General features: G+C 34.9%; 11 protein-coding genes and 1 long non-coding RNA gene across 17 annotated transcripts; 5 read left to right on the top strand and 7 right to left on the bottom strand.

The window, feature by feature from the left end:
* The first annotated feature begins 3,605 nt into the window (after positions 1-3,605).
* LOC140860539 (probable inactive purple acid phosphatase 27) lies at positions 3,606-10,292 on the top strand. Its single transcript, XM_073263543.1, has 13 exons — positions 3,606-3,694; positions 3,823-4,033; positions 4,797-4,888; positions 5,016-5,085; positions 5,297-5,419; positions 5,669-5,761; positions 5,989-6,118; positions 6,676-6,757; positions 6,868-7,000; positions 7,647-7,852; positions 7,937-8,062; positions 9,142-9,451; positions 9,723-10,292. Exons 2-13 carry the CDS (start codon positions 3,836-3,838, stop codon positions 10,026-10,028), a joined length of 1,869 nt encoding a protein of 622 aa, XP_073119644.1. The 5' UTR covers positions 3,606-3,694; positions 3,823-3,835; the 3' UTR covers positions 10,029-10,292.
* A 19,231-nt stretch (positions 10,293-29,523) lies between these two features.
* On the top strand, positions 29,524-33,877 carry LOC140864762 (uncharacterized). The gene is made up of 3 exons (XR_012144342.1): positions 29,524-29,859; positions 29,956-30,122; positions 33,429-33,877. It is a non-coding gene; the product is annotated as an uncharacterized lncRNA (long non-coding RNA).
* A 989-nt stretch (positions 33,878-34,866) lies between these two features.
* Positions 34,867-40,066, bottom strand: LOC140864761 (uncharacterized). Its single transcript, XM_073269107.1, has 7 exons — positions 39,669-40,066; positions 39,178-39,364; positions 38,834-39,084; positions 37,612-37,726; positions 36,298-36,390; positions 35,847-35,990; positions 34,867-35,574 (listed from the first exon to the last, which is right to left on the bottom strand). Exons 1-7 carry the CDS (start codon positions 40,004-40,006, stop codon positions 35,458-35,460), a joined length of 1,245 nt encoding a protein of 414 aa, XP_073125208.1. The 5' UTR covers positions 40,007-40,066; the 3' UTR covers positions 34,867-35,457.
* Positions 40,067-42,792: 2,726 nt separating this feature from the next.
* Positions 42,793-48,997, top strand: LOC140867035 (65-kDa microtubule-associated protein 5). 2 transcript variants are annotated; one of them, XM_073272105.1, is made up of 11 exons: positions 42,793-43,033; positions 43,890-44,036; positions 44,321-44,572; positions 44,661-44,876; positions 45,082-45,237; positions 45,345-45,504; positions 45,946-46,097; positions 47,257-47,344; positions 48,187-48,260; positions 48,345-48,419; positions 48,563-48,997. In XM_073272105.1, the coding sequence occupies exons 1-11, from the start codon at positions 42,944-42,946 to the stop codon at positions 48,812-48,814; spliced, it is 1,662 nt and encodes a 553-aa protein (XP_073128206.1). In that variant the 5' UTR covers positions 42,793-42,943; the 3' UTR covers positions 48,815-48,997. The 2 variants fall into 2 exon arrangements, with proteins under 2 accessions (XP_073128206.1, XP_073128205.1); XM_073272104.1 differs by having other exon boundaries at positions 43,833-44,036.
* Positions 48,998-53,595: 4,598 nt separating this feature from the next.
* On the top strand, positions 53,596-55,755 carry LOC140867060 (uncharacterized). The gene is given in 2 exon segments (XM_073272132.1): positions 53,596-55,139; positions 55,142-55,755. Coding segments are annotated over 2 exon segments (1,704 nt in total). The 5' UTR covers positions 53,596-53,761; the 3' UTR covers positions 55,468-55,755.
* A 1,734-nt stretch (positions 55,756-57,489) lies between these two features.
* LOC140865940 (uncharacterized) lies at positions 57,490-61,752 on the bottom strand. Its single transcript, XM_073270782.1, has 7 exons — positions 61,148-61,752; positions 60,545-60,736; positions 60,355-60,453; positions 59,534-59,665; positions 59,175-59,312; positions 58,400-58,618; positions 57,490-58,096 (listed from the first exon to the last, which is right to left on the bottom strand). The coding sequence occupies exons 1-7, from the start codon at positions 61,571-61,573 to the stop codon at positions 57,764-57,766; spliced, it is 1,539 nt and encodes a 512-aa protein (XP_073126883.1). The 5' UTR covers positions 61,574-61,752; the 3' UTR covers positions 57,490-57,763.
* A 1,084-nt stretch (positions 61,753-62,836) lies between these two features.
* On the bottom strand, positions 62,837-69,510 carry LOC140864859 (vacuolar protein sorting-associated protein 36). Of its 2 annotated transcripts, XM_073269251.1 has the most exons (10): positions 68,811-69,510; positions 67,648-67,851; positions 66,025-66,118; positions 65,823-65,880; positions 65,625-65,694; positions 64,718-64,853; positions 64,564-64,648; positions 63,394-63,444; positions 63,294-63,314; positions 62,837-63,223 (listed from the first exon to the last, which is right to left on the bottom strand). In XM_073269251.1, the coding sequence occupies exons 1-9, from the start codon at positions 69,426-69,428 to the stop codon at positions 63,305-63,307; spliced, it is 1,326 nt and encodes a 441-aa protein (XP_073125352.1). In that variant the 5' UTR covers positions 69,429-69,510; the 3' UTR covers positions 62,837-63,223; positions 63,294-63,304. The 2 variants fall into 2 exon arrangements, with proteins under 2 accessions (XP_073125352.1, XP_073125351.1); XM_073269250.1 differs by having other exon boundaries at positions 62,837-63,314.
* A 1,346-nt stretch (positions 69,511-70,856) lies between these two features.
* Positions 70,857-73,503, bottom strand: LOC140866467 (uncharacterized). The gene is made up of 7 exons (XM_073271457.1): positions 73,160-73,503; positions 72,977-73,056; positions 72,328-72,388; positions 71,693-71,750; positions 71,540-71,597; positions 71,299-71,371; positions 70,857-71,117 (listed from the first exon to the last, which is right to left on the bottom strand). Exons 1-7 carry the CDS (start codon positions 73,472-73,474, stop codon positions 71,025-71,027), a joined length of 738 nt encoding a protein of 245 aa, XP_073127558.1. The 5' UTR covers positions 73,475-73,503; the 3' UTR covers positions 70,857-71,024.
* Positions 73,504-83,111: 9,608 nt separating this feature from the next.
* LOC140860531 (secreted RxLR effector protein 161-like) lies at positions 83,112-83,642 on the bottom strand. Its single transcript, XM_073263537.1, has 2 exons — positions 83,483-83,642; positions 83,112-83,299 (listed from the first exon to the last, which is right to left on the bottom strand). The coding sequence occupies exons 1-2, from the start codon at positions 83,640-83,642 to the stop codon at positions 83,112-83,114; spliced, it is 348 nt and encodes a 115-aa protein (XP_073119638.1).
* Positions 83,643-93,067: 9,425 nt separating this feature from the next.
* LOC140864364 (DExH-box ATP-dependent RNA helicase DExH3) lies at positions 93,068-126,764 on the bottom strand. 4 transcript variants are annotated; one of them, XM_073268505.1, is made up of 19 exons: positions 126,418-126,764; positions 125,770-125,924; positions 125,604-125,691; positions 124,609-124,845; positions 116,516-116,611; positions 114,099-114,287; positions 113,805-113,964; positions 113,545-113,675; positions 113,023-113,193; positions 111,229-111,501; positions 110,683-110,877; positions 108,671-108,874; positions 101,860-101,929; positions 101,605-101,753; positions 99,863-100,171; positions 99,714-99,773; positions 98,290-98,442; positions 98,094-98,204; positions 93,068-93,958 (listed from the first exon to the last, which is right to left on the bottom strand). In XM_073268505.1, the coding sequence occupies exons 1-19, from the start codon at positions 126,694-126,696 to the stop codon at positions 93,488-93,490; spliced, it is 3,501 nt and encodes a 1,166-aa protein (XP_073124606.1). In that variant the 5' UTR covers positions 126,697-126,764; the 3' UTR covers positions 93,068-93,487. The 4 variants fall into 4 exon arrangements, 2 of the variants coding, with proteins under 2 accessions (XP_073124606.1, XP_073124607.1); XM_073268506.1 differs by having other exon boundaries at positions 113,624-113,652; XR_012144216.1 differs by having other exon boundaries at positions 93,824-93,958; positions 98,295-98,442.
* LOC140867369 (uncharacterized) lies at positions 102,855-104,308 on the top strand. The gene is made up of 2 exons (XM_073272443.1): positions 102,855-103,917; positions 104,244-104,308. The coding sequence occupies exons 1-2, from the start codon at positions 102,855-102,857 to the stop codon at positions 104,267-104,269; spliced, it is 1,089 nt and encodes a 362-aa protein (XP_073128544.1). The 3' UTR covers positions 104,270-104,308.
* An 818-nt stretch (positions 126,765-127,582) lies between the features above and the next one.
* Positions 127,583-129,876, bottom strand: LOC140867797 (uncharacterized protein At2g34160-like). The gene is made up of 5 exons (XM_073272854.1): positions 129,737-129,876; positions 129,209-129,257; positions 128,700-128,762; positions 128,491-128,555; positions 127,583-127,855 (listed from the first exon to the last, which is right to left on the bottom strand). The coding sequence occupies exons 1-5, from the start codon at positions 129,857-129,859 to the stop codon at positions 127,745-127,747; spliced, it is 411 nt and encodes a 136-aa protein (XP_073128955.1). The 5' UTR covers positions 129,860-129,876; the 3' UTR covers positions 127,583-127,744.
* Positions 129,877-144,179: the final 14,303 nt, after the last annotated feature.

Below are 144,179 nucleotides of genomic sequence, written 5' to 3'. Positions count from 1 at the left end.
GAGGATTTTAAGAGGATTACTTGGCATATTTGGTGACCTATCGAGGGTTTGCAGAGGATAAGGTGATGATTAGGAGATTTTTGGAGCGCACAGAAGCCAGAGAACTTGGTACGAAGACGGAAGACGGAGAAACTTATTCTAACTTTGTTCATGCTACTCTTTCATTCTAGATTTTTTTTTTGATGAATTGTTGGAAGAACATGCTTAGTTTTACTTTTAAATTCATCATGAATTAATCTTTTAATGATCTAGAGGGTAGACGGATCTTGACTTGAACCTATGATTTTGACGTTTTGATTTATATATTTGAATTTTTCGCATAGTTTATGTGTGTTTTTTTGTTCTTAATATTTTTAATTTATTGGTTATAGATTGAATGATTTATTGTTTAGAATTAATCACTTGGGAGAGAGAATTTTTGAATACTGCATAAGAAAATACATTGTTGGTGTTTATATTGTTCGGAAGTTATATAACTCCATTAAAGCTATTATAAAAATTATTGTGTTGTTTACCAGATTTAATATTCAAACTTTGATAGGAATATTGAGTTTAATATTAGATATAGACTTTTATTATCACTTGGGAAATATAGTAGAAAATAATTAGATTCTTGGTTAATAAACTAGAAGATTTTATTATTAAGAAATCGATAAAAATGAATCATGGTGGATAGTCAAGTGAAGTTGAACCTTTATAATTTATTTCTCATTGATTTTTCATCTTGCAAACTTATCGTTGATTAAATTTATTTGCTGAAATTTTTAGTTAATTGAATCTCAACCATCATCTTAGCTCTAAATATGATTGAGATTTTATTAGTTACATTTAATATAATATTATTTTATTCATTCTCTGTGGGATCGACTTGGTCGTATTTCATATATTAAAACTTGACACTATATGCTTACGAGCAAAATCACGCAACAAAAGAATGTCGCATAAATGTTAAGCAGTACTGAAGTCGTGGACCTGAAATCCAACTTCTAGTTTCGTAATTAACTCCTCGCCAATTAATTATACAAATTTATTGTGCTTGATTGGATATTATAAATTATAATATTATATATATATGATAACTTTTCAACTGTCCAACAATGTTTTTTTCATTTCGTCCGCGACCACTGGGTTTTAGTGGTGAGGTATCTATACTAACTAATTTATTCCATCAATATAACATCAACATTAAATTACATATACACCATATATATATATACAACTTGAGGTACATATATAAACATGTCAATTGATGTAACACCAACATCAAATTTCATCTACACTAAATAATAATAACTAGTATAATCGTACACATGCGTTGCGTGTTATAAAATCATATAATATATTTAATATTATATGTTATATATACATATTATATTTAAATTTATTTTTTTCTCATTTATGATATAATATAAAAATAAATTTTAAATTTATTTATCAATTTATCTTATTTATAATGTTTATGTTTAGTTGAAAAAAATATGAAAATTTGAAATATCGAAATTTGAAAAAAAAACAAAAAAAAAATAAAATTGTAATATTTTTATCACGCAATTTCGAAAAATGAAAAGATAGTGTCTGAGGGGGAGATTCTTTATATATAGGAGAGATAATAATAATAATAATAATAATATTAATATTAATATTTAATATTATTATTATAATATAGTTGATCAGCGCATCATACTAACAAACTTGATAAGTCAATGTGACACCGATATTTGTTTACAATTTTATACTTACATGATATTGTTATGTAACTTTAATATTGTGGGTTTATTAGTAATTTTTCGCATCAATCTCCAATTTTTCTCTATTTTATCTCAAAATTCAATTGATCTTAGCAAAATCGAATCTAATATAAAATTATCTATCCTAATAAAATACATATATATTTTACACAAAAAATGATCAAACAAAAAAATATTTAATTTACATGCACGTATCGCGTGCATCGAAATACTAGTACATATAAAACTTGAGATACCCACACTAACGAAATTGGTCCGTCAATATGAAACCAACGTCAAATTATATATCTTTCATATCAAAATTATTTACGTATTTTTTATTATTAAAGGGTAAATAGTCGTTATATTTTAAAATTATAAAAAACAATTATCAACTTCTTTTCATCTCGATATATCTTATTTTTAATTTTTATCAATATCTTATTTACGTGGTTTTCTTTCATTATGTTTTTTAAGGATTTTTATTATTATTATATTAAATCTACATATATGTGTCTCAATCCCTCGTTTTCTTTATTCAATATTCAATTTGGTTTGCTTATTTTTAGTACTTATCTACGATAAAAACGTGTTCGAACACTTTTTGAAATTTTATTCTTGTTCTTAAAAAACATTTTAAAAGTCAATAGGTATTCAATCTAGACTTTTACAAACTCTACGAAAATCCAGAGGTATCCAAAATAAACTTTCGTGGAGTTTTTAAAAGTCATGTGGTATTCAACATTAACTTTTAAAAACTTCATAAAATTCTAGTGGTATTCAAATTTTCAATAGATTTTTAATGACTCCATGAAAGTCATTAAAGTACAAACATAAAAACATAATGTATCATGCTAAAATGTCAAGATTTCTCTTTGATTCATCCTCAAGATTTGAATTGACTTCTAATTATTCATTTTTTTTTATCTCTTCTCTTCCAAATAATATCTCTACATATTTCTATACTTTCTATTTCAAATCACTTTTCTATAAACACATTTTCTCTTCAAAATTTTTTAGTTTTTAGCCGATTTTAAAAATATTTCAAAATTTTTTATTAATTAATTTTTATAATTTGAAATTCAAAAATTTTTAAAAAAGGCCAAAAATTTCAATTTTTTGAATTTTTCCGGTTGGAATTTTGGAATTAATTTTTTAATTTTAATACATAAATTATACAACTAATTTTAATATTAATGACATTAAAAGATACTACAAAAAATTAATAAATATATTATGATAGGTAAATATTTTATTTTCGCCATCATATTATAATTTTAAAACTTTTGTATTTGTTTGTAGATATTTGATTATCAATATTTTCAACGCTGTTTAAGTTATAAAATCTATTAAACTTATGTCTGTGAAAGTCTGCCAAAAACTCTGCAAAAATCCATAGAATTTTGTTTACAATTCTATGACATTCTATAAAAGTCAATAAAAATCTGTCTAACTCCACAAAAGTCTGTCATTTTAAGAAGTCACTGAAAGTCATTAAAAGTCTGAATTGAATACACCTCTGTTGTGATAATCTATACCATATATAAAACTCGAGGCACTTATATTAACCGAATTGATCCGTTCATATGAAAACAAAATCAAATTACCCCTCTAACTTTAAAAGGTAATAATTATTTATTTATATAAATAAAGGACACACATGTCTATATCAAAATTTCTCTCTCTTCTATGATAGAATCCATTATCTTTTCAATTTAAAATTTAAAAAAATGGATTATCACCATCTTTTTAATTGATATGTTTTTTTTTATTTTTAAATTTGCTTAATTTTTTATTTACATATATTTTTTTATTATATATTGCACATGCTATGCACGTGCAGTGATAGCTGGTATAGCATAAAATGTGACGGCAACCGTAACATGTTATTTTCCCCACTCGAAGACTGAAGTGGAATATATGGAGAATATCTACTGAAATGCCGGCAGTTTCAACCACGATATCAGGTAATCTTTTGACTTTCCCAACTAACAAAATCTTGAAATGATCGAATCGTTCCAAGGGAATCCTACTCGCCGAATCTTCTTTATCTTTTCTTTTCATTCTTAGTTGGGTTTCCTCTCATTCGTTGCAGAGCCACGAGAAGAATGAAGAAGACCCACGTTTCGTTGACTGTGGCGGCGCTTATTTTGGCCGTGCTGGTGAGGCTGAATGAAGCTACTGTTGTTGCTTATTCTCGGACTGATAATGAGCAGCCTTTGTCAAAGATTGCGATTCATAAAGCCACTCTGGCTCTCAGTGATTCAGCATCTGTTCAAGCAGAGCCTTACGTTCTTGGACTCGGGGTAGGCAAGAAACATGGTGTTCGTCGTGTGATTCTTTTCGTGTGATTGTTTTCTCCTATTTGATCAGCTTTTTTATGGCTTAAAGTTGTTAATTACATGATCTGGATGGATTTTCTTGACCCTTTTAGGAGGTTGATTTCAACCTAGCATATGTTAATATCCAACGATAAATTTAATGTTAATTACGCTGTAAAAATACGAACAGTCAGATGAATGATTTGAGAATTACCCATATGCTAGTATCTCATCTACCCTTTTAGTATTGGAAGTGGTAAAGTGCATTTGACCAAGCAATCGTTTAAAAGAGCTATTAAAAAAGGGGGAAAAAAGTCAGCTACAAAACCTTTAAATATGCTGCTAAATGTTTCATGTTTTTTTTACTTCTTCTACCCTCAGATGATGACTTGAACGTGCCTATTCTTTTAATATTCAGGATCGCTGCTTTGTTAATCCGTAATCGGCATTAGTGATGAGAAGGTAGCTGACAATACAAATAGAGCTTCTTTAGTGTAGTTTGTGAGAAAAGAAACCTTCTTTTGTTTGAGTTTTATTGTGGGTGGTTAAAAATGACGAGGGAAAGCAAAAACAAAATGCCTGTACACAGAAGACATGGTTTTTTATGAACATATTTAATATTATAGAATGTTTTATGCTTCATATGACTGGGGCTTTATGCGGTTATCGAATATTACGGAGGTCAAAAAGTATTTGGCTGAGTGTTAAAAATATAATGATTGCTATGATTCTGATGTGTTGATTGCAGGGTCAGGATACTGAATGGGTTGTGGTGGATTTTGAAAATGAAGAGCCATCCAATGATGATTGGATTGGTGTTTTTTCTCCTGCAAAATTCAAGTAATGTGTGCACTTTTGAAGTTTTTCAAGCATCCCATCAAAATTTTCTGCTTATTTATTTTTTATGCAGATGTTTGTTTTTAGATCTTTTCTTGCTTCACTGATAAGTTGAATGTTGGGTAATCAGTGGATCGAACTGTTACATAGAAAATGACCTGAAGGAACAAGTCCCATACATTTGTACTGCCCCGATAAAGGTGTGTAAATATACGAGTCATTTTAGTCGGAACTCGAAAATATGAGTAACTATACAAGTGGTGGAGCCACAAATGTCGCGTAGGGGGGTTGAAACTAAACACTAAAAAATTGAAAAGTTTTGGATTACCCCCTGCGGCCACTCCTCCCTCCACCACTGCTTTATGATCATATTCATACTGATGCATTATGGGATGATTGTTAATATTGCAGTACCAATTCGCAAACTTCTCCAATTCTGACTATGTGAAGACTGGGAAGTCTTCATTGAAGTTCCAGTTAATCAATCAGCGAGCAGACTTCTCCTTTGCGTTGTTTGGAGGCGGATTATCAAATGTATCTTATGTTACTCTTTGAATGTTGAATCATTTGTTTGTACTTAAATTTAAGGTGTATCTAGCTGATATGTCTCGGCACTTCTAATATGTTTATCATTTATAGTTCTGTGATTAGAGATGCAATACTGAATATTCAATTGCCAAGTTGAAGCAATTCTCGAAATGTATATATATATATATTTATGTCTGTTTTCTAGCCCATCTCCTATAGCTGTCTCATATGCAAAATCTTTACAACCTGTTGCAGCCAAAACTGGTGGCAGTATCAAAGTCCATATCTTTCGTGAATCCAAAAGCACCACTTTATCCTCGACTTGCTCAAGGAAAGTCTTGGAACGAGGTAGGTCTTCTGTAATTAAGGTTTCTATACATTCTTTCAAGAATTCGTGTAGCTAGGTTGCCTCCTTGTTGAGACAAGTCTTTTAAAAATAGAAAGCTAAAAATTTTCCATAATTTCTTTGTTTACTTGCTCTGCTAGTTGTAGTATCATAACTACAGGAAACTTTCGTGCTCTTCATCTCCATTTTGTGATGAAATCAAATGTCAGTTTTGAGTTGTACTCTGCAGATGACGGTGACATGGACTAGCGGGTACAATATAGATGAAGCCACGCCTTTTGTGCAGTGGGTTGGCAAGGGGCACAAAAATAAGCGGTCACCTGCCGGGACTTTGACCTTTGATAGAAGCAGCATGTGTGGTATGATATACTCATGCAATGAGTTGCATTGATAACTATCCACTACCTTCTTAATTTATCCAATTAATCTATGACTCTATTGGTCAAAATTGCTTCAAAATTCCTAGCATTTTGCTCGGCATATCTTCATGTGGTTCCAATTCATGTGTTTTTTTTATTAATTTCAAATCGTGTACTGGAAATATCTTTCTCGTGGTTTCAAAATCAATATTCAATTGACATTATTTCTATTCAGTGTTAATTTTTTTTTAATTTCAGGCATGCCCTCCATCATATCGTATTCTGAACTATCTTGGGAGTCCACTCATGCATCAGTGACATCAATATAGGAATACAATTTAGGAGTGTATCCATTTTTCAGGCAGTGATATTGGTTTCCGACTTCCAACTCATGTAGACGTCCAAAAGTAGAAGAAATCTTGTTATTTTGATACTGTCCTTCATATAAATATTAAGATCTACGCGTTATAACTATACAGTATAGTGTGACACATATAATGCAAATAAATTGCACATGAATGATGATAACCGACAAGAATTTTTATAATTGCTTACAGGCTCACCTGCGCGAACGGTTGGTTGGCGTGATCCTGGTTTTATACATACTAGTTTTCTAAAAGATTTATGGCCAAATTCTGTGTAAGTTTCCAAAAGGTTACGTTTTAGTAGAATTAAATCCACCCACCCCTCCCTGAATTGTTGCAAACAAACAAATACACTATTTTGTAACTGTGCTGAATGTTCTGCAGATACATGTATAAGATGGGCCACCTCTTATCCAATGATTCTTATATTTGGAGCAAGACATATTCATTTAGGTCTTCACCATATCCAGGGCAAGACTCTTTGCAACGGGTCATAATATTTGGTGACATGGGAAAGGTATGCGGTTGGTGTTTGAAATTAACGTGCATTGTTTTCACTATGATCGATGTAAGTAAATTCAAGAAGAGAAAACATAACCCAGTCCTTCCACAGGTATGGAATTTTAGGAACGCTAATCACTAGATTTTTTCCATCACTTGTGTACCCAATATGGTTTGAATCCATGGTTCCTTGTGGAAAGCAAAGAACTAGCTGGTTATCAACATAAACTGAATTAATTAATGAAAGCTTTATTTAGATTAGACAGGTGGAGTTTAGCTCTGATTAGACATATTCTTTGTAGCTTGATCCATCATTAGCACCATGACACAAACGCTTTCCTTCATTGCTAAAATCAACTACATGCACAACAAATAGTTCACTATTTCATCAAAGGGCGCATCACATGTACGTGTGGTGTAGTGAAGTAATAGTGAAACACGGGAGTTACTTAACTCATTTGAAGAGGGAGGAGTCCATCAATGGCAATCAGCCCTCTTTTCTATTACATTATTCTATGTAAATTCATATTTTTCTGTAGTATATGTAACATAAATATGATACTTAGCCATCCGTAAATTCTTAAAAAATCTTTTTATTATTAATTTCATCCCCACCCCAACCCTATAGCTATTTTTTGCCTGAATCAATGCATTACTTTCAGGCTGAGCGAGATGGTTCAAATGAATATAGCAATTATCAGCCTGGCGCTTTGAATACAACAGACCAGCTCATTAAAGATCTCAGCAACTTTGACATAGTTTTCCATATTGGAGATCTCGCATATGCGAATGGCTATATTTCACAATGGGACCAGTTCACAGCACAGGTGGAACCTATAGCATCAACTGTGCCATATATGATTGCAAGGTTTTGCTCATTTGATCAGTCATAACAAAAATTGGGTCCTGCTTTTTGTTTTTTAAATAAAATTTGATTTATTTTTTTTTACAGCGGAAATCACGAGCGTGATTGGCCTGGAACAGGGTCATTTTATGACACCAAGGATTCTGGAGGAGAATGTGGGGTTTTGGCTGAGACGATGTTCTATGTTCCTGCAGAGAATAGAGCCAAATTTTGGTGAGTTAGATTCTTTCATAATTTTGCCTGGTTTAACGTCTAGTTTGTTGGCCTGAATAATGACTACTCATTTGATAGAAACTCATTTTCCTAATACAAGTTCCAATGCAGACAGTTTAAACATGATACATAATTACTTGGCAATCATAAAAATTCTTGACAGAAAGATGGACACCAACAAATAGAGTGCATGGATTAAAGACACGAGGATTTAAAATATTTCAGATATCACAGAGAATTTGATTTATGCTTTGTTTTGGTTTCTGAAGGATATTTCTATTGTATATCTTGTATTGTGTAAAAATATGTTAATATTCAAAATATATATATATATATATATATATATATGTTAAGACAAGGTATGTCATATTATGTGCTTAGGTTTTTGCAGATTTGTGGGGTATGCTAAAATTTTAAAACAGAATGCATTATATCAGAACATAAGCATAATGGTAAAGTATTTCACCCCTTCTGAATAATTTTATCAATTTTCAACTCATGGAAATCAAACATGGACCTTTCCTATGATATTGTAAGGTTGATCACTTTCTTTTTTTTTTTTTTTTTTTTTTTGTGACGTGGGAACCCGCAGCCGCTACCTTTCGGTGCGCTCTGGGTAAACCCCCGGACTAATGCAATAGCCTGCAAACTACAGGTTGATCACTTTCTGCATCAGCTGATGGCGGTATTAATGCGTCTTAAATCTTTCAAACCATACAGTACCCTAAACACCATAATTTTGATTGCTCTTTAACAGAAACTATAATTGGTCCTCGACGCCGGTGATATATAAAAAGTTACATTACAAGTATCGATTAATTAGTAGATATGAAAATGTGTTGCAAGTATATTTTAGAAAAGATGATTAAAATTGGGATGAATCGATAATTTGTTTCGTGGCATGTCTTATAAGTAACAAGCTTATTGAAGATAAAACTTTGAGTTCGCGGTATTTTATGAAAAGTTGAAATTCACAAAGTGTCTAGAACCTTCCTTTTAGCAAGATAAGTCTATCCATTTGCAACTTTTTCAGAGTCAAATCTAATGTCACAATTTTATACACTCGTTCATATTATCAGGTACTCGACAGATTATGGTATGTTTCACTTCTGCATAGCAGATAGTGAACACGATTGGAGAGAAGGATCCGAGCAGTACAAGTTCATCGAGCATTGCCTTGCATCAGTAGATCGAAGAAAGCAACCTTGGTTAATATTTTCTGCTCATCGAGTTCTTGGTTATTCTTCAGACAAGTATTATGGCTTAGAAGGTTCGTTTGAAGAACCTATGGGAAGGGAAAGCCTGCAGAAGATATGGCAGAAATACAAGGTGGACATTGCATTTTATGGCCATGTCCACAATTACGAGAGGACTTGCCCGATATATCAGGTAAAATTTTGTTAATATCTGCATGATAATGGTTCTCATAGTATCTTATAACTAATTTATGCAAGTATCATTGCAATATGGGTATATTCATCTAGCATTATAACGAATTACCCGTTGTGGTGTTTGAACTTTGAATTCTTATCTATACACTTTATATGCCAATTAGCTCCATTTACTTAAACACTGATCTAATGGTACTACTCCCTAAAGTGCCTGTATAGCAGTATGTATTAACATGTATATACACTTCAACTTTTCTTTCTTGATGCAGAACCGATGTGTGAACCCCGAAAAGTCTAACTATTCAGGCGTAGTGAATGGTACGATACATGTCGTGGTGGGTGGTGGAGGATCCCATTTATCAGAATTCAGTCCAGTTAACACAAGTTGGAGTCTTTACAAGGATTATGACTGGGGATTCGTCAAGTTGACTGCATTTAACCATTCGTCCCTTCTTTTCGAGTACAAGAAGAGTAGCGACGGAAAGGTTTACGATTCTTTCACCATCTCTAGAGACTACAGAGATGTTTTAGCATGTGTTCATGATGGCTGTGCATCAACAACGTTGGCAAGTTGAATTAATAGGTACATATAACGGGAGGAAATAAAAAGGGGTAATTTTCTGGGATTCAGCTTCTCTATATATGTTTTGGTGGGAAAATATCGGAAATCATATTTTTGGGAAGTATGATGTTTGTAGATGTCAAAATTGTAAGTATCTGATAACGATGTTTTGCGATAACATCAAATGATTTTTTAAATTATAAAACATTGGATGGAAGTATAGAAAGTAAAATATCTTGAGATGCAAGCCTGACAAAGAAGGGTTTAGGACAATCTCTTTTTACTTCACAGCATAATGAAAGTATGTCTCTTGTGTTGTGAGATTATCTGGAACAATGAGACTGATTGTTTCGATTTATATATAATATAAAAAATAAATTTTTATCATAAAAAATAAATTTTTTATGAGCTGAATCGGATATCAACTTTTCAGAAAGATTCAAATGCCTAGTGCATTTATTTCTTTAGATTAGAAAATGATGCTGGATTGTATGTCTTCATTGGGACTACTCTCACTTTGCCTTCAACTGTGATTTATTTTGGATGAAATCCTCTGCTACACTTGGTGCTACAAATCGTGCTACACTTTGCTAAAAAAAACTCGTTTGCACAAATTATTAAAAATTAAATTCATTAAACAACATGGATGAACAAAATATAATTAATCATTGACAAAATTTTTGATTCACCTATTTTTTCAATTAAAAAAAATCATCAATACATTATTTTACTCATTTATCGTGCTTGGGACACAATTTATTGTCCATTTTAATTGAAAAAATAGGTGAATCAAAAATTTTATCAATGATTAATTATATTTTGTTCATCCATGTTTTTTAGTGAATTTAATTTTTAATAATTTGTGCAAACGGGTTTTTTTAGCAAAGTGTAGCACGGTTTATAGCATCAAGTGTAGTAGAGGATTTCGTCCCGATTTATTGACACTGGAGCCATCAAATTATCCGATCACCTTCAACTTTCGCGCATAAAATGATGCAATTATTAAAGATACTAAAAATTAAGGGGTCGAAGGGTGTAATTTATGGGAAAATGTAGTACACAATTTAGAGCAACCACATCAGGTTCCCTAAAATACAATTTTATCTAAAATTTTAGATTTTACATGAACAAACTTTATGCTTGAGCTACCCTACCCACTCCCTAAATATACATTTTGTGAACATGCATCTTCAAATTTAGGAAATGAAATTCAATCCCTAAATAATAAAATATTATTTCTCTCTCTTCTCTCTTACCTTCTTTTTTGATCTAAAAAAAAAAATATTCTCAACTCTAGTTTCTTTTTCCCTCTCAATTTTTTCAATTCAAAATTTTTTAAAAATATTTTGACATCTACCTATTTTCCGATCTCAAAAAAAAAAAAAAAATCTCAACTCTAGTTTCTTTTTCCCTCTCAATTTTTTCAATTCAAAATTTTTTGAAAATATTTTTACATCTTGATCAAAAAATACATGTTACAACTCATTATAGCATGTGTTTTTCGTTCATGAAGCCTTTTAAATATATTTTTTTGAAAAATATATAGACCTCTTTGTTGTAAAACTTGAATCTATATCACACAAGAGATTAACTCTCTTTTTTCGGAACCAAGAACCTCAATAAATTTATATTACCAACAGTATAACTTCCAAGAACAATCAATACTAAAGCCCAGAAATCTAATATCAAGATGAACATAAATCAAAGAATCAACACCAAACAATTACGTGGTTCGGTCAATGACCTACATCCACGGACGAACACCCAAACAAGTTTTATTGATCTTCAATCACAGCATTCACCGATTACAAAAGAGTTTCCCAGACACCGAAAGAATCATATACACATGAGTTCTAAACTACTCATCTATCTATTCTCTCTTCTCTTCTTGATCTGATTTTCACCTCTGATGTAGTCTCTTGTAGAGCTATGGATCACTTTTTATCCCAAGGAAGATCTTGCATTGTGTTGTCAAATTACCCAGCTTCTGCATATTTATTAGATTTCTCCCACCGACTCAATAATTCCAACTTCTTCAACTAACTCACCGTTAGAGCTAAGATTGGGCTTTCTTGACTTGGGCCCTGAACAAGTGTGAGTGGCCAGTCCAAACTTTTCTTGGTCCAACAAGAAACTTGAGAGATAGGTTGATCCAATAAGACAATTTGAAGATACACATATTTACAATCTCCACCTTGACTTCAACTTGACTGGGTGCTCGTCAACTCCCAGCTCTTCCTACTTTCCTTCACAGACACCTATCAAGCCAAGACATTTCTTGAACTTGTTCAGTGGCAATGACTTGGTTAAAGCATCTGCTGGATTATCTTCAGTAGCTATCTTTTTCAAAACCACTTCACCTTGAGCTGTGACATCCCTTACAAAATGAAGCTTTACATCAATATGCTTAGATCGATCATGGAACACTTGGTGTTTTGCTAAGTATATTGCGCTTTGATTGTCACAAAATACCTCTATCTGCCCTTGATCAATCCCAAGTTCTGTGACTAAACCTTTCAACCAAATGGCTTCCTTGATTGCTTCTGTAACAGCAATGAATTCAGCTTCAGTAGTGGAGAGAGCAACTACTGATTGAAGTGAAGACTTCCATGTGACTGCTGTTCCATAGACCGTGAATACAAAACCTGTCAAAGATTTCCGTGTATCCAAGTTACCAGCGAAGTCCGAATCCACATATCCTTTTATAGGACTTGATGTATCCTCTTGACCATTAAAGATTAATCCCAAATCTATAGATCCGCTTAGGTATCTCAAAGTCCATTTCAGAGCATTCCAGTGGTCTTTTCCTGGATTTGACATAAACCTGGAAATCACACTTATTGCATATGCAAGATCTGGTCTACTGCATATCATAGCATACATGATGCTACCCACGCCACTAGCATAGGGAATGATCTCCATATCTTTCTTATCTTCTTCAGTTTTAGGTGACTGCTCCGAAGATAACTTGACATGTTGTGCAAATGGAGTGTTAACTGCCTTAGATTCATTCATGTTAAATCTTAGCAGCACCTTCTTCATATAAGCAGCTTGAGTCAAGATAAGTCTCCTGGATTCTCTTTCCCTTCTGATATCCATTCCTAGGATCCTCTTAGCTTGACCTAAGTCCTTCATTTCAAATTCTGAGCTCAATTTATCCTTCAAGTTTTGAATTTGTAATTTGTCCTTGCTTGCTATGAGAATATCATCCACGTATAGCAGCAACAAGATTTTCATTTGAGTTCCTTCCTTCATGATATATACACAGCTATCATAATTACTTCTTGTGAAATTTACTTTTGTCATAAACTCATCAAATCTTTTATTCCACTGTCTAGGACTTTGTTTTAGACCATAAAGAGACCTTTTCAGTAAGCACACTTTGTTTTCATCTCCTGCCTTTATATATCCCTCCGGCTGATCCATATATATCATTTCTTCTAACTCACCATGCAAAAATGCTGTTTTGACATCAAGTTGTTCTAATTCCCAGTCCAATTGTGTGATCAAGGCTAGCACCATTCTAATAGAACAGTGTTTCACCACTGGGGAATAGATGTCATTGAAGTCAATCCCTTCGATTTGTGCATACCCTTTAGCAACTAGTCTTGCCTTGTATTTTATTCTGTTATCTGCTGGCATAACATCTTTTAACTTGAAAATCCACTTGCACCCTAAGATCCTTTGTTTATCAGGCTTAGTGACAAGTTCCCATGTCTTATTCTTTTGAAGAGAATTGATCTCCTCATCCATCGTAGTACACCAATTTCCTTTTGCCTTTCCAGACATTGCTTCTTTATAGTTAGATGGCTCAGTCTGCTCCACCTGTTCTGCCATAATAAGGGCATACCATGTCAGGTCTGCAAAACCAAGTCTTTGTGGAGGTCTAATCTCTCTTCTCTATCTGTCTCTTGCCAATTCATATGTGCTTAAATCTCTTTCACTTGGTAAGTCTTCTGTTTGCTTTTCTGAGTCAAAACAATCACTGTTTCCTCCTTCCAGGAGCTCCACCTCAGTTTGTGTTTTATTTTGGAAATCTTCCTTTTTAACACATGGTTCCCCCTTTATTGAGTACCCCATTTTGGACTCATCAAAAGTGATGTCTCTTGTAGTGAAACATCTTACACCAGTTGGCTCCATATTCCATACTTTGTACCCTTTAACTCCATCAGGGTATCCTATGAATACACATCTCAAGGCCCTTGGTTCCAGCTTATCTTGTTTGACATGTGCATAAGCTAAACATCCAAAGACTTTGAGTTTTGAATAATCTGCAGGAGTATTACTCCATAATTCCATAGGAGTTTTAAAACCTTTTGCACTGGAGGGGCTTCGATTTATTAGGTAGCAGGCAGTAGATAGTGCCTCCCCCCAAAATGACTTGGGCAGACCAGCATACAATAACATACACCTCACTTTTTCTAGCAGTGTACGGTTCATTCTCTCAGCCAATCCATTTTGTTGTGGAGTCCTTGGATTTGTCCTGTGTCTTGTTATGCCTCTGGATTTACAGTACTGTAAAAATTCCTCAGAACAGTACTCTAGCCCATTATCAGTCCTTAGATTCTTAACTTTCATGTCTATCTTGTTTTCTGTAAGATGTACCCAATCCTTGAACCTACTCAAAGCTTCATCCTTAGTCTTCAGTACATATACCCAAAGTCTTCTTGTGTAATCATCAATGATAGACATAAAATATCTTCCTCCTCCATTTGTTTCAGTCCTTGAAGGGCCCCAAAGATCTGAATGTATGTATTGTAGGGGCTTTGTGGTTGTGTGCATAGCTTGTTCGAACTTTGCTCTCTTTGCTTTACCTAATACACAATGTTCACAGAGATCTAGTTTAGAGATCTTATCTCCACACAGTAGATTTTGTTTTGATAACTCATGCAAACCACCTTCACTCAAGTGTCCAAGTCTCAGATGCCACAACCTTGTGTTGTCCTTTCTCTCTTGAGCCACTGCAGCACCTCCTATTACAGTGCTGCCAAGAAGTACATATAAAGTATTCTTCCTTACTCCTTTCATCACTACAAGAGATCCTTTCAACACTTTCAGTGTCCCTTTTTCAGATTTGAAAGTATAACCTGATGAATCCAAAGTTCCAAGGGATATTAGATTCCTTTTTAACTCTGGCACAAATCTGACTTCTTGAAGGATTTTCTCAGTACCATCATGCATCCTAAGCCTTATTCTTCCAATTCCCTTGATGCTGCATGCTTTATTGTTACCTAGTAACACCACCCCTTCCTCAGATTCTGTAATACTCTCAAACCATGACTTGTTTGGGCACATGTGGAATGAACATCCTGAGTCTAATATCCATTCATTATTAGGATCTTTTCCAGTTATGTTAAGAGCTTCTGCTGAGTGATATCCATCCGATACCACTGCTGCTTCCCCTTCATCTTTGAACTTCAGTTTTCTATCAGGGCAGTCTCTTTTGAAATGCCCCTCCTTGTGACAATGGAAACACTTATACCTTGTCTGACTCTTTGATCTAGATCTGAAATTGTTTGTTCTCTTTATCCTTCTTTCTGATCTTCCTCGAACTGCAAGGCTTTCTCCCTTAGGTTTAGAAACTCCTTTTAGCTTTTTCTGTAATTCCTTTGATTGTATTGCTGCTTGAACTTCTTCAAGAGTTATTTACTGTTCCCTGCCATATAACAACGCATCTTTGAAGTGCTCATATGATTTGGGAAGAGCATTTAATAATATCAGGGCTATATCCTCGTCTTCAAGTTTTACTTCGATGTTTTCCAGATCATCAAGAATCTTAATGAATTCATCTATTTGATCATCTAGTTCTTTTTCTTGAAGTATCTTGAAAGAATATAGCCTCTGCTTCATGTAAAGGCGATTTTCCAGGGACTTTGTCATATACAGGCTTTCGAGTTTGGACCAAACAGCTGCAGGTGTTGTTTCCTTGGCCACTTCTCGAAGTGGTTTATCCCCAAGACACAACACTATCGCGCTGTGAGCTTTATCCCTCATGATTTCCCTTTCCTTTTCTTTACCATCCCCAGAAATCTCCTCCTTAACACTCAATGCTTCCAGTAACCCTTGTTGAATCAATATAGCACGCATCTTTATTCTCCACAGGGAGAAATCATTTTTTCCGTTGAATTTTTCTATATCATACTTCATGGATCCCATTGATTCCGTAGCTCGATTCCCACGGACGGCGCCACTTGTTGTAAAACTTGAATCTATATCACACAAGAGATTAACTCTCTTTTTTCGGAACCAAGAACCTCAATGAATTTATATTACCAACAGTATAACTTCCAAGAACAATCAATACTAAAGCCCAGAAATCTAATATCAAGAGGAACATAAATCAAAGAATCAACACCAAACAATTACGTGGTTCGGTCAATGACCTACATCCACGGACGAACACCCAAACAAGTTTTATTGATCTTCAATCACAGCATTCACCGATTACAAAAGAGTTTCCCAGACACTGAAAGAATCATATACACATGAGTTCTAAACTACTCATCTATCTATTCTCTCTTCTCTTCTTGATCTGATTTTCACCTCTGATGTAGTCTCTTGTAGAGCTGTCGATCACTTTTTATCCCAAGGAAGATCTTGCATTGTGTTGTCAAATTACCCAGCTTCTGCATATTTATTAGATTTCTCCCACCGACTCAATAATTCCAACTTCTTCAACTAACTCACCGTTAGAGCTAAGATTGGGCTTTCTTGACTTGGGCCCTGAACAAGTGTGAGTGGCCAGTCCAAACTTTTCTTGGTCCAACAAGAAACTTGAGAGATAAGTTGATCCAATAAGACAATTTGAAGACACACATATTTACACTCTTGATTGAAAAACACATGTTACAATCCATTTGTATATATCATGTGTTTTTCGTTCACAAGGCTTCTTCAATTTTTTTTAAAAAAAATATTTAAACCTCTTGAGTTGGAATAGTTGTGCAAAACTATTATAAAGATAATAATAAAAAATATAGAGGAGAGAGAAAAAAAATAATTTAAAAATAAAAATATGTTAAATTATAGGGCTCTATTCAGCTTTCGCTGCGCACTCCGATACTAATCGACACCTACAAAGCAAGGACGAAAATTTAGTGTTGATCTGGTTGTTCGAATCCGGATCTAGTTAGTAAGTTGTAAATTTCGAGGACGAAATTCCATTTAAGGGGGAAAAGAATTGTAGCACCTAAAATCCAATCTACTAAATCGCATGCATTAAATTAAATAAATATTATGATTATTATTTTTAAGTTTAATCGATTTAAATTTTTTATTTGAATTATTTGTTAATAAAATATTAAATATTTATTCAAATGATTTTTATTGTACAAACAATTTAATTAATGCTTTTAATTGTTTAAGTTTAATTGTCAAAATTATTTTTATTGTGCTACTTAAATCTTAAATATTTTAAAAGTTTATGTCTGCTTATTTAAATGATTTTAATTGTTTAGTTTATTCATTTAAAATATTTTAAGTGTCCCGCTTATCTTAAAATTATTTAAGTTTATTGGTTAGTTATTTAAAAGATTTTAACTGACTAGCTTATTTATTTAAATATTTTTGATTGTCCAACTTATTTATTTTAAATAACTTAAGTTTAGCGGTTAGTTATTTTAAATTATTTTAAATGTCTAGGTTATTTATTTAAATGTTTTTAACTGTCCAAGTCGTTTTAAAGGTTTTTACTCTGCTTGTGTATTTATTGTGTATTTATTTAAATGACTTTTAAACAATCATTTAGTTTATTTAAATTATTTTAATCGCTCTGTTTATTATTTAAATATTTTATTTATCACTTTGACATCAAAATATTTAAAGTATTGATTTTAATTTCTAAGTTAGTGTTTAAATTCCTTCAAATGTTTATTTGGTTAATTATTAAGTTAATTACTCTTGAGATTCTTGAATTTAGTGACTTCCGGCTTCGACACACGGTGATGGTGGATTTGGCGGAAAAACCCTTTTACACATGCATTAGGCACACTCATATCCACCCTTTTACACATGCATTAGGATCGATTTAGGCCATGAATATTCTGAGTCTCAATCAAGTTTTCGAAAAGTTACATTTAAATGCAAGTTTTCAACTTAATTCAATCCACAACACATTCTAACAATAAACAAATGCACAAATTCGAAATCAACAACCTAACCTACTGATTTTCCAGCAAAAATCGACCCACACACATGTTATGATGCAACAATTCGAATTTAATGAAGATAGGAACAAGAAACATAATATTTCATGCTTGGTGTTTCAAAAGGAGAGCAAATCTTGCTTAACTTGCAACTCAATAAGCAATAAAGGGGACGACTAAAGGCTGAAGTTCTCGACCAGCAGCTGGAACAACCTCCTAGGGTGAGCCTCGGGGAAACACGACGGCGGCTGGAGGCGGCCGGCGAAGTGAAGGGGAGTAGGATAGGAGGCGGCTGATGGTGAGATTTTGGGAGGACAGTGATGGGGGTGGCTAAGGTGAAAGTGTTAGGGTTATTTTTGTATTGTATTCAATTCAGAGTTTTAATGACTTTCAGTGACTTTTTAAAATGATAGACTTTTGTGGAGTTGATAGATTTTTATTGACTTTTATACAATCTCATGGATTTACAAACAGATTTTCGTGGATTCTTTGTAGACTTTTGCAGGACTTTTATAGAGATTTATAAAATTTTTCATACAATTACATGAATTTGCATCTTTAATATATCTTATTATTTTTATTTTTTTCTTTGAAATGATAATTATTTGACATAAATAATAAATTTATTTGAAATATTTTTTTAATTTATTGATGAAATGGATTTCATTATTTTAAATGTATATATATATATATATTAATGTAACAAAATTATAAACTAAAAACTTTGCGATTGTGTAAAGTTATTCTTTTAAAAAAATGAGAGAAAGTAAAATAGATAGGAGTAAGGAGTGAGAGAAAGTGAGATAGATAGGAGTGAGAGGTGAGGAGTGAGGAGTGATGAGTGATGAGTGATGAATGAGGAAATGTGAGAAAATTATGGAAATTATAAGTTTAGAAATTCATCCAAATATTTGGGTTAGACCAAAGACTTTTTTTTACAAAATATAGTTGTACCTTAAGCATTAATGTTTTTAAGTCCATGATTTTCATGGAGTTATTAAAAGTTCATTGACATTTTGAATAACACTAGACTTTTGTAGAGTTTTTAAAAGTCAAGGTTGAATACCACTTGACTTTTAAAACTCTAAAAAAGTCTATTTTGAATATCACTAGATTTTTATAGAGTGTATAAAAATCATGATTGAATACCACCATATTTCTAAAATCCATAAAAGTCATTAATTTTCCAGATTGAATAAACCCCCCCCCCCCTAAGTGTAGTGTATTGGTGTGTGTATGTATATGTAGGTGGTGTAAGTGTATGGTGAGTGTATAAATGCTACTACACTTATAAAAGTGTTACTTTCACTATTACAACTTTAGGCTTATAATTTTGCACTTATTTTAAATTCATAAGTTTAAAATTCCTAATTTAAAAATTAAGAATAGAAGTTCACTAGTCCGGGTCCAAAAATGCTAATTTTAAGAAATATCAAAAATTATGTGCATGAATGCACCTACGCGATTTTTGTCACTTGATAATTTTAAAATAAAATTTTCCTTTTTATTTTTTAAATTCTCATAAATTTTATGTCTCAAAAATTAGAATTTGGGGTTTTTTCACCAACTCCTATAAATTTTAAATCCAAACATAAAATTTAAGGTTTTACCGCCAAGTCCACCATCACCGTGTGCCGGAGCCGAAAGTCACTGAACTCAAGAATATCAATACTACTTAACTTAATGATTAAACAAATAGACATCTGAAGAAATTTAAACACTGAATTAAAAATTAAAAATCAATACTTTAAATATTTTGATGTCACAATGATAAATAAAATATTTAAAATAGTTAACAGAGCGATTAAATTTATTTATATAAACTAAATGATTGTTTAAAAGTCATTTAAATAAATAAACAAATGGAATAAAAATATTTAAAACGACTTGGACAGTTAAAAATATTTAAATAAATAAGTTAGATATTAAAATGATTTAAAATATCTAACCGCTAAACTTAAGTTATTTAAAATAAATATGTTGGAAAATAAAAAAATATTTAAATAAATAATCTAAACAGTTTAAATCATTTAAATGACCATCCAATAAACTTAAGTCATTTTAAATAAATAAGCAGGACAGTTAGGATCATTTAAATGAATAAACTAAATAATTAGAATTATTTAATTAAGCAAGCTTAAACCTTTAAAATATTTAAAACAATTAAGTTGCACAATAACATCATTTAAATAAATAAATTAATTAAATGGTTAAAGCATTAATTAAATAGTTGGTACAATAAAATCATTTGAATAAATAATTAATATTTTATTAACAATTGATTCAGATAAAGGATTTTAAATCGATTAAACACAAAAATAATAATCATAATATTTATTTAATTTAATTCTTGCGATTTAGTAGATTGGATTTTAGTGCTGACCTAATTATTTGTATCTAGACCTAGTTAGTAAGTTTTAAATTTTGAGGACGAAATTCCATTTAAGGGGGAAGGAATTGTAGCGTATTGTGTATTGAAAAGTAGATATCCAAATTTAATAAAATAACTCTTTTACCCTGAATTTTAGATTTTGGATAAGGAATCTGATGCGGTTGCTCTAAGGATTTTAGGTAGGTATTGGTAATAATTTGACAAAACAGTATTAACCCGTTTAGATGGTGATGAAGAAAAATACTTTCTATTTTTATTTATTTAGGCATAGGTTGGTAACTGGTATGTCTCGTAAGTCTTAGATATAGGGACGAAACTAGGAATTTACTTCAAGGGGGACTGATTAATTTTTGAAGGTATCATAAGAGAAGATGATTCATGAATATTTAAGGCTCCGTTTGGTATCGTTATTAATAATCTATGTATAAAAGTATCATGTCTAATCACACGTTCTTCTCATCATATTATTTATCCATCTATTAATTATAATTTTACATAAATCAAATCATTAATTATTTATCTTACATCAATCAAATCATTGAATTGAAATTACTATATTATCCTTATAAATAATATTATATATATTTTTTTATTATTAAAAAGATAATATGGTAATTTACCATTTTTATATAAAATTTAATCAATCAAATCAAATAAACTATAATATATATCAATCAAATCAAATCAAATATCCACTATCCTTTCTTATTTATTTTTTATTACATTACATTACTTATCTATATATTATTTATCCAATCATCCGTACCAAACTAAGCATAGTGAATAATTAGCTGCACTAGTTTGACCATCATATAATTTATTATAAAAATGATAAATAATTAATTTTGATTTTGTATCTTAGAAATATGTTCACTTGGTACTATAATCAAACTTAAATTTCCTTAATATTTTTTTTTTAATATTCCTTAATAAAATTAAATAAACATAAATAATAAAGATGATATTAATTATTAAAATCACATAAAAAAATAATGACCAACTTAATTGATAGAGAAACTGGGTCTCATATGTCAATTCTAAAAAAGATGTGGAAATTTAATAGTTTAGTAGTTAATTACGGTGCAAATAATCAATAAAAAATGGCAAAAATTACCAAACCATAGGAACAATAAAAAAAAAGATATTATGATAATGATAATATAAGGGGTAATTATTTTAAAATCCCTAAACCTAAACATAAATTTCTCCTAACTCCCTACATTTAAATTTTTTAGTTTGCACTCCCTAGTGGTCCCCAATTTTGATTAAACAAGTATTCAACTAATCTTTTGTACTTTGGCGTTGTTTTACCTATCGAACCAGTTCATGTCGTGAAGAACTATTGGTTGCGCAAGGTTTCCAGCCTATATACTTTAGATTAGGGTCCAACATGCTTCCGTAAAGTAAATCAAATTTAAATACCTCTTTGACCATAATGTCGTCGGGTCATACCTGCCGAGTTTTACGAAGTGCTCCTTACACTCCAACCACGCAGTCGCAACAGATGGTTTCTGCACAAGCTCCTTCAACGACACCCAGCACAGCCTTAATTCGTTTTCTACCTTAAGGCGTATGGTATATAAATTTAATTATAAAATATGAACATGAAAGAACAAGAGACTTTAGAAAAATTATTTAGACATAATATTATTACATAAATCAACTCCTTTGAAGAAGAGAAGACAACTTGTTTAGCTACTCATAGTAGCCTCGTTCTTGAAATACATAAACGAAAACTTATTACAATAGAAAGAGAAATATTACAACAATTTTATTCGTAAGAAAACTGAAGGGAATGATCGATGTCTTCAGCTTCCTCAAATGCCTGTATTTATAGCTGTAGTTCCACTCGTTTCACCGAGAAACTTCAGGAAATCTTACAGCTATCTTGTATTTCTTTATGCCATTATTGATGGCATCTTTTACTAGTGGAGAAGGCAGCTGTCTTGAATTTTTTATGCCATTATTGATGGCATCTTTTACTAGTGGAGGAATCACATGCCTGCCACTTTCTTTTGGCTTTATTCTCCTCACATGTCTGCTTTATTGTTGTCGGGGCATCTTTTGCTTTTGAAGTAGACCCCTGTGAAAACACATCTTTGGTGTTGTCTCGGAAAAATCCTTTCGATCCATTCGGGGTCTAAAGGTTTTTCCAAATTCTGGCTCCTTCTGATTTGGGCATTCTGGGCAGATATTCTCTGACCATCGTCCAATATGAGCCATGTTACAAAATTTTCGGCGAGTTTTGTTTACTCCCCGGCAGCTTGTTGTTCCACAAAAGATTTCTCTTCTTTTCGAAGAGTTCTTCCACAAATGCTGTAGTTTTTCCTGTCATTGTGTTTAACAGGAACGATCCGTTCACAGGATTCTGATAAAATTTGAATGGAAACTTGACTTTGTCCATCTCAGTAAGACAGACCCAAATACCCCATGCCCTTCTGGTTGAGATCTCATTTTCCCCGAAAGTGGACACCAAGGGTATTTCTTCAGTTTTAGGATCCTTGATAAATTTATGACTGTTTATATCAGGTCTCCTCAGCTTGATAAAATGAAAGGGTTCGTGTGATCCTTTCACTGTTGGTTCTGGAGCTGCACTGAAAAAATATAACTCAAGCACATCTCCTCTAGACAAATGATCATTATTTGCCCATGTTTCTTGGACTGCTTCCTGAATCCATTTTGGTAACTGTGATATCTTCAGAAAGCTTGGTGACGTTGTATAAACTGAGGCCAAAGCCCCAAATTCATACCAGAGTTTTACATCTTTAGGATTGACATTGTTTTTTAGCCAAACCCTTGGATATATTTCTGCAACATCAACCCTGCAAGTGTTCGGGTTGATTTCATTCCTTGTATTCAATTTCTCCCACTTCTGTTGATAAACCTGGAATAGAGAAATAATAGATGGATTAGTATCAATCTTAGATTTGCCCTTGTCAGTGTTGGGCCTAAGATTGATCTCTTCCTCTTTTACCCCAGAGGCGGAGGGTTGACTTGATGAGTTATCCTCATCAATTGTTGCTTCATCCAGATCATCAAAGGCTGATGATAGATTAGCTCTTGTTTCTTGAGTTTTAGATTCCTCAACATCTTGTTTCACAACCGGTGGTTGTATTTCTTATTCTTGTAAAACCAATGGTTTTAGTATATCTTATTTATGAGAAACTAATGGTTTCTCTATAGCCTTCACAATTGGCCCTTGAATAGCAGCCCATAGTTGTGTTTGAGCTTGCATACATCCTGTAATTCGATTAGATACTTTGATCCGATCAGCTTGTTGTAACCTGCCGGCTATTTCAGCATTAATGGCTAACTGGTTAAACTTGTTTTGAAGTCCAAAACATCAAGGTTTAACATAACCCCGTAAGGATGTATTGGATCTAAAACAGTTTTTCCGTAAGGAGTTTGATGGAGTGAGATTTTACTCCTTCTTGATCTGGTTCCTGCTGGATGTGAATTTTCTCCAACCTGAAACTCACTATGTGGTTCTTCTGTTTTAACCGCATATCTTGGGGGATTCCCTATGGGTTGTTCACCCTCAGGGGAGTTCATTTTTAGATCTACTACTTTGAGATTCGCAAAAGAATCCGCGAGATCTTGTAGATCCTCGAGATTTAATCTCTCTAAAGTAGTCATCAGATAGTGTTTTTCTCTGATACTGCTTTTATAAAATTAATCATCCTTTCATCATCAATTAAAGGTTTTTGAACCATTTTGGTTTTACCTTTCTGATGTAACAACGGTTCGGTACCAAACGAGAGTGGTAACCTTCCTCCTGTATTTTCTTTTCTAGAACCTGAAGTTTGTTCTAGATTTGTGATTTTAGTTTGAAGATCCTTTAGGGTTACAAGAATTTCTTCTTGTTTCTTAAGGATTCCTTCAATCTGCCGAGGTATTTCATACAGCTGATTGCTGTAATATTGTACCGTCTTTTGAATTTCTCTAAGATCTCTGGAGAGTTTAGAAGAATCTGGGGTAATTTCTAAAAATTGAGAGTTAGAAATCATCTTTTTGTCGTAAGTAATCTATTGTGAACAGATTAACTTGTTTATAGGATTTCATATAAATAAAATCCTCTTGAGTCAAACCTTCGTTTGAAGTCATCTTTTGTAAAAAATCTTCTCCTCAACAAAGAAAAGTATGAGTTAACGAATAATATTAAGTCTGAATATTTAACCTAAAGCTCTGATACCATTTTTTGCACATAATTCTTTGTTCCAAAATAAACATTAAAACATGAGATATAAGCACAAAGATCTTTAGATATAAGTATAAAACCTTCAGATCTAAGCACAAAACAACCCATATTGAGTACAAGAATTAAATATTAAAATAATCAAGTTTGTGGTCCTTAGGGAGTGCAAAGAAAGAATCTTTAAGGGAGGGAGTTGGGAGAAAGAAAGGTTTGAGTTTGGGGATTTATTCATAATTGACTCATAATTAAACTTGATATTCTCGAGTCAGAAAACAATATTTTCATAAATTAATCTCATCAATAATAACATCTAAATTAATATAACTGCAAGCTATCATTTTCAAAAAAGACAATTATTATACATGAAATCCGAGATAATAGTCAATTTATAATATATTTAATAAAAATTGCTCAAATAGGACAATTGAAAAAAAAAACACCAAACCATAAAAAATGTGGCACATCAAATATCAATGTTTTAACTATTAAATCAAATAAATAATCGATAATGTACTAGCCAAATGCCACCTACCGTGAGGATTTTTTTTAATCCTCCCTTGTTGAGTTGTGTTGAAAAGAGTTGCTTAAAATAAACTTGAAATTGATTGTACACTAAATAAACAAAATTTGATATTGGGTTGGACTTAAAAATAAACGAGAGAATAACTAAAAATTTTACATAGTAATATATCAACCCTATAAGGGGAGGAGTTAGACTAGTCTAAAACTCAGTCCAGCCCCTCTCTTGGGTCTGCCACTGCTTAGATGCAAGAAAAGATTCCCCAACAGTCTCCTAAGAGAAAGTGACACCTTAAACTGCAACAGAAATGTCACGCCCCGAGACCGAGACGTGCCACCGGCGTTGTTTCAAATTCACAAAAATTATAAAACAACCAGCCTCGTAGTACAGTATAAACCAAACCAGTCTATTATCATAAATAAAATCCAAAATATTGTCTTTACAACTCGATAAATCCAAAAATAGCAAAACAAATGCGAAAGCGTCTAAGAACTTAATAACAAAATATTAATGCAAAAATCCCAATAATAAAAATAACAAAATTTAGTCTTAATATTTCTCTATCACCATCCCCAAAACATATCTTGTTCACAATCTTCTAAATCATCAACTTCATCATCTGGAAGGGAAAAATTAAGGGGTGAGTGTTTTGGGAAACACTCAGCAAGTGGGGGCCGATCGATCATATCAAATATATACATATATATATTTATTTCAAAAACTCATAGCATATTCAAAACGTAAACATTTCATATCATGTCTTAACATAGCATAGCATGAACATCATCATAACATAATTGACATGATATAACATAACATAACTTTGGCCAGACACTGAAATTCCTCTCATTATTCGTGGCTAACTGATCAGTCCCCTATATGTAATCCCTCTAAGGGGTGAGGTCATTTGTCGGTTATTCTTACCCACCGCATCAGGGCCATAACATAACATGGTTCGGAAATTTTCTTTCCACTCATAATTTGAGTCATAACAGTGTCAAAACATACTCTTAACAAATCTTATCATGAATAAGAATTACATAGAAAAACTCCAAAAATTATCATGAACGATCGAATTTTAAATCATACATAATATTTTAAAACAAAGCCCACTTACCGAAATTATTTGTGCAAACGAAACTTAGTAACTCGAGGAGCAAAGATTGATCTAAAATTTCCCGAAAGAAATTTTCGAAAATCAATCTACTGATTATTCGAAAATTAGGCAGCCTTCTTGGATGGTTTTCCTTAAGCTTTATCCTCCCTTAAATCTTTTCCTAACCTTCGAATTCAAGAAAAACAATATGGCAAACTAATAAACATATTGGTCAACCACACTTCTCGTGAATGAATAGAGGAAGTGGACAAAAGAAAATGATTTTGAGCATATCTCTAGCCTTAATCCAAAAGTTTTGGCAGATTAGTGGAAAATAATTAATATTAATCTTTCCAATTCCCCAAGCCACCTCCTCGGAAACTTGAATTGAAAATGAATTGCTTCTGATGCTTCGAAACTTGATAGGTGAGGGAATATATTTAAGTGATCGAAAACCAGCAAAAATTCGTAATGAATCGGTGACTGAATGGGCGATTTCTTGCTCTTAAATAGGAGCTAAAAAATCAGCTTTGATCTCACGCATAATGGAAGGAAATTTGCAGCTTATACTCCTTGATTTGTTTGCCAAAAAAAAAACTGATATGGTGCTATGGTTTCGGTCAATATCTCGCACTCCGAAAAGGAAGGATTTTGGCTTCCATGTAGAGAGTTTATTCCTTATTGAATATACTTGGGGCCAAAGTATGGGTTTTACATCCCTCCCTCCTTATGAAAAGTTTCGTCCTCGAAACTTGGGTTAACTTGCTCTTAGGGGTCGCTACTCAAAATAGTTCAGTCACTTTCTCATGTATAAGCCCTAACTTCTTAGCGAACCTCTTAGATATAAACAAAGGTGCGGCACTACAATCAAACAGAACGTATGCAGACTTATTGATTAGAAGGGTACCTGCCACAACTTCATTTGCATCATCTGCTTCTTCTTGTGTGATGGCATACACACGAGCATTGGGCTTAGCTTCTTTCGGTGGATTTTGAGTGGTGCCAGGAATTGACCCCGTCCTTGGCTTCACGGGTTCAGGACAATTAGACATCCGATGTCCTAACTTGCCACAGTTGAAACAAGCGCCAGTTTTCCGAAGACATTCCCCTTCGTGTCGGAGGTTGCAGATATGACATAGCTTAATCGGTGGGAGATTGGGAGCAGAATAAGTTTCCTTGAAAAAGTCACCAGACTGGTTCGGACGCTTGGCAATCTGCTCGTTCGAAGAATATTGGCCCGTCAGAGGTCATTTGTTGTGGAAGTCATTCTCACGACGCTTGATATCCGATTCAGCTCGGATGGCCGCTCCCATCAAATCTGCAAAGTTGGCAGGCAGATAAACTGCTAATGCCGACTGGATTCGGCTGCTCAACCGCTTCTTGAACCGGTGCAACTTCAGCTCATCATCTCCCATAATAGTTGGAGCGTAAGACCCGAGCTTTGAACTTGGAGGTGTACTCCACCACTATCATATCTGAAGATTGCATGAGATTTTCGAAGTCGCTCAGCTTCTGCATTCGAACCTCTGCTGGGAAGTACTGCTTCAAAAATGCAGTACTGAACTGTTTCCATGTGACTGGTCCCGCGACTAGCATAGCAGGTGAAACTGCTTCCCACCATTTCCTTGATTTGTCCTTCAGAAAAGGAATTGTCACCTATACTTTAAGTGCTTCAGGGACTTCAAGAAAATGCAGTTGGTCCTCCATCTTCTTCATCCAATTTCGTCCCACCTCTGGGTCAGCATCTCCCTTAAACATTTCAGTTCGGTTCTTACGGAGCGATTCATAATGGAATTTGACTCCATTCTGAGCAAGTGGAGGAGGTGGCGGATTGCCATTGCCGTTGCCATTTGTATTTCCCATCCCTTGGAGGGTCGTCGCCACTATTGCTGCGATAGCCGCAAGGTCTTCTCTACTAAGACTGGTTCCTGGAGGTGGATTCGCATTATCCCCACGATTGTTGTTGCGTGTTCTTGGGGATTCTCCGGCCATTTCCTACAGTAAAGGAGTTCTAAGAGTTTGTCGAAACACGATACTTAAAGAAGAAAGGAAATAGCGGAATAAAGGAATCAATAAATACTCCAAAGGAATAAAAGTTATTTTATTGATTCCCAAAATATCATGAAGGTGAACAAAACAAGCTAAGTCTCAAAATTACCAAGATATCAAAACCATGCTGAATAAAAATCAAAACAATGCTGAATAAAAGAACTAATCTAGGTAGTAGTTCTAGTGCGAGGGATAGTCATCTTCCAAAAATGAAGAAGAATGAATTAAGATCAAAATTTAAACTGATGAACAATTTATCATAGGTTACTCATGCAGTATTGATATCAAGCGAAATTTTCGGGCAAATTTTTCAAAAATGGAAATTTTTGAAATTATCCTAGGATTGAAACTACTGATCAAAAGAAATATGAAACAATCGACGGAATCAAATTTCGAGTTCTCCACGAAAAGTTATAGGCAAAACAAACATTTCCAAAAATAGCAAAAACGTGAATTCGAGGGTTCAAACGACCGAAATAGGTCTAAAAGCGTCACCGATCATACAAAGTATATGTTTGACTCAGAGGATCGTTTCGGGTCAGGATACGTCAGGCTTGGGTCGAAATTTGACAACGTCAAATTTTTCGGTACGGAATCCCATTCGGATTTATGAAACTGGCGGCTCTGATACCACTTTAATATCACGCCCCGAGACCGAGACGTGCCACCGGCGTTGTTTCAAATTCACAAAAATTATAAAACAACCAGCCTCGTAGTACAGTATAAACCAAACCAGTCTATTATCATAAATAAAATCCAAAACATTGTCTTTACAACTCGATAAATCCAAAAATAGCAAAACAAATGCGGAAGCGTCTAAGAACTTAATAACAAAATATTAATGCAAAAATTTCAATAATAAAAATAACGAAATTTAGTCTTAATATTCCTCTATCACCATCCCCAAAACATATCTTTTTCACAATCTTCTAAATCATCAACTTCATCATCTGGAAGGGGAAAAGTAAATGGTGAGTGTTTTGGAAAACACTCAGAAAGTGGGGGCCGATCGATCATATCAAATATATACATAATATAACTCCCAAGAATGGAAGGCAAATATTTTCTTCTAATTAGTGCACGGTGTTGGCTGAAAACTTGGACCCGAATCCTTTTATTGGCAGCATCTAAATCAAGATATATGGGAGCAGATTTTCTTTCCTCAAAACTCAAGATCGAAGGCTGATATTTTTTCCCATTTTAAAAGCAAGAAATCGCCCCATTCAGTCACCAAATTTTTCTAAATCCTACTGAGTTTCGATCCATTAAAAATCCTTCCCCTCACCCCCTTCAAATTTTCGAACCGAGCTGCTGGTGTTTCCGAACCATAGCCGCTCAAAACTCGAACTCCATATCTGCTGAATTTCGAACAAAGCTGTTGGAATCTCATGGTGTTCTAGGCTTTACTTTGTTGAAGATTTGGTATTCGGTTGAGCCTTTTAGAGCCAGTAAGTGTTGCCTATTTTTTTTTCTTGCCTAATTTTCGAAAAGCTAGTTGATAATCTAGTCTCACCATTCTCCTATTTTTCCCATGATTTCGAAAGCTCTGAAAAGATTTTGAGAAGGAAAGCACGTGAGAGGAGTCATCCAAGGAGGCTGCTTAATTGCTAGAAGTCTACCCCACTTTGTTTTCCTTATTTTCGAGTACACCTACTACAAATTGGGTCAGTGTGTTTAGTCCACTTGCAACCCATAATTCTGAGAATTGAAGGTAGGTTCACTTACTTTTCCTTGGTTAATAATTGAGGCTAACAACTAGACTTTTAATATGCCAATTTTTACAACATTCTCGAAGGTTGTGGCTTAGGAAATTGTAAAAAAAAAGTGTTCGGTCAAAGCTTTGCGTAATTGTAGTATTTGATCTAGCAAATAATTTTGGTAAGTGGGCTTATGTTTTAAAATTATTATGTATGATTTAAAAATTCGATCGCTCATGCTAATCGTTGGAATTTTGTTATTTAATATTGTTCATGATGATGTTTTGCTGAAAATATGTTTTGACGTTGTTATGAATCGAATTAGGAGTGGAAAGGGAATTTCCGAACCATGTTATGTTATGGCCCTGATACGGTGGGTATAATAACCGTTCTATGACCTCACCCCTTAGAGGGATTACATATAGGGGACTGATCAGTTAGCCACGAATAATGAGAGGAATTTCAGTGTCTGGCCAAAGTTATGTTATGTCATGTCAATTATGTTATGATGATGTTCATTCTATGCTATGTTAAGACATGATATGAAATGTTTACGCTTTGAATTATGCTATGAGTTTTTGAAATAAATATATATATGTATATATTTGATATGATCGATCGGCCCCCACTTGCTGAGTGTTTCCCAAAACACTCATCCCTTACTTTTCCCTCCCAGATGATGATGTAGAAGTTCGTGAACAAGATATGTTTTGGGGATGGTGATAGATGATCAATAAGACTAAATTTTGTTATTTTTATTATTGGGATTTTCACATTAATATTTTGTTATTAAGTTTTTAGACGCTTCCGCATTGGTTTTGTTATTGTTGGATTTATCGAGTTGTAAAGACAATGTTTTGAAATTTATTTATGATAATAGACTGGTTTGGTTTATACTGTACTACGAAGCTGGTTATTTTATAATTTGTGTGAATTTGAAACAACGCCGGTGGCACGTCTCGGTCTCGGGGCGTGACATTTAAGTACTATCAGAGCCGACCTCTCTTAGTACGGTATGGTTCGGGGACGAACCAAGCGGAAGCTGGTAGGCATGTGACGCCCGGGGCTGAGGAGGCGGGGAGTGATCGCCGGTGCCAAGAGGTTGCACGGACAATGAGCGGCTCCTGAAAGGCTTCTAGGCGAAGGGAGACATGAATGAACCGATTCTGCCAGAATGAGAGGGATTCTGAGACTGTGTAGGTATGAGACTGCATAGTTGAGGAGAGCTTAAAAGATTTCATATGTGCTACTCATATCAAGAAGGTGCATTTTTTTTTGGAAGTTCATCACATAAGAACTCCAAAGTTAAGCGTGCTTGACTTGGGGAAATTATAGGATGGGTGACCCCCTGGGAAGTTTCTCAAGGTGCGTGTGAGTGAGGACAAAAGCACGCTGAAAAGACCCGTCTTAATACAGTGGGTCGTTACTAACGGGATCGGTTCATTCATGTCTCCCTTCGTCTAGAAGCCTACCAGGAGCCGCTCATTGTCCGTGCAACCTCTTGGCACCAGCGATCACTCCCTGCCTCTTCAGCTCCGGGCGTCACATGCCCACTAGCTTCCGCTTGGTTCGTCCCCGAACCATACCGTACTAAGAGAGGTCGGCTCTGATACCATTTTAATGTCACGCCCCGAGACCGAGACGTGCTACCGGCGTTGTTTCAAATTCACAAAAATTATAAAACAACCAGCCTCGTTGTACAGTATAAACCAAACCAGTTTATTATCATAAATAAAATCCAAAATATTGTCTTTACAACTCGATAAATCCAAAAATAGCAAAACAAATGCGGAAGCGTCTAAGAACTTAATAACAAAATATTAATGCAAAAATTCCAATAATAAAAATAACGAAATTTAGTCTTAATATTCCTCTATCACCATCCCCAAAACATATCTTGTTCACAATCTTCTAAATCATCAACTTCATCATCTGGAAGGGGAAAAGTAAGGGGTGAATGTTTTGGAAAACACTCAACAAGTGGGGGCCGATCGATCATATCAAATATATACATATATATATTTATTTCAAAAACTCATAGCATATTCAAAACGTAAACATTTCATATCATGTCTTAACATAGCATAGCATGAACATCATCATAAAATAATTGACATGACATAACATAACATAACTTTGGCCAGACACTGAAATTCCTCTCATTAATTCCTCTCATTATTCGTGGCTAACTGATCAGTCCCCTATGTGTAATCCCTCTAAGGGGTGAGGTCATTTGTCGGTTATTCTTACCCACCGCATCAGAGCCATAACATAACATGGTTCGGAAATTTCCTTTTCACTCATAATTTGAGTCATAACAGTGCCAAAACATACTCTTAACAAATTTTATCATGAATAAGAATTACATAGAAAAACTCCAAATATTATCATGAACGATCGAATTTTAAATCATACATAATATTTTAAAACAAAACCCAGTTACCGAAATTATTTGTGCAAACGAAACTTAGTAACTCGAGGAGCAAAGATTGATCTAAAATTTCCCGAAAGAAATTTTCGAAAATCAATCTACTGATTATTCGAAAATTAGGCAGCCTTCTTGGATGGTTTTCCTTAAGCTTTAGCCTCCCTTAAATCTTTTCCTAACCTTCGAATTCAAGAAAAATAATATGGCAAACTAATAAACATATTGGTCAACCACACTTCTCGTGAATGAATAGAGGAAGTGGACAAAAGAAAATGATTTTGAGCATATCTCTAACCTTAATCCAAAAGTTTTGGCAGATTAGTGGAACATAATGAATATTAATCTTTCCAATTCCCCAAGCCACCTCCTCGGAAACTTGAATTGAAAATGAATTGCTTCTGATGCTTCGAAACTTGATAGGTGAGGGAATATATTTAAGTGATCGAAAACCAGCAAAAATTTGTAATGAATCGGTGACTGAATGGGCGATTTAGAGCTAAAAATCAGTTTTGATCTCACGCATAATGGAATGAAATTTGCAGCTTATACTCCTTGATTTATTTGCCAAAAAAAACTGATATGGTGCTATGGTTTCGGTCAATATCTCGCACTCCGAAAAGAAAGGATTTTGGCTTCCATGTAGAGAGTTTATTCCTTATTGAATATACTTGGGGCCAAAGTCTCGGGTTTTACAAGAAACCTTTATAGGCTTTATCCATTTGCATTGCATTTTACACTAGATTTATAATTTTTGAATACAATAAGGCTACGTTTGGTATGTGTGATGAGATTATTAATGTAAAGATAAATTGTAGGATAAGTATATTTTTTAATATAATTATGAAATATATTTTAAAAATAATAATTTGTTTGTTTGGTTTTTTGTGTGTAGGATCAAAAGTTGGACTACACTACTTTTACAAAAATTACCCCTAACTACTGTACATATGGAGGTGAACAGGTGTATTGTTTACGAGGGGGCAAAAGGGTGAGATATTTTATTAAGGTAAAGGGCAAAAATGTCCGAAACAGTACTAATCCCAAACACTGTTTTGCAATACCTTGGTCCACCAATGGATTCTAATAAATCATTTTGTCCTTGACACAGTGAAATAGCACCGGGCCCTCAGATATCTCCACTAACACAAAAAACGAGACAAACGTATTATTATAATCTAAATCTAACGTAATCCTAGCTACTAAACGTAGCCTAAGTATGACTCGCTTGATAAGAGCTTGATTGGGCTCTTATCTTTTGTTTAGTCCATGGGCTCAATATTAATACCTGAAAAGTAGGTTGAAGACTTTTCATCCTCCCTTTGTGATGACAATTCACATCATCAACAGTGACATTGATTATCACCAGATTTTACCATATTATCTTAGTTTAATATATGAAATATAGAACCTTTCACCATTTAGATCCGATTCATTCTAGAAAACACGCGTGTTGAGCTTCATCTCTAGAAAATGTAGAGAACGAGATCTGTTCGCATAAGGTAAAAATCATCAATAGAGATGATAACTACTAATTGTAGAAGCGAAGAAAACCTAACATTTCAAGCTCTTGGATGGTGGTGTGAGGTGAGCGTGAATGGTGAAATGTTGCTTATGCTTATGTGGATATGGATGGAAAGAAAGAAAAGAGTTGAAAGAAAAAATAAGTTACGTTAAAATAAATTAAAAATTATAGTATATCTCCATGTACAGGGGTAATTTTGGCAAATGAAGTAAAATTTACATTATTAATCATTCACAATCAAATTGAGTTAAACATCATACCATATATAACTCATACTCCAAAGATAATATATCCCTCTTTCATGTCGTCTCACGTATCAAACGGTACGAAGATTTTTCAATATAATCGACGAATTTTCTAATATATTTTTTAAAAAGAAGTATATGATAATATTATATACAAGCGAAGTGAAGAATAGGACACCTCCTGCTACACACTAGAAGTAGAGAGTAGTCATATGATACCGTTTGAAATTAATGATAAGATAAATTAACAAAAATAGCAAAAAGATGATTTAAGAAAATCTCCAAAATAAAAGAGGAAGAGAAATAATAATCCATCGTCCCACTTATTTAGGCTAGATTTCATTTTTCATATGTCTCAATCATATAGTCTATTTTTCATATTTAACATTATTTTTTTTACTCATACCAATTTTTCACTATTAAATTAATATCATTAATTATTTGTCAATTATTTTATTCTGTTAAAATCTTCATTAAATAAAGACAAGTTGAAATTTGTTCCACAAAATTTACGTTTCCATACATTTTCTTAATCTATATGCAAACACACACAAACCTTGAGATAGAGAGAGTAATGCATGTTTTCATTTTAAAAATTATCAGATTATAATGTCACATCTACATTACATGTCACAAATACCATTGACATATCAGCATTGGTGAGGATTTAGGGTTGAGTAAATGCTACCCGCAGGGCACTGCCCTGCGGGTGACGTGGTAGCGCATGATTGGTTAAAATCAATGGGCCCCATGTGAAACCCATTAATTTTGATCAATCATGGAGTTACACATCATCCGCAGGATAGTGCCCTGCGGGCGGCATGTACTAAACCAAGATTTAGTTTAATGGTGGTGCCTCCTGCAATCAACAACCAGGGGTAATTCGATACTGCAGTGGGGGTAGTTGTGTGGCCATCATGTGGCCACACATGCATTTCATGTGGGGCCCACATGAAATTGGCCAATCAATGGCCTTGATCCTGCAGATGGGGTATTACCCCATCTGTAGGATCGAATTACCCAACAACCAGTATTATATAAATAATTATTTCTGATATTTAATGTGCGCGAAATTACGACCCAAACACTGGATGGCCAAAAATAAATAATCAATCCAATCTTGATCCATAGCTTCAAACATGGCTTATATATCTTTAGCCAAACATGTCCGCGTCGGTAGTTTTGTTTTCCTCTTCATTCGACAAACTGACTGATGCAAGAAGGTGCTCGATTTTGAGAGGACTGTGTCGAACTGTGTGTTGGAACATGACCTAAAAGAACAAAAGCAAAGTTTATGATAGTTTGTGAGATTCGATACTAATTCAAATACCACACAAAGCAAATGTAAAATCGAATAAGATCGAGGTAAATTCAATCTTGAATAGAGACCTTCGTAAACAGTGTTTATCATTGTGCTACAAGTATTTGTTTTCATCAGGAAAAAGTTGTGCTTAAAAACTATGTTACATGATTAATGAACAACTGGTTGGATGAATGAGTAAGGATTAGTACAAGTTAAAGCAGATTAATTCTACCTACTTACCTTGGAGTAACTATCAGCAAAAGCACGTGCTCGATTGGGTTTCCCTAGGTATTGCAAATCTGCTCTCTCTAGCTTTCCATCCATGAAACATAATCCTCCTTCACTGATGGCAAAACGTAGGAGATTGCCAGCCTTTAGTCCTGTCTGAAAGTCATATGTTAGTACAAAAACAAATTTACTATTGTTTTCATCAATTTTATATTTGTGTTCATGTTGTGTGCTATAGAAGATGCGCAGGCATCACTCATGGTATTCATTTCCTTAAATCCCTTGAATGATAAGGGCCATAAGGTGATTCAAGTATGTATATAGTTACATAAGTAGTAGCTTCGATAGGCAATTACTGAAATCAGGTAAATATAGTGTCATGGCTTCTCATTTTAAACGATGAAAAAGCAATCTTACAATTATGTCCATTAATAAGCATTTTTTAGCACTAAAATTATAAAACCTTTTGTATGAAGTCCTCGTTCAAGCATCCAAACATAACAGGAGGTTCGTCAGATGTAGACAGCCTCCCATCAGCAAGTAGCTCCAATACAACCTGATTATTTAACCAAAAAGAATGATCAAGCTCACAACAATACTCAGGTTTATTCCAAAACAATGTCACCAGTATCTTGTCATCATGTACCTCCAACACTGCTCAACTAAAGTGAAAGATCAAGTCAAAACAAATAAATTGAGCATCGCATGAAAGTATAAAACTAACGCCAAATGAGTTTAACAAAGGAGCAACCATGTAAAATGGCTGCTTCTTGTAATAAGTTTGCCAAGTATCACCATAAATAAATTTTTCTTGACCGGACACCCATTTCAGATTGATGACAAACTATTTGAACTCTTCCAACTATTATAATATTGGCTTAGTAAAACAGAATTTTAAAGTGTTAATCGCGAAATTGCTCATTTGAAGGTTCCAATGAAAATTCTGTTTCACCCTTCCTACAGGAGTTTTCCACAAGGCACCTCGCCATGTCTCCAACAAAAACACCAACCAGCATCACCTTGAGGCATGCTATGCTCACCCAGCCTCAGGGATACTGTTAGGTACTTTAGAATAATGGGCTGGATAAGTAAAGTTGAGTTATCATCATGGGCCTTGCTAAATTGGGCTATCCACTTGTCAAGAGACTTCTAGAACCGATAGCTTGGAGAAGAGGAAAGGGGTTAGAATGCGAGAATATAAAGTAGGCAAGATAGAAGGAAATGGGGGTCATTCACGTTTATTGTATTTTGTTCTTACTAGCTTGTGCTAGGGTTCTTACTAGCTTATGCTAGGGGCAAGGAGATTGAATTCATTCTTCTTGTAAAAGGATTTGATCCTTGGCTGGGGAAGTTCTCATATTATAATTCATATTTCTTATTAGTAAATCTGTTTTCCTCAGTTATTACTTGCAATTGAGTGTGTTAGGAGATTTAGATCCTAACAGACACCAGTGCATTGCAATGCTTTTTGAAATCCTCGTTCAAATTTAAATTTCATAACTCTTTGGATTTTGCACTGAATAGCCCCAGAAAGATTCCTCAAAATACATTAAGATGCTAGCCCCTTTCAGCAATCTATGTTAATTGTCATATATCACCATCAGAGACTATAAGTATACAGTTTATCAGTATTACAGAAAGTTCCACAAAAAAATGGCCAAAAATCAGGCTAAATTAGAATAATGATCAACCAATTCCCATAATGTTAAGCAAGTCCTAGAATACAGGTGATTTGTTGCAGTGCAAACAAAGTGATTAGACATAAACATATGCATACCAGCTGCTGATCAGGAACTTGTCCTTTACCATCTGTATCACAAACATACTGACTACAATTATCATCCTTCCAGACCAGGACCAATGGTGTATTTCCCGATTGATAATGTGCAAGCCTGGGAGAGAATCAGAGCGAAAAAATGAAAGGTGCATCACATGCAACTAAATGAGCTTTATAGAAGTGTGATACTGTAAATCTTAATGCAAGTTGCTAGAATTTGAGGAATGCAGAAGTCAACAGACATGTTTAATTCAATGATGGAGAAAGGCCAAGCACAACCACAGGAAAATATGTGTTATAAATCATTTAGTCTACTTACATGGATTCAGTGAGTTGCAATCTGTTTGCTCAACAAAAAGGTTTGAATTTAGTCGCCGGTCAAAGAGATACTGAAATAGATTCATATTTCACAGATTCAGGGGTCTATCATAAAGTGAGACTACTTCAGTTATGTGAACCAAAAGTTTTTAACCATTTATATGTATTATTTGAACATTCGATGCTTACACATGACCAATGCAACAAAGGTCTGATTATGGTTTCAAGTTTAACCTTCATATCATCTCAGACTCTCAGTATTGTCTTACATACACTGGAAGCATGGACAAAAGATAAAAAGTTGGTCTGCTAGCAACATCATAGAAACACTGATAGTTACTTGTTTTTAAGTGATAAAGAGTTTTACCAGCCACAATTCAATAAGGAAGTTCTTGAAATTTAAGAATCACATATGAAAGAAAATCAGGTAATATGTAAATCCCTGTGCTGCCACAGCTTCAAAAGTTAGGGAAGTATGTGATGGGATATGTATTTATGTGATAATGCATGATCTGAAAAACCTAAATATTCCAGTAACTCTACCAACACAAATCTTGTAGAATAATTTTCTACCAGTCACATGTAACGATGCACCTAAAGGGCTTTCCCATTGAGAAAATAGGCACTTCATTTCCTGCATAAACTTTAATTTGAGTTATTTCTTCATTATCTCCCCATTCTTAAGCAAAGATAAAGTTTTTCAACCCTGGGACAGCAGATATACTCAGATGTTTGATTGCAAGGAATTCACAGTCATAATTTTTGTGGGAAAACAAAATATTTCCTTTGGCATTGATGATTGATAGATGAAACACGTAAATTTTGAACATTTACAGCTACTATCATATTTGAAGTACATGCTCATAAGCTCATTGAAATCAGATAATTTTCAAGGGAAACTCACTTATTGTAGAACAAAAGTCCATCCTTCACAAACGGCATTGATCCAGCATAAGCTGCTTTAAGACCGTCCTCGTCACAATTGAAAACGGGAACCGTGCTGAATCTATATTTATGGTATGTGGATGGACCATTGCAAGCTTCTGTCTCCACAAGCTTACTATTTAACCAGAAAAATCTGAACTCAGCAGTGCACTCATACATTGACATTCCACCCCAACACACCAGGTCAATTACATAATATGTTTGATCAGGCTGTAAATCATAACACAAAATGCAAAAAAAACATAGTTATTTCAGATTTTCAAGCACCAGTACCTCAAAGAAACTGTCAAAGTCATTCATTACCTCGTGAAATATACAATCAAGAATACAATAAGAAGGGCCAGAGCGGGAACTGTTGCTGCTCCGTGAACCATTGGGCAGAGCAGAAGGAAACCGGTGCAACATAGTTCCATTACGCAATCTGCTAACCGTTGTTCCATTTGATGACACCACGAAGCAACGTTTTCCAGACGGCCTCGCAGACACATACCTATACAAAGAGCAAGACCCGGCTGCATTGAGGTATAAGAAAATTTAAATTCGAGACACTAATTAGACCCGCACAAAATTGAAGAAAGGATCTCACAAGCTTTCCTTTTTCCTTTTTGATCGGTAAGTGTCTCACAAGTTTTAACCAATCAAAATCAACATCTTTGAGCCAACTTTAACATTCAAAAGCACGAATAACTAGACCATGGGATGGTGGGTCCAATTTTTAACAACTAAAGCATTCAAAAACTAGGTTTTGTCGTACGTTTTGCACAAGAAAAAAAGATGCAGGGAAAAAGAAGTACCAGTCGGTGTTTAATCGATGAGGAACGTCGATCATCCACTCAGGAAGCATGAGCTGCTTAGCAAACCATCTTCGGGCTTCGGGCCCTCTAAGCTTGGCGGCCTGTCGAACATCGTTTATCACTTCACGAGCTTCTCCGCCCTCGGGTTCTATTTCGGGCTCTATTTCGAATTCGGCGGCATCACTTTGAAGTGAGAGGACAGTATCGGCTAAACAACGGGCCTGTTGCTGGGCGTCGCGGCGGTTTTGAGATTGCCGTTGCAAGGACAACTCACGCCGCCGTTGTTGGTCGGAGATCGGCGGCCGTTTGAATGGTCGGCGGAGATCGTGTGGAGCCATCTATTTACTTGGCACAAGATCGTCCTTGTGAAATTATTATTATTATAAATAAAATTCGCCAATGGAGAGCTAAAAATTATTATTACTGGGGATCGAGTAAGTTACACACGGGCGCGAATTAGGAAGATAAAATAAATAAATAAATAAATAAATATATTGAGCAAAAAAAGGTTGATAAGTGTTGTGTTTTTAAAAAACATTGTAAACCATGATCGGTTGTAGTTTGATTGGTTTCACATATCCATCAATTGACAGAGATTTGAGTTCGAGTTCTCCATCTTCTTTTTAAAACAAAAAAAAATTAAAAATTAAAAATTTATAAAAAAATTTTATAACACCCCATTGAAAATTGTTTTAAAATTTTACGATAGGCATATATTATATCCCTCCAGTTTTTTTTTTCTTGAGGAGGAAAATATTAAATCTCAAATTAAATGCAAGAGTCATTTGACACAATATCAATAAACCAAAAGGTATAACTATTTCCTATCCACTTCACATTTGATAAAAAGAAGATAGTACAATCTAGCCATTTGGTGCACAACTCTATTTGAAAACACTAATTAGAACTAAGAGTTTTTTCAAGAATATTCTCCAAACATTTAGTTTTACGAAAACAACATTATTTATATAAAATTTTAATATAGTGCTAAATTATATTAGCATACACATTTATTTGTATTATAAAAACTAATAATAAATTTAGTCTTTCAAGTAGTCATGTTTTTTCGTTTCTTTTCTTGTAATTCAAGTGTACATTTGTAGCTATCTGGGCTGTAGAGCGGGTACATATATATTTTTGAAAATTTTTATATGTTAATTTTAGCTCAATTTATTAACAGTTTGGAAGTTTAATTTTAAAAATAACAAGATCTCAGCTTAATCCCAAAACATAGTAGATTTTTAAAAAAATAGATATTTGGTTAAAAAAAATAATAATTACATTTTTTCGATTCACAATTGAGATTTGTAATTGTGTATGATGGGGGAAGAAGGTGTGTAGAGATATGTGTAAAGGAAGAAGAAATGTGTGCAAGAGAATGTTTCTTTTCATCAATAGACGTGGAGTTCTAGTTTATTTAAAATTAATATCAAATGTAATTTTTTTTTAAGGAATATCAAATGTTTTTATTTTTAACAACGTGGACCTCTGATTTTAATATTTTAGGATGAGATATGCTAGAGTTTAATGTATGTTAAGTTTTTTGGAAAACATTATATGTATTATTTTTTAATGATTCATATACGTTATATTTTACTATTAATATTCTCTATATATATATTTTTTCAAAGTTCTGCTAATCTTTTTTTTATTTTAAAAATTCGAACCGCGACCGTCAAATTAAATGAAATTAGAATTGAGTCGATGGTTTCCGCGACCGTTATAGCGAACCATGAGTTTGGTGCCCTAAATTTAAAAATAAAAATAGCCCAACTCGACCCATAAAAATAGAACACTTAAAAGAGGAGCAATCATCTAAAATCTGAAGAAAAAGACGAATGATACCAATGTTTTCATAATCAGACCGGTGATTGAATCGGTTTATCTTAAAAAAAAAGTTCAACCGATCGACCATTTTAACTAGATGGTCGAACTGAAAAACCGTTTATATAATATAATATAAATAAATAATACTTTTGAATTAAAAAACCCAAAAGATGTATATAAATAAACAAAAATATATATATATTTACCATGACTTGAAAACAAAATAAATATATTCAAAATATCAATTCTAGTTATACATTTTTAAAATAATAAACCAATTAATTTTTAAAAAAGCTAGTATTATTAAAACAATAATTTCAATAAAGTACAAATTCCAAATAATCATTCATATATATAACAAAATATTAAATTTAAAGTTTTTTAAAAAAAGAACAGTAATATACGGAAAAAAAATAAAAAAAATTCGGAAAATCGGTTCAAACAATTGAATCGATTTTATGGTTTTTGACCGGTTCGATCGGTTTTCGATCGGTTTTGGTCGATTTAACTGTTAAAACAGTTTTTTTGGGTGTTCCGGACTCGACCTGTTACCGGTTCTCTGTCGAACCGGTCGGTCCGATCTGATTTCGAAAACATGGAGTGATACATCAATCAAATAGAACATAAACATTATTGAAATTTAGACATATAGAAATAAAAACTGTAGCTCAGCTGCTTAGGTAGAACTAAAATTCATGCACGAACGTCGCACACGCATCGCGTGTGCCTCGGTTGCTAGTATTTTATTAAAGTTGAAGGGTTGATACTTGGTATGCCTGCCTAACTCCTCTTTATTTTGCTCTTTAGTATATATTTAATTACCAAAATATCATTTTAATTTATTCATTGATAACTATTTATTTACGAAAATGTAATTTTCACTATATATTTTTTTTTCTTTTATGGATGTTTATTATTTACAAATATGCCAATTTTTTTATTCATTATTATTTTTATTTTCAGTTAAAAAAAATGGACAGTAGAAAACAAACAATGTATACATGTGAAAACTAGTTAAAATCTTATTTTAGTTATGTCATCTTTTTTTTTTGTTGAGTTTTTATTCATATTTCATCGTATAATCAATTTTCGATACTACATTATATATTTATCAATTATACGTCAGTATTTTTCGATTTCGATATAGTAAAATAAGATGAATGAAACCAACAAAATACAAGTTACAAAATTAAAACGGCAACTTTGACCCACGAGAGACAAAATCATCATCAAAAAAATAAAATAAATATGCTTTTTTTCCCGCCAAAAACAATCGGTTCATTCGTTAGAACAGTGCTCTTCCTCCTCCTGCTACCTCCCTCTTCTCTCTCTCTCCTCTTAAAAATGGAATCTTTAATATTCATTCAATAATTGCGTTAAGATCCCCCAATTGCCTCTCGCAGAATCCCACTGATTTTTTTTTTCTAGGTTTCGCCTCCGTCGCAACCATGTCAGTTCGTAGCATCGGCGATTCTTCGCCGCTGTCTCTCTCGAAATCCGCCACCACCACCTGTTCTTCTCTCCTCCGCGAACTCCAGGTGATTTACGGTTTCATTTTCTTGGTCATTTTACTAAAATAGCAGACGTTCAGTTTCTTTTGTTTTTTTAAAAATTTATTTGTTCCGGGCTGCGTAATGTGGAATAATTGTGTTCGCCGCCCGTTGTTTTGATGCATTACTGAACAAGTGATAGTTTTTAGCGATGTCTACGTTCGATGGAAAATCCTTTCATTTTTCCTTTTAATGCTGTGTTAGGACCTGAATTTTGGCGATGATAAGGAAATGGGAAATGAAAGGTATTTGACAACTGGATCTCAATGACATACCCAATATCAAAAAACATGTAGCAATCTTAAATACGTGGCGCATGTAAATGAGTATCACTACGGATTTACTAGAATAGATGTGTAAGCCAGTAAAAATCTCTGGTTATTTTATATTTGCATGACCATTTCTCTAGTGTTTTCCATCAAAACCTCTCAAAGGAGAAAGATTTGTTTTTGCATTTCACTTCAAAATCCAAGTTCCAAATAAAATGGAGCAAAAGTGGTGAGATGTACAGGAAAGCACCATTCTGATATTGATTCAATTTTAGCTTTTCATAAACCTGATTGCAAGCTGTCAATATACTGATCTAGCTATGAGAAGGTGCTGATCACAATTCACAACATGCAGACATCGACACTCGTGTCAGTTGTTCCTCTCTCCTGGCTTACTGAGCATAGAAAACATTAAATGTTTCAATATAATCTGAATGGAATTTGATATATATTTGCAGTTTCATTCTTTGGAACTTTTGAATACTTGTTGTTAAACGTGCCTTCGTTTGGTGAAATAGGAGATATGGAATGAAATTGGAGAGTGTGACACTGACAGAGATAAGATGCTTCTACAGTTGGAGCAGGAATGTCTTGATATATATCGCAGGAAGGTGGAAAGAAGCAGGAATTACAAGGCCGATTTACTGCAGTCTTTAGCTGCGTCTGAGGCTGAAATTGCTGGACTTGCTTCTGCTCTTGGGGAGCAGATTTCCTATCCAAGGGTCTGATCACTGTCATTGTTTTGATTTCCTTTAATTGAATTTCATAGTAATTGTTGTGCATCTATTTCCATTCCAAAAAAGTCATGTCCTTTTTAATCTACACTGGTTTCTGAAATGACTCGTTCTATCGTTTCATTCATTTTTATTGAATCCATAGTCTAGTTTTTTTTATATTGAGTTGATCCATCATGTTTTCTCTACTCTCTAGAAGTCAAACTTTTAGTTATTTTCCGAGATAAATGAATATTTCACTGATTTTAAATTGTCTCTTCATAATTTGTCAGTTTGATAAAATGGAGAACCTCAAGCAACAAATATCTGTTATAAGCCCCACATTGGATTTTTGGAGGCTAAAGAAACAAGAGAGGATTAAGGAGATTGCCGAAGCCGAATTCCAGATAGCTCGGATCAGTGCTGAAATATCTGGTGATGATCAGATCATTGATCGCGAGGGAATTCGAGTGGATGAACTAGACCTGACAATCAACAAGTTGCGAGGGCTAGAGTCTCACCTTCAGGAGCTTCAGTGTGAAAGGGTTTGGGTTTAAGTTTATTTTTCCCTTGTAGTTTTGAAATTGAAAATTGTTTGATAATATTCTAACTGCACCGTGTTTATCGTTGCAGAATCTGCGTTATCAGAAGGTTAATAGTCATATCAGTGCAATTCACGACCTCTCAGTTGTCATGTCTCTAGATTTTAAGAAGATAATGGCTGATATTCACCCAAGTTTTATCGATACGGCAATTGGACAATCAAAGAGCATAAGCAATGAAACACTAGCCAGATTAACTAATGAGCTAAATTTACTGAAGAAAGAGAAACAACAGCGGTTATTAAAGGTAACCCTTAATAACTTCTTGTTCTCTTTTCTTCATGTCGGAGACCTAAATATGTTGTGATGTTTCCGAATTTCCTCTTTTTACCATATCCTTGGGTTGATCTGATTTTAGAATGTAAGTACTCATGTCAAATTAGAATGGAACCATTTGGATTGTAATCAATGAGTTGTTCCTATTAATCTTCTAACGGTTTGTTTGCCTGCAGTTACAGAAGCTTGGAAGAACTCTTTTTGAGCTCTGGAACCTCATGGATACACCTGTAGAGGAGCAACAAAAGTTTAAACACGTCACTTACTTAACTGCATCAGACATCGAGGAAGTTTTTAGCCAAGGATGTCTATCTTTTGACGTCATTGAGCAGGTCGTTTATGTTTTAGCACACTTTTCCGCATGAATTCTCATTTGAAGATGATTCATTAAAAACTAACCATCTTGTTAATACTTACTGAGTTTTTATCCTGCTGATAGACCGAAGTTGAAGTTGAGCGATTGAATGATTTGAAAGCCAGTAAGATGAGGGAGCTTATATTCAAAAGACAATCTGAACTCGAAGAAATCTACGACGTGATTCATATGGATGTTGATAGTGAAAAAGCTCGGCAAATTCTCATCACTCTGTTGGAATCTGGTCCTACTCAATTATCTTTTGTGATCGTCAATTTGTTTTTGCTTCATAGCTTTGTAACCTTGAAAGCCACAAAATTTCTGACTCTTATTTACTATTTAGTATTATTCACTTCACGTTCCTAAAAAAATTCAAAGTTCATTGACTCTCTGTTCTTTCTTTTTTTTTTTTGTATGCAAAAACTTTTATGAGCTATTCCTGTTACCTCATAATGCCTTTTATTATGCCCCATGTACTCAGTCTGGTTTAGTAATTGATAAGGCTGCTAGGTTTGACGAAGATTTCCTTCGGTTCACATCTATATATTTCTTCTTCATTGTTGTTTTTAATCAAGAGGAAGAAAGAACTATACGTCAGCTCTACTCAGACGCCTCCCTGCATGAGTACTTTTCTTTGATCACCTTTGTTTTAAAATATTATTACTAATTGGATTTTTAACTGCAGGTAACATTGATCTTGCTGATCTTTTGTCAAGCATGGATGATCAGATTGCAAAAGCCAAGGAACAGGCTCGAAGCAGAAAGGATATTTTAGATAAAGTGGAGAAATGGAAACATGCAGCGGACGAGGAAAGTTGGCTTGACGAGTATGAGAGGGTAATGTTTATTATGTTTTACTTTACTAAGACCTGGACTTTAATACTGCTGGGTTTAGAGAGCATCTGTTCAAATCTATAACCTCAAGAGGAACTGAGGAAGTTGTAAATTGCTCTTTTTTTCTAGTTTTAAATTTAATTGTTTTCCACTATGATGGGTGCATACACTACTGTCATATCTATTGTTAAAATAATGGAAAGCTCATAGATTAGTTTGAAAGTTGTCCTTGTTATCTCGTCTCATTGGTTGATTAATGATTGGTAAGTTAACCACCTTCAATCTTGATAAGTTAGTTACCTTCTACTCACGTTATGAATGCCATCCAATGTCTTTTCTTTGTTTTGTGGCTGTCACTTCTTTCAACTTACCAACTCTTGTCATTAATTTTATGCCTATGTATTTTATCAGAGTTTATCCAAATCAAAATCAAGGTTCTTATATGATAAAAGTATGTTTTTCAAAGTAAAGAAAATTATTGTCTAATTATAATTATTTTCATGTATACCATGCCACCTTGTGATCTGTTATTGAAAATGAAAAATGATAATTTTTTTATCACACGTTTACAGTAAAGAAATTTATGTCTATTATGGCTCCAAATAAATTGGCAATCGATTGTTAGGAAGTAGGAACACATATTGTGCCCTATGGCGGGGACTATCAAACATGGACTATAGTGGCTTACAGTAGTTGTTTCCACAACTACTGTACTACTGTAGGCAATTAGACGAACTTGACTTTATATGGCCGTGATGTTGATTAATTTGTTCTTGTGTCACCTTGTTCTGATTCATGCGATTCTAGAGGTAGTATGAGTGGTTGGTCAGATCCTATTGCATCATTGTATTATGTTCAAGGAGGCAAAATCACTCTGCAGTCCTCTTTTAGCACACTTTGATCTATATATTTTTGCTATTCTCGAATTTCCATCTCTTTTCCTTTTATATTTTACAATAATCTAAAGAGTAATCTTCTAGACTAATAAAATGTGTGCCATGCAGTGGGAATTTGAACACTGATGATACCTCCTCCCCCTACACCCCCTTTTTATTAATTCCTTGCACTCACTACTTTATGCCGGCAAAACTCTCCTATTTGAGTATCTCTGCATGAATTATTTGAGTTGCTGAGTTTCATGAAAATTGACCTCTCTTTTTAGGATGAAAATCGTTATAGTGCTGGAAGAGGAGTTCACAAAAATTTGAAACGTGCTGAGAAAGCTAGAATTTTAGTAAGCAAGATCCCATGTGAGTTCTTGATACTGAGGTATCTGTTTCGCTTTGTTTCTCTTATAACAATTGAGTAGCACCCTCAGAAATTGATGAATGTGTTTTGGATTTTAGGGTTGAGCATATTAATAGATTAAATATGCTGCTAATAACCAATGATTCCAAGTCCTATATCCAACATCCATGAAATCTCTCTTCCCACAAAATCCCGAAAGGGCTTATTCACTGAATGGGCAGAGCACACATGAAGGGTGTGCCGTTGACACTGACTAAAATAGATACATAGGCACGGAACATATATTTAACATAGTCCTCATTTAATTTTGATTAAAATCCAAGTCACTACGCCAAAAACTGTGACAGGTGATTGTTCGACCACACTCATTGATTCCAACTAAATAACAAAGTATGATATTCTTCACCAGTGAAGCACTCAACACACTTTAATATTAATTGAAATACATTCTAACCCCTTCTCAAGACATAGTAATGAGGTATCATGGCTGTTGGGTGTGTAATTTAATGTATTTCTGACAGCTAAGTAAATTGATGGTTGCTTCATATTATGATAACTCGTTTAAGGCATGCTCTTGGCGTCATCTTTCAATTTAATTTTTTTAGGAGATCTTTCAATTTAATTTTACTCGGGGTTGTATCAAACTAAGCAGGTTCAGGTTTCTAACTGTTTTATTAACTTCTGAGACAGGTTTCTAACTGTTTTATTAACTTCTGAGATTGATCTCACATGTAGGAAATACATGCAGGGACAGAGGCTAGATTCTATTGTTTTAGTTTATCGTCTATTTAAAATTAAATGACGTGGATTTAAATTGAAAGTGATGTGTGAAACTCTACTGCAGCTCTTGTTGAGAATCTAACTGCTAAAGTAAGAGCTTGGGAGCTAGAGAAGGGAATGCCGTTCATCTACAACAAGGTAAGCGGCTTGGCGTGTTTCATGTTTTATCATTCTCAATGTATGTTGGAATCTTTGATTTCTAGTTCTACTTTTGAGTTCCAGGCTCCTCTTTTACGGACACTGGAGGAATTCACTATTTTCCGGCAAGAAAAAGAAGAGGAGAAACGCAGATCTCGAGTATGTCATTGTGTCTTACTACAGAGGAAAAAAAAATCAATGTTAGAGATACTGGCACATAAACATTAAATTCCTTTATCTAAAGAAAAGTTTCGATTGCCACTGTCGATCTCCATTAGTTTGATGAATTATGAATATTATAGGAACAAAGGAAGTTACAAGAACAGTTAGCTACAGAACAAGAAGCACTGTTTGGTTCAAAATCAGCTGTCAAGAAACCTTTGGCTCAAAGCACATACAGCAACACAATGGTGGCAACACCAAATGGTCGTCGTCTGAGGACTACCGCTAATCTTGGAATCTCAGGAGGCAAAGACAGAAGAGATAGTGGCAAGACCGGTAGTGTAATTCCCATAAACTACGTCGCTCTTCCAAAGGATGATAGGTGTAGTTAAATCTAGTGGTTTTATCCTTCACACTTAGCTTGTCTATATTTACTTGATTCTGCTCTTTTCAAAGAGTTGGTTCGTGTTTGATTGATAGACTACTCTTAACACTAATCGATTTTCTTGGATATTATGATCAGCCAAGCTGTGGTGTATCGAAAATTTCTCAACTTTGATGCTACATGCACACGATCAAAGTTCACTGAAAGCAATTACATGTTAGAAATTTAGTTTGAAATTAATTTTGCAAGTACGTTCCAACATGTTATGATGCAAGAAACTCATTAATACTCGATTATCTTTTCATATATATTTTTTTAACTCTACTAGCGGACTGCAGGTTTTGTAGGTTACACTTGCACATGTCAGAATTTAGAAAATTTGATGAATGTTGAACTAAAATTATGATTATATCTTAAATTAATTCACAACAAACCAAAATTATTAGGTAGATTGGTCATTTTATATGATTTTATTTTTTTTTGTTATTAGATGTTTTCTTATTTATCAAAATGACATTCATTTTATGACCTTTAGTGTCTTTTTATTTACAAAAATGTCGTATATGTTGCGTTTTAATGACTATTTATTTATGAAAACATTATATTTTTTGTATTTTTTTAATTTTCTTTTTTTTTTTAAAAAAAGACTGTACAAGCATGCAATGCATGCGCGGGGTGCTAATATGAAATGATTTGAGATGGTGGAATTTCAAATTATTTGAATGGATGTAAACAGTTGATAAGGATTTCAAATTCACTTCATATCGGTGGACAATTTTAATAATAATTACGATGGATTTCAAATATATAAATTGAATGTCATTTGAAAACATCTTCTAATTCATTTTTGTCATTTTCAATTTTTTGACCAGTTATCCTCTTTAACCGACAACCCATGGTAGGTTGGCCCGTTCGTCTAGCTGATGACGGGCCGAGGCGAGACAGATCAGTCCAATTTAATAGGTCTAATCATTAATGATTTAATAAAATTGTTTATTATCTATAACGTATCATTATTTTAATTTTTTTTTGAAAATATAAGTGATATTTTTCGTCAAGGTGTAATCTTTCGTACTTCTTTTTTTAAAAAGAAGAGAGACAAACAATTATAGCTTATTAAACACAACTTATAAGCTTTAGGAGCTTATATGTATGGTTCAAAAGTCCACTAGCTTAATCATAATAAATTAATTAAATTATATTATTTAATGCATGTTAGTTAAGAAAATTCAATTGTTATGTTAAATTACGTTATTTATTTAATGCCTAAAATTTTATGTGATGTAATGTTATTTTAAAGTTTTAATTGTAACTAATGAGCCGATTTTGGATTCCATTAGTCATATTATAAGCGTTTAAAATTCTTTTCTCCTCTCATTTGGAACGCTTACTCTCTCTCTCTCTCCCAAAAATCTTCCTCGCACGTTCAAACGCAAGGCTAGGGTTCTTCGATTCTCGAGGTCAGATCGCTCTGCAGTCCAGGTTAAATCCAAGCAACCGATTCAGACAAGTTTTTAAATGTTTTGAAACTCATTCAAGGATATACGTATTTTGAATATAAACCCTATGTGAAAATTTATGATGATTGATGCATGATTATGAATAAATTTTCAAGTATGGTGTATAATCGTGAAGCGTGATGCGTTCCTGATGACTATGTTTAAAGTTTATTGAGATTCAAAGGATTTAGATATTTGAAAAATCAGAATTTTAGTGTGTGTTGATTACGTAGAGTTGTGATTCAAGTTATTTGATGTTGGTCGTTTTTGGGCAAACCCTTTTCGAATTTTGAAGGTTTTACATGTCCAAGATTATTATTTTTCAGTTGTTCAACGTTTTTGGGTGTATTGGAGTCGAAAAGGATCGAAAAAGACCAAAAGAAAACGATTTGATCACCTGCGCGCCGCTGCCTGAACCTTCAGAGAGCGGGGTCGGGCACTCGAGCGCACGGGGATGCGCTAGGGCGCGCCCCAGCGCTGTCCAAGATTTTTGAGTCATGTCATTTTGATTTCTAAATGCATATTTATGGTCTTTTAAGTTATTTTATGTACTTTTAAGAGTTCTTATGCAAAAAGTTTCATGTTTTGAATGTTCGAGACAGACAGAACGATTTGCGTGGATCGATTATGCTATGAATTGCATGTTTATGTTATTTTTCCCCATGAAAGCTATTTTACCATGAAATGTTTTGAAGTACGTTATGCATGAATGAGTTCTTGCATCAGTTTTAGTTGCAGGATGTTTATTAGGGGTGTTCATATTTCGGATAAAACCGAAAATCCAAACCGAAAAAATCAAAGATCGAACCGAACCGAAAATCATATTTTGTAATTCGGATATGATTAAAACCGAAGTTTATTTGGTTTGGTTTTGGATTATATATGTCAAAATCGAATCGACCGAAAAAACCAAAATTGAATTAAATTAATAATTTTATTTATATTTTTTATTTATATTATATATGTTATGAGATCATATTTAGTGAATGAATAATCATTTTGAATAATTTTTAGTTTATTGTTGTTTATTTAATTCATTGTTGTTGTTTATGTAATTTTTAGTTGATTGTTGTTTATGTAAGTCATTTAAACTTTATTTTTAAAATTTTTACTAAAAAATCATGTCAAAAAAACATATTATATTTTACAATATATTTGTATTATTAATTTTAATAATTGTATCAAAATCAGAATAACAGTATCAATTTTTTTTTAAAATATTATAAAACTGTGGTTGGATATATGTCCTTGTATTGTTTGTTAATTTTTATTTATTCATTATATGACTATAACTTTAATTTGTGTGTTGGGGTATTTAAATTATATGTTGGATGAAATTTATGTTTCTTTTATTGTGTTATATATTATTAATGATAAAACCGACCAAACCGAACCGTATAAACCGATCCATTATAGTACAAAACCGAATCGAACCGAACCGAAGTAAAACGGTTTGACTTTGGATTATATTTTTAATAAACCGAAAACCAAAAAACCGAACCGAAATTAGACAAATTAAAACCGAACCGACTGATGAACACCCCTAATATTTATCACGAAGTTTAAGAGCACGAAATGATGAAGTTATGAAACGTATGAGAAGTACGATGATATGAAGGATGCACAAAAATACTTTGATGTTGTATGTGAATTTTTGGTGGCAAAACGAGACAGATAATGCAGGGTTTTGGATTTTCAGGTTGAGCTTCGGAAGTGCCTTCCCAAAAATTATGTGCTCAAGAATGCAGGGTTTTGGATTTTCGGGTTGAGCTCTGGAAGTGCCTTCTCAAAATACGTGCTCAATGCAGGGTTTTGGATTTTCGGGTTGAGCTTCGAAAGTGTCTTCCCAAAATATGTGCTCAAACGACGGTTGCCACAAATGCATGTATTTCATCACGTAAGATGTCAAGTTTTCACTAAATGTTCATGTTATGTCATAAATTTAAATCTCAAGATTTTTATGAAAAGTTTTATATGCAGTTTTTTGCTGAGTCTTTAGATCACTATACTTGAATGGTGCAGGTAATGACGATGCTTTGGATGATTTTATTGATGAGTATGCAAACGGGCATGAAGTCGGGTCGATGGGCGATGCATGAGTGCGATATTTATTGAAAAAAATATTAGAATGTTGGAGAAACAATATTTTGTTTTGTTTTGATGAGATGAGATGAAAACAAGTTTCATTATTTTCTTTTGATGGTCACGTTTGGCAAAAACTTGAAGATTTTCTATTACAGTATTTATGACGCATTTTTCAATACTTTTAAGAAAGAAGAATTTTTAGTTTTCGCAAAGATTTTATGTATGAATGTTTGAGTAACGTTCCGATAGAGTTTGGGACGCTTATAAGTCGTTTTAGGAACTTATAAGCTGTCAAATTTAAAAATAAGTTGTTATAGTGTTTGGATAAACTTATTTTAAACAACTCAAAAATGTTGATGTGTTTGATATTATGAGATCTTTTTATTATAAAAATTATCAAAAAAGTTTTAATATTACAAAAATAATGTAAATAGTAATATATATACAAAAATAGTTTTAAATTTATTATAAATTTTAAACATATATTAAAAAAATAAAAATATTTTTAATTTTAATTTAGAAAAAAATTGATAAATCATGTAAAAAAATGAGCAATGAACATTGTGAAAATTTAATAAAATATATTAAGATAATATAGAGAAGTAAAATATCAAAATAATATATTTTCTAAAAAAGTAGGGTGATTCTAATTTTTTTAAAACTGCTTATAAGATGTCAAAAAATATCTTATTTTGACAGCTTAAAAATTGTTTGAAAAAAATAAACAAACGAATTTAAAGAGCTTATAAAATTTGAAATAAAGTTGTTTTAAAGAGCTTATAAGCTCTGACAAACATTAATTTGTAAATAATTGCAAAAATATTATATAAAAGTTTAAAGATCTGAAAAAAAGGGTAAGAAATAAATAAGAATAAAAGTTAGTGGAGTTAGTATTTTTGGTAATTATTTCATTAGTTTATAATGATTTATTTTGCATATCGTAATAATGACAATATAATTTAGTGCATTTAGTAATCGATTTATTTTGCATATCATAATAATGACAATATATTTAGTGCATTTTGTAATTTATTTTTTTTTACCACATCATTAGTATCATGAAAACTTTTTTGTAGAACACATAATAATAATAATAATAATAATAATAATAATAATAACACAAAATCTCCTGTTCAACTATTTTATGATATTCATCTCCTAATTAAATGATGCATAAAAATAATATTAATTTGAATATAAAAAATATATATATATTTTATTATATAACTACAAGAGGACTCTCCGCAAGAGACCTACACTAGAAATAATAACTTTCTAACTTTGAAAGCTTCCCTCTCACGTTTCAAATTTTCCCAAATTATCATATCACGCTTTGAAGAATTTTGATCTCGAATCCAAACTTCCCAACAATGGCTTCTGAGATAGAGCGGATTAGCGGCCACCGAAGAAGTGTTTCGAATTCCGATCAGAAGAAGCGTGTGAGTAGTGCGCGGCGGAGGGATCGGCGGCATAGAGGCGGAGACGACGATCACGAGAGGAAGAGGTCAAGTGATCTCGATATGGAGAGCAGCGGAGGGGTTTATATACCGCCATTCAAATTGGCCAGAATGACCAAGGATATCCAAGATAAACGCAGCGTTGAATATCAGAGAATGACGTGGGATGCGTTGAGGAAGAGTATCAACGGATTGGTTAATAAAGTGAACGCCACTCATCTGAAGAACATCATTCCCGAGTTGTTTGCGGAGAATCTGATCAGAGGGAGGGGTTTATTTTGTCGATCGTGTATGAAATCTCAGATGGCTTGTCCAGATTTCACGGATGTGTTTGCAGGAATGGTTGCTCTGGTTAACTCCAAGTTCCCTCAAGTTGGTGATCTTTTGTCGAGGAGGGTTATTCTGCAGTTCCAGAGGGCTGCGAAACGCAACGATAAGCCCCAACTTCTTGCCACACTCAAGTTTATTGCGCATCTGGTGAACCAGCAAGTCGTTCATGAGCTTATTGCGCTTGAGCTGATGACATTGCTGTTAGAAAAGCCTACCGATGATAGCGTCGAAGTGGCAGTCGTTTTTGTTACGGAGTGCGGTGCGACCCTGCAGGACGTTACTCCTCGAGGTTTGAGTGGCATATCTGAGCGATTACGTGGTATTGTTCACGAAGGAGAGATTGATAAGAGGGTCCAGTTTATTATTGAAGGTCTCTTTGCATTGCGGAAGGCCAGGTTTCAGGGATACCCGGCCATTCGACCCGAACTGGATTTAGTTGAGCATGAAGATCAACTGACACACAAGATCTCCTTACAGGATGAAATTGATCCCCAGATTGCCTTAGATATCTTCAAGCCGGATCCCCAGTTCTCAGAGAATGAGAAACGATACGACGAATTAAAGAAGCAATTACTTGGCGAAGAATCTGAGGATCATGATGCAGCAGAGTCAGATGATGATGAGGAATTGGAGAAGCAGATGAAAATAAATGATGAGACGGAGACAGAGATGGTCAAGCTTCGAAGGACTTACTACTTGAAGATTATGTCCAGTCTCGATTTCGAAGAAGCTGGACACAAGCTACTCAAAATCAAATTAGAGCCTGGGCAAGAGATGGAGCTGTGCGAGATGCTGTTGGAGTGTTGCTGCCAGGAAAGAACATACATGCGCTATCATGGACTTCTTGGGCAGCGGCTTTGTATGATGAACAAGGTTCATCAACGGAACTTTGAAAAGTGTTTTGTTAAGCAGTATTCCATGATTCATCGATTGGAGACCAATAAACTGCGGAATGTGGCCAAGCTCATTTACTAGGCACAGATGCGCTCCCTTGGCATGTTCTGTCCTACATCCGGTTGACTGAAGAGGACACATCTTCTTCTTCGCGTATTTTCGTCAAAATTCTCTTCCAAGAATTATCCGAGCACCTTGGCATCCGCGGGCTTAATGAACGTCTCAACGAGCCCACGATGCAGGAGTCTTTTGAATCTATCTTCCCGAGAGATGCTCCAAAAAACACTAGATTCGCCATTAACTTTTTCACTTGCATCGGCCTTGGCGGAGTCACAGAGAACTTGAGAGAGTATCTCAAGAACACATCATGCAACACCAAAAAGCAACAGAGATAGAATCGAGTTAGAGTCGACGGAGAAGGAAGAAACATGGTTATCTTGAAACGTCATAATATTTGTTATTATTTCATTAGTTATCATGATGAGAGTTTTTTTTTTTTTTTTGGTAGAAGAAGATTGTTTTACATTCATTTCATATTATTAATATAGTGGATTAACTGACATTTGCTTTAAAATACTAGTAGTATGCAGTGATTATATATAATTTATTTAAAATTTGTGTATCATATTAGTTATAAAATATTTATATTTTTACAACTTCAAATCCACTTCCTTAACATTGTATGAAACGTTAATAGTGTGAAATCATTAAATTATTTAAAATCAAAACCAAATCTCATCTTTAAACCATTAATATTTTATAAAAAATGACAAACATAATGTATATGAAATAGAAAAAGCTTAATTTTTTTTTTTCCAAAAAACTAATAGAAAACTTTGTTTAGTAGTTTTCTATGGAATATGCTGAAAACCATGTAATGAACTTGCATCACTATGTTTGCAGCCATGCAAAGGCAATCATGCTTTTTATCTCATATCATCAATATCTATATTTCCCTAATCTTGCCAAGCTCTTTGGAATTATATAAATATGCATATTCTACGTTCTCTAATACCATAGAAAATGCTATCATGCACATACCAATTGTTATTATCTTTGTACTAGTATTCGTAAAATTCTTTTTTTTAAGGAAGTGGTTTGCCCTTTTTTCACATTATTAGTTAATACTTACTATATAGAGTCACTAACTTCCGCTATAACTCTTTTAATGAACACTGAACACATATGATGAATTAAAGGTAATAGTGAACCACTGAGGCTATTTACAAAGCCAAAGAAACCTGAAGTATCGAGGAAAGCTTGAAAATTACAATATCTGACACTTCGGTCCCTGAAAATATAAGAAACCTACAAGGAAAATAAAAAAAACAAGAACCAAAACAGTTAGTCCATAAACAGAAGACAATCGAATATTAGAGCACTAATATGGAAGACTCGAACAACATGCATGTCATGTGACGCGGCAAAACCTAGAGTGTATGCAGCATATATATTGCTTCTGTCTCATGTCAAGAATTTGTTAATGTTTGGTAGCATGCATTGGGAACCATCCAAAGAGCCGATGCTGCAATTCCTGCAAAGAAGTTCACTTCTTCCATCCACTATCGTCCGTAACTCTTTGATAGCAAAAAGCTTTCACTAAAATATAAAATATGAATTCCCCTAATAACCTAGGGAATAAATCCATTCAAGACACATTAATGATTATTGTATGTTTTAATTTTCCGACCACATTCAATTACAAGTACTCAATTGATATAACTTATTGTTCAATTTATGTATAATTAATTGTTTTTTTCTATGCCTAATTACACTAAACTATGCTTACAAAATTGCACAAAAAATCTACTAAAAATATATAAATGGAAAATTAAAATGATAAAATATTTGTGCAAATCATTAAATTATTATTTATTATTATTATCAAATCAAAAAAATTAAATATAATAATATTTGTGCAAGCAATAGGTCAATCGATCAACTTATTGCAATTAAGTTCTAATCATAAATGTACTTATATATAGTTATGTTTATATTTATATAAACAAAAATATATATTTACTTTTATGCCCTAGATAAAATTTGAATATTTACTTTTATATCCCTAAATATATTAATGTAATCTTACATAAAATGTGGAATAAAATGATCAACTTGTCAATTTACAATTGTAAATTTTATTTTTTTTTGTTCACACTTTTAGATAAGTAATAATAGATAGATAGGTAATAGATATATATCGTTTAACTATAACAAAAATATAATATTCATAACGAAAATTTAGTTTGATATAATTTTGAAGGTTTTTAGTGCAAAATAATGGAGTGATATATAACTGCATCTTTTGTTCGAAGTGAGTCTAACAAGGTATATTCTATGATCCACGGGTAAATGAATTAATGGTGTTACTGTTACATCAGGTGTATCACATAATCCCGTATCTAAAAAAGCAACAGTTTAGTTTCATTGTTATTCCTTGGAATCTCAGCTTTGATTTAACAATCAATACAAACAGGAGTTTTTTTAACTGATCATATGGTTCGAGTACAACAGAAAAACACACAGACCGTGTGATTTTCCTCTCAAACTTGCATATCATTTGGCTGTTTACATGCACAAATGTCAATATAGACCATCTTTACCAACAGGGACAAATCGACCTCGTTTCTTGGTGTGTGCCTCTTTCCTTACTACAGACATAAGAATAATAAGTCTTTTCCATAACGTTACCTAAGAAAAAGGCAGAAATGAGATGGCACAAGCTTCACATAAAAGTAAGCTCCCGGACTTGATTTGGTTGAGGTACACCACCTTGTCGATAAACACGTTATCAACGCGGTTGCGCATAATATATTCGTCAGCATCATAACATGCTCTTGTACTTGCCAAGTCAATTACATTCTCAGCTCCCTTCTCAAAATGCTTGATGTAACTCCTAATGCTTTCATTTTCGGACTGTTTATTCGCGAAGGAGAACTGGTATGACTGAGTGCTAACTTCTGGTTCAGAACTACATTTATCCATTGCTTTCCCAGAATCCTCGCTGTCATGACGAAGCAGCACCTGGTAGTAAAAAATATTTGTGATTGACAGAATAATTGAGAACTCCACAAATTTAATTTGTTGTATATATATGTGTGACACACAATAATCAACCAAATCTAGATCAAGTATAGAGAAAGGCTTTATGCTCCCTTGTATCTGCCTTGCATACAGATGAAATGAAATAAACAAATACATAAAGGACATCTGGGAACCAGAATTACTTTCCAGATGTCCTTGCTCTCCATTGTTAAAACAACATGAATTACTGAATCGCCAAACAAGTTTAGGGAATAAGTTACGCCACTCAGCAAATAAAATAACCTGTTTCTGGTGAAGGTCACTGCACTGATCATTACATAATATCGTGCAAGGACTTCCTTTTAATGGAGATGAAGAATTTACAGCAACTGAAGAATAAGGTTGGTCTTCTGCTGCTGAAAAGTCAGAACTATCAAAAGTTGATAAAGACACACATTCATCAAAATATGCCATAGCTTCTTCACTGAGACGGTTCGACACCCATTTCCTTTCATTGCTCGTCTGAAATCAATTAAAGTCGTGTCAGTTTCATTTAGAAAATACATGTGTAAAAGGAAACAAGTTGTCCATATTTGATCAGGAACTGAAAATTTGCTAGCTATAAAAGGTTTTTCATTTTTCTATTATCATAGATGCAAAATTAACAGTTATCACTTCCCAAACACAAAGATAATAGAGGTAGAATCAGGACCCTAGGTTCATGGGACGCTGTCATGACTCATGACGTGCAAAGGTGTTACCTCAAAATTCAAAATTCAAAAAACACAACCATAGAACGATACTTCAAAAGTTACAAAGCTCTCCAAATACAAGTTTCATGTTCTGAAAGGACTGCAAAATTATCTCATGGTCTGAAGTGTAAAAATAGTTTCTGAAGATAAGTGATTAAAATTTAACCATACCATTCATCGAACTCTCTTTCTTTCGCTATACAGATGGGGCTTTACACAGTTTCTTTTACACAAAAAACGCTTTTTCTATACATATCGTAGTTAATATGAAATAAGCGCAAGTTTGTTGCAAAATACATATCGTAGTCAAGAGTATTATTGATTACCCTTCTTCCTCGACGAGACTTCTGAACACCAGATGTCTTCGGATCTGGAATCATCTCCTTGAGAATTCTGTCGAGCTCCTTCCCACGATGCTCTTCGATAGCAAGATCTGTTCGAAGTTTTCTCGCCCTTTCTTCAGACTGCAAAAATATAGTCTAATCGATAATGTCACGTTTAAATGGAGAAATATTTCCAAAAACATTGAAGAGGAAAGAGACTCAGAGTTTGAGAGGCACGTTCTGCGAGGAGCAAGAAACTAACAAATTATCATCACCCAAAACATCTAGAAACTTAAGTCATGCGTCATTTCTGAAGTCATAGCCATATAGTTCTATAAAGCTTGAAGGTGGAAAAACTTCACCTCTTGCAGTTTTATGGAATATTGCCTTCTAATGTCAGATGTTAATCCAACAGCCCTCGGATTTACCAAGTCTGGAGTCATATCAGGAACTTGTGCAGATGTAACAATGTTCGTATTCTCTCTTCGAAAAGCCTGAATAATAGCCAAGAAAAGGAATCAAGAATGTGTCTTTCAGAAATATGAAACACAAATAGTATGTGCAGATGCAAGTGAAGAGAAGTAACAGATCTTCATATAATTTTGAGGGCAAATACCTATGTAGCCCCTTCAATCTGTGCAGAGCGGACTTGGGACTCAAAGTATGGAGGTTACGTGATCAAACAAGACATATTTTATTTTATATTATATCAATGTTTAATCATCAACGTGCTCGGGGAAATGTGGTGGCTCCCGTAGAAATATCCATAGTCGTGTGGAGCGTCAAATATACAGTCAAACCTGTTTAAACGGCATTTCTTCATTTTTTATAGATAACTTTTCCTTGAATTATGATTATGTTTTGTTCATTCAAGTGAATGCAAAAAGATTTATGTAGGCAAGAAGAGTCACTATAGGAACTCAACATTGGGCACCCGTGGAACAAGTAGAGACTTTATTTTAACTCGTAAAACCATGAAATTTTGCACGCTATAAGTTGTTTTTGATGTCTCCTGCATACTTAATGGTAGTATCATATCATATCATATACACCAAAAGAAGATATATATCACCACCTCGATGTTTCCCCACTGACAGTAATATGAGGGAACAATCATGGTCATAACTGAGGTGGACAAAGTTACTGAAGCAAATCTAGTAATTCAACACTCCATCAAACTTACATTAAAATCATCACATATAGCTTTAATAGTTTTCTCCTCAGCTTCCGATAAGGAACCTGTTGAAAGGCCATCCTCCAAAAGTGATATTTTCATACTAAACTGGGAGAACACATACGTTGGTAAATCATATTAAGTATTTTTGTGAAATAATGAGTGATTGGCTTAATAAAATAGCACAAGTCGTACTCACAGCAGAGTCATCTTCAGAACACCAGATTTCTCGATTCTGGGTTGCTGTTATTCCTGAATTTTTCACACTGCCCCTAGTATCGACTCTATTCCTTGCTGAATTGATTCTATTAGTGCCGTCACCGATCTGTTCTTTTTTATTTCCGCTTCGAGCATTTGTAGATGTTGCGGTATCATCCACCTCATTGTCAATCTGCCATCAGGCAAAATTCACAATAAAAAAAACTGCGTTGGGGAAGCACTCATTTCAGAGTAATTATGTTCCAAGGACAAAAACAGGCTCATTAACTAACTTATCCAGACATCTATATCCAATCTCTCATGCCCGCAAAACAGAACTGGACACACTACTAATTTTCCAGTGAACCCACTTTCATTAAACATTTGAAGGTTGCTTAAATTGTGACCAACCGATCGAACAATCATCAAGAAAAAATCTTGCCATACTTGTCATTGATAACTAGTAAACCTAACAATCAAGAATCGATCCTAAAATCAAACAAGAACTCTCACCAGTATCTCTACAGCCTACAATATCATCCACATTCACTGAGCTAACAATTAAATAGTAATCATCGAACAAAAACCCTTATAAAAATATAACCTCGTAAACTCCTTTATCATGTGCCCTGGACACGGACCTCCCCCGCACCCTGGACAAACTCCGGCCAATCCCATTTCGAACACTGTCATTCCTCGTAACGGAACGCCCCCTTACTTCACTAGCAGAACTGCCACTACCCCTTTCTTTAAAATGATTCGAAGAATAAGAAGACGGTTTAATTTCACCATTTTTCAAGCTGACTTCTTCTTTCTTTTCCGGAGGTGAAGAAGACGAGGTCCAGAAAAGAGGGTTGTCTCTCCGAACCGAAAATTCGGAGGAAATCGAGTTAGAGTCCTCAAATGGGAGGTGGGTTTTTCGAGAAACGGCATTAACGCTGTGGGATCGGCGCAACGAAGGCGGCTGCTTTGCGGCTTTGGGTTCTGGTGCAACTCTTCTGGAGGTGGACTTGAAGGCGGCGGTTGCCATTGAATGGGATCACAAGAGGAAACGAATGAATCCAAGAACAAGCATGTATCGTGGATTTCGTTGCTGAATTCTGTCGTCACTCAAGTCTTCCTTCGATTTTTCCGACGGGTGTGCGCCAAATTTAACATTCTTTATTTGTTTGAATGTCTTTTGGGTTCTCTTTCTATGGGGGAAGTTAGCAAATCATTTTTACGAAGTTAATTGTCCCTTCAAAGCTTAACCTGTTTTGTATTAATTGCTTACGTGAAAAGAGCATTGAATTTGCCGAAAAAAAAAGAGCACTGAAGGTCAATAAATCAAAGGCGTTGATTCTTCGTCACAATTATATAATCTTTACTTTTTTATATAAATTAAAAAAAATTGTTGAAAAAACAAATTTTGTACAAACTTCCTATTTTATTCTTATTTAATGTATTCAAAAAATAATTACACAATTTTCAAGTTATAGTTAATAGGGGTATATTAAGTAAATGAGTGTAAAAAAATTGTTAAATATGATATATGTCTATATATTTGGGACAAAAAAAACATTGCCTATATAATTAGGATGGAGAGAATATATAAATTTTCTTTCAAGTCAAATTCGAATCCAAATTATTTTGTTCGATAGTTCATGAACTGCCAACGAGTTTTTTTTAATATTTTATCGGTATAAAAACACAACTAGATATTAAAACAAATGCATTTAGCTCGCAAATATGTTCAAATATTTCCAGCCAAATTCGAGTCAAGTATTAAGATTTTCGAATTTTGAATCGAACTCGAATTTAAATATACCTAATTCGAGTCTTACAATTTTATTCATTTTCGACTCCATTCGTTTACCTGACAAGAAGACGAAGAGATCTCTAGAATTTTTTTTTGCACAAGTATTTTTTTTTAAATAAATAAATAAATTTTAGAATTAAATAGAAAGCATGATAAATGTAAACATTCCTATAACTATCATATGCATTGTAAGAACTAAAAACTACAGGAATTACTGAGCCGATAGCTGAATGATGGTTCATATATCGTAAAATTTATAATATTTTTTTAATAGAAAAATCAATAAATTGTATATTTTAAATTTAAACATAAAAACTCACATGAAACGATTTCGCTTCTCAATTTTGACAAGTTCGAAGATAGACCTGTTTTAAGTCTTACCTACTCAAATTGAAATTGAAACCAAAGGGCGCCCACATGCATTCCTTTTTCCCATTTTACAGTCATGCTTGAAGAATGGAGATATACAACATATGCTTATCTAAATACGAGCAATTAAAGATTAATTATAACGAATAGAACAAACTTCATCAACAAAAGAATGCAGCATAACAATCACGAGTAGAGAGGGAGTTCCAAAATTCCCTTGTTATTCAACAATGTCGAAGTGTAATGTACTCATGGCAGACCAGCAAAACTAAGATATTCCAATGATTTCAATTTTTTTCCCATATAATCTAAATGAGGCAGAGGAGGCAAGTCACACAAACACCACACATGACCTTCTAAGCTGTCACGAACACTGCTCCTGGCACCCGACCGGTACTTCCATCACGAACAACCAGCCCCACTTGGAAGCTAAAAAATGCAACTCTCATCACAGGTCCGGTCCAGGTGTCCTCTGCTATGAAGCTCATTTCTCAAGAGAATAAATAACCAAACCTCCATAAATTCCATATCCGATCATCACGGTCTGGAGTCTGCCTCCCTTTGACAAGGTAAACTACCTTACCTGCAATGAAGTTATGAGACACTGCATTGAGAGAAATCACAGTGAGTGTTCAGACAATAATTTATGGTTTACAAAAGTTGGTATGTAGACAACATCTCACCTGGAAGAGACAGCAATAATCCAGCTGCTGTACCTACTGTGATCTTTCACTCTGCATTGGTGAATTCGGATCATAAGTTTACAGGGTTGAAAAGTGGAGTGAAGCACGTACAGCAGGAAAACACAAGGAAAAGTGACCATGGAATGAATACGACGTAGCCAAGTTGGCTGTAAAATTGCCGCTAATATGTAAGACAGATCCAAGTTATATTATATATATATATATATAGAGTTTCTTTCAAGTGCCCACCTACCATGCCCACCACCATGCCCACCAATGATGTGGCACTATTCTATTGGACCTACAATTTATCACATCTTTATCACATCCAATAGAATAGTGCCACATCATTGGTGGGCATGGTGGTGGGTATGGTAGGTGGGCACTTGAAAGAAACTCATATATATATATATATATATATATATATATATATATATATTGTGTGTGTGTGTGTGTTCCAATGACAAGTATATAAATCAGTTTTAATAAGCAAAATCTGAAAACTACTAGTACTTGAATATAAAATGAAAACTAGGCAATCTGTGGAACTAAGCTGCATTTGATGATCTTAGAGGAATATGAAACTTCATTATATCTTCCCCGACGCTTTTCATGCTTGATTATTCTATACATGCAAGCAGCTTCCTTTCGGGTTGAACTGTTTTCTTCTTTCTTTCTAAGACTTGAGCAATAGGTTCTCCTAGGTTGTTTCACCGACATTCTTCAAACAGAAGAGGTGACTTGGCTAGTTTTATTTCTTACATAAAAAGTTATTCTCTTTTTGTGGATTTATAGGATATCAGGCAAATTCTTGTCAATTTCATCACATGACTTGTTAAACTCAAAACAATTGGTTCTTCAAAAAAAAAAACAAAAAACAAAACAATTGGTGCTAATTGCCACCACCAATTTTCTGTGATAGTGATGTCCCACTTTGTTTAATTTATACTTCATATTGCGAAGAGCAAAGTTGTGTCCTATTACATCTCGGTAATATATTAAAAGTATAGCACAGAAGAATGGTAAATACCTAAAGGAAGAAGCAAAAAAAAATCCATGTCATTCAATCACAAACACGCACATGTACCAAGGGAGAGAAGAAAACTATCAACCTGAATATAACATGTAGTATAGCAGGAAAGCATAGTCAACAGCATATTTTCAACTCACAGGTATATATTTTGTGGATGAAGTTCGTGAAAAATATTGACGTAAAAGCGAAACCCATCAGGACTGACATCTCTGCTCAACAATCCTGCAAGAGAAACCAATCATCAAATCATAAACATCACTTTAGCTTGTCAATACAACAGAAACTACATGCCTTTTCCTTCAGCAGCAAGGAGATACTCTTTAGCCATAGCTGGAGCAACACCCAAAGTCCTTGCAGCATCACTGGCACTGATCCCAGCTAGCATGGCCTCTGGCTTCATTATCAAAGAACTGACTCGAGCATATACCTTAAAGAGAGAATGATTCAGATGACAATAACTCGATAGTAGTATACATCAACATTTTACCAGTGTGTGTCAGAAACAATATATATACAATTTAAAATAAGCAGACTATACCACTCCCGCTGAGTACATATCACTACCTTTACTTCATTTGTTGGTTACCACCAATTTATCAATCAGAAATGTCCCCTTCCCTAAATTTTGGTTTTCATCATATTTTTATCAAAAAACTGGTTTGGTCACCAAAAGATATTATTGAAGATTACAGAAAAAATAAGAATTTAATTTTTTATAATCAAGTGTTTAGATGCCTCTCTTACAGTAAATTATGTGTTGGCATTACTAGGTAGTAGTCAACCTAAACCCATGAAGAAAAATGTGCTATTCAAGAGGGCACCGAATTAAACCTTTTACTTTACCTCCTCAAACCAAATAGGAGCAGCAATAGTAAACGTCTCAGTCATTTAATTGCACTCCGGGGAGAGGGAGCCATAATTTTAAGGAGCACAAATCCAATTTGAAGCACACAGCACTGGAGATAGAAGATATAACAGTACGGGAAAAAAACAGCTTGCAGATAATTAAAATCTTTTCAAAGGTTCTGAATGTAAAACTGATACAAAGCATGTCTAAGTTCGCTATATAATCTTCGCTTTCTGTCTCTGAGATACTGGAATAAGTATGTTGGAGCATAATGCATCCACAAATGATCACAAGGAGAAGACTCCAAAAATAATAGCATTATAAAAGCATGTGATATCTAAAAGGAATCACCTCATCATCACTGTGGGATTTACTCTGGATCACCATGACACCACTATCAAATTTCCGAAGCATAACCGAACTGATGGAATTAAAAAAAAAAATTATAATTATGAGTTAATGAAGAATAAAACATGTACTAAAAATCTCAATTTTCTCTACAACTATCAGAGAAGCAGCAGAATAAGATGGACACAAAATCGTACGTACACATCAAACTTTTCCCAGAGAGAACATGCTTGTAGCAAATCATCAGGTGAGATCAATTCTGAGAAAGAATGTAACATCATTATATAATAATTCTATACACATGCACAACGAGCAGTATTCGGATATGCCAAACTCAAACAAAAACGATGAAATTAGTCGACGAAAAAGAAACAAAAGAAAAAAGATGAATTCAAAAGCAAACCTGTCCCACGGGCTCGATTGAAGAGGCAATATATATCAATAAGATTAATCATTCCTCCAGCTCTTTCTAGAGGTTTCTTGACAAAATCTGCGAGCTAAAAACCAAGATATTTTTAAACACCAGTGGCCAAATCAAGGTAAAACTAAAAGCTCCAAAAGTTGCATAATATAATAAATGTCATGAACAGTAATAGTACATCTAGTTCAATAGGAAGTTCAGATGAAGATGTTCAAGAAGTTTTAAATAAATGGAAACTATCTTTAGCAGCCAAATTCTGGAATCCTGACTTTTCTAATTTGAAGCCTGGGTGTTCGCTTTAGACGAATTCTGGATATATGTCCTTTCATTTGTGTCTATTATTGGGTATCTGCCTCCGTCTAGCAGTATGATCAGCATAAGAAACTGAAGTTCTGTTTGTTGCCGAACCTTGTATCATTGAAGCACTATTCTCATCTTCACATGTTCATCGACGCTATCATCACTCATAAGAACATTCAAATAGTGGTCGAGAATCACAAGGACATTTCCATTTCTCCAGTAAATAATCTACAATCCATTAAAACAACCAAACCTCACACGGGCACACACATGAAAAGACTGGAGACACGGTGTCCCTCAAAATTTCAAATCTATATCATTGATATCATTTAGTATCCCATCTGAGTGATCTAATATATCTGCTATGTTGCTGTAGTGTAACCCCACAAAAATATAACCACTCTATGGAAGTTACCCGTGTATAAAATATCGGGATTCACACCAGAATCCCTGAAGCTTTGACTAATTTAGTGGAAAACAACAGTTTCCCATTCACAAGAAACAGGTTTACATTCCTTCATAAAGGGGATATGTTTCTATAATAACATTTCTCCAATAAAACACTTGTAGTGTGATTACTTCAAAAAACTGCAAGAATTTTAAAATAACATGAGAAGTGATGAAACCTCTTCAACAAATATTTAGAGCAAACACACGTAGTTTACAAGATATTAGATGAATCAATAAGAATGGCATGTTCAGGCTTAAAGTTACAGGTATATCACCCATCCAAAAGTGAGCAACATTCATCAGATAGTTTAAAAGTTACTCGTTAGATAGCTAATACATTTAATGATAATGACATTCAACAAAGGCGGCTTTAAATCGGGTGGCATTTTTCAAAAAATTGACAAGGGTGGTCATGAGACTTGAACTAATTACCCATCCTTGGTTTGGTATTGATAAATGACCACATCATCCAAAACCTCAAGTAGTTTGAGAAATGAAACATATTTATATATCTTAAAATGAGCAATATATTGTTAAATCTACTTTAGTAAGAGATCAACATAAACTTTAGTAAGTAAAAAAAAAAAAAGTAAGGCAACAACAATATCCACACTTTTAATGGCCATTAATTGGGTCGGAGGCCTTTTTCTAAAAAGTGGTCATGGAAAAAAAAGGGAGGTAAAGAAAAAAAATAAGAGTACCACAATTTAATTGTTGACCAAATCATTTATGTATAGCTAAATTTAACGAGTGACACACAAATTTTACTACTTCAAATGGTAGATCAGATTTCCAAGATGAAAAGCTTTCCCAACCATGTTGGACAAACTAGCACATGAAACAAATAAAACATACCTGTCGAGATAGTTGTTGATGATATAAAGCACCAGCAGACTCTTTTGTAACTGGAGATACAATACCAATACTCAACAGCCAATCTTGCATCTCTTCCTTACTACCCATCTCATCGTCACCTGCCCCACCAGTTTGATTATTTGAGCCTGATAGAAGCTTTGACCTCATTTTCTCAGCAAGCAGCACCATCTCCTTTGCCTTACTCTATTTTTCATTTTTTCCCACAATCAGAGAAGCATAAAAATAAGTAAAAGGACAGTTAAACTCAGTGATGAACTAAATCGTTATTTAGTTCTGTTAGTGGTACTAAAGTTACAGATACCAACTTCACAGCTGGATAGTATTTTCCGGATTCTTCAATAGTATGTTTAGAGAATTTAATGACAGAAATCCTACAATTTTTTAAACAAGTGTGCTTGACTATCCTCCAAATTCTGTGTTAAACACGGTTCGAAATAAGAATGGTCACAAACTTTCGGTGGCATACTCATCCTCCGCAATAAAATACATTTACTGTCACAGTAAGGCAAGGACTGCTAAATGTTTCGATTTTCATGCAGCTTGGTCTGATTCTTAAATGTTATATTCATCCCTTAAAAATGCAATAATTCCAGAGCCACACTCATACATGGTATATTAATTCATGAATGTGCCTACTTTTGATCAAATTGTTGACACGTTTACACAGTCTAAATACCGATTTCATCATTTAAAGCCCACTTCTAGATTCGAAATATGCACCGATCTCACATTAGCGAAGTACATTTGGCTACTGTACCAGAAGGAATACATAGTAAAATACTAAAATTTGCATAAATGTACAACTATCCTATAAAACTTGACTTTTCCTCCATCCCACGGGTTAATGTAAATCTTCATGATTATTACCGCGTACTAAACCAATCAACTTGACAGCAGCAGATGCATATGGGATCCACTTTGTTAACCATTCATCAAGTTGTGACAGTTATGATCCCACCTCGTGCAATAAAACTAATAAAAGTACGGAATCAATTCGATAAACCAATGCCAAATTTGACATATGTGCAATTCATATTCTTTCGAAATGAATACCAAAGTTAAGGTAGACATACTAGCCAAATTTCACTGTTATATGAGAAATATTTTCAACAAATCAATCTATATTCAATACACTTACAGACCATCAGAGCGTTTAAATCCTGAAAAGCATCCTGCAAGCTCTTGTCAGTACTCTCCCACATCTCCTGCTCTTTCCTCAATATCCCAGCCACGCCCACCACCGGCATCCTAACCGCCAACGAACTCTCCCCCGAGCTCTCGCCCAAATTCGAACCCGAGGCAGACCCACCAGCTTCCCAGGCCCTTCCTCTCCAGGCATCCCAAAACTTTCCCAGAAATGAATCGGGGTCTGTTTTCCCTCTCAATACCAACGTAATCGCAACATGTTGGGGACCATTTTGGGTGATTTTACCATCCGGCGTAGCCCCTACCTGGAATCGGATTCTGGGACTGTGGAACATGGACTTCAGAGACTTCTTGGAGGAGAAAATCTGTTGGATTGCAGAGAGAGGGACGTAATGAGAGCTAGAGTTTGCTGCTGCGGTGGTTGTTTCTTGGGGGAGAAAGAGGAGGCGGTGTGTGGTGAGGATGAGGAGGCCGGATTTGAGGTGGGGGAAGGAGGTCAGGTCTTCGGAGAGAAGGTCAACGGCGGAGAGAAGCGAGCACTCTACCTCTCCGGGGTCCAGAACCGGCCGCCCGTTCGCCGTCAGCTTCGCCGCCGGGAGAAAGTTCCCGGCCATTACTGTTGACGATTCCAAAGGAAACTTCGAACAATGATCGTCTATGCCTTTTCCTCGTAATTTTTGCGAATATTGGTGTAAAAAATTAATTAAATGTACCAAGGAATTTATGTTTTTCAATGTACCGAGTAAATTATCCAAACACAATTATTAAATTATAGTGACCCAAATAATGCACGTATTTTATAAAAACAAAAATAAATAATAAATAATTTATTTTTAACGAAAAATATTAATTTTTGAAATTAAAATAATAAGAGAGAAAAATATAAAGAAAAATGATATTTATGCATTATATATTGTAATAAATAATATTTTAAAGTTTATTTTCTTGCATCATTTGGATTATATATAAATAATAAATTCAATTGTTTCTCTGTTTATTTTGAGTTATTTGAGTTCTAATATAGTGACTATAAATAATATAAAAATTGGGTAAAATTCATTTTGATATATAAATTAGTGATAAATTGGTAAATTGATAAATGAACGATTGTAAATGACTTTATTCAAAAAAAAAAAATTATAAATGATTTAATTAGTACATCATCAAATTAAAAAATCGAATTTACTACGGTTAACTTACTTTTTTTTAAGTCCAACTACCATTACTAATAAAATCAATTAAGTACACAATTTTATTTTGAAATTTATTTTTTGAATAATTTTAAAAATAGTGTATTTATTTAAAAATATATTATGAAAATACGATGAAATAAATATATGTTAACGGAGGTTGGTGATATTGTTTTTAATATTAAAACAAACATAATCACTATTTTAGTTTTTCAAATATAGTATAGGTCTATTAGAAATTCGAAAAAAATACTCTTTTATATGATTTATTTATCGAGTGTAATTTTATTAATAATATCAATTTTGTTTAGAAAAAAATAATATTTAATATAGATAGGAAAAAAAATATAAGGTTATTATATATTCATTGATATTTTGAAAATTCATTATATTTTAGTAAATGATTTATTGATGATTAAAATATAAATATATTTTGAAAAAGTTAGTAATATACTTATTTATTGTAATTATTAAATAGATATACATTTATCGACACACTTTTAATCAAAAATAAAATAACTTAGAAAAATAAAATGCGTATTGAATTGAGTTAAAAATAATTAGACCTAAAACCAATTTTATTAAAGGATAAAATTGACTTTTTAGTTTGATCATGTTTCAATTACATTCTTAACAATAATTCATATATTAATTTGTTACTTTATCAATAGTTCGACTTTTTAAAATTATGAATTAGTACGTTGTCATTTATTATTCCTATTCACTTTGTCTCTCAAAATTTTGAAGTTGGGAAAAAGCGTATCTATTATAAAATCCAGTTTGTGATACATAATTCACAATGTATCTATCATAAATTCCGGTTTTTGTTTTTCTTTAATTATCGATGAATGATTAATGTAAAAATAATACAACTGGTGGTTTACATTTAAGAGCAAACCAATCTAAAAAATCTAAATTCAACACAACATACATACAGATACTATCAAAATCACTCAATATTTTCTTAGAAAAAAAAAACGCATGGATTCTAAAATCCGTCATTGAAAATTTCATGCCGACTCACAAAAGTGTTAGTGAAACTGCAGCAGAGCGAAGCTTGATACCGTCATCATCCCATCTGCTTTGAGGCGCAGTTGCTCCGGCAACAATCGCCTAAAATGGTGCACGAAAAAGAGAGTGACATGACAAACTTATATTTACAAACCAGTGTTTGAAACAGGGACATACGAGAATTTTCTTGTAATAAATTTGACTGTCAAACACGAGTTCTTGGTTATTTTCCTACTTCAAGGAAGAAGGTTGAACTATGGTAAGGATAAAAAAATAGGCTAACCTTTCCACTATTAACAGCAGCTACCAGCGCAACATGCTGCTCGTCTTTACCAAACTCGTAGAAATAATAGTTCCTGAAGTATTAAGGAAAATTAAAACAGCACTTCCAAGGCCTCGATTGTATATTCTATACCAACACATTACAAAATATCCTCAAATTTTAACATACCCCTTTTTCTTCAAAACATGGATAGGTTCACTATTCAATGTTAACGAATGATAAAATTAGGCAAAAATGCTACCTATAACCTTCGTCTTCTTTAATTTTGATGGTACGGGCGGAGTACAAAGTGGATCCACCTGTAAACCAAGACGTGAATAAGCAAATAAATGTTCAGTGCCACCACAAGTCAAACGATAAAACGTGAACCACTAAGTTACACCAAAATATATACCTGGAACAAATATTTTGGCTGCCTCCTTCAGTGAACCTAAGTCAGTAACGTCTTTGGCCTGTCTAAATTTAAATAATAAGCTTATGATAAGATGGTGAAACACTGGCTGAAGCATCCCCAAAGTTTAAACATTGCAACATGAAGATGTGTATATTTATATATATATATATATACATTTTCTAATTTTAAAGTTCAATAAGAGAGATTGAGTGCTGATGAAACCCATCAGTAAAATTCCAAGTACTCGATTGAATTATGCAGAAACCGGCCTAGACGTGAGAAGGGTCTTTAAAAGAGGATATCAGTAAGTGTTCTATAAAGATTTTCCTCCGCCTACTCTCCTGAGGCTGAAAGGCATGTAGCCAAATAGAACGGATTGACTTTTTAACCTCAGTTTTAAAGATTTTCCTCAGCCTTTCCTCCTAATGGGCACGTATCATAAAGTTAAAAGACAAATTTTGACCTCGATTGGTTTTTCTAGACAGCCACAACTAAAACTCAGTTTTTAATAGGCATTATTCTTTAAAAATAAAGTGGAATGACCAACCACAACATTGTGTAGACCAACAGATAAAAGCTAACTTTTGTATCTTACAATTCTCAGAGGTAAGACAGAACAATTTGCAATTACAAACCTCTAAGAAGGTGATCTTCAGTTGATTAGATGGGCGGACAATAACACTGAGAACTTCGGATCTGTATCACATTCCAACCGTATAAGGATGCATCTTTGCATGAAAATGAAAAACGACAGAGTATAAATTCCAACACTGAATCCAAATGAAGGCTCAGTTACTAACATAGAAACCTGTTTACATGACGGACAAACAATAAAATCAGTCTTTTAGCACTGTTTGAAATCACTAAGATGCTTCTTAGCTTCTAACTACAACAGAAGTCGATTTCTACGGCACAACAAGACCAGCAAGTAGATATAATACAGTTCTTGCAAGACTAGTAAACTGATGCACCCAACTGCAATGAAATTAAAATTTAAAGCACAACTAGAAGTCTAGAACGACATTGCATCATATCTTAACATGAAATTTTCATTTCCCCTTGGGACATAAAATTTTCCACAGCTCCTCTACAATTATATGCTAGAAGTTCAGTAAAATCTCATCTCAAATCATCAAAGCTAACCCATAAATCCATAATGTCATTAGAAGTGGGGCACTAAGGTATTATTTGGGATTGCTTTTAAAAAAGCCGTGAAGAAAAAACTCAATAGCTTCCTAAAAGCAATCATTAACACTTCTCAGTATAGCAATTAGTGCATTTTACCCATCAGCAGATACAAAACGTGCAGCAAATGTCTTTGGCTTCGCTTTGTCACCATAAAGTGATAATCCAGCATTGTAATCCTAAAAAAGGTTGAGAGGACAATTTAGCCAAAAAGGAACATAATCTCTGACCATTCGCCTCCTAACCAAAAGGGACAAGGAAAAACAAAGAAAAATACAATACCTCAGGCTCCATGACGTCCTCAAACGCAGGCGGGACACGAATGGAAAATCCATCGCCATAGAACTGGAACCAAGACTTGGTGCTAGAAATCCCAGAAAGAAAAGATTTTGATGGCGGCGTTTCAGCAGAGGAAGCAGAAGATGTCATCAAAAGGGAAGATACAGAAGAAGCCAATGTGAAAAGCCTTCTGGAAACAAGATTCACGCCATTCGTGGGTTCCAAGAAAAAGGGTAACGTGGAGTTCATCTCAGATTTTGGCACCATTGGTGGGCTGCCGTAAAGGCACATTGGGATTCTGGAAATGGCCATGGCCATGGCCACGAGGGAATCAAAGAAAGTGGATAGGATGGATTCATTGCTGCTAATTAGTTCCTTTTGGTACACTTTTTTAACACCTATTATATCTATTTTATTATTGTTATTTTTTTCCTAACTTTCTTACAAATATTAAGATAATGTTTGTGAGAGCTTCTAAGAATCAATTTTTAGCTTTTTCTTCACAAAAGTTTGAAATTTTGTGAAATTTTATGAAAAAAAAGTTGAGAATTGCTTCTTAGAAGCTCTCCCAAACACTACCTAAATGGTACTGCGATTTTTTTTTATTTTAAAAAAAAAATTAATTTCAAAATTACTTTGGCATGGGGGAGTTTTGCAGTTTTACTTCAAACCTGTGTCCGTAACAGCGGATCCGACAAAATACACTGCAGAGTCCGCTGCAGATATGCATTGTCAGCCGGTCTCACGCATGTTCAGAAAACTTTTCGTGACCTGTTTTTTGACCGAAAATGCTTTAAATTCGAAGATTTTCAAACTTGAAGTGGATGTCTATTTTACAAGAGAAGTGTATCACGATATCAAAAGAGGAGAAATTAAGTTAAAAAAGTTGTTGAAAAAGAAAATATGTTATGATTTTTTTATTATTATGTTTTTTTACTTAGTGGTATTCACTTTACTACGTGATTTTATATTACTAATTTTTCTCTTAATTTACTACATTCACTAATTTTTTTTCATGATGACTACAAATCGAAGGTTAGAAGATCTCAGTGTACTATATTTAGAAACGACACATATTTCATCAACAGTTTTTTCAAAAATTATTGATGATAATATTCGAGCTAAACAATCAAACAATATTATTTGGACGTTATATATTGAGAATCGTTTACATACCTGTGTCATAACGTATTTAAATCATATTGGATTTTATGGAGTTTTACAATGTGGCCCGATTTCGAGTTTATTATAATCATTTGATTACTGCTCTTGTTGAACGATGACGAAGTGAAACATACACGTTCTATTTTAGATGTGGTGAAGCAACCATCAAATTACATGACGCTTTAATTATTTGGGGTATATCTATTGATGGAAAGCGTGTAATTGGGAAACAGATGGTTCACACAACGTCGAAGAATGGCAACATACATGTCTCAATTTGTGGGGATTTACGTCATTAACATCGTATTTCAAAGGTGATCACTTATCGATGAACACTTTATATGAACATTGCATGTATGCACTTATTGAAAAAAATAGTTCAGGCATAGATACCGTAAAATATAGTCGTTGTGTAGTAATGATAATTATTCGAGGAATAATGCTTTCAGATTATCAAGGATGATCGGCTAGAATTATGTTTTTTCAACTAATCTGAAATATTGATCGAGTCAAATCTTGTAGCTAGGAGAGTGCGGTTTTAGCGTTCCTATATATATATCGTGAGTTATGTTGTCTTATGCAATGCAACACGTGTAGGAAAATCTATAATAACTAGGCATCTATATATCCTTCATGTATAATATATTATGATTATCTAAGATCATGTTTACTTTTTTTAAAATTTATTTATTATTAATGATAGATATGGGCATGGATCGGGATTATCCGATTAAATGTGTTAACTCTCATCGAAATTGTATATCTCTTATCGTACCTCAAAATTCAGTCGGAGAAATCATTCCATTTGCTCCTTATGGTGCACGATAATATTTAAAAATTATTGTCATAATAGAAACTATAACTAAAATTTCTCGGATATTTAATCATATTTTACATTGTAGGAGGAAAATTGTTTTTAGTTAAAATCATTCACTAACATATGATGTTAGAATTATAAGATAATATTTTGATCGTATGAATAATAATGAGGTGTACTACTAGATTCTTTAAACCCTGCAACAATTAAATTCATTTTAATTTTTTTTACTAACATTGACTTTTTTATGTTTTGCATTTTAACTAAATAGTTTACAACAAAACCTCTTCAAATGTAAGAACAATCATTGATTCATACGATAATAATATCTGCGATGTGTTTGCCCTCTTATTTGCTTTGAAATTTTGGAGATGCATCGTCCCAATCAGGTGCTGAGGTAATTCAAAATGCGGAAATCTATTTCAGGGCCTGCACTTGACAACGATGACCTTCAAAATATCACTAGAATAGGTCATCGCAACACATATTGGAAGGAATATCATAAAATTTATATTAACTTTTGGGATTGGAAGTTGAGGTATGTTGTCCAAGGTGAATGACATGACAGATCTAGGCAGACTGATGATGATTATTTTCAATGGTATGAGCGCATTATTTCGCCTACAGTGAATGGAGTTGGTTTCCGACCATATCCATACAATTTATTTGCTGCTGGACAAAATAATCTTTCACAAAATTTCAGTAAGCCTTCTCCTCATTCGCATCAGTCATCATTGGGGTCTGTTCCTAGGTCATTTGGTTGGTATGACAATGCAAGGCCATCTGGTGGGTTTGAAAATGCAGGGCCATCTGGTAGGTTATACAATGCAGGGTCATATGATGGATTTGAAAATACAGGGTCATCTGGTGGGTTATACAATACAGGGCCATCTAGTGGATTTGAAAATACAAAGTCATCTAGTCCATATGTTGAAGAGGGTTATTAGACTCCATTTGGGAAAATATCCAAATTTTTACAAATCTTCTTAATGCTAACTGTCACCAACCTAGTCTTCATAATATGCTTCCCGAGAGGAATGTGGTTTCATATGTTATTTTAATTGGTTATTCAGATGAGCAAAACAAAAGCAATGAAGAAAATAATGATATCTCTATAAGACGAATGAATAATCCTAAAGGTTTTGTATTGCGAGAGGTATGCAAAAACGTTGACCACCCCGTTGTGGAACCGTAGCCATTTGGATAATTGTAATTGTAATGAACAATCATGATATATATTATTGTCACGTACTTTGATTAAAATATTTAATTGTTTAATGTTTATTTTATAATAATATTTCGAATATAGTAACTTTAAAACTAAATTTAATAATTGAGAAATTTGAGATAGTCCAAATTGCTTAACTATTTAATATTTATCAAATATAAGTACAATATTTTGGTTTTTTTAATAATTTTAAAAATAGTTTTAATAGTGGATTTTTGAAAAATTACTGCACACAAAATTCTTCAATTTTTTATTTTTATTTTTTAAAAAACATTTATTTGTTTAAATATGTAGTTTAATTAGTTTTCATAAAAATGAAAGAATTTTTGTTTATGTGTCTGTCTACTTAATTTTATTTCTTTTTAATTTTTGAAAAAAATATTTATTTGTTATTTGTGTTGGGTTCGAAAATGCAAGAAATCTTGATTTTGATGATAACAAAATTTGTTATTGTGTTTCTAATCTATTTACTAAGTGTGCAACTGATAGATAACAAATTGGAAGTGTTAAGTTGTTGGAATACAATCTTAGTTCAACTTAATTTCTGGCACACTGTTTTTTTCAAACATATCTCATATCTCGATGATCCAAATGACTAGCCACCAAAACCGTCGCATAGCCAAAGAAAAATTCTACAAGTCGTATCTCATGTCAGGTGGACCAATTCGGATGATATCTAGGCCAAACCATCATGTCAAGATAGAGTTGGATGATGTATAACAACAAATGGATTGGCAGACCAGCTCTGGTTTAATGGTCATATCTCTCAGCTCTATTATCTAAATGGTATGATTCAGTATGATTTGAAAAGATAAGAAGATGATCTACAAATCATCTTCACTAGTAAAAGTCTAAATCAGAGCCTAAGTGGCTGATATATTGAGTGTAATTTTCTGGTTCTGCACAGGTTGATGACAAAACTCAAGTCTATACACAGTCTGATAGTTTGAGAATATCTCTCTCATATGAAATCCAAATGACGTGCTTCTTGATGAGTTGGAAAGCTAAGACAAAGAGCTACAATTATTTCATGTTCATTTTGCTCAAAAATCAACGCATCAAGATCTATAAGCACTCGACCGCTCAATATTTCCTTGATTGCTAAAAAGTCTCCTCGATTGCTTTGAGCAACTCTGGTATTTCAAGCATATATCTCTCATGTGAAATCCAAATTGAGTTCTTCTTGATGTGTTGGAAAGAAAAGACTAAGAGCTACAATTTTTATATTATTGTGCCCCGATATCAATGCATCAAGATCTATAAGCCCTCGACTTGTCAATATTTCCTCGACCTTTGAGGTCCTCAACAAGTGAAAAGTCTCCTTGACTGTCATTGATCAGCTCTAGTATTTCGAGCATAAATTTCTCAAATGAACTCCAAATTGAGTGATTCTTGATGCGTTGAAAAGCCAAGACAAATGCTACAACTTTCACGTTTACCACTTTACCCAGAAATCAATACAACAAGAATTATAAGCACCTGAATAGACAACATTCACTCACCCATTTTAGCTCTACTCAACTGATCACCTAGCTTGTCACATGTTCTCACTCGACCATTCACCAAGCTTGTCACCTGCTCTCGCCAGTCGACTGCTCCATATCCAGATCTAATCAACCGGTCAAATCTACTGTCCAGAAGCACAAATATGACCGTTTGTGTTGTCAGAAGCAGTACAAAACCCTTTCCAACAGTCATATTCTTGTATCTAACGTCTATATCATTCTTGGGAGCTATAAATACAAGATCTGGAGGTTAAGAAAAAAATAGAGTGGATGACGAAAAGATTATTTAGCTAAGTTAGAGCTTTTCCACATGAAGAGGACGTCAAAACAGATCCATTCAGCTAGTTGAGAGCTTGCCCTTGGTGTGAAAAACAAAACAGATTTTTTGAGTTTTACATTCAAGTTCTTCACACCCAAATCACTCACACACATTTGTTAGATGAATTGAGTGAATTTTTTTGCACAAAGATGTTAAAGATTGTGTAAACTTTGTATCTTCAGTGTTATGTCATTGGAGAGATATTGGGAATCTAGGAGTTTCAACTTTGGCGATGATATAAGTCCTAAGGTTGGAGTTGGTGTATTACAAGACGTTGTAATAGCCAAATTCTTATAGTGTATCCTTCCAAGTGGAAGAAGGAGCGACGTATGAGCGGTTGAGTCTCCGAACATTCATAAACAAATTCATGTTACATGTTGTTGTTGTTTTTGGATGGTTTGTTGAAGCATTTTATGTGTTCTTTAAAATACCAAAATGTTGTATACAAAATGTTTGATAAAATGCTTCAATTAAAATGTTTTTACTATCTCAACTTGCAATCTTTTCAAACGATTTCTTAAACTTTTAATCAGTTTTTAGAGGAATTATTTTCAATTGTTTTTCGCTTGGTTTTATAGACAAACTCGATATAATTTCTCGATACCCGGTTTATTTTCGAACATTTCAAGAATGAGCAATATTGTGGCTCAAAATATTTTTTAAAGTGTGTATTCACCCCCTCTACACACACACACACACACACACACAAGATCCCCAAAAATTTGCAGAAAAAAATAGAAGAATGTGCACCTGAATATCAAAACACTACTAACATTGTTGATGATGCAATTAGCCATGTATTTGGCAAGGAAAAAATAGGTAGAGTCGTTATGATGAGTTTTGGAGTTACACCATCAAAAATTGGAGCTCTTGTGCAACAAAATGGAACTATCAAACAACTTCAAAGTATAATGAGCAACCTTCAACACAAATTTCAATAAATGAGGTCCATGTTTTTTCAAAATGACTAGCAACAAAATGAGCAAGAACATGTTAGTAATTATTAATTAAACGTCATGAGCAAGAACAAATTCTACTTGAATTTCTTAGAATCAAGGACAACTTGTTTGATTTATCCAAGGTTTTGCTAAATATTGTTTGGACGTAATAACAATAAAGGCAATTGATGTCATTATATTTTATAAGTCTTGGCACTTTCGGAGTGACGTCTATTCTCTCGTTTTCTGTGATCTAAGAAATGATATAATTTGAAATGAATTGTAAGATTATGTTATTGTATGCTTTGGTCTTGTTGTTGAAAATTTGTTGCTGAAAATTTGTTATGTATCTATAATTTTAAATGGAGCATCTGGTTATTGTATACCCAATATCCACATCATGCATTTTTGGTTATTGATATGTTTAATTAACGTTACTGATGTGATTACGTTTTTTTGGATTCAAATTTTGTCATTTTGTGGGTTTGTTTTTTCTTTAGTAATTATGTTGATGTTTTTTTTCTTTATCTCAATTTGAAGGTAGTGAGTGTTGGTGGTAGCGGTATTGAGAATGATATTGGTAGCAAAAACGATATCAACCGTTTCAAAAAAATTTATAATGTTGATAATGTGAACCAACTTAAAACTGCAGTTCAAGTAACCATCTGAAAATTTTGTGTTATTTAAACCACAAAATTTCAACAAAAATAGACATGGTAGAATGAATATATTTGTATTGTGAAATGCAGTCAAATTTTAAAAATGTCAGTCGTAGAGATATCCCTGAAAATACTAAATGTAAATTTGCTTCATTTATGTGTTGATGATGTTGTTGCAGAAGGTCGAATTGCATCCACATATCCAAATGTGAAAGTGCAGCATGTTCCTCTTGGTAAATCTTGTTAAAAAGTCCGGGTTGATAGAGTTCTTGTGGTGCAGGTAGACCTAAATTCGACCGAATTCTGAAATGAATTTTCTCGATGATGCGGTAAGAAACACAACAACATGATTTTCTAAATTTAGATTTGCGTGAGTGATACAAATCATACTAATCCTAATTCACATACCTTTTGTAGTGAATTTTTTTTATGTTATTGATTTTTTTCTCTTAGTTGATAAATAATAATTTATATTAATTAATTATTTTTATGTTATTTTATTATTTTGCTTAAGTGTGGAAATAATGATTGGATGTGGTGTGATAATTTGTTTGAGATTTTATTTCATTCGTTAAATTTGGGTTTATAATATTATATATTATAGCATTAATAGAACAATTAACACGCCATTGCTAATCTTAAGGGCAGCATGCAATGCATGTCGTAATAACCCTAATACAACACCTCATCAACAAACATGTGGTGCATAACGTTGTTAAATTTTTAACTACAGCATGCACTGCATGCTGCGGATAGCGTCTAAATTTCTACAACACGCGATGCACGCTGTTGAAAACTTACACTACAGCTTGTATGACACGCTGCAGATAGTGTTTAACTTTCAACATCACACGGTACACATCGTTATTAATTTTAACTACAACGTGCATGACACGCTGCAGATAGTGTATCACTTTCAACGGCAGGCGGTGCATGCCGTTATTAATTTTAGCGACAGCGCGCACCACACGCCGCAGATAGTGTCTAACTTTCAACAACACGCGGTGTACGCCGTTATTATTTTTAACGACACCGCACACTGCATGCCGCAGATAGTGCCCAACTTAATAACTTTCAACCGCATGCGACACACGCTTTTATTAATTTTAATCGCATTGTGCACTTCACGCTGTGGATAGTGCCTCACTTTTAATATCACACGATGCACGTTGTTATTAATTTTAATGACAACACGCACTTCACATTGCGGATAATGCCTCATTTTCAACGACTTACAATTTTACAGCGAACACAGTCCGTTGCGGATAACATTCCGTGGCGCACATTACACGCCGCGAAAGGTCATATATCTTGTATTGGTGGAGTTTTGAAAAAGTACTGCACATAAAATTCTTGAATTTTTTTAATATTTTTTTTTAAAAAGGCATTTATTTATTTTAAAATGTAGTTTTAATTTTTAAAAAAAATGAAAAAATATTTCGTTATCCACTTAATTTTTAATTTTATTTTTACTAGTAGTATGGAATATAATTATTAGTATTCTTAGTAATTTGATCAATAATAGATATTAATTTTTTTAATAAAAAAATAGACATATACATCAGCACACTTTTCTTTATATTTTCAAGATTTTTGTTCAAAAATTGAAGAATTGACTTCAACTTCATGCCAATATGATTACTCTATGAATGTATATTATATTGAAAACTTGATAGTAATTCCAATTAATTAAGTTTACTAATAGTAAACTTAATTGAATCAATTATCAATATTTTATGCATAATTTGAACCAACTCGAATAAAGTAATAGATCGCAATACTCGTATCAGTCTATATATGAGATATTATATTTGATTGATCCATTCTCGACAATAACATGACCATCAAAATATAAAAGTACGCCAACGATATCCATTCCGAATAAAAAAAATTCAAAAAGGAAATTTTAACAAAAAAATTTCAACCGGAGAAGAAGTGTAAGAAAGATAGAAAGAAAAGTTAGATTTAAGAATTGCGATGAAAAAATGTTATGTAATCACATAATTTTATAGACTTGAAAATTTACTTTCATATATTTAATGCATGAATCATACATAATTAAAAGCGGGAATCACGCTGCTGGAGATGAATGATCAATGAGCCGTACTGAGAAAACCAGAGTTATCGATCATTTCAGTCCAAAGTGATCTATGACTTCAGTCTATAGTGATTGGTCACATCAAAAGGAGCACTGCCTATGTGGCACAGTCTGCTTTCAATAGAAGCGGACGCTGGAAAAATTACAAATTCCAGTGTCCGCTTCAATTTTCAGGGTTTATTTCTGCTGACAACGTTTTGTCGTACTCCTTCAAATGTTACCAATTGAGGTAATTTTGAAATTAATTTTTTTTAAAAAATAAAAATAAAAACCCATTGTACTTCACAACAACTATATCTTTTTTGAAGATCACTCAAACTCATTAGAACCAATACAAAAACAATCACACACAATGCACCATTGCAAGAACAAGTGAGAATGACAAACACACAACAATTGAACCAATAACAGCAAAACAACACAAGGGATTACTTGGTTCAAATTAAACCAATCCTACATCCAAGGTTCTGGGATTCTTCCCATATGAATTCACTAATAATCAACCTTGATTATGTTAAATAAAATCCTCAAGACAAGTTAACCACAAGCTATAACAGATACTATAGCTAATACAAATCCAAGAACCAGTATACAAGAGATCTTCGAAGTTCCAGCTCCTTTTGATGCCCTTCGATCTCGAATCTTCAATCCAGAAGATTTCCCCTTGTGAGTTCTTTGAGAATATCGTCGAGTCAGAGAAGAGAAGAGAAGAAAATAATGAAGCCCTTAGTTCTTTTATTGGAATCACCCTTCATTTTTGGATCGAGATCAGACCCCTTTAAAAGTGATTTCAGCTAACTAATGGCCATAACTAATAGATGCTTTAATCCTAGCCATTAGATCAAGTCCTTAATCCAAGAGCTGATCTGAACCATTGATAGCAACTAATGTCAAGTCAACATAAGTCTTCATAAATCTCCACCTTTGACTGATTTTGGTTGTTATACTATGAATACAATGAGATCCCATGAAACAGCTGAGTTGAGATTACTCCACCAGCTTGATCATGCTCAATGCTTGATTGAGTTTGCTCATGGGTATCACCTTTGTCAACATATCCGCTGGATTGATCATTGTATCTATTTTCTGGATATTAACCAAGCCTCTTGATATGATGTCTCTCACAAAATGCAATCTAACATCTATATGTTTTGTCCTCTCGTGAAAAATAGAATTCTTGAACAAGTGTATTGCACTTTGTGAATCACAAAATATAGTGACTGCCTTCTAATCTAAACCCATTTCAGTAACAAAACCAGCAACCCAAAGACCTTCTTTCACTGCTTCAGTTAGGATAATGTATTCAGCTTCAGTTGTGTATAAGGCAACAACATTTTGTAAGTTTGATTTCCAACTTACCACATTGCCCCCAACTGTGAATACATATCCAGATATTGACCTTCTCTTGTCAAGATCTGCGGCATAATCAGAGTCGCAATAACCAATGATATCACATTTATTTGAAGTGGACTTTGAGTATTTTAGCTTCAGCTTGGTGGTTCCTTTTAAGTACCTCAACAACCATCGAACATCCTACCATATCTCTCTGTTTGGTTTACTCATGAATCGACTTACCAAGCCTAATGCGTATGTTATACCAGGTCTTGTTGAAACCATCATATACATGATACTCCCTACTGCATTAGAATAAGGTATGTTTTCCATATGAACTTCCTCAAGTTCCTCTTGGTATTCCTTTACTGCCATCAACTTGAAATGTGCACCAATGGGAGTACTAACAGCTTCTGACTCTGCCATCTTGAAGAGATTTAGGACCTTGTTTATGTACCTTTCTTGTGACAAGAACAAGGTTCTCTGGTCTCTATTCCTCCTAATTTATACTCCCAAGATTTTTTTTGCTGCACCAAGATCTTTCATTTCAAATTCAGTATTGAGTTGAAGCTTTAACTTCTGTATTTCCTTTGGATATTTGCAAGCTATGAGCATATCATCAACATAAATCAGTAAGTAGATATTTAAGACTGATTTTGAAGTCTTCTGAAGTATACACATCTGTCAAACTTTGATCTCACATATCCTTTGTAGTGACCTGCACCGTGATCACCTACTAATCAGAACTTAAGCATGCAATTAATTAATAAAATAATCTTAATCAAAGAAACTGCGGAATTTAAGTAAGTCAAATACCAGGTAAGCAAAACCTAGTGGTCAACCCCGCTATCCAGCATTGGTCACCACCTAACCTCCCTGTCTCCGGGAGAACTACCTGCATCTGCCCCATGGAATAGGGCATCCAGCCAACAGAAAATAATCGGAAGTGAGCCTAACATGCTCAGTACGAGAGTATGAGTATACGGTGTTATGTGTGCATGTATGCAAGTGAACTGGGTACCAAGACTCTCAGGTCAAGAAACAAGCTCATAGACCGGGCCCAGTGTATATAGCACGCTGCGCCGTCGCATCAAAAGGTGGCTCATATACCCAGTGGATAATGGTGACCTGATACTAGTACATGTGTCCAACCATAAAGGTGACCTGACACAAGACTTACGTATCCAACCATCCACAAACTCGTAGGGTGAGCGCCCTACTACAGGATACCTCTAAGGTAAAAGCTCAATATGCTCATGTATGCAACATACAGTCATGACATGCTGTATATAAAGGCATATAAAACATGCAATCACATAATCCATGCAAACACATAATACATGCATACTCAATCTGGATATCTCGAATAATACTTCCGTACCTTACTAAGGCAGATCCTAGAAGCTCCCCCTCTAGGTCCAAGCCTACCATGCATCACTACAGCATAAATAACTATGCATTACCTAGCATGCCAAATATCACCTACTAGGCTCTAAAAGCCTTAATTAAACTATAGCCTACTCCCTATTTACTATAGGGAACCAAAGCCATACCTTCGTCCATCGTCAGCCCGCTGATGTCGCATGCCCCAGAGCCTGGGCATAGCCTAGCTACGACTCCTAGACGCCTCGCCAGAGCTCCGCCGCTTGGCTGCTACTGCGGACACTGTCCGCTATAAAATAAACTATTTCCTACTCCAACTCTTAAAGAAAGAGTCCCGAAGCCCTTAAATAGAGCAATTATCGGGAGAGGAGAGGGAAAATTGCACTTAAAAATGAGGGATTCGGACCCCTATTTATAGGCCACGATCGGAAGCTCCGATCTCCTGCATCTGGCCACGTGTTTAAATCTTCTTGACACCTGTTTCTGGTTGAGATCGAAAGCTCCGATCTGCCCGGTAGCTCCGAACTGTTTCTCATGCTTCCGAACTGGGTTTGGTCCTCCGGGACCCCCGGGACCTACCCCACCATTTTCGGACGTTCCAGATTTTATTTTCCACTTATTTTAACCAAATAAGGACTCCTTAAACATGTTTTGACACTTTTAAAATTATATGTCATTTTCTAACATGTTTAAAATCACTTAATCTTGTAAAATGGAACCGGGATACTACATCCTTGCTATAACATGAAGTCATCAAACCGTTTATACCACTGCCTAGGTGACTGCTTAAGGCCATAGAGTGATTTTTCAGCATGCACACTTTTCCAGATTGGTGTCCAACATCAAAACCTTTAGGTTGGGTCATCAGAATTTTTTCTTCAAGATTTCCATGTAGAAATGTCGTTTCTACATCTAGCTGCCCAAGCTACAAGTCTTGCATTGCAGTGATTGCAAGTAAAATTCGGATAGAAGTGTGCTTCACTACAGGAGAGAATACTTCATGGTAATCAATCTTTTCCACCTGTGAGAACCTCTTTGCAACTAATCTGGCCTTGAACCTTGGCCCTTCAACTCCTGAAACTCCTGGATTCTTTTTAAATATCCATTTACAGCCTATCACTTTTTTATCCTTTGGTTTATCAATTAATTTCCATGTGTTATTCTAGATCAAAGATCGGAATTCATCTTGCATGACCCTTAGCCATTGAGCACTGTCCTTGGTCTTCATTTTTTCTTCATAGGTCGTTGGTTCTTCCAAATCCACCAATTCAGCTACATTGAGTGCAAAGGCTGTGAATTCAGATGATGCAAATCTTGATGGAAATTTGATTTCCCTTCTGACCCTGTCTCTTGCAAGAATATAATCATTCAAAAGCTGGTCCTGTCTAAGGTCATCTTTTTGCTCATCTCTGTTAGCATTTAATGTATCAGTAGGTTGATGTGATATCTGATTCTCAGCATGGCTAATATCATAGAAATCTTCAGGTAAATTGTGATCAGCTCCACCTTCATTCTCACCAGAGGTACTGTCTTGCGTTTGGAACTGATCTTCAACCTGAGAATTCTGCTCAGCTTGTTTGGAGCTGGCTAACTTTGGAGCATGCTTGTTAGCTTTATAAAATTCAGATTCATTGAAGATTACATCTCTAATGATAATGCATTTAAGATCATGTAAAAGCCAGACCCAATAACTTTTTACACCAGTAGGGTAACCTAAGAAAATGCCCTTCTTTGCTCTAGGACTTAGCTTACGTTGGTTTGTGTGAATGTACACAACAGAGCCAAAGGTTCTTAAATGTTTGTAATTTGGTTTTAAGTTAGACCATTTAAATTTTGGAACTATAAACTTAATAGCAGAGGATGGTGATAGATTAATTAGGTAACAGGCAGTAGAAGCTGCCTCTGCCCAGAACTTAGGTTGCAATCCACTCTCAGTCAAAGTTCTAAAAAACGCGAAACGCTTCGAAACATGAAGGTCAAGTTTCAAGTTTAAACGAGATTACTACGAGTTTAAACGCAAAAAAACGTTTTTAACTTTTATTAAAATTTTAATTATATTAATTCAAATAGTATATAAAATTATAAAATTACCATAAATTTAATATTAAATGAATAAATTTCAAGTTCTTAAAAACATAAAAGTATTAAAATTATATTAATTAATAGTTTCCTACATATATAAAAAATAATATAAAAAAAATAAGCTCATTATCAATTAATAATATGTTCTAAAAAGCCCGAAGTGCATCGAAGCGTGAAATTAAGCAAACGTATGTGGTATTAATACGAGCTTAAACATAAAATTTTAAATATCTAACACAAATTAATGGAGTAAATAATGCCTAAATATAATAAATTTAACTAGAATACATTGATTTTTTGCCAAAGTCTAATTCAATTTATTATATCATTCATTTTATATCAATTATCATTAAATATAAACTCAATTTAACTAGACTGCTTTAAAATATTAGTATTAATATTCTTCAATATGTACTGCATATACTCATCATTGGTGCACTTAACTATCCAAGATTGTACAATTTTTACATTGCTAGCATTACTTACTAATAAAATTGATAATTCATGTTCTTTCTTCGTGTTATTAATCATTTTTTGTATTTTAAAAAATTGCACTTAAGCGTATTTAATGACACTTAATATGATCAACATGTGTGTGATCGTTTTTAGCCAAAACGAGGTTTTTTTTACCGTTTTTAGCTGAAACGAGGCATTTTGGAGAAGTTTCAAACTTAAACGAGGTTTAATCAAGTTTTTTAGAACACTGCTCTCAATAAGCTTGCATCTCACTTTATTCATGATAGTTCAATTCATTCGTTCTGCAACTCCATTTTGTTGTGGTGTATAAGTTCAAGTCCTATGTCTAGCAATACCATTCTTAGCACAATATTAATCAAACTCATGGTTGCAAAATTCCATTCCATTATCTATCCTCAAAGTTTTGATTTTATTTCCGAATTCTACAAACTTACTAAAATTTTGGTCCTTAGTTTTCAGAAAATATATCCAAACCTTTCTAGAATAGTCATCAATCAAGAAAATGAAATCTTGGCATTTAGAGAATGATAGAGGTACCCTGGATGAGCCCCAAAGGTCTGCATGTATATAATCCAGAGGGGATTTCGTATTGTGAGTAGCTGTGCTAAATCTCAGCCTATGAGTTTTGTCAAGAACACAGTTCTCATAGAATTACAGATTGGTGATCTGCTTGTGATCCAGAAGACCTTGTTTACAGATCTCTTGAATTCCATTTAGGCTCATATGACAGAGTCTCTGATGCCATAGCAGTGTATCATTATTATCAGATGTAGTCACATTGGTTTCAAATAACAAAGTTGTTCCTTGGAGAACATACAACCCCTGTCTTAGAATGGCCTTCACCATAACCAGAGAGCCCTTTACCACTTTGAGAGTACCGCTTTGAGCTTTATAGCTTAGCCCTTTTTGGTCTAAGTTATCTAAAGAGATCAAGTTTCTCTTCAAGTCAGGAATATATCTCACATCAGTTAGGATTTTGATATAGCCATCCCACATTCTCAGCTTTATTGATCCAATCCCATGGATTTTGCATGATTGATTGTTCCCAAGCAGCACATAACCAGTGTCTACTTCTTGAAAATCAGTGAACTAATCTTTTCTACGAGATATATGATAAGAGCACCTTGAGTCTAGAATCCATTCCTCCTTGGGATCATCAGTGGAGATGGTTAGGACCTCAGCCTCTTCATATCCTTCGAGCACATTTGCTGCATCAGGAACAAGATTAGCTTCTTCTCCTTGATTCATCTTTCTTAAAAGGAAAAATCTTCTGATATGACCTTCATTTTTGCAAGACCAACATGTTCTCTTTGGTCTTGACTTAGATCTTGACCTGCATCTCTATCTACTAGTCGATCCCTTTCTTTCAAGAGACCTTCCTCTTACATTTAAACCTTCTCCAGAAGGCTTTTGAAATTTTCCATTTGCCTTCAAATCCAACTCCTTGGAATATGCAGCTCTTGTCACTTATTCAAGGGTAAGAGTTTCCCTACCATACTTCAAAGTATCCCTTAATTGATCATAGGCCTTTGGCAAGGAGTTCAATAAGAAGATTGATTGATCTTCTTCATCAATCTTCACATCCATGTTTTCAAGGTCTAACAGCAAGTTAGTGAACTCATCAATATTCTCATCAATTGACTTGTTTTCATCCATCTTGAAGCTATAAAACTTTTGTTTCAGATATATCCTATTAGGCAAAGCTTTTGTCATGTACAATTTTTCCAGCTTAATCCACATATCAGCGGCAGTCTTCTCCTTTACAACCTTTATGAGAATTTGATCACTTAAGCTAAGAACAATCGTGTTTCTTGCCTTCTTTAATATATCAGGTTTGTTTTCTGTGGTACTTGAGATTTTAGATTCAACTTGCAAAGTCTCATCAAGTCTTAGATTGCCTAGATGAGCTACCATGCATCTTTTCTCTCAAAAGATTAAAATCATTCTTCCCATCAAATTTCTCCACCTCAAATCTTGACGTGGACATTTCTAAAGAATGCCCCTGTCCAGTAGACATCCTTATCAAGAGATCCTCAAGAAAATAGGGGAAGAAAATTTACTAGCGTATGAGAAGAAACAAAACTGCAACATCGAACCCCTCCTTTTGCCCAATATCAGAGTCTTGGGCTCTGATACCACTTGTTGAAGATCACTTGAACACCACTATAACCAATTAAAAAACAAGCACACACAATGGACTATTGCAGGAACAAGTGAGAATGACAAACACACAAAAATCGAACCAATAACAGCAAAACAACACAAAGGATTACTTGGTTCGGATTAAACCAATCTTACATCCAAGGTTCTGAGATTCTTCCCATATGAATTCACTAATAATCAACACCGATTATGTTCAATACAATCCTCAAGACTATTTAACCACAAGCTATAACATATACTATGGATAATACAAATCCAAGAACCAGTATACAATGAATCTTTGAAGTTCCAGCTCCTTTTGATGCCCTTTGATTTCAAATCTTCAATCCAGAAGATTGCCCCTTGTGAGTTCTTTGAGAATATCGTCGAGTCACAGAAGAGAAGAGAATAATGAAGTCCTTAGTTCTTTTAGCTGAAATCATTTTTGGATCGAGATCAGACCCCTTTAAGAGTGATTTCAGCTAACTAACGGACATAACTAACAGATGCTTTAATCCTAGCCATTAGATCAATTCCTTGATCTAAGAGTTGATCTGAACCGTTGATAGCAACTAATACTAAGTCAACATAAGTCTTCACAATTTTTATTTACATTTTTTATATTTTAGATTATTATATATCATCCTTATTCTTATCTTAATTAAAATATGAAAAAAATCATTAATTTTAAAAAAAATCATATTTAGATTATAAGCAATCTACATATGCCAATGGACGATGGTAATTCACTACAAGAAAACATTAATTCAACAACACTAAAAAGACAACGGTTTTAATTAAAACCGTTGTATTTCAGCGTTTTTTACTAAAAGACCGTTGTCTTTGTGGGATAAAATACAACGGTTTTTGTTTATCGGGTTTTTTTAAGTTACAACAACGGTTTTTATCAACCGTTGTCTTTGTGCGTTTTTTTTGGTCAAAAAACAAACCGTTGTCTTTGACATTTTTTTTAAAAAAATTAATATATTAATTTATTTTTCTTTTTAAGTGTATGCATATAAAAATATACACCCACACCATCTTTCCATTTTACTTTTCTTCAAGTCTGGATCGCGATCCTTCTTCTTCTCTCAACCCTAGATGCCCTCTTGCCGTCGATTATACGCTCTTTTTACCTGAATCCAAAAAAACAGTTTAGGGTATTTTTCCCAACAACATTATCTTCATTTTGATCCAAAGATCGAATGATTTGAGCCCCTCTCCGTGCGAACGAAGCGTTATCGCGATTAAAATAATGAAGTGCATTTCTCTTGGCTCGATAAATTGAAGCTCCGATAAAAAAATTTGAAATCTAGGGATTTGATTCCAGATTTCATCGCGATTATCATAATGAGTCGGATTTTAGGAATATCAGGCTTGAAAAGCCTCGAACAGTTCAAGTATCAGCCAGGTTCTAAGTCTGGAGCTGCGAAAGCCAAGACACTTCGGATCTCCTTCGACTCGGTTTCCTCTGGAAGCTTCTCGAATCTGAAGAGTAGTGCAGGTTGTACATTTTTTAGTTATGTTTTGCTAAAGCACTTGTGCGTTTCTGATTAGTCACTTTGATTTTTCTTGTGTAGAACAATTGGTCAAAGAACAAGCTTCTGCGAAAAATGACCTCGAACTTGTAGTAAGAAACTAAATATAACTCTCACATTCTTTACGCATACTTTTCTACATGTTCTAAAGTTTTTGATGGGCAGAAGAACATATATATATGTCAGCTGTGCATATGCTCATTGTAGTTTGCTTGTTAATTTCGTCCTCAAGATTGTATAGTGCTATCGAAAGGTGTTGGGTGGGATGTTGCTGCCATAGGAAATGGTTGGTGTACGTTGAGATGATGGAGTTTTGATTATGTTACAAGTTTGTTTATCTATGCTTGAAATTTGAGAGATTACTATGTTTATAATATTTTAATTTGTAAATGATTGTGAAGAAAATGTTGCATCATTATTGGCACTTTTGTTTTGTGTTGGTTTCTTTGTGGATTAAGTTTGAAATTCTTGATTGATGCAACCATAAATAGCAACAATTTCGCGAATGGGTGAAAAAGAAAATATCTTTTAACCATTTGACTCATATTTCATCTCATCTTTTCACCAATTATTTTAATTTTAAAAATTGATCATTTTTATTGTATTGTTTAAAAATATTTAATTATCTAATTTTTTTATAGACCAAACGCTTCGTGGGTGCCATGAGACACTGATATTTAAGAATAGTACACAAATATTTGAAGACAAAAATTCCAATGAAACAGTCTCAAAAGTCATTTTTTTTGAGACGGATCACTTATATGATTTATCCATTAAAAATATTACATTTTATGTTAAAATATTAAATTATTATTATAAATATGGGTAGGATTGACTCGTCTCACGAATAAAATCATAATGAGCCGCAATGATCACAGTTGCACGTGATTCATTCTGCGATAATGTTGTTGATTAGATTCAAAATCAAAACCAAATAGACTTGGATTAATATAAATATAATATTTGAACGCCTTAGAGCAACTATTTTCGTGTGCAACGTGACAAAAAATTTATGATCGGTTTTTTATCTCTGTGAAACCGTCTCATACGTGAGACGGGTCAATCCTACCCATATTTACAATAATAAGTAATACTTTTGACATAAAATGTAGTACTTTTTAATAGGTGACCCAAATAGGAGACCCGTCTCACATAATTAACTCATGAGACCGTCTCATGGGAGTGTTTGTCATAATCTTAATACTTCTTTCATTCTTTTCTTATTTTTTCTTGAAACCTATTTTATCTCAAAACTTATACCTTTTTTTTTTGTTCTCTTATAGGTTTTATTAAAAATATTTCTTTTTTCAAATAATTAAATTATGTGAGCACGTGAAAACCATGTGAGATATATTAAATAAAATAACAAAAAATTAAATATATCATTGGATCAAATTCAACCAGACTTGATTCAAAATTATCACAGATCTGTTTGCAAGTAATTCAACCCGATTCAACATTGATATCGGATTCATCTCAATCAGCAATCGTTTACCGAATTAAATCACATCAGTTGCAGATTCATCTGGTCCAATAAACATCTTAGCTAAGGTATGTTGGTTTGGATACTTACACATTAGAAAGTTAAATTTGTGTGTTAGTTTTAGTCTTTTTATTTATCATAGCATCGAAATTAGTGTTATGACATATGATAGAAGTTTTTAATGATAAATAATAATTCTACAACACTAATAATACGTTGATCTATAACTAGTTTGTTTTTTTTAATTGAATTTAAAATTTGAAATAAGGTTAAAAACGAACATTGATAATAGTTATAGGACCATTTTTTTAAAAAAAAATATGTAACTAGAAAACATAATAAAATTGATGACATGCAACTGACCCAAGTAGTTACAGGATTATTCTATGCTACACTTGGAGTACTTCCCAATGATGTGGTCAAATATCAACCATTGGATCATCAAGACATATGTCAATTTCCATAAAAATATATGGATCCCACGTGATCTAATGGTATTAAAATAGGAAAAAAAACATTCCCGGTGTAGCATAGACTAACCCGTAGTTACAAGATCAATATTTTATGCTCATTAGATGAATAACTAACATCGACAATTACACACACAAGGAGGTTCCATTTTCACACAATTCTGACACCAAAAAGCATTTCTCAGAGCATGGTTTTCGAATCATAGGCTCCTCTAATTCTCTTGATTTTGGTCATCAACAGAAAATTAGCAACCCAATACCGTATCCAAATTCCACCATTAATTTTCTTTGTTGTACTTTAAATATGAAAGAGTATCCGTACATACATTATCCTTACATGTTGAATGTGTTGCTAAAAATACTAATCCTTATTTCCCTGCAAGAATTACATGCATTTCCCATAAATTATTGAATCATTCATACAAAATGTTGATATATAAATATTGAACGTGTATACATGCAATGCGATGATTAAGAATTCTATATCTATATGTGTACTACCATCTAAGAGAGCAGATAAATTTCCATTCTTCTGACTACAACTTTGGCCTGTGTCTATTACCGTCGTTGCCTCCACCCCACCATCTAAGAATAATGAACAATTAGCATGCAGGTTTCATGTCAATCATCAAAAATCTGATATACACCTTGTGTTGCAGCCATCTTTGCAAGAGCATCCAACTATTGGAGCCCACTTCAACCTGATTGCCCCCGTTTTGACCTCCTTCGTTTACCAAGAAGTTTCAGCATGCTGTCAGTAACATCAGGCAGAGATTTATTATCTTCATCATGGTTATCCTCGGACGTTTGGGTTAACCAAGCCAACGCTTCTATAGCAGCATCTTTCTCAGACAAGACTTTATTTCTCTTCGGTTTTCCCACAAACTGCATGCCCTTGAACTCTACTAATGCCCGAAATTCATTTGTCTTAAGATGTTTTGTTTTATATTTTGGAGGTGAGTGACCAGCTCTCATTAACAGAGTTTGAAGTAAGCTCTTGGGATTTGTTCCATCTTTTGTAAATCTTTCGTGACTAGACTCTCGAGGCTTCTTACTTTCACGACCGAAAACAAATCTTCCTTCACATTGATCACCTGAAACCAGCTCCTGAATAGCAAGCATTAGGTACTTTCCTTCTTTATTGATGTCCAAGCGGGGATCTTGAAGCTGCATTTTTACAGATGTATTGAGCAAGAATAAAATCCATCATTCCACTATAGCATTTTTTTAATTAGGATAGGATTGTAAACGCATAATCAATTACCAGCTAAAGTAAAATAAAGCCAGAGGAGTTCATAAAACTAACGAAACATTAGGTGTACTCGAAGCTTGTCTTATAAGGATCAAAGACATCCATGCATACAGAAGTACCATTCAAAGTTTTACCTTCCTGGTTTACTGGTAATAAGCATGCATGTATAGCATCCAAATACCATCTCTCTCTTCAGTACCCTGTAACTTTGGACTTCGAAGTGTTGTAGTATACGACACCTCTCAGTCGGCAGTGCATCAATGCAAGGGTTTCCAATAAGTTGGTTAGCATTTATTCCCCAAAACACTCTCCTCCAAACTAGAGGAAAACAAATGGCTAAAACAATCATTAAAACTTTGAACTTCCAGGTAACGTACATTCAAGTACCAAAGAACAGCTCACCCTAGTCGTGAATCAAGATGGAGAGATTGTACACGAGGCACAGTGATCTCAAGAAATCGAAAAAGAGTGCACTAGCATACACTTATTTCAGTAGTATCTAGTAACTTCAATCTGCCAAATCAAGTATAACTTCTGAAATCACTCTTCTCTAAGGCTCAAATAAAAATAGGTGGCCAATAAAGTGTTAGGTACCTTTCTAATAAACCAAATGGGGCCTCAATTTAGCTAACAAATGTCAAGTAGCAACAAGTTAGTACTAAAGTGTAAAAGAATCCACACAATTCATTGCAATAAACTCTTCACCTATCTGGCATGGACCTTCAATCAAGATAAGAGCAGCCGTTATTTGGGTGCAAAAGTCAACAGCAATTATTCTGTCTTTCACACCCTTAAAAATCTAAATAGCATATTACCGTCATATCCAACTTTCTTTCGGACATTTACTTTCATCATTGTATATTGGATATCACTAAATTGGTCCTCAGGTACAAGGCACCCAAACTTTGCCATATGTTAACATCTTTGACAGCTCAACGTTCCTATTTTACCTTTCTAAACCCTTCACCACCTGTAATTTATACAACCTAATAAACATGTTAGCGTAGATTAGGATCAATTCTGGTATAAATATTTGTTCTAATTTTATTAATAGGGTAGTCAAATATTTTAAGTTTGGTAGGAGAATATTAGTAATTTCTAATCCATAGGGATTCTCTATTCATTGTTGTGTATATATATAGGTAGGCAATACTTCGAATGAATATACAAGAAATATGTTTTCCTATTTCTACATGAAGGAATTAAGAATGCAGTGTGATATTCCAATAAAGCTTTATCGTGATAACCAATCAACCATCAGCATTGCTCACAACCCAGTTCATGATCGAACAAAGCATATTGAAGTTGATCGACACTTCATAAAAGACAAGTTGGATGCAAAGATTATCAGTATTGAATATGTGCCTACTAATCATCAACTGGCCGATTTCCTTACAAAAGGAATGTCGGAAGAAACACATGAATTTCTTGTTGACGACCTTGGTTTAATCAACATCTTTAGTCAAGTTTGAGAGAGTGAAGATTAGGATGAATTCTTGTAAATAAATATTTATTCTAATTTTATTTAATAGAGTGGTCAAATCTTTTAAGTTTGGTAGGAGAATATGAGTAATTTCTGATTCATAGGAATTCTCTATTTATTGTTGTGTATATATACAGGTGTACAATACTTCACATGGATATACAAGAAATATATTTTCCCGATTTGTACAGTCAAACATCTGGGAAGTGAATTCTAACCAAATTTAAAATTTACCACGTAAAATTATAATCAACATTGAAACCATTCTGTTTGACCAATTCGTCAACTTGTCTCACTCTTGTGCTTTCTAGAGACAGGCACACAAAAGTGAATTCTAACCAAATTTAAAATTGACCTCGTAAAATTATAATCAACATTGAAACCATTCCGTTTGACCAATTCGTCAACTTGTCTCACTCTTGTGCTTTCTAGAGACAGGTCTCTCACCAGCAAATATATTGCTTCGTCCTGGAATTTTACGGTTGTTTGTACTTAATTCACCGTAGTTCAGTACATCTCAAAAAGTCGGTACAAAAGAGAATAATAGAAGTACAGAGTTATCAGCCTATCTGAATTGTATTGATGATACTGTAAAAAATCACGTAAACGAGTAAGATCAGATTTTCAGATTATCAAATATTTTGAAATGTTGGTCAAAAGTAACAAATGACATGAAAAAATTATTGATTAACATGTAAATACTGATGTTCCGGGACATTTTGTGCTCTACAAAATGCATCAACATTGAAAGTAAAAGAAACCTATTCTCTCAGACTCAAAATTGTAAAAAGTTATGCATTTGCAATCTGTCAAGTCTCACAACAAAAATCCTAAATTTTCCGAATTTGAAGTCAATTATCATTGGTATTGTTGAACTGACACCTGAACAATCCACTCCAATGATAAACAAAATTTTCGGACCTACAATTAAGTAGAGCCGCAAAGGGGTTACGATGCTAAATTAACATCCATTTGTTGGCTGATGCTTCTCCAGTACATTCATTGTTTTCTTTTGTGCTATTGCCATTATACAACTCCCCCAATTGGGCATTATATATTTAAACCCCCACCAAAAAAAAAAAAAGATTTTTAGTTTTTTGACAAAAATGCATTCAACACCAACAAAACTGTCCAGAATATTAAAATCTATCCGATTCTTTCTCAGCAGATTCTACGACTCCAGTTGAGTCTTGGTTCAAATGTGGACCAAACCTTCCGAGGCATCAGACACGACATGCCTCTTGTCAACAACAATAAGAAACATTGAAATATCTATACTTCTAGTAGTATGATCAAGTGCAAAAACAGCTATTTGCTCAAAATGAAGATGTTGAATACCAAATAACATTAATTTTCCATATTAGATCAGATATGATGCTTGGTCATTAAAACTTTTTCCTTCATAAACACAACGCCGTGTAAAATAAATTTTACCTTCATCTCAACAATCAGAAACAATGTTCTAAAAAGCGCGGCAGGGGCGCAGTCACCCACGGCCTAACGACTAGGCCATTTTTATTTTTAGCCTAAACATCTAATTCTTATTGTTCATTTTAATTTCTCCAATAATTCCTCTTTATCGAATTCAAACTCAAAATCCACGGCATATTTCTCCTCTTCATCCGATATAAATTGTTGGGCAAATATACCAAATAATCTTTGCAGATAGACAGATTTTGAGCCGCCCGGGCGACCGATTAATGTAACAACGGACAAGGGACATTGTAATGACCCAAATCCTAATTTGAATAAAGTACTAATTAAGACATAATTGAGGAGTTGTTAATTAAGCAAATTGAGTGACAGTATACCAGCCAGTTTGGATTCACCGAAGGTCCATTCAGACCTTCCGAACTGTTTGGATTCACCGAACTAAGATCGGACCATCCGATCACCATATCCAAATAAAACTCATCAGAGCTTGACAAGTGGCTAAGCGATCAGACCATCTGAACGCAATTCAGATCTTCTGACCTCTCTTATCCAGAGTAATCCACCAGAAGAGTGAGATTTTGACACGTGACGGATAAGATCAAGTTCGGATCTTCAGAACTCTCCTGAGTCCCCACCATTTGTAACGTCGCACCGTTTTCTCTATGATTCTTTCTCTCGAGTTCTAGCCATATATTAGAGGTTTTTAGCCAGTTCTAGGGCATTTTAGTGTTGGGAAGCTTCTGGAGTTAGTGGCGACTCGAGAAATGTTGAGATTATTGTTTCCGTTGTTTAATTGTTGATATTAAGTTGAATTATGCATGCTCATTAGTCTGCTTAGTAGTTGCTTGGGTGAGGGTGCTACAAACATTGCTTTTCTAAAAATCCGAGGGTGCCTTTTAGAACATTGATCAGAAACTAACTTCTTCATAACGCTTTGAAGGGACGATAATGGAACATAGAGTGCAGCCAGATATTGTCACTAAATTGGCATAACCAAAAGTTTTGATGATAATTGTTCACATTGGAAACAAGGAGTTCACAAAACATGCTATAACTTTAGAACAAAGATTATCTACCAGAAAAGAATATAACCACAAAATAAAGCCAACACCCAAAAAAATTTCCAAATTTACCTTCTTTTGCAAAAGTTTTTCTAGCTCCTCTTTTAGCTTGACATAACAATCTGACAAACTTGGATCCATAAAGAAGTCAATATATCCACCCAACATTTTTAAATTGCCTACCTGAGACACCAAAATTCGATATTAAAACGAAAGCACAATTTAAATGATAGGTTCCACAAAAGGATTTGAAGACACAAAACCCTACCATACCACCACAGTCCATGCCACCGCCAAAAAGGATCAAAATGGAATCAGATACTCCCGTCGAATCACGTATGAATACTGTATTGACTTTCACCTTCTCACCAAAAACCAACCATGGGTATGGGATTGTTTGATAACGAGCGTTTACAGAATTCTAGACCAAATGAAAATTATGGAAAAACGTTAGCTAACGATAGCGAAATAAATAAATAATTCCCATTCATTACAGTCCATGAAATCAAACCAGTAGATGAAAAAAATGGGGTCCGTTATCTTGAATATGAATAAGAAAATTAAAGTAATCAAACATTAGCGAACTCACAATTCTGGAATGACTAAAAAAAAAGTTAGCCACAAAGAAATTATCTGCTTTGCAAGGAGATCCAAGAAATGTTACAAATATGCTTTAAAAAAAATTTAAAAGTTAATATGTGCATGCACCTGATATGACTCTAACCCTGGGTTCCATGACTCAAGAAACATATATCCACCTTGCGGTGTTAATAGGATAAGGTGAGGAGGGCATGGGGGATATATAATAGCCAAACCAACCTTTTATAGATAAGTTCAATGATTTTCTTATTTCTTAATACTTAAGATGGCAACATTTTTTAAATAGACGAGACAATTCACTCATGTTATCATTTTTACTTTTAGCCAATGTTCAGAACAGTTTGGTATGTTTCCTCAAGAAAAAAAAAAAGAAAGAAAAGAAAGAAAAGAAAAGAAAGTTTGGTTTGTAAGTGTTCCTCTCTATACACAAGTCAACACTAATATTTTTAGCCTTGTTTTACAGCATATAAAAAGAATAAGTAAAAATCAAAATAAAAAATTAATTAAATCTCAATAGTTGTAAATTAATTGGTATATTAAATCAACAAGAATGTAAAACATTTTTATCAAATTTTAACTTGATTTAGAAACTTCAATACACTTAAACAAGTATTTGAAAATATTTTGATTCAACACAAGAAATATTATAGCTCTAGATGAAAATACATTCTAAAAAATATTTGTTGTTTGAAAAAATAGTTTAATATATTTAAATTAAATTGTTATTCATGCTACATTGATTTTTCTTAAATAAAACTAAACACAAGTATCTTTGTTGCAAAAAAAAAAGATTAATTTTCAATCGAGTTTTTTGGAATATGTTTCTGTTCTCAGGAAATGTTTGCCATTCCCCAAAATGAAAACAAATAATATTTTGGGTCCTTTTCAAATTTCCTGACATTTACAGTAGCAATTCTATTTTCCATAACCAAAATCAAACATAAATTTTATTCCTAATTCCCCCAATATAAAACAAAACAAAACAAAACAAATAAATTTTATGTTAGGATTTACTTATCGTTCGTAGCAACCACATGTATGAAATTTGTATTCCTCAAATAAATAATAGATAACCCAAGTGTTGGGACATACCGCATAGAGAAAAACCTGGCCATCATCCATTGTCTTGAAAGACATTGATGTTTCCCTGTGCTGCACATAAAGAAGAAATAATGGATCCACTAGACTATATTTAGTAGCTTAACTTCAATAGAATTATAGAAGCAATGTATTATACCCACCACAACAGAAGCAATTCCAGGAAATAGACCAGAGCATATTACAGCACGAACCAAAGACTGGTTGTGACTTAATCTGTTATTAATCGATCCATCTGCGTCAAGCAACTGAGCGTCTTTCAAAATGTAGGTGAACTGCTTACGAAGAGAATGGATCGCTTGAAGAGTCTGGACAGAAAGGAAGTTTCTCCAACAATATTCATATGCAGAACCTTCTCTTTCTGCATCCTTCCATCCTTCATAGGCACGAACAAGAGCCATATGATCACTGTAGTCCTTAGCAGAGAATCTAGACTTGGCAGATCCTGCTAACTTTTTTTTTTTTTTATAAGGCCCAATTATACAAAATAGAGCAAGATCATATAAGTAAAACAGTCTTAAGCATGACAATAAATCCAATAACAGACACTTATTCAGATTGTGACATGTTCAAAATTCAGGAATATTTTGAGAGGGATCCGGAAAAGAAAAGCATCCAAATTGACTACTTGGATGTCCAGGTTCATGGATAGGGTATATGTTGAAATGCATTTTTTATGCATGAATATTTATCAGAAATGATATGGAAACAATCTCCTTGATGAGACAACCAAGGTGTAGGCAAGTCAAAACCAAAATATAGGACCACCGTGTGACACGTAAAACAACACCAAAGTACTTTTCTTATGGTTTTTCATACAATATTATCTTCTAAGGCACTTGGCCCAACGTCGAGTATGCAACAAACAGTCGTTTTACTCCGCACAAATCCACAAAACTAGTGAATTCACAAGATGTAGGAAAAATGGATGTCAGACAAACACAAGAATCATCTGAAGTTCACTCGCTACCTTAAAGCTGAATAACAACGAACTAAAGAAATCAGAACCGCCTCCATGTGATAGCAACTCCTCTTGTCAGGGATATCATATTTGAACAATATTTTATGCATATGCTTGTTGTTATGCAGCCTCAGAAATGCGAAGGCTTGCTGGTGATTACTGTATCAGCACCCAGATGAAACATCTAGGTTTAAATAACGAGGATGTGGAAGTAATATTAAGAAGCCAAAGTGGAAAAAATTTGAAAGCAGTAACCTGAAGCAGCAAATTACACTTCAGGTTTTACAACTTTCATTATTATTCAAGAAAAAACACGTTCAAAATGGTCCTTGGATAGGAGTGAAATTCATAAGCAGATATTAAACACATGCAATCTATTGTCATCAATGAGATAGTAACTAGCTAGAAACACGGTAAAAGAAATACGATTCAAGATAAACATCATTTTGAATGTAGCAATTTGCGAGAAAAAAGAAAGAAAAAACTTAAATTCAGTTTTTATAATTCAATTATTATCAGGAACTCTAGATGACTTCTAAACGTATTAGTATGTACATGAACCAAGAAAACTAGATGAGCTTTTTCAAACAGTGTTGGCATGTCATACTCAATGCTACAACAAAAATACCAAGTGATTTTAGCAGGTTACATATTGGCCAACTGATATCGTGAAAAACCAGCATGGCAATTGTTGGTGAATCATGTACTTAAGATGCAACGAGAGAAATGACTCAAAATGACCTATGCTTACAGTAATGAGATGTGCAGAAAGCACATGACAATCACCAAGTTCGTATCTTGTACACTATCACAGAAACAATCAACTCTTTTATGTCATGGACTTTGGATAAAAAACAAAGATTCATATTACATGACCTCCCATAGAAAGCAAATAAAACACCTTGACATGTGCTGCTAACTTACATCCTTTTTATCTTGAGGCAGAAGAAAAGGATCCCTGACACTGAGACCGGCCACAATCGTTAATACAGGGTCAAAGCAACTAAATATAGAACCCATAACTAGCATTTTCCCAAGTTTAGGATCCACTGGTAGCACCGACAAAAACTTTCCTGATCAAACCATGAAATGAGTGAAAAAACAGAAAATGAACAGATAACGTCAAGAGAACTAATGAAACAAAGAATATTTGAGTGTTGCACATGTGAATGTACATACCAAGATGTGTAAGATTCTCAGTTTCATCCAAAGCACCAATCATCTTCAAAAATTCAACGGCATTTCTCACCTGAAAAAAAATCAACAGGCAAAAAATCAACAAAAACACACGGTGCCATGAGGATGAAGGAAGCAGGTCAAAGTAACCCATATTCTGAGAATCCAACTAAAATATAATATCAAACTGAAACTGCCACAAGCACCAAACTAATAGAGATACTAAAAGGTAAGACATGGTATAAAAATGAACAGGAGTAGTTTTGGGGTGGGGTGAGAGCTGCAAAGCAGAGTCAAGCTAGAGAGGGGGGGAGCACCAGAGAATGTTTATCCAGGAATAGTTTGAAAAACAATTGATTTCAATGCTATTTGTTCAACCATATGATTTGGTGAGCTGTTGTAATATTGTTATGAAACTCAGATCAGGTAAATTTCTACGATCAATTGAAATGTCATGTACCACAAATATGAAAAAAAATTATTTCCTCACATGTCATAAAGAAAGTGTGGACAAAAGGAAACAAAATATCTTATTTGTACAGAAATATTAGTTAATATTTTATTCTTTTTTGTAGAGTATAATTAAGGATAGATAATATTCTGTCACATTAAATTAGGGCTGGTAGTTGTGTATATAATGATGATCTTTGTAACATCTTTGATATGAGAAAAATATTATTCATACCACTGTTAAAATGTTCTCTTATTTCCTGTGCATATATTCCTTGTATTTGGTCTGCTCACATGGTATCAGAGCCGTAAGGCTTTGATAACGCAAGTGGGAACCTTGTGAAAGGAGTACTAACATCTGGGTTGATAAACCCTCACTCTCCACATCATTCAAATCGTGATTCCGTTGAAATTCAAACAGAAATTCATCTCCTGCAAAGCAGCAACTCTGCCTGGGCCATAAAACCAACGCTGGTGCATCTCGTGTGAAGAGGCGACGAGTTTGGGGAACAAATCCGACACCTTGCAGATCCTGAACAAGTGCGATTATGTCTGGGTCAAAAGAAGAGAGTTCGGAAATCCCCAGTGTTGTTGTGGGCCTGAAATCCCAAGATTTGTACCCTAATGGACTTGATCACTCATCAGTCCATTTTACCATTCATAAATTGAATGGTAAAAATTTTCTGGAATGGGCCCAGTCCATTAAATTGGTGATTGACGGCAAGGGACGGCTGGGATACTTGACAGGAGAAACAAAGGAACCTGAGAAGAACGATACCAAGTGGAATTCTTGGAAATCTGAGAATTCTATGGTAATTGCATGGCTTGTAAACTCCATGGAACCTTCAATTGGGAAAACCTACCTGTTTCTTCCAACTGCTAGGGACGTCTGGGATGCTGTGAGGGAAACATACTCTGATTTGGAGAATTCTTCACAGATTTTTGAACTGAAAACCAGGTTGTGGAATTCCAAGCAAGGGGAAAGGAACGTGATTGATTATTACAATGAAATGCGAGCATTATGGCAAGAATTAGACTTGTGTTATGAAGAATCTTGGGAATGCAAGAATGATAGTATAAAGTACCAAAAACGCATGGAAAATGATCGAGTATATGTGTTTCTTGCTGGACTTAATCGAGAGCTTGATGATGTTCGTGGCAGAATTCTCGGGAAGAAACCCCTGCCATCTCTAAGCGAAGTTTTTGCAGAAGTAAGAAGAGAAGAGGGAAGACGCCGGGTAATGTTAAGTGTCAAACCTGTGCCTGCTATTGAAGTGTCTGCCCTTGTGTCCAAAAACACCAGTAACCAGCAACCTCGACAATGGCTGAGAGGGGATCGAATCAAGTGTGAACACTGTCATAAGCCATACCACACACAGGAGACATGTTGGGAATTGCATGGCAAACCACCAAACTGGAAGCCAAAATTCTCAAAGCAAAAGGGCCGAGAATTCAGAGCCAATCAAACTGAAGCTGGAGAAGAAACAGGGGCAGCCTCTGGAACACCTTCTTTTAGTAAGGAACAATTAGACCAATTGTATAAATTTTTCCAATCCACACAGCTCTCTAAACCCACATCTGCCTCATCTTCTAGTTCATTAGCTCAACAAGGTAACTTCTTCCAACATACAGCCTTACATACATCTGTATTATTTGATGATCCATGGATAGAAGATTCTGGAGCAACCGACCACATGACAGGTTCATCTAAATTATTCTTATCATATACCCCATGTGCGGGAAACAAGAACATCAAAATAGCCGATGGATCTTTATCCCCAATTGCAGGAAAAGGGTCCATCGCCATTTCAAAAATATTGATTCTGCATAATGTTCTCCATGTCCCTAATCTTTCTTGTAATTTACTGTCAATCAGCCAGTTAACTCGAGAAATGAAATGTGATGCTAAATTCTCTCAAAATCTGTGTGAATTTCAGGATTCAAACTCGGGGATGACGATTGACAATGCTAGGGAGAACGGTGGGTTTTACTACTTTGAGAGATCTAACTCGCATGGACAAGCTCAACAATCCTGTATTGAACCGAACTCGAGCACCAATGATTTAATGTTATGGCATCAGAGATTAGGACATCCAAATTTGTCATATTTGAGATACGTGTTTCCAGCTTTATTTAAGCATAAAAAAACCTTTGAATTTCAGTGTGAGGCGTGTCAATTTGCTAAGCATCAACGTGCCACTTTTCCAGCACAGTCATATCAAGCATCTACACTTTTTTCCCTTGTTCATAGTGATGTTTGGGGACCATATAAAATTCCAACAATTTCTGGAAAAAAATGGTTTATCACATTTATTGATGATCATACACGAATGACATGGGTATACTTGCTAAGCGAAAAATCTGAAGCTGAACATGTTTTCAAAATTTTTTATGCTATGGTTCAGACACAATTTCAAAAAAATGTTCGCGTATTTCGTAGTGATAATGGGAAGGAGTACTTTAATCAAATTCTAAGGACATTTTTTCTGGAAAATGAGATAATTCATCAAAGTTCTTGTGTTTGCACTCCCCAACAAAATGGAGTGGCAGAGAGAAAAAATAGACATCTCCTAGAAGTGGCTAGGTCTCTAATGTTCAGCACTGGACTCTGGAGTACCCAAGTACTTGTGGGGAGAAGCTATCCTAACTGCCACTTATTTGATTAATCAGATGCCTTCTAGAACTTTAAATTTTCGTTCACCTTTATTAATGTTTAAAGACAGCTTTCCTTTGTCACATTTACCCTCTGACTTACAACCTCGCGTGTTTGGATGTGTCGCCTTTGTTCATGTGTATGATCGAGATAAATTGGATCCTCGAGCATTGAAATGTGTTTTTGTTGGATATTCTTCAACCAAGAAAGGATATAAATGCTTTGACCCACAGAAAAAAAAGTTTTTCGTCTCACTGGATGTCACATTCTTTGAGTCTCAAGCCTATTTTCCTCATCTTCAGGGGGAGAATATACTTGAAGACTCGTTTCCTGACCTTGTCTCTCCTAATAAGAGTCATTCTGATGTCATGGTTGATCTAGACATGAGTCTCGCACCACTAACAACAACAACAGAGTTAGCATCCACCAATGAGAGCGGCACTAGAACAATGGGTGACAATGAGCGTCTGTTTGGTCAAGTGTATGTGAGAAGACAACCTCAAAGCAGGAAAGGCCCCGTGATCCCACATGACCATGAGTCAGAACCGAGAAAAGAATCTGATGTCACAACTCCTCCAAATCCAGGTAATGAATCTGATCCATCTCATAGTGAAATTGTTTTTCCCAGGTCTCTAGATCTTCCCATTGCCCTTAGAAAAGGCACTAGAACATGTACCCAACATCCATTATCTAACCATGTATCCTACAAGAATATTTCTAAGTCCTATTCCAGTTTTATCTCTCAGTTGCATAGTGTGGATGTTCCTAAGTCTATACAGGAGGCTATATCTGTTCCGCATTGGAAGGAGGCTGTTCTAGAGGAAATGCGTGCCTTGAAAAAGAATGACACATGGGAAATAGTAACTTTGCCTAGAGGAAAGCAAACAGTGAGCTGCAAATGGGTGTTCAATGTGAAAATCAACTCTGATGGGTCATTGGAGCGATATAAAGCCAGACTTGTTGCCAAGGGATTTACTCAGACATATGGGATTGATTATCAAGAAACGTTTGCTCCTGTGGCAAAGCTAAATACAGTAAGAATTTCTCTCTGGCGGCAAATCTAGATTGGCCCCTGCACCAGTTAGATGTGAAAAATGTTTTTCTCAATGGAGAATTGGAAGAGGATGTATATATGAATGCTCCTCCAGGATTTGAGGATCAATTTAAAGGAAGAATTTGCAAACTGAAAAAGTCCCTCTATGGACTAAAACAGTCCCCACGAGCATGGTTTGAAAAGTTTTTCAAATCAGTAAAAAAACATGGCTACACTCAGGGACAATCCGATCACACTATGTTTGTGAAGCATACAAAGGGTGGAAATGTGTCTGTTCTAATTGTGTACGTTGATGACATAATTTTAACAGAAAGCGATGAAATTGAAATAACAAGACTGAAGCAGTGTCTCGCATCAGAGTTTGAGGTCAAAGATTTGGGTCCCTTGCGTTATTTCTTGGGAATGAAAGTTGCCTGATCAAGAAATGGGATATATGTCTCACAGAGAAAATATATCCTGGATTTACTTGAAGAAACCGGGATGAGTGGTTGCAAACCTAGTGATACTCCTATAGACCCAAACTTGAAACTCGGAAATGTGATTGAAGGAACTCCTGTTGATACAGGAAGATATCAACGGTTGGTGGGAAAGTTAATTTATCTTTCTCACACACGGCCCAAAATTGCCTTCGCTGTGACTATGGTGAGTCAATTCATGCATTCACCGTTTGAGGAACACTTAGAAGCCGTCTACAAAATCTTGAGATACTTAAAGAACACTCCAGGGAAAGGATTACTATTCAAGAGGGGTGAACATAGAAGTATAGAGGGATTTACAGACGCTGATTGGGCTGGATCAACTACAGATAGAAGGTCAACTTTAGGGTATTGTACTTTTTTGTGGGGAAACCTAGTTACCTGGAGGAGTAAAAAACAGAATGTTGTGGCGAGAAGTAGTGCTGAAGCAGAACTAAGGGCTATGGCAAATGGAGTATGTGAATTACTCTGGCTCAAGATGGTTCTGGAGGAATTGAAGATAGAAGTGGTAACTCCTATGAAGTTGTTTTGTGACAACAAGTCAACGATTAGCATTGCAAATAATCCAGTCCAGCACAATAGGACCAAACATATTGAGATTGATAGACACTTTATCAAGGAAAAGTTAGAAAGTGGGGTGATATGAATGCCTTATGTTCCTTTAGGACAACAAGTTGCTGATGGTTTAACTAAAGGACATTTTCGACCAAAGTTTGAAGAATTCACAAGCAAGTTAGGCATGATCAATATCTTTGCACCAACTTGAGGGGGAGTGTGGAGAAAAGGAAACAAAATATCTTATTTGTACAGAAATATTAGTTAATATTTTATTCTTTTTTGTAGATTATAATTAAGGATAGATAATATTATGTCACATTAAATTAGGGCTGGTAGTTGTGTATATAATGATGATCTTTGTAACATCTTTGATATGAGAAAAATATTATTCATACCACTGTTAAAATGTTCTCTTATTTCCTGTGCATATATTCCTTGTATTTGGTCTGCTCACAGAAAGTAATAAAGATATCCACACCATCACTATCAATACATAATATTCCAAGTAATCACTACCAAAACTCAATCTACTGGAAAGGTTTGGAGTGATACCAGAACCATATTCAAGGGAAAAAACAGGACGACTTAATTCTCATCTTATCTGAGCTTTGCTATTTCAAAATTAGGTAGAAATCTGTACTCCAGGATGAGGTGTAGTTTGCAACTAGTAAAGAAACTTCACAAGGCTTTATTTAATAACTCTTTCAAGCATAACTCAGACGCTGACAACTCCGTGTAAAAGCCCTGTATCCAAGCACCCTGATTGATCTAGATCCCCACTCCATATTGCATGCGTCAAAAGTTTTGGAGAGATTATTTATTCACAATTTTGGTTAGAACTGACTGAAACCATTAAACAATTAGGAGGATGTTTGGATAAACTTTTTTAAACAGTTTATAAGTACATGCCTTATATATTGTTTTATAAGCTTATAGGTTGTATGGTGTTATTTTAAAAATAAGTTGTTAATGTCTTCAGTTGAACTTATTTTAAACGACTTCAAGATGTTACTGTGATTGGTCTTATAAGATTTTTTTTTATTGTCAAATACAAAAAAGATATAATAGGAAGATAATATATGTAGTTATATATGTTAAACATATATTAAAAAATAAAATATTTTATATTTATAATTTAGAAAATTCGATATTCTTGAAAATATTTAATACTATCTTTAATTTATTCAACCAAATTTGATTAAAAAAATTAGTGGATGACATAGTGAGGGTTTGAGAAAATAAACAAGGATATTATGAAGAAATAAAATGTTAAAAATAACGTAATTTCAAAAACAACTTATAAGTTGTTTGCGAAAATTGTCGTCGAACAAATTTTTAGAGCTTATAAACTGTTTTAGAGAACTTATAAGCTCTGTCACACACCCTAACCTCTAAACTGCATTCTTTGCCAAGTGACATTTTATTACATCAATGAATAATGCAGTGCTTTTCATTTTTCAAATACATCAAGGGTGATAATAATGATGCAGATGCAACAACCATGAAAAGTAGAGATTTACCAAAACAAAAGGCCAGCCTAAGTTCATATATTTTGCACAGAGGATACCCACCCATCAAAACAAGTTTGAAATGAAGTATATACGTGAAAAGGTAAATATTTACCGCCAAAGGTTCAGGAGGCTGAAGAGCAGCAGACAAAAAATCGATGATACTTTCAACTTGCAAACTTTTAATTTGCAGACAGAGAGAGTTCAATGGAGTTCTTAGAAGTTCAGGAAGTTGATATTCAGCAAAAGCTTCATAAACACATCTTGGATATAAGTGGTAGCACACGCCTGGCTGCACACGACCCGCCCTACCCCTTCTCTGTAACCAAACAGTAGATTAAACAACAATGTAGCTGCATAAGCAGAAATGTATATAATGGATGGTATCTCAAAAAATTGAAGATATTTGAGGGAAGGAAATGAAGTCAAGTAAGCCTATGAAAGTTTAACAATATCTGAAAGACAACATGTATGATTTTTTTTTTTAAAAAAAGACAGTGGCTTTATGTCAGAAATATCAGCAATAAAAGAACTGCATCAGCCATTATGGTGCTGTTCTATCCATCTAAAGAAACTGCCTTACACAGTGAGGCTTGGAAAGCACCCTAAACTTGGTTGGGAAACATCATCCATTGATTTTGAGTATTACATCCTCGTGCTATATCCAAATTGAGTTATTTATGATATTTTATGAATAGGAAAATTAAATCTAATTTTCATATGCTGACCATTTTGACAAATGCTGGATTGTGTTTACGGACAAACATAAGAGCAACACAGTATTTCTCACTTGGAGGCCAAAATGACTAAAAAATAGGCCCATGGAGAGAAAAATTGGACCTTCAAAGTTTAGTGTGCTCATGGCCAAAGATGTGAGTGAACATGTCACTGAAAAACCCTGAAGAATATGAAGTTTGTAATTATGGGGGTATCCACTATTAGTGGGCCAAGTTGTGTGAAAACCCCAGTTTTGATTTTGAGGGGTTGAAGTCGGATATTGGATTGAGGAGTTGACCTAGTAATGGCATTGCATAAATATTGATAACTGACATGAGTATTTCCCTCTTGTATATTGATTTCAACCACAGTTTAAGTGATGTTATGAAATATTGAGTTGTGATTTGACTTGTATATATATCTACAGGAACACTTCCTGCAACTATACCTAGCTACAGGTGTGTCTCCTAATGCGTGTGCATATGATACGTACCATATTGTAATTGGAACATTAAATATAAAGAATTCACACATTAGCATATAAGCCTCATGCCATGACTTTCAATAACCATGACCAATTTGCAACAGATGAGTCGGTGATAAGGATGGTGAAAAGATTCTTGAGGTTTTGGACATGCTATGTGTCTTGTGAAGGAACTATAAGCCGAATAACCACAGCACCATACTTAAAGAAAACGGTGATTTGTATTTACATACTAGGTGCATTGAAAAGGGGATGATGAGTCACAACCGTATGCAACCAATCGATGATAAAGGATGAAAATTTCCTCCCAAGATAATGTATGTCCCAATTAACTGAGCATGTGTGGTGTGCTCTACTTTTCATTGTGGCCATAAATACCAAGCTTTGATCACTCATGGTGAAACTGTTTCGTTTAAAACGGTTGGGTTCCAAGATATGAAGTAAAGACGAGAAAAAATAGAGGTTGGAGCAAATGATTTGCATGGGTCGAGCTCGACTTCTTTTGGCCCCTTTCGAATTACATAATTTGATGTGCAAGGACATAATAATTACAAAGGAATCTAAGAAATATACGCCTTCATGTGGACATGAATTTTAATTTGATAACACCATAAGAGATTAAATATGTTAAGGTTGGTAATCATCATTTTTATGAATTACTTTAATATAAGACAAATTTAGTCCATCAAATTGGATTTTGAATATAGGCCACATCAAAGAATTATTTGAACCATTTAAATTGTAAGCATGACTATGAGGCAAGATATCTGATCCGAGGTCACGAAAGCAATATGCCAAATTAAGCCTCTTAATTATGTGTTAGGAAGTAACTACAGCGGAAATTTCATCATATAATTGCATATGTGCAATTGCTAGATTGCAGATGCCACAAAATTCAACTAATGAAATTAACGGATAAGACTCACCTGCCTAGCGGAAGCTTGGGATATCCACGAAGGTAGTAAACAAGGGGTGTTATTTAAGGCATCATAAGTAGTCTCCTTCGCTTTTCCACAGTCAACGACATAAACTATGTCATTGATTGTTATACTAGCCTCGGCCATGTTTGTCGCAAGTACTATTTTGCGAACATTGGAAGGTGATTTCTCAAAAATGAGTCTCTATAAAAGAAAAGGATGGTCAACAAAATAATTGAAATCAAAATATAAAATTGTAATAGCCATGAAAAACAAAACATATGCATTTCGGATAAGTTCCATGGAACGCAAGCTACGATCTCAAAAACTAATCTATCTAAAGAACCAAGTAACTGAGTAACAAACTATAGCTTGGAAGAACAAATTAAAATTTAACTAAAAAAGTGCCAAATAAGTAGTTCCAGTACACTAGAGGCAGAAACTAGGCATAAAATATTGAAGACGACAGCAAAGATGAGAAAGACAATTTTGGAGGGATGGTGATTTAACAAGAAGATACAAGGGAACATTTCAATATCTTGAAATACATCATACCTGTTCAGAGGTGGCCATTGACCCATGGCATATAAGAAGCAAGACCCTGTTGGGGTCCCCTAAGAGAGGGTGAGCTTTTAACTGATCCCTCAAACAACTTATGTCTTCCCACCCAGTCATAAATACTAAAACAGCGCCTGGACGCTCCTTGCGACATATGTGACACAACAGAGCCTCGATAAAGTTGAATCCAACACAATCAGGCGCCCAGCATGACAATGACTCAACTACTGCAGAACTATAGTTCTCAAAGTTTGATTTATTCAGGGCTTCCTATTCATGATATATATAAATATATACATAAAGAACAAAACAAAACTAATTAGAAGGGTTCGATTTAGTAGCCAACAATCAAAATGACTAGTTGATTCAACATGTTAATCAATCATTTACACAAAATCAACGGTACAATTGGCAATGCAAAGTCTTGTAACTCTTCCGAAGTTAAAAGCAACGCAAATCCTCAGCAACCAAGGTCTAGGGTATGTTACAAGGATATTGCCCACACACTAATAAAACTTTTAGTAGTAGATGGCATAATGATTCCAGTTGCTACAGCTCTTTATCACAGCTCATCTTTAACCTACTGTATGACAGTATAAACCTGTGAAAGCTGGCGAATTTCTCAACTCTATAGCCAATATAATAAGCCATACGGCCCATACCGTACAATATTGTCTGTCTCCATAGTTTCACCAACATTCTACATATATAAAAATGCAAATCTATCTTGGCTAGTTTCACTCTTCCAAATATGTCTGGTCTGGTGAAAAGAAAATATGCATTGCAGAGACATCAGGCATCCGCAGGGCCAAACAGTTGAAAAATACTTGCCCGGAAATCATGTTCATCATTGAAGCAGCCTTCACTGCCTGGTCCTTTGAGAGGTGCCAAATCTTCCTAAGGGGAGGAGGCTGATCAAATGGCTACAGCATAACCAGGGAACACCAAATATAGAAGACCAAGGGATAGATGCCTATTTTTCTTCCTTTTTATCCAACTCGGGGAGGAGAGATGAAAACAATTTTGAATAACTGAGCCGCTTGTAGGTTTTGATGATTTCAAGCATATAACAATAAATAAAGATACTAAAATGACTTAGGCCAGAGTAAACTATGTCACAATAAACTATGTCAAGCCGTAAACTGTGTCACAATGAAAAAAAGTCACTACAAGGTGCTCCATGCCATCTGATGGTTGACGGAATTCCAACAAACACATTAAACTCAAATGGCATCTTCTTAAATAAATAGATGAGGTGCTTCATTAGAGGATGATATCATCCTCCAAGAAACGCTTTGAAAGAAAACTGATATTCATTCTTACTCATTCCCTTAACCCTTCAACCAGCTCCAAATTTAATCCAACAATTTTAGCATTCAAATAATCAAAAGCCATAAGAACTGATACTTCAGTTGTACATACTGATACTTAACTGCAAAGGTGCAGAATGATATTTAATAGCAAAGTTTAATTGTACCTCTTTTTTTTTTTAGGAAACTAGAACTTTATATATATAGTGAAATAAGTAGATACAAAAAGTGAACCAGCGGTCCACAAAAGTTAACTATGGTCCTTTGCAAACAAAGGCAATTATCATCTAAATCAAAGTTTAATTGTACCTCAACACAAGAAAGAAAAAATAATCAACTTAACTGAATAGAAAAACATAATTTTTTAACAAACAAGATTTCTACATTTTAAGCAAGAGTGACCACACTAAAGGAAGTAACATTAAAATAGGATACTATCAGCAATCTCAACACAGAGAACACATCAAATAAAGTTTCCTACCTCAACAAGAGTGGTGATTTGGTTTTTTCTTTTTCGTGGTGCTAGTTGTCTCTGTGTTTTCCACATTTTCTCTTGGCCGTAATCATCTATTTGGTTGAATGAATTCAACTTATATCCAGTCATCTCCAGAATATCTTCCAGATAGTGTGCTGTTACAGGATATGTGAAGCCCTATATTCCAATAGAACACTCGAATTCAGATGCTATATAAAACGGGAAATAAATACCCTCCATGTAAGCAAAAAAAGACTATATATATAATGGGATTTGGTTAATTGTTGAACAACATCAGAAAACTTCAGGAGACGGCCCAGAATTTAAAGAAATCAAATGGCTATTCAAAAAAAAAAATTCACAGAAACACCCAATATGTACATAAATGTGTTAATAGGTTGAGGATGCACTCCAAAATTATTATACAGACATTGTCCAGTCGAGTTCACTGAGATATGATAACCGAGAATGCCAAATCCTTAACTCTTTGACACCATAACAACATAAGCTAAACCAACTTTAACTTACAGGAATATGAATCATAGGTGCACCACCAAAATAATCAGAAAACAGATCAGCATTAAGAGTGGCACTCATCAGAATCAACCTTAAATCCCGACGTCTTGGAAGAAGATCCTTCAAGACAATCAACAAAAAGTCTGATAAAGAGGAATGAAATGTCAACAATCAAAAAACTGTCAAAACATCTAAATAATTTTAAAAAAAACAAAACAAACAAAACAAAAACCAAACAGACAGACAAAATTTATTCGCAGATATGTGATCACCTTCATTCATGCCTCGCTCATGAATTTCATCCACAAAAACATGAGTTATGTCACCCAGGTTGTGATCACTCAAGAGCCTGCGGAGCAAAATTCCACTGGTGCAAAAAAGCAAATGTGTGTTCTTGCTTTTCTTGCCTTCTAATCGTACTTTAAAACCAACCTAACAAAATAATTTTTGAAGAGTTGGAATTAATTGACAAAAATTTTCAAATCAGACATTAATGGTTCAGAGTAATTGACAGCTTATGCTTGTAATAAAAACAATAGAGAGGAAAAGATAGAAAGCAGGCCCACTGTTTCACCAAGAGGCTCTCCCCTCTCTGCGGAGACTCTTTCTGCTACAGTCATGGCTGATATTCTTCGAGGCTGCGTGCAAATAATGTTACAGAATGCTCCCCGACCAGACTCTACCTCGGACTCCAATATGTACTGAGGAAGTTGAGTGGTCTTACCACATCCGGTCTCACCAGAAATCACTGTAACCTAATATTGAAAGAGAAATCAGCCGCGCATCAAAGCAAACAACAGTTAAGAAAGTTACAGGAAATGATATAATTAAAGAACTTCAGGTTTTATCCAAGAACATGAAGCCTCATTATTTTAGACACCATATACAAAAAAAAATATTCCAAGGAAGAAAATTTTTTGAAGGGGAAAAAAAGAGTTGCAAAAAGGATCGGGTGTATTTGAGCCCCTATCTACCATGAGATAAAACAGTCCCAAAACAGAAACCACATGAACGGCAGCAGATCCTCCACCACGGCAAATTGTAAACCAAGTGCAGTAGGTAAAGGGATGTATCAGGAATTGCAGCTATGGAAAATCTGATTCCAACCTTCCAACTAGAAAGGTCCTTTCAATCAATTTTAGTTGAGTTCTTTTCCTTTATATATTGACCACTGTGACATGCACAATTATCATGATATGGATCATAGATAAAAGACCTGCTAAAAATCTCTATTTTAGCAACAAATATTTCCACCAAGCAAGATAAAGTTAATGGATTTCTACTCTTTGCCACATGCAAGCTTCAGGAGCAATTGTTAAACAGGAAACGGGTGCGAAAAATTACAGTAAGTCTAACTTAGTTTATGTTTCTAGAATATGCAGGGGTCAAGCATGCAGTGCTGGTGTATTCACTGTCAAGTACAATGAAGTTCAACTTAGTTTATGTTGCTGAATATGTATTGATCAAACATGTAGCAGTGGTGTATTCTCGCTGTCAAGAACATTTTGAAAGGTAAGGTCATGGGGTCAATAAACCAGCCATCAACAAACACCACTTTCCCTATTTTTTGTTTTAAATTTGTAGATACAGTTTATTTACATGTTTGAGTAACCTACTTAAAATCTTGTAATGCCTATTGAGATGAAATCTGATTTTAAGACACCATAACTGCATAAGTTTTTAGGAGTTGTTGGTCATTAAGGATAAAGCACTGATTGTTGGAGCACACAAAATTCTTAGGCACGTTTTTTGAAGATAACATGTTTTTATGTCTCGTAACACAGAAACATTTAATTCATGACACCATATAAATTATGACAAAAACTAAATGAAAATAACTATTTATTACTAAGAATTGTGAGAGACTCATTTACACCTGCCAAGAATAGGGTGCCAACTAAAAAGGCATGATATTGAAAAAAGAGTGTTAGCGACATTGAAGAGAAAGAGAAAAATGTGATAACTGCAAGTCCCTTGTTGAGGTGATAGGCCAACCAAATTTGCAGACTCAGACCCTTGTTAATAATAATAAATAAAATAGTTGTATAATATAATGCTCATACTATGCTGATAATACAGCACTCTCAAAACAAGTGTGATAATTACCAAAAAATTAGATACATAACTAATGTTTTTCACTCTCATCATCGCACAACCTAAATTACTTTGACACTCTATACAAATATTGTTTCAACCATTGCACCCACATAAAAATGTAGATGACCAATGACAGATTCTAATTCTCAAGGGAATTGAAGACAGGTTAAACAATAAAGTTTTATAGTTTTCACATGGCTTGCCAACGTTTTCACCAAAATCAATAAACTAAATCTAATACTGAGAAACAAATAAGGAGCATAAAATCATTTCCATTTACATTCTCATTTATGAAAGTATTTGTGGTAAAACACTTAACAAGGCCATGTAACCTGCTGATGACAAAGACGGAAAGCAACAAGAAATAAACACCAGAAGCTAAACAAGTAAAGAAAATGAAAAAAGCGTGACATAGTTTCTCAAAGCCCAAAGGTGATGCCAACATAAGTAAATACTTCCACATCTTTTACGCAAAGTCGCAAATAGGAAAACTGCAAGGAGAAGGCCGCTGAAACACAACAATCTGGACTGTCTTAACTGAGGAATACATTAAACAAGAAATCAGTGCATGACTAGTCTGAACAACGGAAATGGGACTCTCAGCCCCAGAAGAATCTCATCCTTGGTGTGAACACCTCCAACAGAGAGGAAGTCCATTAAATCAGTATGAAGAATCAGATGTTTGTCCTCCCTTATCCCTTCCCCACACGAGCCACAGGCAGATATTCTTGAATAGGATGGATTACCAACAAATATTTCCAAATCTGATTGCAAGTTAGCAGTCACTTGTATGACTGAAACAGGGTGCAGTTCTTTACAACTGTGATTCAGAGTTGAAACATGACAGTAAAAACACAGAAAACAGCATAAGTACTGAAACAAAAACCTGATTCCGAGCTATAGCTTGAAGGAGCCTTTCCTTCTCCCTGAAGGTGGGGAGAGACCTTCTAAAATCTAGCATCCTCTTGCCTTCAGGTGACTCCTGTGAATATAAGAAATACATTGGAAATGAACAGTTAATCGAGTCCCAGGACATAAAAACTCAGAAGCATCCATTATTAAAAAAGAACACTACTAAAAGCATCTGGATTGTTAAAATATCACGAGGTACTTCGAGAGAAACACTTTTTTTATATAGGAAATGAGATTATATTATATATTGTTGATAAGATTGTTAGGATAAGTAGCTTGGTTTATCTCTTTATTTTAATTTTAAATTAGATTGATATCTTATCTTTTAGTTGTAGAAGTCTTTATATATTCTGAAACATCAGGCTGAATAATATCAATCTTTGAAGAGTTGAATAAAATAATTATGCCTTGTTTATCGTCTCTTTCATGGTTATTAGCCTTTATGGTATCAGAGACAAATTAAAGGCTGTAACCGATGGTCAAAATGGCTTTTTCTGGGACGCTGGAGAATCCAGAATCAGAGAAATCCTCGAAGGTCTCTGGACTTAACCCCACCGTTGCCTTTGAATCCACATCCCTTCAAATTACGAATCACAAACTCAACGGCAAAAACTTCCTTCAATGGTCTCGTTCTGTTCAATTGGTGATTCGAGGCAAAGGGAAATTTGGGTATCTTGATGGGTCAATTTCACCGCCCTCTGCCACTGATCCCACTTATCAAAATTGGGAAGTTCAAAATTCAATGGTAATGGCGTGGCTTATAAATTCGATGGAAGAAAGCATTGGCGAAACTTATCTCTTCCACCTCTCTGCTAAAGATATTTGGGATGCTGTAACCTTGGCATATTCTGATCTCGAAGACTCCTCTCAAGTGTTTGAACTGCGAAATCAGATTCGAAACATGAGACAAGGGGATGGTACGGTCACCCAATATTTTAGTGCCCTGAAGAAACTTTGGCATGAAATGGATCTGTTCACTGTTTGTAAATGGAATGATCCAGATGACGGGGCCCTATATCGCAAGATGCTGGCTAAGGACCGGGTTTATGATTTTCTCGCGGGACTCGATCGCTCATTGGATGAGGTTCGTGGCCGTATTCTAGGGATGAAGACATTACCATCAATCGATGAGGTTTTGCGGAGGTTCGAAGGGAGGAAAGCAGAAAGAGGGTGATGCTTCATACATTACCATCTACAGAAAATACAGCACTTGTGACACGCACTCCAGAGAGTCGCTCCGACTCCCATATGAAAAATGGCAAACCTTGGTGTGAACGCTGTGAGAGACCGTATCACACTATTGAAACTTGCTGGAAAATACATGGGAAACCGGCGAATTGGGTTCCAAACAAGTTCAAAAATCGTGAAAAAAAAGGGTTTTCAAGCTTCTGCCAACTCAGAGGTAGATGAAAATAAATCTGATGCAGTTTTTTCAACGGCACAAATGGAGCAACTTTGCAAACTTCTATCTGGAACAGCTGGATTTTCGAACTTGACTGACAAAGGTACCAAATTCACAGCCCTCAGTGACCTAACTACAAAGGGTACGCCTTGGATCATTGATTCTGGGGCTTCGGACCATATGTCATCAAGTAAGAAATTTTTTTCATCATACACTCACTGTAAAAATCATCAAAAGGTTAAAATTGCCGATGGGTCTTATACTCATGTATAAGGTGTAGGCACTGTTTCTCTCAGTAACTCAATTGTTCTTAAGGATGTTCTACATGTGCCAAATTTATCATGCAATTTACTCTCCATCAGCAAACTCACTAGGGATTTGAATTGCCTTGCTTATTTTACACCATCTACTTGTATCTTTCAGGACCAGATCTCGGGAAGAGGATTGGCAGTGCTAATGCGGTCTCTGGTCTCTACTATTTACAGGATGAATCTATCGTGAGTCACCATGTTAAGGCAGCTGGGGGGGATTCTTCTCTTTCTCGCAAACAACATATATTTCTTTTGCATTCTAGACTAGGACATCTGAATTTCTTGTATTTAAGACGTTTATTTCCTTCTCTGTTTCGAAATAATGATTCATTTCAATGTGAAATTTGTCAATTAGCAAAGCATACCCGTGTTCCTTTACCTCCCCATTCATATAAGCCTTCTAAACCTTTTGCTCTAATTCATAGCGATATTTGGAGACTTTCTCGAGTGTGTACTACTTCTAATCGACGATGGTTTATTACTTTTATTGATGACCATACTCGTGTCTGTTGGGTGTATCTTTTAAAGGAAAAATCCGAGGCCGCACAAATTTTCCGATCCTTCTTTTCCATGATCAAAACGCAATTTAATGCAACTGTTCAAATATTGCGTACTGATAATGGAACTGAATTTTTTAACTCTATACTTGACAACTTCTTGATCGATAATGGTGTCATTCATCAAAGTTCTTGTGTTAATACACCACAACATAACGAAATTTCGAAAAGAAAAAATCGTCATTTATTGGAAGTAGCTCGTGCTCTTTTGTTCACATCACATGTTCCTAAATGTTTTTGGGGGATGCTGTTCTAACAGCATGCTATTTGATAAATAGAATGTCCTCCCGTGTCCTCAACTTTCAATCCCCTCTTGATTGTCCTAACCAATTATATCCTGAAAATAGATTGTCATCCTCCTTAAATCTCAGAGTCTTTGGCTGCACTGCCTTTGTACATATTCATGAGCAAAATCGTAAAAAATTGGATCCTAGGTCACACAAATGTATATTTTTGGGATACTCCTCCACTCAAAAAGGTTATCGTTGTTATTCTGTCACTCTCAAGAAATATTTTCTTTCTCGGGATGTCACATTCTTCGAAACACAACCTTTCTTTCCGATGGAAAATTCAGCCCCCGCCCTCATCCCTGATACCGGGGAGAAAATTTCAGAGTTAGTTCTTCCAAATGCTTGGGAGTATACATGGGATCTTTATCCAGCCTCACCACTGTGTGACAAAACAACCCCAATTTATATTTCGCAGCCTTCTTGTCCTACTCTGGGTCAGTCAACGGCAGGGGGAGAATTAGTTCAGCCGTTTCCTTTGCATTTCTCACGAAAGAAACATTCGGACAAGGTAGTAGAACCAAAGACTCCTGGCAGCCAAGTCTCCAACTCGGAATCTGGGTCAAAAAATACTATAGATGAACTTCAGAATATCTCTCCGGACCTTGACATCCCAATTGCATTACGGAAGGGAACCAGGTCCTGTGCTCAACATCCAGTGGCTAAGTATGTGGCATATGGACATTTGTCAGCTTCTATTCAGGCACTGATTTCAAATCTGTCAAGCGTTAAAGTCCCAAGTACAATACAAGAAGCTTGGAATGATTTCAGATGGAAACAAGCTGTTCTAGAAGAAATGCAGGCACTGGAAATGAATGAAACCTGGGAGATTGTTCAGAAACCCAAGGAAAAGATCCCCGTTGGCTGTAGGTGGGTCTTCACAATTAAATATAGGGCTGATGGCTCAGTTGAACGTTACAAGGCAAGGTTGGTTGCAAAGGGATATACACAAACCTATGGTGTGGATTATCAAGAAACCTTTGCGCCAGTTGCAAAGATCAATACGGTACGAGTTTTATTATCTTTAGCAACAAATCTAGATTGGCCACTGTATCAATTGGACGTAAAAAATGCTTTTTTGAATGGAGATCTTGAGGAAGAGGTATACATGGAACTACCACCTGGTTTTGATGAGGAAAGTAAGAATGGTAAGGCTTGCAGGTTGAAGAAATCATTATATGGCTTCAAGCAATCCCCACGAGCCTGGTTTGACAAGTTCACTAAGGCAATCCTAAAACTTGATTTTCTGCAGGCTCATACTGATCATACATTATTTTATAGGCATAGAGATGGAAAAATAACTATTCTTATTGTCTATGTGGATGATATTGTTCTTACTGGAGATGATCTAGATGAAATGCAGAGGATGAAAAGAAAGCTTGCAGCTAAGTTTGAAATGAAGGACCTGGGAAAATTGAGGTACTTTCTTGGCATGGAAGTGGCAAGAAACAAATCTGGAATCTCAGTTTCGCAACAAAAGTATGTGTTGGATCTTTTGAATGAGACTGGAATGCTAGGATGTAAACCGATTGATACACCCATGGACCCAAATCAGAAGTTGGGAGAAAAAGTGAGTGGTATTCCGGTGGAGAAAGGAAGATATCAAAGACTAGTAGGGAAGCTGATTTATCTTGCTCATACCAGACCCGACATAGCTTTTTCTGTAAGTTGTGTAAGCCAGTTTATGCATTCCCCGTCAGAAGAGCACATGACAGCCGTTTATCGAATTTTAAGGTATCTAAAGGGGACACCAGGAAAGGGACTTTTCTTCAAGAAAACAAAAGCAAGAAACATTGAGATGTTTACTGATGCAGATTGGGCCGGATCAGTAAGTGATAGAAGACCAAACCTCAGGCTATTGTTCTTTTGTCTGGGGAAATTTGGTAACTTGGAAGAGTAAGAAACAACCAGTAGTAGCAAGAAGCAGTGCCGAAGCTGAATTAAGATCAGTAGCCCATGGTGTATGTGAAGCCTTATGGCTAAAAATGTTGCTTGAAGAGCTGAAAATGAAAACAAGGATGCCACTGAAAATGTTCTGTGATAACAGGGCAGCAATAAATATTTGTTACAATCCGGTACATCATGATCGTACTAAACACGTTGAGGTTGATCGGCATTTTATTAAAGAGAAGATTGATGAAGGATCAATTAGCATAACGTATGTCCCAGCATTGGAACAAACAGCTGATGTCCTAACAAAAGGCTTATTCAAGCCCATGTTCGAAAAAATGGTTGACAAGCTGGGAATGTATAATCTGTACATCACAGCTTGAGGGGGAGTGTTGATAAGATTGTTAGGATAAGTAGCTTGGTTTATCTCTTTATTTTAATTTTAAATTAGATTGATATCTTATCTTTTAGTTGTAGAAGTCTTTATATATTCTGAAACATCAGGCTGAATAATATCAATCTTTGAAGAGTTGAATAAAATAATTATACCTTGTTTATCGTCTCTTTCATGGTTATTAGCCTTTATATATATATGTATATTTAAAACATGTAATAATTACAAAAAGTGGATACGATATCCGCAAACGGAGCCCCTAAATCTCAAGACATATCAACAATATTTTAAGCTTCAATCTCCACCTAAATCTAAAACCTAAAATGTAGCACACTCTTTACGTTTCCTAATCCATGTAGAAACCCACTTGATCTTTTCCCAACAAACTTCACCCGAATCCGCTATATCATAAAAATTTCTCCTATTCATCACCAGCCAAAATAGACCAGCAAATACAACGAACCACCACCGTCCAAAACCAAGGTTCTAAAATTCGTTAGGTGTTAGTCGGGCGCCAAACCAGCGCCTAGCACCTAGGCGGGGACTAAGCGTCACTAGGCGGATTTCACGTTATAACATAATAAATCACATATTATAACTCCAACACAATAACATCAAATTTAAAATGAGTTCAAAATTACATAACTAATAAAATACCACAAATTTAATCTACTTATTCTTTTCCATAACTTTCTTTACTTATTATTCTCCATAGTTTTCTTGTCTTCTCTTTAGAAACGGCGTTGAGTGAATAAAAAATTTTCATTAGTATTTTTATTGGGCTTATAATTTAAAAGCCCAAACAAAAATTCCTTTCCGCCTTTAGCTGCCTAAGGCCGCCTAGAGCCCACCTAGGCGCCAAGGACGCCTAGGCTGCCCAACTAGCACCTTTTCGGAGCGGTCGGCCGGCTATAGACCGATTTTTAGAACACTGTCCAAAACAATCTCCCCCTCCTACCAAGGTCACGCCCTAAATCAGCAGCAAATAAGTACCTCGTTAACCTTGGAGCTACCCAAACCAGACCCAGCTCATCCAAAGCTCTAAACCAAAGACTTCTCGTAAAGGGACAGTGGATAGAAATATGGTCTTGGGTCTCCACCTCTTGCCGATATAGCACTCACCAACTTGGGTAAAGAGAACAAGTAGGCCAACACTTTTGCAATGCCTCAAAAGGTTGATAGCTTACCTTGCACTGCAAGGCAATCCACGAGAAAATTTGTACCTTCGATGGGATAGGCAGACATGAAGAAAGGGAAAATAAGGAAAATCCCTATCTGGAAAGAAGGATTCGTAGAAATATTTGACCAAGAAGAGCATCGAAGAATTCCCAACCCATTTCCTAATATCCGAAACCCCTACGACCAATCTGACCCTCTCTAAAGAATCTAACAAAAACCCCAACTCATTCCCTTCCACGTCTTTAAATCCTGCCTAAAACGCAAATCCAAGAAAAAACCGACGAAAAGGAGGGGTTTTCCAACTGAGAAAATGGGAAATCGGTCCATTATGGACCGAAGATAGGTGGAATAAAGAAGGGCAAAGATCCTTGAAATAAGAGTCCCCCACCACCTATCATCCCAAAATCTAATAAGGTTTCCCCTTTTAAGCACTGCCCTCATCGACCGGAGAAAAACTGGGAAAATTCTAGAGATAAACTTCCAAGGGCTTTTAAATATGACGTTTCTTGCCAGACGCGCATCCCATCCGTTATCCTGCATCCCATATTTGCTCGCAATAACTTTCTTCCACAACGAGTCTTTTTCATGTGAGAATCTCCACCACCACTTTCCCAGGGGAGCCCTATTCCTTAAGCAAATATTGGGCCGCTTTTTTCTTTGGTAAATAAACCTTCTGCCACGCAACCCAATGACCATGTGAATCCCGGTCAGCTCCATCCCAAAAAAAATCCCTCGTAATCTTCTCCATGACCTCCGCTACACCTCTTGGTATTCCAAACAAAGACAATACATCGGCAGATCATTCAACACCTCCAAAATCAGTACTACGAGAGAAACACAATTTTATCGAGTGCTAATGTGATGCAAAAATAAGAGTGATAAATTATTATAGCGTCCGTAGCTACTGCACCAGGGTAAATCATCTTTCATGTTGAAATATAAATGAAAAACCATGGCATTTAGAAGTATAAATCTAGGACCTCGTTGATTCTCCAGTATCAAAATTGGCAATCATATCATTCGTCATTTGTACTTTCGCAAATGAAATCTAATTCTGAAGTAAGTTGGCACAGATCCAGCTATATTATTCAAGTTTTAGTTTAATATGCATAATATAATCATACATTATTTATTTTTATTTTTTTGAGAGTATAATCATACATTATTTATTAAGTGTTACATTGGCATTGCTGAAATAGATTAGTAGATTTATCATGTTAGCAACTCATTAAACAATTTATTTCACAGAGTAATATTTTTAATAACAAAAATAATCAATTAAGAATCCACGGTGTTGCATGTCAGTTTCGCTATGTACTTCGGAACAATCAAATAACAGAAAGTAGTTTTTAAATATTATATGATACTGACTTAATACAATGAGATGGTATTATGCCAAATTTGAGTAGAAATTTCGGAGAATACTCCGTGAGGTTCACCTACTTAGAGGTTCGATTTTGATTATTGATTAATTTACAAAAAAATCTTCTTGTTGCTGCACCACAACAAAAAATTGAGATGATATATTCACTTTCGTGGACTCAGTTTGACAAGCACCAACTACATAATTTTCTTCACATAAATAAAGAAAATCAGTTCAAGAAACAAAAAGTTTGTGAAGGAGAAGTTTACCACTCTCACAACCATTATTCAATATATCATATACACTAATTAGAAAAACAGATTTTCAAATAAAATTTTCTCATTAGGTTACAAATTTACTTGGAAAAGGAAATGAGTAGACGACTATGAAACACAACACAAGTAAGTAGCAACAGCAGGGGACAGAACACTTGAAATGGGCAACAACAATGCAAAACATATTCAAGTTCTCCAACTGGAAGAAAATTTTTCATATGATTATTGAGAAACAAAAGGGTAACAGAGGAAATCAAATTCATCGCACAAAGGATCCATGAGACGGACCTAAGTACATGTAGCTCAGACGAACTACTTTGTCCACAAAAGTACAAAAGAAGTCATTATTTGCTGCCTGTACATGCACACATGCAGAAAAACTTGTTTTGAAAAGGAAAAAACATGATACCTGCCAAGTTCTCTGCATATTACGCATGCGCAAGCTCTGCCTCTGGAGAACTTTCTCCATAACAGAAGCATCGAGGAATGAATCTGAATTTTCATCAGTATTTGCATTTTCAACATGAATTTTGGTATTCAATTCACTCAGAGTGGAATCTGCTTTTTCAGAGTTCAGCAATGTCCTGTCAAGATGTTCCTGGAGCAAACCCTCAACCCTCCTTTGCAAGCTCAATGGGATCACAACCTGAAATAAAATTAAGAGAATCCATACTGAAAACCAGGAAATCGGCATCAAAACATTTTCGATGGTGCTGATCACACTAGTAGGAAAGTAAAAATATTGACAGAGATCACACAGAAAAGACGCTCCAAAAACTAGAAAGCTGATAACAGAATTTGTCCTGAGAGTGCAGCTCAGTTTCAAACATAGATCTAAGGTATGGGGTTCAGCATTCGATCATAGAAAAATATTAACGGAGAACATGGATAAGATACTCCAAAAACTAGAAAGCTGGTAACAGAATTTGTGATGAAACTGCAGCTCGGTCTCAAAAATAAATTTAAGGTATGGGATGAAGTATGGAACATGGCTGTGAGTCCGTGACCATATAGGTTTAAGGCATTTGATCAAATAATAACATTTATTGCGAAGACATCCACAGCACGCATAAACCATAAAGCTAATACTAGGATAGGACAATGATGATCAAAATATATTGGTGATATTTACAAACAGCAAATAATAAGTACTACAAATACAATAGTCATATGACTAGAATGTGAATTTAAGTTAGTAGGCTGTGGTATAATGGCTTAGTGTTTCAGTTTTGTGAAAGCTATGTCAGAATTGAGTGCAACTTCAAGGACACAAACATCATTTTTTATTGTGTTAAGTACCACATCTAAGAGACATGGATATTCAGGATAGTATAAGGGACAACATAGCATGACATAAAACATCAAATAGTATTTATCAAATATTTACTGAAAATCTTGTCTTACCTCCCTTTGAGGGCGCTTATCATCCAAATCTGGTCTGTAGTTAGGAAGAGGAACTTTGCTTGCGACTACCACTTTACCATAGAGTTCACTGGAGAGGTCAATTCACAATAAGTCAGAATGGTCTCCTCCCAACACTCCGAGACTAATGTAACTCACCCTTGCGTACCAGTAAAGGCCCATGTGTTTAGCAAGTCTGGCTATTTGTTCAAAGTCTCTCCTGTCTCTTTTATCTCTAGATACAATTTCTTGATCCTCATCATTACGTAACAGCATGCTTAGCTTCCATTTCCACTCATCAATGTTCACCACCGATGACGACGCCTACATTCAAACACTTTCATGAATCATGTTTACACTTAGTCAACTTTGAATAGAGATCCTCGACAATAATCAATTTTCAATTTTACTGGTACGCAAGGGTGAGTTACATTTTATGTAACAGCGTGCTCAGCTTCCATGAAAATTGATTGTTGTTGAGGACTGATGTTGTGCAACACGGATGATGATGCCTAACTTCATGGCAGAAACCTATAAATTGCTTCCGGGGTCATTTTTTTACTAACAAAAGAAATGAGGAAAAAAACCAAAACAAAAAGCCAATCAACCAGCCTAGGTTTCATCTGCAAAATAATTTTTAAAAGAGCTTGGTTCCTAGAACTCTCACCAAAAATTTCTTCTTTGACAAAGGAACGACCATTTCTTGACGAACTAAAAGACAATCAGAACCCAAATGCAAGAATCACACACCGCCCAAAAAAAAAAATCAAACACATTCAGCCCATTTATTTAACAGAAGAGTAAAAAGGGAATTTACCGGGTGACTTTCATAATCACATTCGTACTCATCATCGGAAAACTGCTCGGCGGCATAGCCACAAAACCCATTACGAAATATAACAGGGTAACTACTGAACTTCTGCAGCTTAAACCAACGAATATTTTCCACAAAATTACAAAAGCAAGTACGATTGCCGGCATATAGGAGTCTTATGACATCTGGGTTCAGCGAGAACTGGAACGTTGAAGAGAAATGAGAATGATTCGACGATTTTCTGGCAGTATGTGCAAGAAAGCCTCCTAGCCGGGAACGCATGGTTTGTCTTTGGACGAGAAGCGACGGGGCATGGCGGGTTTTTGTTGGCTTTCAACCCCTTACGACGGTTCTATAGATGCACAGCTAAAACTTTAAAGAATCCTCTTTTCATTTTATATTTGAAGACATTGTTTACAAAATAAAAATAAAACAAAAAAACAAAAAAAAAACATATAGATCGTTTTAAACCAAAAAAACACTTGGTATACACCATGTTTGATGTCCCGTATATTTCGATCACGATATCTATATTTAAAAAAAATTGTATAGCTATATTCTTGCAAATGACTAGATATGTTTTTTTAATGTTATAAATCATTAATTTTGTATGTGTTAATAGTATAAATTAAATTAATTTGTTTGTTAATGGTTAATTTACATTTATTATTTCTCCAAAATTTTGAGGGTATTGAAAAACTCTTTGTGACCATTAACCCGTGTTTGTGCACTAAAGTTTTGAAACACACAAGGATGTGCGTATTCAAAATTTAAAAACATGAATATTAACATATATTTTTTTTAGAGATATTTCAACAATCTCATAATATCACAAAGATAATATATACAATTAATCTGATAATTTAAAGCATTTTGCACCTAATGATGCCTTGTGGATTGAGGTATTGAGGTATTGAATTTTGATTATTTAACACAAGGACTTCTCAATATCTTTTCAGTGCAACTACTTCCATAATTTTCAAGTAGCATTAGTTTCATGGATTAGATATCAAGTCTTCCATATTATCATTACTCGAATATTGGAATATACGTAAACATGCATTAGTTGTGTGAGTCGAGTTGAATGTTATTATATAATGAAAAAAAAAATCGATATAATGCACTTGTATTATCGTTCACATACATACATTGACTATGTTGCAAAATACCTAATGTGTGTAACAATGATGTATTCGCTACAACTTGAGCGCAAAATTGCTTTAACACAACTTGATACAAATCATGAATCTATCAAAATGAGAATGACAACGAACATTAGATCGCATAGGAAGGAGGTAACCATAAGTGTTCTTCTGTATATCGATCGATTCTATTGTTTATTTTCAGTAATTTTCCCGTTTGAACTTTGATGCTGCTGCGGCGTGGGGCTTGCACTCATTAGCGACTCGAAATTTTCAGATTTCTCCAGCACAATTTCAATCTAAACAACATCAAAATGAAATTATGAAAAAAAAAATGTAAATCCATGTTAGTTTTTTAAAAAAAAAAAAAAAAAAAAAGGGTGGGAGGACTCAAACCCGAGCCAATTCATGGGAATACAAGGTGAAACCATTGGTGCAAGCCCCGGTTTCATAAATCCATATTAGTTGAATGCACAAAGAAATCATTTGATGTAATATTCATGAAAAATAAATTTTACAAGAAAACAACGTGATATTCGAGATCTTATTATTATTATAAAAATAGATAAAATATTAATAGATTTTGCCCCTTATTTTATACATATAGAAATAAATAAATAAATAAATAATATTTTTTCCATTTAAAAAAATGATTATTGGCTTCCATACCACTAGAAATTGTAAAAAACAAAAGTTAAAGGCTGTTGATGATAAAGGAGAAAGAATATGTTAAAAATAACTGAAAAGCACAAGAATTAGCAAATTGACGATCGACATCATACAGATTTTTCATCCATATATCATATGTATATTTTTCATCCATATATCATATGTATACTCCACCAGCATATTTTCAGAACCAAAAACGATGATGATTTTATAAAGTAATAAAATTCCAGAGGCCGGAAATGAAATGGCAAAAAAGGAAATGTACCCTGGCTTTGTGAACAACGCGGCCTTTGGCTTCGTCTTTCATACCCACGGTTGATGTCAAAATACCTATAACATTTATTAATGATTAATTTATCATTTGGAATTTGTATAATTTTGCATTGTTTTTAATTTGATTTATTCATTTCGAGAATTTAGCAAAGTCAATATTGTTTGAATTATATTAAAAGCATTCAATTGTTGCATGCTTACTTTTCTCCTTAGCAAATCCATTGTTCTTCAGAATCTCAGCTATGGTGACTACTGTTGTGATGGCTGCAGTAAACGTCATATTAATTCAGAGCAAAATATTACTATTTCGCAAAATAAATACAACTTTATATTAAAATCCAAATTTTGGTAGGCAATGGAAGAAAAAGGAAAATTATATGCAAATCATATATTCAAATCAGTTTGAATTTTTAAAATTACTTAAAAAACTCGGGGATGCTTTGCCAGAATATACATATAATTTTTTTTATTTAAAAAAACAAACATTGAAACCAAAAAAACACGCGCGTGAGTCAACGTGCTTGTTGCATGCATTACAAGCGTAATAGTTGAATGATCTATTTTTTAAAAAACAATTATTGTGCAGGTCTATTTTTGCAAAAGACTCGTGGTATAATTATCTTTTTCAAAATTTAATATGATTAGTTGAGGGAAAAAAAATAAGAGGGAAGAAGAAAAGGAAAAAAAGGTGAGATTATGTATTGTGTTACCCATGCCCAAAGCCGAAAGCTCGATCTCATTATTCTGTTGCAAGTACCTCTGCATAAGAAAAACAAAAACAAAACAAGAACATTTGATTGAATATTTATAAGAAAAATATACCAAATCTTCATAAATATATGTATAATATTTAAAACTTTAACCACGATTAAAAGATAACATTTATAATAGATCAATGATCCTTAGCTAATTGTAATGTCACTTCTTTATTTATATGACAAAATTATAGCCCGGACAATATCATATATATGTTGCTCGTCTCCCCGCATGATGTTCGCGCAAACATCTGCGAACATTTGATTTTTATTTTCAGATGTTCGCGGAAACATCTCAGATGTTCGCGCGAATATCACGCAATGTACACAAAATCTCTGCACACTGGTGTACAGGAGATCATACTTTATATATATATATATATATATATAACGTTAAAACAAAACCCCTATGCCGCCAAAAAAATAAATAAAAAACCTAACAAAATGCATGTTCGAGGCATGCGACGCTTAAGTTTTGTTTACCTTGGCAAGATTGACGTAGAAAAACAATGGTTTCTTGGTGTTGGAGACCTGGATTCTGTTCTTTTTCAAGTTGTCATTTTTAGCTTGTTTCACCAGTGGCGCAATGGGTGCCTCAGTTGTCATATTTTACTCCTCAATCGAATAAAATTATATTTATTGCTCTAGATGATCTGTAGTACTTCTAGCAAAGTTTAATTGCAGTCATTATTACTAATTAATGAAGTGGCTTCTATTTGGCTATGTATAGTACGGGAAAAGTGGAGATATCACACACAACTAATGGAAGCCCGGAATAACAGCCATTTTGACCATGCCATTAACATCAATATTATATATACTACACTAAAATATAAATTAATTATTCGTGGTTGTTAAAGAATGAGGGAATTAAAATAAATAATTTGTCAGGATTAAAATATACATATATATATATGTGTGTGAAACAGATTGCACTTCTAGTCCAGAATGTTTACATTTTTTAAACTTTGACGATCTATATTATATTAAATTTCAGTTTCAGCCCGCTATTTTTTTTTCGCAATTCTAATATTTTTTTCGACCTCAGACTGCTTTGACATCGATGAGTCAATGACGCTGATTTGGCGTCAACGTGGTATTGACACGGGCATTCCCAATGAAATAAACCTAAATTAAAAAAATTGAAAATATACAATAAAACTTAAATTTGATAATATAGTAAAGTTAAATCACAGAGTCAGACATATATGAAAAAAATAAAATTTTTCCTACATTTATAAGAGTATATAATATTTTACAAGTACTATTGATAAAATGACAAAATTGATAACTTAACTATTATAATAAATTAATTTAGACATAATTCAACTACAAGGTCGAATATATATATATACTCCTATTAAATTTTTTTTTTAATGGAAACTCCTATGTCCTCATCTGCATCTTTCTTTCTATTTATCTTAAGTCTTCTTTGTTTTCGGAAGGATTTTATTAGACGACTTTGAGTACTACAACTTCTTGTAACTATCTCACTCCAATCTTAGGACTCACCCACTATTTAAATCGGAACTCATAGTCTGTCTCACTCCAATTTGGGAGTACACCACAATTGGATTACAAAATTAAAGGTTACACATTTTTTAACGTATTTATGCTAAGACTATCACTCAACCAATCTTTCAAAGTACATCTCATATGTGTTTTAGTGAGCTCTTTTTCAACCGATATACAGAGATATTGAACATGAAAGAGTATTCTATAAATTGTGTTTGGTGTGAAGAGGTTGACTGTGAACGCTCAAGACTCTATTTGTTCTTCACACATTGGGTTTGCTCTCGTTCTAACTTGTTTTTCTTCAATAATTTGTCCATGCTTTTAATCCCCATCAAAATATTTTTTGGACCTTCTAAATGTTTTATTTATAGCCTCCAACAATGATATATGCGTTAGACACAAAAATATGAATGTTGGAAAAGTTCTCTGTTGTTGGAGCAAAATTGGTACTGTTGAGTATAGTTGGATCAGTTGAGAAACTTATCCATGGTGATACACTTGGTCTAATGTATAACCCTTATCCAATAATTTTTGTAATTGTTCCTTTAGCTCTTTTAACTCCACGGTGGCATCCGGTACGGTGCTTTAGAAACTGGAGTTGTACCATGAGTTAATATATCGAGAATTAAACTTCCCTTGGTAGAGGAAATCCTGGTATTTCATCTGGAAAAACATCTGAAAATTTATTCACTTGGATAAGGTTGACTCTGATTTGTTTGTATCGATGGCATATACAATATACCCTTCATTTCTTTGGGATAACAATCGTGACATTTCCAAAGCTGAAACTAAGGACATCTTAGCACTTGAAGGCCTTACCATAGAAATTCCATTTCGGTCCATGTTTAGGACGGAGACAAACTATTCCATGGAAACAGTCAATGGTGGCTCGGTAAAATGTCAACGTATCCATACCCACAATGCAATCAAAATTTTGCATGGGAAGAACAATAAGGTTCAAACATAATTCGTTTTCTTCATAATTCAACATGCAATCCAGAATCATTCGGATAGTCAAGACCATTTTACCCATCGGGGTAGCAACAGAGATAGATGTAGGTAGTACAATGGCAATCATAAAATGTGATGTAATGAATGATTCAGAAATAAATGAATGAGATGCTCTAGTGTCAAATAATACTCGTGCAGAATAGTCAGAGATAAAACAATTACCAGTTATAACACTCCCAGTGGCTTCGTGGGCTTGATCATCTGTAAGTGCAAAAACATGAGTCGGGGGATGATTCGAGATGTTACGACTCCCTATGGCTAGGGATGTCAATTTTCCCCGCGGGTTCGGGTACCCGCGGGGAAAACCCGAAACGAGGCGGGTTTGGGGGAGTATTTTTGGGTATGGGTTGGGGTTCGGGGATTTTTAAAAATCCCAGAAACATATTGGGGCGGGTATGGGGATTCTATCCCCATCCCCGAACCCGCCCCGATAATAATAATAATAATACAAATATTTTAATTATCAAATTTTATTAAATCTAAAATATTATTAAAAAATTAAAATTAAAAGTATTATTATTTCATTTATATATATTTTTATACATTATATATAATACATTCGTTTATGATAGCGTAGTTTTTTATAACATAAAAATTTTATTTGAATCACATTCATGTTACGTACACATATAAAGTATTTATATTAGTCTATATATATATATATATATATATATAGATAAATTTAGAAACAATATATAATCTTAATAAATTTTTGATACATAGTATTTTTTTTAAAATATTAATTTTGATTTATAGAAATATTTTGTATTTAAAATATTTTTATTAAAAGTTAATATTATAATAAAAATTGACCCAAAATATTTTAGGTATTTTATTATAAAATTGAATAATAATTTTTATATTCTTATATAATAAAATTTATTAATTTGTATATATATATTATAATAAAATTTATTTATAATATATATAAATATATATATTTTCGGGTATGGGTATGGGGATGGGGACTTGATCCCCGCGGGGATGGGTATGGGGAATCCCCGATAAAAATTAATGGGGATTGGGGCAAGTATGGGGATCGGATTTGAATTCGGGGACGGGGATGGGGAAGACATCCACGTCCCCGACCCGCCCCATTGCCATCCCTACCTATGGCTTGTTGTGGCGGTGCATATGATTTTTGGAATGATCTTATAGGTGCAGTACCTATACTGGCATTAGATCCTCCACGAGATCCTCCTTGGTATGGTTATGGCGTATTATTCCCTGACGGGCAAACCCTTGCATAATGACCTTCTTGACCACATTCTCGACAAGTGCCATAAACACCAACGCGCTGCTCGCTAGCATGCTTGCCTCCACAACGGTTACAGTGGGGACAAGAATAATTAGTAAATTGGGATCCAGCCTGTGGGCGATAACTGCCAGAACCAGAAGACACTGACCCAGATTTCTTGAACTTCTTTCTTTTGGCTCTCAAATTTTGTTTGTTGGATGATCTACTAACCGAGAGAACAAACTGAGTGTTTCCCCTCTTCAGTCCTGCTTCTGCATTCTTAGCCCTTTCAACCGCTTCCGCATAACCGGTAGGAATACCGGAAACCACATAAGTATAAATATTGTTGTTCAATTCATTCACGAAGCTATTATATTTTGCTTTTGGGTTGGCTGCCACGTGTGGTGCATATTTCAACATTGTAGTAAATGTATGAGCGTATTCTCTTACTGACATATTCCCTTGTCGCAGGTTATTGAACTTATTCTCTTTTTTGGTATAATACTACGGTGGTGAATATTGTCCAATAAACTGAGTTTTGAATACGTTCCAATTTACCTCGATTCTTTGCTCATCCAATCCTATCTTGGCAGCTTCCCACCAGTCTCTAGCTCTATCCTTTAGCTGGCACAAGACAAGTTTATACTTCTGATCATAAGTGTAATCCATTAGATTGACGAGATTTTCAATATATTTAAGCCATGATTCAGATTTCTCATCATCCTCTGTGCCAAAGAATCTTGGAGGACGCATGTTTTGGAAACGAGAAACAAATTTATCCATAGAAATTTGTGCAATCCCATTAGCAATTTGTTCCACTGCATTTTCTTGTACAATAAGAACTTCTACATGGATCCTAGGACGACCATGACCACGTCCTTGCATAGCCATCTATAAACAGAAAGAGAAGAATAACTTTATATACACAAAGAATGCTTTTATCATATCAGACTATCTTATATGAGCACATATATAAGTGTACATGATTCATAAAAGCACATAAGGCAAACACATGCGCAAGTAATTCATTTTTGGGCAACTCTCATGTGACAACAGACCTATTGGAGCTTTCCTTGCTATGCTCCGACACTTTGAGCAATTTCTCAGTTTTTGCTCTGATACCATACAGTGTGAGGCCCTTATCTATACTCAATACTTAGTTATCATGCAAATAAAATATTGTGTACTTCTTTATAATTTAGCGGAAAATATTTCTTTCATAATACAATACATCGAGTTTCATCGTTACTTTTACTACAAAATATATCAAACAAAAGATACATACCATAACTATATTTCTCGTCAGTAAACCAAAAAGCAAAAGGACGATAATACTAGAGTACAATATATATATATGTATATATATATATATAATATAGATATATATAAATATAATCAGCCACTAAGGTGAGGATGAAACTGGCTCCAAACTACGTGAACAGGGATGGAGAAAACATTGGGATCAACCCCATCCTTAACCAGCAATCCGGGATAGTCATACATGATTTCTTCAATCAATAACAAGGCATCTCCTATATATAAAAATATGAGTCTACTGGTCTCCCAGCCTTCTGTTAGCTTGAGTTGTCAAATAAGAATGGAAAGAAATATAGGATTGTAAATAACGTAGCTGTCATATATTTTAATTCCTTTTCCTTAGGGTCAACGTAGCTGTCATATATTTTAATTCCTTTTCCTTAGGGTCAATATGATCTTTAGACTAAAATAGCTCTATAATAGCTTATAGATATATGGGTGTACTGGCTGAAAGAATAATATGAATGAAGAGAATTAATTCCTTTATTTATCATGGTATCAAAGCCGCGAAGATCCTAACGTTTCTTCCAAACCATATAAAAATTCATGGCAGACTCCGAGACAAACCAAGGGCATGGTGAGAACTCTAAAGTTGCCTTCCTCGACGACTTGACGACCCGAATGATGCAAGTCCTAAACCAAAATCAAACCAAGAACCAAATCGATACTATCGAACCTCCCGCTGCACCGATTGGAATTAAGCTAGATGGATCCAACTATGGCTTATGGTCCCAAGTTGTCGATATGTATATTGCCGGGAAAGACAAATTGGGCTACATCAACGGAGACATTCAGCAACCAGAACCATCAGACCCCGTATTCCGGAAATGGAGGACAGAAAATGCAATAGTGAAAGGGTGGCTAATTAATTCGATGGACCCGACTCTAATTGGTAATTTTATTCGCTTTCCTACGGAAAAAATGGTTTGGGATGCGATTGCTACTACTTATTTTGATGGAACCGACACTTCTCAAGTGTATGGTTTGAAGAGACGGGTGACTCGAATGAGACAAGCTGGAGGATCCATTGAAGAATATTATAATGGTCTAAAAGGCTTGTGGAGAGAAATTGATTTTCGAAGACCAAAGCCCATGGAATGCCCAGCCGATATAAAGAGATATAACTCAGCTGTACAGGAAGATAGAGTCTATTTATTTCTTGATGGATTGGATGATCACCTCGATAAAATTCGGGCTGATGTGCTACAAATCAGACCATTTCCAACAGTGGAACAAGCTTATTCTCATGTTCGAAGAGAGGCTATACGACAATCAGTTATGAAATCCAACAAAGAGCCTATACAAGCTGCTGCCATGACCTCCAAATTTGTCAAGATGGGATCCCAACAACCACCGATACTCCAAATGTCTAAGGTAGGATCCTTCTCAACAAGCGGTAGAAAAGTCAATGCAACTTCAAAGCCTAAGACACAATTTGAAGGTGGTTGCGCACATTGCAGTAACCCAAAACATACTCAAGAAACTTGCTTTAAATTGCATGGGTATCCAGAATGGTGGCATGAGCTCAAGGCACGAAATAAAAATGCACGAGGTGCCAATGGCGAACCGGGACGAGCCGCTCTAGTGAGTGGAGAACCTTTACTCTCTTTTACTCCAATGGTGGAACCATCAGATGATTCAAACTCTCAAAATAATCAAGGTAATCGTGGCTTTGCATTTTTCGGATCAGGCCAAGATAATTTCAGTGGTTGGATTGTCGACTCTGGGGCTACCGATCACATGACTTTTGACACCAATGACTTTGCCAAGATTGCCAAACCAAGACGAACGAGTGTTTCCAATGCCAATGGGGTCACATACCCAGTTACAGGAGCGGGAACTGTTGCTCTGTCTCCCTCTCTGTCTTTGTCTAATTCTTTACTTGTCTCATCTCTTTCTAATAAATTGTTATCAGTAGCCCAAGTTACAGAGGAATTAAATTGTTGCGTTCTAATTTATCCTAAATTTTGCCTCTTTCAGGATATTCTCACATGGGAGATCATTGGGCGTGGTACTAATAGAGGGGGGTTGTACTACATTGATGACTTTAACCCAGGAAGAGCTAATAACATGCATCACCCAACCAGTAGAAAGGAGAGGCAGATTTGGCTTTGACATCGTCGTTTAGGACATCCATCTTTTGGCTATATGAAGACCTTATTTCCATATTTGTTTTCTACTTTACATGAGTCGAACTTTAAATGTGAAACTTGCATTTTATCCAAACAACATCGTGTTTCTTTCCCAATTAGCTTGAATAAAAGTGATATTCCATTTGCTTTAATTCATTCTGATGTTTGGGGACCCTCCCCAATTACTACCTTGACTGGTATCCGTGGGTTTGTCACTTTCATTGATGATTGTATGCGAATGACGTGGGTATACTTGCTCAAACACAAAGATGAGGTGTTTGATGTGTTTAAGTCCTTTCATGTAATGATCAAGACTCAATTTCAAGCCAAACCCAAAATTCTTTGTTCTGATAATGGCGGAGAGTATATTAATCAAGACTTTTAGGTTTATTTTCAGCATCATGGTCTTCTTCATGAAACCTCTTGTACTCAAACACCGCAACAGAATGGAATCGCAGAATGAAAAAACAGACATATTTTAGAAACTGCTCATGCCTTATTAATTGGAGCACACATGCCATGTAGATATTGGGATTCTGCTGTCATCACGGCAGTACATCTATTGAATCGTATGCCCTCAAAAGTTTTGGACTTCAAAACTCCTTTACAAGCACTCTCCAATCATATTTCTCTACCATCTGTCTTATTGATTCCTCCTCGAGTCTTTGGATGTGTGGCCTTTGTACATCTTCATAAAAATCAGCGTACCAAACTTGATCCTTGTGCAGTCTGTTGTGTTTTCTTGGGATATGCTACACAAAAAAAGGGGTACCGTTATTACAACCCAGCTACACGGAGTACCTATATCACCATGGATGTAACTTTTATGGAATTTGAAATTTTTTACTCTTCATCACCAACCAATTCTTCTCCTCCGGGGGATCTTCTCAGATATGAAGAGCAAAATTGGTGGAATTCTGGAGCATCTGAAGATAAACACATCCCAATACAATTTGAAGCTGGAACAAAAAGTGTGATTAATGATAATGGTGACATTACAGAGAATACAGGGGAAGCAGGCTTGACTCGAGATGACAGTCTAGAGAACATTACACAAGATGTTGAGGCTGACATTACAACTCCCTCGCACTCCTTAGTACCCGACGACCCATCTCCTAAGAATATCTCTGAGGTACGCTCTCCTGATACACCCATCCATATTCATAGTTCCGATATCTCTGCTGGTTATAACTTACCTTTCAGACATAATCGTGGAAAGCCACCAAATCGGTACTCACCATATTGTGAAAAAATGAGATCAAAGTACCCAATTTCCAACTACATATCAACTCGGGTATTATCAAATCCACTTAAGGCATTTGCATATAACTTGTCAACATGCAATATTCCGAGTGGAACACAACATGCCTTGGAAGATCCATTGTGGGCTCAAGCGATAAAGGAAGAAATGGAGGCGTTACAGAAAAATAAAACATGGAATCTTGTTCCATTGCCGGTGGGAAAAAAGACAGTAGGATGCAAGTGGGTCTTCTCCATCAAACACAAAGCCGATGGAACCATTGAACGATACAAGGCGAGACTTGTAGCGAAGGGATATATACAAACGTATGGCATAGACTATCAAGAGACGTTTTCTCCAGTTGCGAAACTGAATACAATCAGGGTCTTATTGTCAATGGCAGTAAATTTGGATTGGCCATTACATCAGTTTGATGTTAAGAACGCGTTCCTTCATGGCGATCTTGAGGAAGAAGTATACATGGACATTCCACCAGGATTCAGTGTTTCTCCAAATGAAAATGTTGTGTGCAAATTGCAACGTTCTCTATATGGTCTAAAACAATCACCTCGTGCATGGTTTGGACGTTTCAGTTTGGCAATGAAGAAGCATGGTTACATACAAAGTAACTCAGATCATACTCTATTCTTGAAGCATCGACAAGGAAAGGTAACTGCTTTAATTATCTATGTGGATGACATGATTATCACAGAAAATAACAAAGAAAAGATTGGTAGACTTCAAGAAAATTTAGCAAATGAGTTTGAAATGAAGAATCTTGGAGGTCTTAAATATTTCTTAGGGATTGAAGTTGCGAGATCAAGTGAAAAAATATTTCTTTCCCAAAGGAAATATGTTTTAGACTTATTGTCTGAAGTGGGGCTACTTGATTGTAAGCCAGCAGATACTCCGATGGTTCAGAATCATAAACTTGGAGAATACCCAGATCAGGTGCCAACTAACAAGGAGAGATACCAAAGATTAGTAGGCAAGCTGATTTATTTATCACACACCCGACCTGATATCTCTTATGCAGTGAGCATAGTAAGTCAGTTTATGCACTCACCAAGCGAAGAACATATGAATGCTGTCGTTCGAATTCTACGATATTTGAAATCTGCTCCAGGGAAGGGACTGATGTTCTACAAAAACAATCATCTTAATATTGAAGGCTATACTGATGCAGATTGGGTTGGTAGTGTCTCGGACAGGAAATCTACATCAGGGTACTTCACGTTTGTAGGAGGTAACCTTGTTACATGGAGAAGCAAAAAACAAAAGGTTGTAGCTCTGTCTAGTGCTGAAGCTGAATTCAGAGGCATGGCCAAAGGACTTTGTGAGCTTCTATGGCTTAAAATTTTTTTGGCTGAGATAGGTTACACGCCCAATTCTGGAATGAATCTATATTGTGACAACAAGGCAGCAATTGACATTTCTCGCAATCCAGCCCAACATGATAGAACAAAACATATTGAAGTGGATCGACATTTCATCAAGCAGAACCTCGAGTACAAGATAGTTCGATTCCCATTAGTCAAATCAGAAAATCAATTAGCGGACATACTTACAAAGGCCGTTTCCAGCAACATATTTTACAACTCTCTTCACAAGTTGGGCATTTGCGATATCTATGCACCAACTTGAGGAGGAGTGTTAGCTTGAGTTGTCAAATAAGAATGGAAAGAAAGATAGGATTGTAAATAACGTAGCTGTCATATATTTTAATTCATTTTCCTTAGGGTCAATATGATCTTTAGACTAAAATAACTCTGTAATAGCTTATAGATATATGGGTGTACTGGCTGAAAGAATAATATGAATGAAGAGAATTAATTCCTCTATTTATCACCTTCTTCCTCCATGATTACACTCAATGCCATCTTTACCTGATCATCACCCACACTCAGAATAATAACCACCCCGAGGGGGTAAGCAATAGCCCAGTATGATAAAACCAAAATAAAAACAACATGCACTATAATGAGTTATATATGGATGCAATGCATGTTCATGGTATATCCACATGCACGGTTAATCAAAATAACGATAGCTGCACAATCAGTAAATGCAGCACATAACAGCTCGAGCAACAGGCAAAGCTCGGCCACACTGCCGTAACGATCTCTCCTCCTCCAGTCTACTACCGTGTGCTGGTCAGCTCGCCAGGGACTACAAACATAGTGTGCCTTATCGGCCTACAACATCTCTCGGGCTAGTCGTGTAGTGACCCTTACCTGGATCACCTACTAAACAGAACTTAGGCATGCAATTAACTTAATTAAACAGATATCAGAATAAAACTGCGGAAACCATAAACAATATACAATCCCAAGTAAAGAAATCTGTAATTTATCCAATAATATACAACCAAATCGAATAGCTGTATCAACCCAAACAACAGTAATAAAACCTAAGCGAAGCTCCAGCTGGCCAACCACTAACTAGCCCCTCCTGGATCCACCCTCCTCGTCCAATCGCAAACCTGCCCCATGGAATAGGGTGTCCAGAAAAATACAGAGTATGAAACGTGAGCATAAAACGCTCAGTACGAGAGTATGAGTATACATGCATGCAAAGTGAACTCCCTATAGACTCGAGGTCAAGGATCAGATAACAGAGATAGACCGGGCCCTGGTATGTAGCATGCTGTGTCGTCGCTTCAGGAGGTGGCTCCCATACCGAGATAACCGTGGATACGCCGGACCCAAATCGATGGAAGTCCATCCACTAACAGGATAGGGTACAACCCTACTAACAGAAATCTCAAAAGAGATGCAGCAAGATGCAAATGAATGCAGCATAATATCATGGCATATAAATCATGCAGTCACATAATACATGCATACTCAGTCAGGATATCTCGAACAGTACTTTCGTACCTCAAAACAGTGCAAGCTCTACCAACTCTAGGTCCACGCCTATAGTCTGCTCTACACTGCCAAATGATACTACTATCATTAAAGTGCTATAAAAGCCTTAACTAAGCTATTGCATACTCCTAAATATTTATAGGAAGCAAAAGCTATACCTTCGTCCGTCGTTAGCCTTTTGATGTCGATGCCTCCAGAACTTGGGCACAACTCCGCTACGACTATCAAACGCCTCGCCGACCGCCGGGTCAAGCCTAAGAAGACTAGAACAGCTCCAAAAGGACTAGAATGGAAAGGAAAACTCGGAATTGGCAAATGAAAGTGAAGCCTCGGCCTTATATTTATAGACAACGATCGGAACTTCCGATCCTTGATCGGAACGTCCGAACCTCGATCGGAACGTCCGATCCTGCCATCGAAGCTTCCGAAGATCCTGATCTGCCACATGTCAAAATATCACTTGTTGACTTCGGATAGGGGTGATCGGAGCTTCCGATCCTGATCGGAGCTTCCGATCTAGCCAATCGTCATGCCTGACGTAATATGATCGGAGCTTCCGATCCTGCATCGGAGCTTCCGATCCTGTCCGGAACTTTTGAACCCACCTTCGGAGCTTCCGAACTCTATTCAAGTAATTATGATTAATCCCTCAATTACTGATTTTGGTTACGGGCTACTACATTCTCCCCCACTTAAGGTATTTCGTCCTCGAAATCAGATCTTAAGTACCGAATGCAAATACAGAAATCAGAAACATTCTTTATTCAAATCAAACGTTTATAGAGTTTGCAACTGAATACAACTTAAAGAATGAAATCAAAACAACTCAGGATGGTCTTTACGCATCATGTCCTCAAGCTCCCAAGTAGCTTCCTCAGTGCCTCGGCGCTGCCACTGAACTAAAACCAAAGGAATGACTTTGTTCCGTAAAACCTTATCCTTATAATCTAGGATACGAAGAGGTTTCTCAACATAAGTCAAATTCTTGTCTACCTGAACCTCAGACCGCTGCAGAATATGAGATTCATCCGCCACATACCGTCGTAACAGAGATACGTGGAACACGTCGTGAATACTGGATAGATGCGGTGGCAAAGCTAGTCGATAAGCCAAATCGCCAATGCTCTCCAAGATCTCAAACGGACCGATAAATCTGGGAGACAACTTGCCCTTAAGGCCAAATCTGAGAATCTTGCGGAAAGGTGACACTCTCAGAAACACTTTCTCCCCGACCTCGAACTGCAAGGGCCTACGCTTGATATTAGCATAACTGACCTGACGATCCTGTGCAGTCTTAATCCGTTTCTTGATTTAATCAACAATGTCTAACGCCTGCTAGATAAACTCCGGTCCCTCAGCCTGTCTCTTCCCCACTTCTTCCCAGAAGAGTGGAGTACGACAACGTCGCCCGTACAACGCCTCAAAAGGTGTCATCCCAATACTAGTATGATAGCTATTGTTGTACGCGAACTCGATCAACGGCAAATGATCCTGCCAGGCTGAACCAAAATCCATGACGCATGCTCTAAGCATATCCTCTAAAGTACGGATAGTGCGCTCTAACTGACCATCAGTCTCCGGATGATAGGCAGTACTCAAACTGAGAGTAGTACCCATCGCACGCTGAACACTCCCCCAAAATCTAGAAGTGAACCTGGGGTCCCGATCGCTGACAATGCTCACAGGCACTCCATGAAGTCGAACGATCTCCTGAATGTACATCCGTGCCATACGATCCACAGAGTACTCTCGGCTATAGGCAATGAAATGCGCTGACTTGGTGAGTCGGTCCACCACAACCCAGATAGCATCACAGTTCCTCGGGGATACCGGCAAATGGGTCACAAAGTCCATTGTGATAAACTCCCATTTCCATTCAGGAATAGGCAGACTGTGAAGCAATCCTCCAGGTCGTCGGTGCTCTGCCTTGACCTGTTGACACACCAAACATCTCGAAACAAACTGATAAACACTGTGTTTCATTCCCTTCCACCAGAAACGAGTACGTAGATCCTTGTACATCTTGTTGCTCCCAGGATGAATACTCAACTTAGTGCGATGTGCCTGAGACAAAATCTCCTCTCGCAACTCTTCATCCTGCGGAATCACAAGCCTACCAAGCAAACACAGAAAGCCATCTGACTGATAATGAAATCCAGACGAGCTACCCTCGTTAGCTAGACGAGCTAAACGCTGGGTCTTCGAATCAGACATCTGAGCATCTCGGATCCGCGAATACAAGGCTGGCTCGGATAATATCGCAAACATCTGGATACCCTGCATACCTTTCTTATGCTTGAAGGTATAACCTGAAGTACAACAGTCACTGATTGCACTAGATATCGAACAAGTCTGAAGTGCGGATAGTCGCACCTTGCGACTCAAAGCATCAGCGGTGAGATTAGCAGCTCCCGGATGGTACTTAATCTCGTAATCATAGTCCTTAAGCAAGTCCATCCAACGTCTCTGCCTCATGTTCAACTCCGCCTGAGTGAACAAATACTTGAGACTCTTATGGTCGGTGAAGATCTCAAATTTCTTGTCATACAGATAATGACGCCAGATCTTCAAAGCGAACACAATGGCTGCCAATTCCAAATCATGGACTGGGTAGTTGTCCTCGTGAAGCTTCAGCTGTCTAGAGGCGTATGCGATCACATGCCCATTCTGAGTCAGGACACAACCTAACCCCTGAAAAGAAGCATCCGTGTAAACTACATACCCTCCAGATCCTGACGGTAATGCCAACACCGGCGCAGAAGTCAACCGCCGTCGAAGCTCACAGAAATTCTCCTCACACTCGGAGGACCACTCGAAATCCACACCCTTGCGGGTAAGCTGTGTCAACGGTCGAGCTAACTGAGAGAAGTTCAAAATGAAGCGACGATAATACCCTGCTAGACCCAGAAAACTACGGATCTCAGCAACTGTCGTCGGACGCGACCAATTAAGTACCGCTTCAATCTTGCTTGGATCAACAGAAATCCCCTCCCTGGATATGATATGGCCAAGAAAGACCACTCTATCCATCCAGAACTCACACTTGCTAAGCTTGGCGTACAACTGCTCATCTCGAAGAGTCTGTAGTATCAACCGCAAGTGAGAAACATGCTCTTCCGTATTACGTGAATACACCAAGATGTTGTCAATGAAGACCACGACAAACTTGTCCAAATACTCCCTGAAGACACGGTTCATCAAATCCATGAATATAGCCGGCGCATTAGTCAAACCAAATGGCATCACTAGGAACTCGTAATGCCCATAGCGAGTACGGAATGCAGTCTTGGCTACGTCCTGATCACGGACTCTCAACTGATGATACCCAGATCTCAAGTCAATCTTGGAGTAAACTGACGTGCCCTGCAGCTGATCAAACAAGTCATCAATACGAGGCAACGGATACTTGTTCTTCACAGTAACTCGATTCAGCTGCCGATAGTCAATGCACAGCCGCATCGACCCATCCTTCTTCTTCACGAAGAGAACAGGAGCTCCCCAAGAAGATACACTAGGACGAATGTACCCCTTGTCCAAAAGATCCTGTAGCTGATTCTTCAACTCACGCATCTCTGATGGAGCCAGACGATACGGTGCTCTAGAA

The sequence above is a fragment of the Henckelia pumila genome, chromosome 4 (genome assembly GCF_033568475.1).
Source record: "Henckelia pumila isolate YLH828 chromosome 4, ASM3356847v2, whole genome shotgun sequence".
Classification (NCBI taxonomy): Eukaryota; Viridiplantae; Streptophyta; class Magnoliopsida; order Lamiales; family Gesneriaceae; genus Henckelia; species Henckelia pumila.
The sequence above is the reverse complement of the archived record's forward strand: the minus strand, read 5'-3'. Positions and strand labels throughout refer to the sequence as shown.

Coding starts and splice junctions, on each gene's coding strand:
- LOC140867369 (XM_073272443.1), top strand. CDS start 102,855: ATGTCTGGGTCAAAAGAAGAGAGTTCGGAAATCCCCAGTGTTGTTGTG. Junction 103,918..104,243: donor TAGTTCATTAGCTCAACAAG/GTAACTTCTTCC, acceptor TGTGAATTTCAG/GATTCAAACTCGGGGATGAC.
- LOC140860531 (XM_073263537.1), bottom strand. CDS start 83,642: ATGGCAGAGTCAGAAGCTGTTAGTACTCCCATTGGTGCACATTTCAAG. Junction 83,300..83,482: donor GATGGTTTCAACAAGACCTG/GTATAACATACG, acceptor ATTATGCCGCAG/ATCTTGACAAGAGAAGGTCA.
- LOC140866467 (XM_073271457.1), bottom strand. CDS start 73,474: ATGGCCATGGCCATTTCCAGAATCCCAATGTGCCTTTACGGCAGCCCA. Junction 71,751..72,327: donor TGAAGATCACCTTCTTAGAG/GTTTGTAATTGC, acceptor AAATTTAGACAG/GCCAAAGACGTTACTGACTT. Junction 71,598..71,692: donor AGCCAAAATATTTGTTCCAG/GTATATATTTTG, acceptor CTTGGTTTACAG/GTGGATCCACTTTGTACTCC.
- LOC140867797 (XM_073272854.1), bottom strand. CDS start 129,859: ATGACAACTGAGGCACCCATTGCGCCACTGGTGAAACAAGCTAAAAAT. Junction 129,258..129,736: donor TCTACGTCAATCTTGCCAAG/GTAAACAAAACT, acceptor TTTCTTATGCAG/AGGTACTTGCAACAGAATAA. Junction 128,556..128,699: donor TGGATTTGCTAAGGAGAAAA/GTAAGCATGCAA, acceptor TAAATGTTATAG/GTATTTTGACATCAACCGTG.
- LOC140864859 (XM_073269250.1), bottom strand. CDS start 69,428: ATGGCCGGGAACTTTCTCCCGGCGGCGAAGCTGACGGCGAACGGGCGG. Junction 66,119..67,647: donor ATCAACAACTATCTCGACAG/GTATGTTTTATT, acceptor CTTGGTTTTTAG/CTCGCAGATTTTGTCAAGAA. Junction 65,881..66,024: donor CAATCGAGCCCGTGGGACAG/GTTTGCTTTTGA, acceptor ATTCTTTCTCAG/AATTGATCTCACCTGATGAT.
- LOC140864364 (XM_073268505.1), bottom strand. CDS start 126,696: ATGCGTTCCCGGCTAGGAGGCTTTCTTGCACATACTGCCAGAAAATCG. Junction 113,965..114,098: donor GAGAGCCTCTTGGTGAAACA/GTGGGCCTGCTT, acceptor TTATTTTGTTAG/GTTGGTTTTAAAGTACGATT. Junction 98,443..99,713: donor GCCAGGTTTTTCTCTATGCG/GTATGTCCCAAC, acceptor CATTTGGTCTAG/AATTCTGTAAACGCTCGTTA.
- LOC140860539 (XM_073263543.1), top strand. CDS start 3,836: ATGAAGAAGACCCACGTTTCGTTGACTGTGGCGGCGCTTATTTTGGCC. Junction 4,889..5,015: donor TTTTCTCCTGCAAAATTCAA/GTAATGTGTGCA, acceptor TTGGGTAATCAG/TGGATCGAACTGTTACATAG. Junction 6,119..6,675: donor TGATAGAAGCAGCATGTGTG/GTATGATATACT, acceptor AATTGCTTACAG/GCTCACCTGCGCGAACGGTT.
- LOC140864761 (XM_073269107.1), bottom strand. CDS start 40,006: ATGGCTCCACACGATCTCCGCCGACCATTCAAACGGCCGCCGATCTCC. Junction 39,085..39,177: donor TTGATTGTATATTTCACGAG/GTAATGAATGAC, acceptor TATGATTTACAG/CCTGATCAAACATATTATGT. Junction 37,727..38,833: donor GGACTTTTGTTCTACAATAA/GTGAGTTTCCCT, acceptor ATTCTCTCCCAG/GCTTGCACATTATCAATCGG.
- LOC140867035 (XM_073272104.1), top strand. CDS start 42,944: ATGTCAGTTCGTAGCATCGGCGATTCTTCGCCGCTGTCTCTCTCGAAA. Junction 47,345..48,186: donor TTTAGTAAGCAAGATCCCAT/GTGAGTTCTTGA, acceptor ACTCTACTGCAG/CTCTTGTTGAGAATCTAACT. Junction 48,420..48,562: donor AGGAGAAACGCAGATCTCGA/GTATGTCATTGT, acceptor TGAATATTATAG/GAACAAAGGAAGTTACAAGA.
- LOC140865940 (XM_073270782.1), bottom strand. CDS start 61,573: ATGGCAACCGCCGCCTTCAAGTCCACCTCCAGAAGAGTTGCACCAGAA. Junction 60,737..61,147: donor ATGATAAAGGAGTTTACGAG/GTTATATTTTTA, acceptor GCCTGATGGCAG/ATTGACAATGAGGTGGATGA. Junction 59,666..60,354: donor CTATATGTGATGATTTTAAT/GTAAGTTTGATG, acceptor GCTATTATTCAG/GCTTTTCGAAGAGAGAATAC.